A 117,442-nucleotide genomic window follows, 5' to 3' on the forward strand; every position below is an offset into this window, starting at 1 on the left:
TCTCAAAATAATTAATTTGCAAATGACCCCCAAATATGTAAACATTCTAGTAATTACCGTTGGGTTTTTTTCGTTCAAAATATAACTAATTTCAAACTACTTGAAATATGTCACATTTCTACTAATTACAGCAACATTTTTCAAAATGTTTTGAAGACTTTGCAGTTGACGAAAAATGCAATTGAAACAATTTGCAAATGACTCCCAATTATGTAAAATGTGTACTCATTACAGTACACTTTTTGTACAAAATCCTACTAAAAAACATATTTTCAAATTACCGCCAAATATGTCAAATTTGGACTAATTTAAGCGCAATTTTTGGACAAAATTGTTCAACTAATTTACAAATTACTCCTAAATGTGTAAATTGCCCACAGTGCATTTTTGTGCAAAATCCAATAGACACAACCCACTTTTATATAGACCCCAAAAATGTAAAATTTCTGCTAATCACAGCAAAAATATTTGTACAAAATTTTTATAAAGACACAACTCATGTTTGAAAAAAAAAACAAATTTGTCAAACATCTACTAATTACAGTAATTATTGTTTTTACAAAATCCAATTAAAAACTTGAATATGGTTCAAGTTATCATAAAATATGTCAAATGTTCTACTACAAATACTGGAAATTCCTAGTAAAAATAGGTAGATATTTGTGTTTTTTTAAAGAATCACAGTGCACTTTTGGTAAAATATGATAACAAAGATAAGATAAAAAGCTATTTTACTTACCCCCAAACAAGTCAGCATCCTACAAATTACAGTGTAAAAAAAGGTAAATACGTTGTTGTTTTTTTGTTTTTTTACAAAATTGTAACAATGAAAAAAATAACTTTCAAATCATCCCCAAATATGTCAAATTTTTACTAATTTAGGCGCAATTTTTGTACAAAATTATTCTACAAGATAAAACTAATACTCAAATCACCCCAAAATATGTAAAATTTATACAAATTTAAGCTGTTTTTGTACAAAATTCTTCTAAAACACTCCACTCATGTTCAAATCACCCCCAAAATACAGTAACAAATGTCAACTAATTACAGCAACACTTTTTTAACGAATTATCAAATTAGAAAAAACCCGCAAATGAACTAATTTGCAAATGACTCCCAAATATGTCAAATTTCTACACACTACAGAACTTTTTTTTTTATTTACAAAATCCTAATAATGAAAAAACTAACTTTCAAATGAACCCCAAATATGTCAAATGTCTACTAATTAAAGAAAATATTTCATAAAAAAATACTAAAAACACATTATTTGCAACTGACCTCCAGCTATGTCAACCTTCTACTAGTATGACATATTTTTTGTACAAAATTAGACACAACTGATTTACAAATGTCAATTGTCTACAGAGCAAAATCCAATAAAGACACAACTAACTTTCATATAAACCTCCAAAATTTTAAATTTGTGCTAATCACAGCAAAATATTCATACAAAAATAAACTCATGTTTAAAAAAAACAAAGTATCAAATTTGTACTGATTAAAGTCTAATTTCTTTGGAAAAAAATTAACTAAAAACTTGAATCTTTTTCAAGTTACCACAAAATATGTCAAATGTACTTATAAAAATAGTTAAAATTCCTACTAAAAATAAAGTTTTTTGTCTTTTTTTTAAAGATAAAAGATAAAAACATATTTTACGTACCCCCAAACATCCTACCAATTACAGTGGGAAAAGTGGTAAATGTTTTTTTTTTTTTTTTACTAAATCCTAATAATGAAAAAACTAACTTTCAAATTAACCCCAAATATGTCAAATTTCTACTAATTTAGGCGCAATTTTTGTACAAAATTATTCTAGAAGATAAAACTAATACTCAAATCACCCCAAAATATGTAAAATTTATACAAATTTAAGCTTTTTTTGTACAAAATTCTTCTAAAAGACTCCACTCATGTTCAAATCACCCCCAAAATACAGTAACAAATGTCAACTAATTACAGCAACACTTTTTTAACGAATTATCAAATTAGAAAAAACCCGCAAATGAACTAATTTGCAAATGACTCCCAAATATGTCAAATTTCTACACACTACAGAACTTTTTTTTTTTTTTTTTACAAAATCCTAATAATGAAAAAACTAACTTTCAAATGAACCCTAAATATGTCAAATTTCTACTAATTAAAGCAAGTATTTCATAAAAAAATACTAAAAACACATTATTTGCAACTGACCTTCAACTATGTCAACCTTCTACTAGTATGACACATTTTTTGTACAAATTTAGACACAACTGATTTACAATTGTCAATTGCAGTGCAAAATCCAATAAAGACACAACTCACTTTCATATAAACCCTCAAAATTTTAAATTTCTGCTAATCACAGCAAAAATATTCGTACAAAAATAAACTCATGTTTAAAAAACCCAAAGTATTAAATTTCTACTGATTACAGTCTAATTTCTTTGGACAACATTCAACTAAAAACTTGAATCTTTTTCAAGTTACCACAAAATATTTCAAATGTTTTTATAATAATAGTTAAAATTCCTAGTAAAAATAAGTAGATATTTGTCTTTTTTTTTTAAAGATAAAAGATAAAAATATATTTTACGTACCCCCAAACATGTCAGGATCCTACCAATTACAGTGGGAAAAGTGGTAAATATGTTTTTTGTTTTTTTTTACAAAATCTTAATAATGAAAAAACTAACTTTCAAATTAACCTCAAATATGTCAAATTTTTACTAATTTAGGCGCAATTTTTGTACAAAATTATTCTAGAAGATAAAACTCATGCTCAAATCACCCCGAATATATGTCAAATTTATACAAATTTAAGCAGTTCTTGTACAAAATTCTTCTAAAAACTCAACTCATGTTCAAATTACCCCAAAATACAGTGTCAAATTTCTACTAATTACAGCAACACTTTTTTAAAAATAATTTTCGAATTAGAAAAAACCCGCAAATGAACTAATTCGCAAATGACTCCTAAATTTGTCAAATTTCTACACACTACAGACCTTTTTTTAACTTAACAAAATCCTAATAATGAAAAAATAACTTTCCAATTAACCCGAAAAATGTCAAATGCTTACTAATTAAGGCAAATATTTCACCAAAAAAATACTGAAAACACATTATTTGAAACTGACCTCACCTTCTACTAGTATGACACATTTTTTGTACAAAATTAGACACAACTGATTTACAAATGACCCCTAAATGTGTCAACTGTCTACAGTGCAAAATCCAATAAAGACACAACTCACTTTTATATAAACCCCCAAAATGTAATATATTTTGCTAATCACAGCAACATATTTGTACAGAATTCTTCTAAAGACACGACTCATGTTTAAAAAACCCCAAAGTATTAAATTTGTACTGATTACAGTCTTATTTCTTTGGAAAAAATTCAACTAAAAACTTGAATCTTTTTCAAGTTACCACAAAATATGTCAAATGTTCTAATAATAATAGTGAAAAATCCTAGTAAAAATAAGTAGATATTTGTCTTTTTTTTTTAAGATAAAAGACAAAAAGATATTTTTTGTACCCCCAAACATGTCAGCATCCTACCAATTACAGTGGGAAAAGTGGTAAATATGTTTTTTTTTTTTTTTTTTTTACAAAATCCTAATAATGAAAAAACTAACTTTCAAATCAACCCCAAATATGTCAAATTTATACTAATTTAGGCGCAATTTTTGTACAAAAGTATTCTAGAAGGTAAAACTTATGCTCAAATCGCCCCAAAATATGTAACATTTATACAAATTTAAGCAGTTTTTGTACAAAATTCTTCTAAAAGACTCCACTCATGTTCAAATTACCCCAAAATACAGTGTCAAATTTCTACTAATTACAGCAACACTTTTTTAAGAATTATCAAATTAGAAAAAACTCGCAAATGAACTAATTTGCAAATGACTCCCAAATATGTCAGATTTCTACACACTACAGAACTTTTTTTTTTTTTTACAAAATCCTAATAATGAAAAAACTAACTTTCAAATGAACCCTAAATATGTCAAATTTCTACTAATTAAAGCAAGTATTTCATAAAAAAATACTAAAAACATTATTTGCAACTGACCTTCAACTATGTCAACCTTCTACTAGTATGACACATTTTTTGTACAAAATTAGACACAACTGATTTACAAATGTCAATTGTCTACAGTGCAAAATCCAATAAAGACACAACTCACTTTCATATAAACCCTCAAAATTTTAAATTTCTACTAATCACAGCAAAATATTCGTACAAAAATAAACTCATGTTTAAAAAACCCAAAGTATTAAATTTCTACTGATTACAGTCTAATTTCTTTGGAAAAAATTCTACTAAAAACTTGAATCTTTTTCAAGTTACCACAAAATATGTCAAATGTTCTAATAATAATAGTGAAAATTCCTAGTAAAAATAAGTAGATATTTGTCTTTTTTTTTTAAGATAAAAGATAAAAAGATATTTTTTGTACCCCCAAACATGTCAGCATCCTACCAATTAGAGTGGGAAAAGTGGTAAATATGTTTTTTTTTGGTTTTTTTTACAAAATCCTAATAATGAAAAAACTAACTTTCAAATCAACCCCAAATATGTCAAATTTATACTAATTTAGGCGCAATTTTTGTACAAAAGTATTCTAGAAGGTAAAACTTATGCTCAAATCACCCCAAAATATGTAAAATGTATACAAATTTAAGCAGTTTTTGTACAAAATTATTCTAAAAGACTCCACTCATGTTCAAATTACCCCCAAAATACAGTGTCAAATTTCTACTAATTACAGCAACACTTTTTTAAGAATTATCAAATTAGAAAAAACTCGCAAATGAACTAACTTTCAAATGAACCCCAAATATGTCAAAATTCTACTAATTAAAGCAAATATTTCATAACAAAATATACTAAAAACATATTTGCAACTGACCTCCAAATATGTCAACCTTCTACTAGTTATGACACATTTTTTGTACAAAATTAGACACAGCTGATTTACAAATGACCCCTAAATGTGTCAATTGTCTACAGTGCAAAATCCAATAAAGACATAACTCACTTTCATATAAACCCCCAAAATTTCAAATTTCTGCTAATCACAGCAACATATTTGTACAAAATTATTCTAAAGACACAACCCATGTTTAAAAAACCCAAAGTATGCAACCCATGTTTTTATTTTTTTTACAAAATCGTAATAACGAAAAAAAATAACTTTCAAATTAACCCCAAATATGTCAAATTTCTACAAATGTAGGCGCAATTTTTGTACAAAATTAGTAGTAAGATAAAACTCATGCTCAAATCACCCCCCAAAAAAACAAAGTATCAAATTTCTACTAATTACAGTGTAATTTTTTGGGGACAACATCCAACTAAAAACTTGAATCTTTTTCAAGTTACCACAAAATATGTCAAATGTTCGACTAATAATAGTGAACCTTCCTAATAAACAAATACATATATTTAAACTAATGAAACAAAATGTATTTTTTTTTTTTTTTTACTAATCACAGTGTCCTTTTGGTTCACTATGACACCAAAGATAAAAAGCTACTTTACTTACCCCCAAACATGTCAGCATCCTACCAATTAGAGTGTGAAAAAGGATAAATATGTTTTAAGTGACCTCCAAAATATGTCATTGTTATTAATAATTACAGAGTTCTTCAGCACAAACTCGTATTACTTTAACCCCCAAATATGTCAAATGTATACTAATTTACTATTGGTGAAAGTAAACCAACTACAAAACGCTGCTATATTTACACAATAATTAGAGTGCAAAATCCATATTTAAATATTTTTCTAAACATGTGACATCATTACAGAATACGGTGCCTTTTTCGTAGAAAATCCTACCAAATATATATTATCTTCTCGAATATGGCAGTTTTCTATCAAATAACAATCAAATACGGTATTAGCTTTCACTGCTATGCTGATGACACCCAACTCTACATGCCCCTAAAGCTGACCAACACGCCGGATGGTAGTCAGTTGGAAGCGTGTCTTAATGAAATTAAACAATGGATGTCCGCTAATTTTTTGCAACTTAACGCCAAAAAAACGGAAATGCTGTTTATCGGTCCTGCTAGACACCGACCTCTATTTAATAATACAACTTTAACATTTGACAACCAAATAATAAAACAAGGTGACTCGGTAAAAAATCTGGGTATTATCTTCGACCCTACTCTCTCTTTTGAGTCACACATTAAAAGCGTTACTAAAACGGCCTTCTTTCATCTCCGTAATATCGCTAAAATTCGCTCCATTTTGTCCACTAAAGACGCCGAGATCATTATCCATGCGTTTGTTACGTCTCGTCTCGATTACTGTAACGTATTATTTTCGGGTCTCCCCATGTCTAGCATTAAAAGATTACAGTTGGTACAAAATGCGACTGCTAGACTTTTGACAAGAACAAGAAAGTTTGATCACATTACGCCTGTACTGGCTCACCTGCACTGGCTTCCTGTGCACTTAAGATGTGACTTTACGGTTTTACTAATTATGTATAAAATACTACATGGTCTAGCTCCAGCCTATCTTGCCGATTGTATTGTACCATATGTCCCGGCAAGAAATCTGCGTTCAAAAGACTCCGGCTTATTAGTGATTCCTAGAGCCCAAAAAAAGTCTGCGGGCTATAGAGCGTTTTCCGTTCGGGCTCCAGTACTCTGGAATGCCCTCCCGGTAACAGTTCGAGATGCTACCTCAGTAGAAGCATTTAAGTCTCACCTTAAAACTCATCTGTATACTCTAGCCTTTAAATAGACCTCCTTTTTAGACCAGTTGATCTGCCGCTTCTTTTCTTTCTCCTATGTCCCCCCCTCCCTTGTGGAGGGGGTCCGGTCCGATGACCATGGATGAAGTACTGGCTGTCCAGAGTCGAGACCCAGGATGGACCGCTCGTCGGGACCCAGGATGGACCGCTCGCTTGTATCGGTTGGGGACATCTCTACGCTGCTGATCCGCCTCCGCTTGAGATGGTCTCCTGTGGACGGGACTCTCGCTGCTGTCTTGGATCCGCTTGAACTGAACTCTCGCGGCTGTGTTGGAGCCACTATGGATTGAACTTTCACAGTATCATGTTAGACCCGCTCGACATCCATTGCTTTCGGTCCCCTAGAGGGGGGGGGGGGGGGGTTGCCAACATCTGAGGTCCTCTCCAAGGTTTCTCATAGTCAGCATTGTCACTGGCGTCCCACTGGGTGTGAATTCTCTCTGCCCACTGGGTGTGAGTTTTCCTTGCCCTTTTGTGGGTTCTTCCGAGGATGTTGTAGTCGTAATGATTTGTGCAGTCCTTTGAGACATTTGTGATTTGGGGCTATATAAATAAACATTGATTGATTGATTGATTTTTTAACAAAATAATAATTGTTATTTGGTAAATGGGTTTTACTTGTCTAGCGCTTTTCTACCTTTTTAAGGAACTCAAAGCGCTTTGACACTATTTCCATATTCACCCATTCACACACACATTCACACACTGATGGCGGGAGCTGCCAGGCAAGGCGCTAACCGGGACCCATCAGGAGCAAGGGTGAATTGTCTTCCTTAAGGACACAACGGACGTGACTAGAATGGCAGAAGGTGGGGATTGAACCAGGAACCCTCAGGTTGCTGGCACAGCCACTCTCCCAACTGCGCCCTGCCATCCCCTATTTATCTGTAAGGATCGTTCACAAGGAACGCTGAAACAAAAATATTTTTAAAAAAATACCAAAAATGAAGATTCAATTATTCAATAAAACAATTGTAATACTAAATAAAAAGTCCTAATGTTACGATAATTATTCATATTTTTAACGAGATTAAGAACACTTTAATTCTATTTTAATATGATAGTATTTTTTTACAATCAAACAATTAATAGGTCTAAAAGAACAATTTTTTTTTTTTTTTTTTAAATAAAAAAAATATCCACATGAAGCTTTTAGTCTCCAGTAAACTACAAGCACTTAACTAGGTCTAAAAATAGCCTCTGTGCTCTTATGGAGCATGATAACAATCAGATCAGAAGCTCAATTGACTCTTAATCAATTGAAGTGGGCATGTCAGGGCTGCCCGGGACCAGAGGGTGCTTGGGGTGGTGTGTGTGTGTGTGTGTGTGTGTGTGTGTGTGTGTGTGTGTGTGTGTGTGTGTGTGTGTGTTAAGAAGCGAGGGAGCAATAGATAGACGGATAGGAGGTCTGGTGGGGGGGAGGGGAAAGCCAAGCTGAGATTGTTGGTGTCGCGGGAGCAGCTCAACAACAATAACAGCAATGTGTGTGTGTGTGTGTGTGTGTGTGTGTGTGTGTGTGTGTGTGTGTGGAAGTGGGATGTGTTACGGCCCCAACTCAAGTGATGAAATGCAATCTTCGAGAAGATATCCTAATAGTGTACATATGATTAATAACACACCATGTCCATTAGAATAGTATTATTTACTTACCAAATCTCCGGTAGAACTTGGAACTGGTTACCAGGGAGGTGCTGGTTCTTCAGTCCGAGTGCCTCTATTGTCGAAGCAACTCATGGGGGATGTGGCCGCAAGGTGGTCAGTGCCTGTCGTGGCGGTAATCCCAGGACCCGCAAGGGATACCGTCAAGTTGAAGAAGGAGTCCTATCGGGTCCTTTAGGTTTCATAGGACTCCAGAGGCAGGAGACAGGTACCGATAGGCCAAGCGGTGTGCGGCTTTGGCAGTTGTAGAGGCAGAAACTCGGACATGGGAGGAGTTCGGAGAAGCCATGGAGAACAACTTCCAGACGGCTTTGGAATCAATTTTTGGGATACTATCAGGAGGGGAAGGGAGTGCACTGTCAACACTGTGTATTGTGGGGACAAGGGGCTGCGGTAATCCCAGGACCCGTGAGGGATGCCGTCAAATTGAAGGAGTCCTATCGGGTCCTTTAGGCTCATGGGACTCCGGAGGCAGGGACACGTACCGATAAGCCAAGCGGTGTGCGTCTTTGGTGGTTGTAGAGGCAGAAACTCGGACATGGGAGGAGTTCTAAGAACCTATGGAGAACAACTACGAAGCATTTCGGGCCACCATCAGGAGGGGGAAGCAGTGCACTGTCAACACCGTGTATGGTGGGGACAAGGTGCAGCGGCAATCCCAGGACCCGTGAGAGATGCCGTCAAGTTGACGAAGGAGTCCTATCGGGTCCTTTAGGCTCGTGGGACTCCGGAGGCAGGGGACAGGTACCGATAGGCCAAGCGGTATGTGGCTTTGGCGGTTGCACAGGCAGAAACTCGGACATGGGAGGAGTTCGGAGAAGCCACGGAGAACAACTTCCAGAAGGCTTTCGAAGCGATTTTGGGCCACTATCAGGAGGGGAAGGAGTGCACTGTCAACAACGTGTATGGTGGGGACAAAGTGCTGCAGTAATCACAGGACATGTGAGGGATGCCATCAAGTTGAAGGAGGAGTCCTATCGGGTCCTTTAGGCTCATGGGACTCCGGAGGCAGGAGACAGGTACCGATAGGCCAAGCGGTGTGCGTCTTTGGCAGTTGTAGAGGCAGAAACTCGGACATGGGAGGAGTTCTGAGAACCCATGGAGAACAACTACGAAGTGATTTTGGGCCACTATCAGGAGGGGAAAGCAGTGCACTGTCAACACCGTGTATGGTGGGGACAAGGTGCTGCGGTAATCCCAGGACCCGTGAGGGATGCCGTCAAGTTGAAGAAGGAGTCCTATCGGGTCCTTTAGGCTCATGGGACTCCGGAGGCAGGGACAGGTACCGATAGGCCAAGCGGTATGCAGCGTTGGCGGTTGCAGAGGTAGAAACTCGGACACGGGAGGAGTTTGGAGAAGCCATGGAGAACAACTTCCAGACGGCTTTCGAAGCCTATCAGGAGGGGTAAGGAGTGCACTGTCAACAACGTGTATGGTGGGGACAAGGTGCTGCGGTAATCACAGGACCCGTGAGGGATGACGTCAATTCTAAGATGGAGTCCTATCGGGTCCTTTAGGCTCATAGGACTCCGGAGGCAGGAGACAGGTACTGATAGGCCAGGCGGTGTGCGGCTTTGGTGGTTGTAGAGGTAGAAACTCGGACATGGGAGGAGTTCGGAGAAGCCATGGAGAACAACTTCCAGACGGCTTTCGAAGCGATTTTGGGGCACTATCAGGAAGGGGAAAGCAGTGCACTGTCAACACCGTGTATGGTGGGGACAAGGTGCTGCGAAAATCCCAGGACCCGTGGGGGATGCCGTTAAGTTGAAGATGGAGTCCTATTGGGTCCTTTAGGCTCGTGGGACTCCGGAGGCAGGGGACAGGTACCGATAGGCAAAGGGGTGTGCGGCTTTGACGGTTGTAGAGGCAGAAACTTGGACATGGGAGGAGTTCGGAGAACCCATGGAGAACAACTTCCAGACGGCTTTCGAAGTGATTTCGGGCCACTGTCAGGAGGGGAAAGCAGTGCACTGTCAACACCGTGTATGGTGGGGACAACGTGCAGCTGATGTCACCGTGGGATGTTGTGAAACGGTGGAAGGAATTCTTCGAAGACCTCCTCAGACCCACCTAAACGGAATCAGACCCACCTAAACGGAATCAATGCCCGGGGACTCTCTGGGGGGGTTCTCCTAATTCTAGGGCTGAGGTTGCCGAGGTAGTTAAGAGGCTCCTTGCTAGCAGGACCCCGAAAGAGGATGCAGCAATGTATGGACATTGGAGGCGGTGCCTCTGGATTGGCAGACTGGGATGGTGGTTCCTCTATTTAAAAAGGGGAACCGGCTATCATGAGATCACACTCCTCAGACTTCCCGGTAAGGTATATTCAGATGTGTTGGAGAGGTGGCTACGCCGGATAGTCGAACTTCAGATTCAGGAGGAGCAGTGTGGTTTTCGTCCTGGTTGTGGAACTGTGGACCAACTATTTACTCGGCAGGATCCTTGAGGGTGCATGGGAGTTTGCCCAACCAGTCTACATGTGCTTTGTGGATTTGGAGAAGGCATTCGACCGTGTCCCTCCGGAAGTCCTGTGGAGAGTGCGCAGAGAGTAGGGATACTTGCCTACCCTCCCGATTCTCTAGGGAGACTCCAGAATTTCAGTGCCCCTCCCGAAAATTTCTCGGGTAAATCATGCTTCCGAATTTCTCCCGATTCCCACCCAGACAACAATATTGGGGGCGTGCCTTACAGGTACTGCTTTTGGCGTACTCTCTCAATTTAATACTTGGCGGAATTTTTAAGTATGCTAACATGTGCTTAGTTGTCATACTGACGTAAGCATGTTTCATGCTAGCTTTTTAGCTAATCTTTTTTGTTTAAACTTAAAAATCAGGGATTTTGAAACTTGGCACCATCTTGGAAGTATGCTAATTTCGTTTGTATTAGCATGCTAATGTAAGCATGCTAACATTTTTTTGCCAGCTTTTGAGCTAATTTTGTATGTTTATACCTAAAAAACATTGATTTAGATAATTGGGGCCCTGGGCCAGAGGTTCGGAGCACAGGTAGCAGGCCCATCAACATTTCCGTTGAAATACTAATGTTTGCATGCCAACATTTTATTCTCGCTTTTAAGCTAATTTTATATGTTTGTACCTAAATCTCATGGATTTAGATATTTGCCGCCCCGGCCCAGATGTCCGGAGCACAGGTAGCAGGCCCATCAACATTTTTGTGGAAATGCTATTGTTAGCATGCTAACATTTTATGCTAGCTTTTGAGCTAATTTTGTTTGTTTAAACCTAAAACTCATGGATTTTGATATTTGGCACCGTCTTGGAAGTATGCTACCATCGTTCATGTTAGCATGCTCGTATTTTATGCTAGCTTTTGAGCTAATTTTGTTTGTTTGAACCTAAGACTCATGGATTTAATACTTGGCGCCTCGGGCCAGAGGATCAGACCACAGGTTACAGGCCCATCAACATTTCGGTGGAAATACTAATGTTAGCCTGCCAACATTTTATGCTCGCTTTTGCGCTAATTTGGTTCTTTTAGACCTAAAAATCATGAATTTTGATACTTGGCACCATCTTGGAAGTATGCTACCATCGTTCATGTTAGCATGCTCGCATTTTATGCTAGCTTTTGAGCTAATCTTTTTTGTTTAAATCTAAGACTCATGGATTTAGATACTTGGCGCCCCGGGCCAGAGGTTCAGAGCACAGGTTACAGGCTCATCAACATTTCCATGGAAATGCTAATATTAGCCTGCTAACATTTTATGCTAGATTTTGGGCTAATTTAGTTTTTTTCAAACTTAAAAATCATGGATTTTGATATTTGGCACCGTCTGTGAGGTATGCTAACGTCATTCGTATTAGTATTCTAATGTTAACATGCTAACATTTTTTGCTAGCTTTTGAGCTAACTTTGTATGATTATATCTAAAACTCATGGATTTAATACTTGGCACTCCGGGTCAGAGGTTCAGAGCACAGGTTACAGGCCCATCAACATTTCCGCGGGAATGCTATTGTTAGCATGCCAACATTTTATGCTAGTTTTTGCGCTAATTATCTTTGTTTAGACCTAAAAATCATGGATTTTGATACTTGGCAGCATCTTTGAAGTATGCTAGCGCAGTTCATATTAGCATACTAATGTTAGCATGCTAACATATTTTTTGCTATATTTTGAGCTAATTTTGCATGTTTACAGCTAAAACACACGGATTTAGATACTTGTGGTTCAGAGCACAGGTAACAGGCCCTTCAACATTCCCGTGGAAATATTCTAGTTATTACTGTCGTTGTAGTTTGCATTTCATTGACAGCTGTGCCTAACGTATTAGTAAACAAAAATATGCTTCTATATGATCCATGCAAAAATAATACACATTGTTACCTTTACACCTCCAATTATTAGCAGTGAAAAGGCAACATTTGTATTGGGCATGTGTACCTAATGCTGTGGCCATCCTGTGTCATACATGACAACTAATCCAGGATATGAATCCCCCTTTTCTCTCTCTCTCTCTCTCTCTCTCGCTCTCTCTCTCTCGTTGTTGTCTCCGTTTCTTTTCATGTTTGTCTCCTTCCCCTCCCCCTCTTTCTTTGCAGATTAGAATTCATTAGCAATCAAAGAGCCTCCAGAGAGCGCAGGCTCTTAATTACCTTCTCATTTGCATTTTTGCATATTAATGACTGCAGGGTTTTTTGGAGAGGGTTTTTTTTTTTTTTTTTTTTGCCGCAGTGGTTTAAAGGCACCTCGGTGCTCTTGTTCTCTGGGGAGGAAGAGGAGGAGGAGGAGGAGGAGGAGGAGATTGGCCGGAGGCAAGGCTGGAAGCCTGGACCCCCTCGCGCCACGCACACACACACACACTTCCTGATGGGAGCTGGACAAGGCGAGGGTGGGATTGGCTGGAAGCATATGGAGAGGGTGGGGTTGTGGTGTTGGTGGTGCGGCTGGTAGTGGTGTTGAGGGGGGGCGGGGCTTCAGGGGTGCACAGGTTAAAGGTCAATGTCCCTTATCAACATAAGAAAGAACACATGTCTCACTGGCTGCCTAATTATTGTCATATTGAGCCGTTTAAACACCTGATGTGGACAAAATAGAGCCTGGGAGAAAGTCGGCGTCAATAATCCACTTTGGATGAGACTCGTGTCCCACTGTGTGCTCACTCGGGCTGAGGGGGGTCTTTATGTCCCCCCGAGAAAAAGTGTGCAGTGCTGGAAATGAGGCTAGTGTGTGTGTGTGCGTGTGTCTTTTACATTTTGGAATGTTCTCTGTGGGGGCAGTAAGAGGCTCATTTAGCTTAATGATGCTGCTTTGCCTGCATAGCAAGTGAGACCATATACATGTATATTGCGTTGTAGAAACTGTATGGACAAAACATGGCCAAATTAAGCAGGCAACCCCCCCTCCCTCAATAAAAAAAAAGCCCCCTTCAAGGCTCGATGTTCTGACTGGACACTTCAGCATCAATAATGTATGTTTTATATGTTTTAAGATACCTCACAAACATAACAATTAATGAGCTGGAGCCGCCAGACATCTGGCCAACAGGTTCAAACGTGACTGAATGAAACACCTCCTGTGTGTGCAAGTGTGAGTGTGCAAGTGTGTGTGTTGTCCTTTTTTACCCAAGTGGTATTAAAGGCCTACTGAAATGAGATTTTGTTATTTAAACGGGGATAGCAGGTCCATTCTAAGTGTCATACTTGATCATTTCGCGATATTGCCATATTTTTGCTGAAAGGATTTAGTAGAGACCATCCACAATAAAGTTTGCAACTTTTGGTGCTAACAGAAAAGCCCTGCGTTTGCCGGAAGTCGCAGACGATGACGTCACCCGTTGATGGCTCCTCACATCCTCACATTGCTTTTAATTGGAGCCTCCAACAAAAAGAGCTATTCGGACCGAGAAAACGACAATTTCCCAATTAATTTGAGCGAGGATGAAAGATTTGTGTTTGAGGATGTTGATAGCGACGGACTAGAAAAAAAAAAAAAACGCGATTGCATTGGGACGGATTCTGATGTTTTTAGAGACATTTACTAGGATAATTCTGGGAAATCCCTTATCTTTCTATTGTGTTGCTAGTGTTTTAGTGAGTTTAACAGTACCTGATAGTCGGAGGGGTGTGTCCACGGGTGTGTTGACGCGCAGTGTCTCAGGGAAGTCGACGGCAGCTGTATGGGCGGCACAAGCTCAGCTGATATCCGGTAAGAAGCGACTTTTTACCACAATTTTCTCACCAAAACCTGCTGGTTGACATTCGGTTGGGATCCATGTTTGCTGTGATCCATAGTACAGTTTCTGTCACGCGTTCGGCGCACTTGTTGCGCGGAGTTGCCACTTCGTGGATGCACACACTTCCAGTCAGCAGGATTGCAGGTAAGAATACGTTTTAATATAATGAAACAAAAGAACACTGGTGCAAAAAAGGGGAAAAACAAAGCGCGTGCCAATGCACGGAAAGCTAATGCTAAAAACGTAGCAGGAAACAGAAAACATTAAACGACGTGCCACACGCACGTGAAGCTAAGGTGGAACTTAGCACAAAATAATCGAGGGCACAAGGATACAAAACGTGACGTGTTGCGAAAAGTAAGTAATGGACCGAGGACGAACTAAGGAACCAGGTGGGCTTAAATACACAAATAATTATTAGAAACAGGTGTGTGACAGGAGCCCGTGAGGAGGAACACGTTCCCATGGTGACTAACACAAACAAGGAAGTGCTCAAACAAGGATCGGCAGAGTCCAGAAACAAAACATGAACAAAGACATAAAAAGGGCAAAACCATTAACGATCCGAGTCACGGATCGTGACAGTTTCACCTCCGTGAATTTCAACCAAGGAATCACCGTGTGTTTGTGTGGCTAAAGGCTAAAGCTTCCCAAGTCCATCTTTCTACTTTGACTTCTCCATTATTAATTGAACAAACTGCAAAGGATTCAGCAACACAGATCTCCAAAATACTGTGTAATTATGTGGTTAAAGCAGACGACTTTTAGCTGTGTGTGTGTGCAGCGCTCATATTCCCTAACAGCCCGTGACGTCAAGCGTACACTTCATAATTACACGATGTTTTCAAGAAATGACTCCCGGGAAATTTAAATTGCAATTTAGTAAACTAAAAAGGCCGTATTGGCATGTGTTGCAATGTTAATATTTCATCATTGATATATAAACTATCAGACTGTGTGGTCGGTAGTAGTGGGTTTCAGTAGGTCTTTAAAACCTTAGTGAAGAAAAATATAAACAATTGCAAGAAAAAGTTGTGAATTTATAAGAATATTGATATAATACAGTGCTTTATTTTGTAAATAGTTTTTTTTTATATGGTAACTTGAACTGGAAGTAGTTCAATGGCGCTATCCGCAGGGGAAAATAAACAGTACTGCGGCTATGACCTCTGCAGCGGGCGCTGTCTGACAAGTCAAACTACTCAACGTTTTCCAGCAGGAAGATGCCTTGACAAGAGATGGTCTGTAATCAAACTAATACTACTACTAATAATAATAATGATGAGAAGAAGAAGAAGAAGAAAAAAGTGATATGTTTTGGTACAAACATCCATCCATCTTCTACCGCTTTTTCCCTTTGGGGTCGCTGGCGCCTATCTCAGCTACAATCGGACGGAAGGCGGTGTACACCCTGGACAAGTCGCCAACTCATCACAGGGCCAACACAAATAGACAGAAAACATTCACACTATTTAATAATATGAAAATAAAGTCTATTTTTTAAGAAACAAAATCTGAATATTTCAGAAATGTATTAAAAATAGTAAAGGGGGAAAAAAAGGTGTGACAATGTATAAAGTCCTTTACAAGACAATAGAGGTATCATTGAAGTGTTTTGTGTTAAAAAGATGTAGGTTTTTAGAATGAAATGTTAGAATAATTAAGATAAAATAAAATAATTCTTAATATTACAAGAATAAAGTCAAATAATATGGTGAAAATAAAGTTGTATTATTACAAGAATAGAGTTGTAATAATATAGGTCCTATTATTTTAATCACATTACTTCAAAAATTTTAAAAAAAATATAGCTCTAATGTTGCAAAAAAAACCTATAAAAATAAAATGTCAAAATATAAATGATAATACAAATAAAAATAATATAAATACACATATTTATATATATACACACACACACACACACACACACACACACACACACACACACACACACACACACACACACACACACACACACACACACACTCAGACACACACTCACACACACAAACCCCGTTTCCATATGAGTTGGGAAATTGTGTTAGATGTAAATATAAAAGAAATACAATGATTTGCAAATCATTTTCAACCCATATTCAGTTGAATATGCTACAAAGACAACATATTTGATGTTCAAACTCATAAACATTTTTTTTTCTGCAAATAATCCTTAACTTTAGAATTTGATGCCAGAAACACGTGACAAAGAAGTTGGGAAAGGTGACAAAAAATACTGATACAATTGAGGAATGCTCATCAAACACTTATTTGGAACATCCCACAGGTGTGCAGGCTAATTGGGAACAGGTGGGTGCCATGATTGGGTATAAAAATAGCTTCCCAAAAAATGCTCAGTCTTTCACAAGAAAAGATGAGCGAGGTACACCCCTTTGTCCACAACTGCGTGAGCAAATAGTCAAACAGTTCAAGAACAACGTTTCTCAAAGTGCAATTGCAAGACATTTAGAGATTTCAACATCTACAGTCCATAATATCATCAAAAGGTTCAGAGAATCTGGAGAAATCACTCCACGTAAGCGGCATGGCCGGAAACCAACATTGAATAACCGTGACCTTCGATTCCTCAGATGCCACTGTATCAAAAACTGACATCACTGTCTAAAGGATATCACCACATGGGCCCAGGAACACTTCAGAAAACCACTGTCACTAAATACAGTTAGTCGCTACAATAAAATAACATCATTAGAATAATATAGCCATGATATTGTTAAAACAATAAAGTCCTAATATTACAAGAAAAAATCCATAAGGTTGCAAAAATAGAGTTGTAATATTAAAAGAAAACTGTCAAAATATTGTGAAGCTAAAGTCATAATATTGTTAGAATCATAAAGTTTTAACATTATATGAATATAGTCATAATATTTCTAAAATAACATCATAATATTAGAAGAATATAGCCATGATATTGTTAAAACAATTAAGTCCTAATATTACAAGAAAAAATCCATAAGGTTTGCAAAAATAGAGTTGTAATATCAAAAGAAAACTGTCAAAATATTGTGAAACTAAAGTCATAATATTGTTAAAATCATAAAGTCGTAACATTATATGAATATAGCTATAATGTTTCTAAAATAGCATCATAATATTAGAAGAATATAGCCATAATATTGCTAAAATAACATCATAATATTAAAACAATATAGCCATGTAATTGTTAAAACAATTAAGTCCTAATATTACAAGAAAAAATCCATAAGGTTGCAAAAATAGAGTACTAATATTAAAAGAAAACTGTCAAAATATTGAAAAAATAAAGCCATAATATTGTTTAAATCATAAAGTCGTAACATTATATGAATATAACCATAACATTGCTAAAATAACATCATAATATTAAAAGAAAACAGTCAAAATATTGTGAAGCTAAAGTCATAATATTGTTAAAATCATAAAGTTTTAACATTATATGAATATAGTCATAATATTTCTAAAATAACATCATAATATTAGAAGAATATAGCCATGATATTGTTAAAACAATTAAGTACTAATATTACAAGAAAAAATCTATAAGGTTGCAAAAATAGAGTTGTAATATCAAAAGAAAACTGTCAAAATATTGTGAAACTAAAGTCATAATATTGTTAAAATCATAAAGTCGTAACATTATATGAATATAGCTATAATATTTCTAAAATAACATCATAATATTAGAAGAATATAGCCATAATATTGCTAAAATAACATCATAATATTAAAACAATATAGCCATGTAATTGTTAAAACAATTAAGTCCTAATATTACAAGAAAAAATCCATAAGGTTGCAAAAATAGAGTACTAATACTAAAATAAAACTGTCAAAATATTGAAAAAATAAAGTCATAATATTGTTTAAATCATAAAGTCGTAACATTATATGAATATAACCATAACATTGCTAAAATAACATCATAATATTAAAAGAAAACAGTCAAAATATTGTGAAGATAAAGTCATAATATTGTTTAAATCATAAAGTCGTAACATTATATGAATATAGCCATAATATTAGGAAAATAAAATCATAATCTTCGCCACAATATTGTTGAAATTATAACGTCTAAATATTACATTAACCATATTACTGGGAAAGTAAAGTTGCATTATTGTAAAATATAGACATAATATTGAGAAAGTAATATAATGAGTCTTCACATTATAAGAATATAACCATAATAATGGGAAAAGAAAATTGTAAAATAAAAAAATACAGTAATAATGTTATTACAATCATAAAATCGTAATAATACAAGAATATAGCCATAATATTGTTAAAAAAATAAAATCCTTATATTACAAGAAAAAGCCTTAATGTTGCGAAAATAGAGTTGTAATATTAAAAGAATACAGTTGATATATTGTGAAGATAAAGTCATAATATTTATCAAATCATAAAGTAGTAACGCTATATTAATATAGTCATAATATTGCTAAAATAACATAATATTAGAAGAATATAGCCATAATATTGTTATAACAATAGAGTCCTAATATTACAAGAAAAAATCCATTGTTAAAGTGTTTTTCTAACAAGAACATAGCCATAATATTAGGGGAAAATAAATCTAAATATTCGCCACAATATTGTTAAAATGATAACGTCTAAATATTACATTAACCATATTACTGGGAAAATAAAGTTGCAATATTGTAAAATATAGACATAACATTGAGAAAGGAATATAATGAGTCTTGGTATTATAAGAATATAACCATATTAATGGGAAAACAAAGTTGTAATATTAAAAGAATACAGTCATAATATCATTAAAATCATAATATTACAAGAATATAGCCATAATATTGTTAAAATAATAAAATCTTAATATTACAAGAAAAAAGCCATAATGTTGCGAAAATAGAGTTGTAATATTAAAAGAATACAGTCGATATATTGTGAAGATAAAGTCATAATATTGTTAAAATCATAGTCGTAACAATATATGAATATAGCCATAATATTGCTAAAATAACATTGCAATATTAGTAGAATATAGCCATAATAATGTTAAAACTATAAAGTCCTAATATTAGAAGAAAAAATCCATAATGTTGCAAAAATATTCAAAAAAGTCAAAATATTGTGAAGATAAAGTCATAATATTGTTTAAATCATAAAGTCGTGACATTATATGAATGTAGCCATAATTTGGGGAAAATAACATCATAATAATAGAAGAATCCATCCATCCATCCATCCATTTTCTATCGCTTGTCCCTTATAGGGTCGCGGGGGGTCGCTGGAGCCTATCTCAGCTGCATTCGGGAGGAAGGCGGCGTACACCCTGGACAAGTCGCCGCCTCATTGCAGATAATAGAAGAATACAGCCATAATATTGTAAAAACAATAGACTCCTAATATTACAAGAAAAAAGCCACTGTTAAAGTGTTATTATAACATGAACATAGCCATGATATTAGGAAAATTACATCTAAATATACGCCACAATATTATTAAAATGATAACGTCTAAATATTACATTAACCATATTACTGGGAAAATAAAGTTGCATTATTGTAAAATATAGACATAATATTGAGAAAGTAATATAATGAGTCTTGATATTATAAGAATATTACCAGGATTATGGGAAAACAAAGTTGTATTATTAAAAGAATACAGTCATGATATTATCAAAATCATAAAGTTGTAACATTACCAGAATATAGCATAATAATGTTAATATAGTAAAATCCTAATATTACAAGAAACAAGCTATACAGTCAATATATTGTGAAGATAAAGTCATAATATTGTTAAAATCACAGAGTCGTAACATTATATGAATATAGCCATAATATTTGGAAAATTACATCATAATATTAGAAGAATATAGCCATAATATCGCAAAAATAACATCATAATATTAGAAGAATATAGCCATAATATTGCTAAAACAACAAAGTCCTAATACTACAAGAAAAAATCCATAATATTGCAAAAATAGAGTTGTAATATTAAAAGAAAACTGTGAAAATATTGTGAAAATAAAGTCATAACATTGTTTAAACCATAAAGTCGTAACATTATATGAATATAGCCATAATACTGGGAAAATAACAACATTATATTAGAAGAATATAGCCATAATATTGCAAATGTAACATCATAATAATAAAAGAATATAGCCATAATATTGTTAAAACAACAAAGTCCTAATAATACAAGAAAAAATCCATAATATTGCGAAAATAGAGTTGTAATATTAAAAGAAAACTGTGAAAATATTGTGAAAATAAAGTCCTAACATTGTTTAGACCATAAAATCGTAACATTATATGAATATAGCCATAATACTGGGAAAATAACAACATTATATTAGAAGAATATAGCCATTATATTGCAAAAATAACATTATAATATTAGAAGAATATAGCCATAATATTGTTAAAACAACAAAGTCCCAATATTACAAGAAAAAATCCATAATATTGCGAAAATAGAGTTGTAATATTAAAAGAAAACTGTGAAAATATTGTGAAAATAAAGTCCTAACATTGTTTAAACCATAAAATCGTAACATTATATGAATATAGCCATAATACTGGGAAAATAACAGCATTATATTAGAAGAATACAGCCATAATATTGCAAAAATAACATCATAATATTAGAAGAATATAGCCATAATATTGCTAAAACAACAAAGTCCCAATATTACAAGAAAAAATCCATAATATTGCGAAAATAGAGTTGTAATATTAAAAGAAAACCGTGAAAATATTGTGAAAATAAAGTCATAACATTGTTTAAACCATAAAGTCGTAACATTATATGAATATAGCCATAATACTGGGAAAATAACAACATTATATTAGAATAATATAGCCATAATATTGCAAATGTAACATCATAATAATAAAAGAATATAGCCATAATATTGTTAAAACAACAAAGTCCTAATAATACAAGAAAAAATCCATAATATTGCGAAAATAGAGTTGTAATATTAAAAGAAAACTGTGAAAATATTGTGAAAATAAAGTCCTAACATTGTTTAGACCATAAAATCGTAACATTATATGAATATAGCCATAATACTGGGAAAATAACAACATTATATTAGAAGAATATAGCCATTATATTGCAAAAATAACATTATAATATTAGAAGAATATAGCCATAATATTGTTAAAACAACAAAGTCCCAATATTACAAGAAAAAATCCATAATATTGCGAAAATAGAGTTGTAATATTAAAAGAAAACTGTGAAAATATTGTGAAAATAAAGTCCTAACATTGTTTAAACCATAAAATCGTAACATTATATGAATATAGCCATAATACTGGGAAAATAACAGCATTATATTAGAAGAATACAGCCATAATATTGCAAAAATAACATCATAATATTAGAAGAATATAGCCATAATATTGCTAAAACAACAAAGTCCCAATATTACAAGAAAAAATCCATAATATTGCGAAAATAGAGTTGTAATATTAAAAGAAAACCGTGAAAATATTGTGAAAATAAAGTCATAACATTGTTTAAACCATAAAGTCGTAACATTATATGAATATAGCCATAATACTGGGAAAATAACAACATTATATTAGAAGAATATAGCCACAATATTGCAAATATAACATAATAATAATAAAAGAATATAGCCATAATATTGTTAAAACAACAAAGTCCTAATATTACAAGAAAAAATCCATAATATTGCGAAAATAGAGTTGTAATATTAAAAGAAAACTGTGAAAATATTGTGAAAATAAAGTCATAACATTGTTTAAACCATAAAGTCGTAACATTATATGAATATAGCCATAATACTGGGAAAATAACAACATTATATTAGAAGAATATAGCCATAATATTGCAAATGTAACATCATAATAATAAAAGAATATAGCCATAATATTGTTAAAACAACAAAGTCCTAATAATACAAGAAAAAATCCATAATATTGCGAAAATAGAGTTGTAATATTAAAAGAAAACTGTGAAAATATTGTGAAAATAAAGTCCTAACATTGTTTAGACCATAAAATCGTAACATTATATGAATATAGCCATAATACTGGGAAAATAACAACATTATATTAGAAGAATATAGCCATTATATTGCAAAAATAACATTATAATATTAGAAGAATATAGCCATAATATTGTTAAAACAACAAAGTCCCAATATTACAAGAAAAAATCCATAATATTGCGAAAATAGAGTTGTAATATTAAAAGAAAACTGTGAAAATATTGTGAAAATAAAGTCCTAACATTGTTTAAACCATAAAATCGTAACATTATATGAATATAGCCATAATACTGGGAAAATAACAGCATTATATTAGAAGAATACAGCCATAATATTGCAAAAATAACATCATAATATTAGAAGAATATAGCCATAATATTGCTAAAACAACAAAGTCCCAATATTACAAGAAAAAATCCATAATATTGCGAAAATAGAGTTGTAATATTAAAAGAAAACCGTGAAAATATTGTGAAAATAAAGTCATAACATTGTTTAAACCATAAAGTTGTAACATTATATGAATATAGCCATAATACTGGGAAAATAACAACATTATATTAGAATAATATAGCCATAATATTGCAAATGTAACATCATAATAATAAAAGAATATAGCCATAATATTGTTAAAACAACAAAGTCCTAATAATACAAGAAAAAATCCATAATATTGCGAAAATAGAGTTGTAATATTAAAAGAAAACTGTGAAAATATTGTGAAAATAAAGTCCTAACATTGTTTAGACCATAAAATCGTAACATTATATGAATATAGCCATAATACTGGGAAAATAACAACATTATATTAGAAGAATATAGCCATTATATTGCAAAAATAACATTATAATATTAGAAGAATATAGCCATAATATTGTTAAAACAACAAAGTCCCAATATTACAAGAAAAAATCCATAATATTGCGAAAATAGAGTTGTAATATTAAAAGAAAACTGTGAAAATATTGTGAAAATAAAGTCCTAACATTGTTTAAACCATAAAATCGTAACATTATATGAATATAGCCATAATACTGGGAAAATAACAGCATTATATTAGAAGAATACAGCCATAATATTGCAAAAATAACATCATAATATTAGAAGAATATAGCCATAATATTGCTAAAACAACAAAGTCCCAATATTACAAGAAAAAATCCATAATATTGCGAAAATAGAGTTGTAATATTAAAAGAAAACCGTGAAAATATTGTGAAAATAAAGTCATAACATTGTTTAAACCATAAAGTCGTAACATTATATGAATATAGCCATAATACTGGGAAAATAACAACATTATATTAGAAGAATATAGCCACAATATTGCAAATATAACATAATAATAATAAAAGAATATAGCCATAATATTGTTAAAACAACAAAGTCCTAATATTACAAGAAAAAATCCATAATATTGCGAAAATAGAGTTGTAATATTAAAAGAAAACTGTGAAAATATTGTGAAAATAAAGTCATAACATTGTTTAAACCATAAAGTCGTAACATTATTTGAATATAGCCATAATACTGGGAAAATAACAACATTATATTAGAAGAATATAGCCATAATATTGCAAATATAACATAATAGTAATAAAAGAATATAGCCATAATATTGTTAAAACAACAAAGTCCTAATAATACAAGAACAAATCCATAATATTGCGAAAATAGAGTTGTAATATTAAAAGAAAACTGTGATAATATTGTGATAATAAAGTCCTAACATTGTTTAAACCATAAAATCGTAACATTATATGAATATAGCCATAATATTGGGAAAATAACAACATAATATTAGAAGAATACAGCCATAAAATTGTTAAAACAATAGTCCGAATATTACAAGAAAAATAGCCATAATATTAGGAATATAAAATCATAATATTCGCCACAATATTGTTAAAAAACGTCTAAATATTACATTAACCATATTACTGGGAAAATAAAGTAGCATTATAGTAAAATATAGACATAATATTGAGAAAAGAAAATAGCTGACATTGCAAGTCCAAATATTACAAGATGATGTCAACATTTTGTAGAAGTAAAGTTGTAAAAAATTCCAATAACGTAACTACAAAAAGTGATGATATTAGAAGCATTAATACTGTAATGTGTGATAAGAAGGATCATTATGGGATACATTAATGATACTTTAAGTCAGGGGTCACCAACGCGGTGCCCACGGGAACCAGGTCGCCCGTAAGGACCAGATGAGTCGCCCGCTGGCCTGTTCTAAAAATAGCTCAAATAGCAGCACTTACCAGTGAGATGCCTCTGTTTTTTTAAATTGTATTTATTTACTAGCAAGCTGGTCTCGCTTTGCTCGACATTTTTAATTCTAAGAGAGACAAAACTCAAACGGAATTTGAAAATCCAAGAAAATATTTTAAAGACTTGGTCTTCACTTGTTTAAATAAATTCATACATTTTTTTTACTTTGCTTCTTATAACTTTCAGGAAGACAATTTTAGAGAAAAAATACAACCTTAAAAATGATTTTAGGATTTTTAAACACATTACCTTTTTACCTTTTAAATTCCTTCCTTTTCTTTCCTGACAATTTAAATCAATGTTGAAGTTAAAAAAAATTTTTATTGTAAAGAATAACTACATTTTAATTTAATTCTTCATTTTAGCGTCTGTTTTTCGACAAAGAATATTTGTGAAATATTTCTTCAAACTTATGATGATTAAAATAAAAATAAAAAATATTCCGGCAAATCTAGAAAATCTGTAGAATCAAATTTAAATCTTATTTCAAAGTCTTTTAAATTTCTTTTAAAATGTTTGTTCTGGAAAATTTTGAAGAAATAATGATTAGTCTTTGTTAGAAATATAGCTTGGTCCAATTTGTTATACATTCTAACAAAATGCAGATTGGATTTTAACCTATTTAAAACATGTCATCAAAATTCTAAAATTAATCTTTATCAGGAAAAATTACTAATGATGTTCCATAAATTATTTTTTTGAATTTTTTCAAAAAGATTCAAATTAACTAGTTTTTGTTTTCTTTTTTTGGGTTGAATTTAGAATTTTAAAGAGTTGAAATTGAAGATAAACTATGCTTCAAAATTTAATTTTCCTTTTTTTTCCTCTTTTAAACTGTTCAATTAAGTGTTTTTTTTTAATCATTTATTCTCTACAAAACACCTTCCGTAAAAGGAAAAAAAAATGTACGACGGAATGAAAGACAGACATACCCATATACCTGGTCAAACTCGTGACGTCACAAGTGACACTTCCCCTGTCATCATTTTCAAAATAAAAGAGGCTGATTTCAATACTGGTCATTTCAAAATCGCATAAAGGGAAGAAGATTAAGAGCTATTCAGTAGGATTTAAGGTCCAAGCTTACATCACATTACTGCATTCCTTTGGTAAGTGCCGGAGTGAGAAGAGGTTTTAAAATAATTAGCGCATGCTTACTTTTACCGCATGCCTTTGGTAAGCGCAGGAGTGAGAAGAGGTTTTAAATTAATTAGTGCCCCTGCGGCAATTTAAGGAAATACAGTATATATATACATATATATAGATTTATTTATTAAAGGTAAATTGAGCAAATTGGCTATTTCAACTCTCTCCTTTGAGGCACACATTAAAAGCGTTACTAAAACGGCCTTCTTTCATCTCCGTAATATCGCTAAAATTCGCTCCATTCTGTCCACTAAAGGCGCTGAGATCATTATCCATGCGTTTGTTACGTCTAGCCTCGACTACTGTAACGTATTATTTTCTGGTCTCCCAATGTCTAGCATTAAAAGATTAAAGTTGGTACAAAATGCGGCTGCTAGACTTTTGACAAGAACAAGAAAGTTTGATCACATTACGCCTGTACTGGCTCACCTGCACTGGCTTCCTGTGCACTTAAGATGTGACTTTAAGGTTTTACTACTTACGTATAAAATACTTCATGGTCTAGCTCCATCCTATCTTGCCGATTGTATTGTACCATATGTCCCAGCAAGAAATCTGCGTTCTAAGGACTCCGGCTTATTTGTGATTCCCAAAGCCCAAAAAAAGTCTGCGGGCTATAGAGCTTTTTCATTTCGGGCTCCAGTACTCTGGAATGCCCTCCCGGTAACAGTTCGAGATGCCACCTCAGTAGAAACATTTAAGTCTCACCTTAAAACTCATTTGTATACTCTAGCCTTTAAATAGACTCCCTTTTTAGACCAGTTGATCTGCCGTTTATTTTCTTTTTCTTCTATGTCCCACTCTCCCTTGTGGAGGGGGTCCGGTCCGATCCGGTGGCCATGTACTGCTCGCCTGTGTATCGGCTGGGGACATCTCTGCGCTGCTGATCCGCCTCCGCTTGGGATGGTTTCCTGCTGGCTCCGCTGTGAACGGGACTCTCGCTGCTGTGTTAGATCCGCTTCGGACTGGACTCTCGCGACTGTGTTGGATCCATTATAGATTGAACTTTCACAGTATCATGTTAGACCCGCTCGACATCCATTGCTTTCCTCCTCTCCAAGGTTCTCATAGTCATCATTGTCACCGACGTCCCACTGGGTCATTATTGTCACCGATGTCCCACTGGGTGTGAGTTTTCCTTGCCCTTATGTGGGCCTACCGAGGATGTCGTAGTGGTTTGTGCAGCCCTTTGAGACACTAGTGATTTAGGGCTATATAAGTAAACATTGATTGATTGATTGATTGATATTTCATGTAATTGATTTAAGTGTGTATCAAACTGGTAGCCCTTCGCATTAATCAGCACCCAAGAAGTAGCTCTTGGTTTCAAAAAGGTGGGTGACCCCTGCTGTAATGTGTGATAAGAAGGATCATTATGGGATGCATTAATGATACTTTAAGTCCAAGAAAAAGGACTTCCTGCTTACATTACTGCACCTGCGTGTTGTTTCCGGTCAACACGGCGAGTCCACGCAAGAGAAGATAGTTCACGTGGCCTACTTAAGTGGTCTTAACCGCTATGAGCCTATTAGCGTTATAAAGTGTGTACGTGTGTAAGTGTGTACGTGTCGCCTGCTTACCACGCGTGGGCTGCCCGTGGGGAGGGGGCGGGGTTAATGAGCTGCTCCGTGACCTCTGCCCCGCACCCCGGCCTGAGGGGCAGTCGGAGTGGTCAACAACTCCCGACTTTACGACGCTCGAGTGCGGTGGTCCCACACCAGGGAGACATATAAATGACGAAATGTGGCGTGGGGGGGTGTTGCGTGTCCTTGTTGTCCATGTGCGTGCGTGTTTTTGGCGAGTTGACCCCGTGTCAGAGGAAGAATGGACTGTGCCCGCGCGAATGGAACGTAACAGGGACAACACTGCCACCTGCTGGCTGGAGGGCAGACCAATAGTGAAATAACTGAATATTTGTAAATACTGCGATGAATTGGCGACTTGTCCAGGGTGTACGCCGACTTCCGCCAGAATGCAGCTGAGATAAAAGGGACAAGCGGTAAAAAAAAAAAAAATATGGATGGATATTTGTAAATAACTTGTGTGACTGAAGATTCTACAAAACTGGAATGAAAAAAAAAATATGATGGTATGTAAAAAAAAAGCCAGAAAAATATGACATGGATGATACAACTTTCCTAAGGATACGGATATTGGAGCACTGAGCATTGGCCGATACTGATATTGATCCGATGTGATATCGCCATACTTGTATTGTGTTCATCCAATGACTTCACTCAGGTATGAAGAACACCAACTTTATGACAGATTGTTGATGTTTTGAAGTGGAGTGGACATTTTGTTTTTGGCGACGCCTGGTGGTTACAATAATTCATGACATAGAAGTTAAATGATGGAGACACGTCTGTTACTCTCCGATAGCATTTTGCCAAGGAGACTTTCTGTATGGAAGTAACATGCAATTATTTAATATTCATATTGACAACTGTGGTGTTTTAGAATGTAATAATGTTTAATATAGGTTGTAAATGACTTCACAATAATACTTTTTTGGGTTAACGGACCAATATGAATTTAAAGATCAGGACGATATTTATATTATCTCCTTGTAGTTGTTGGCAGCGTATAGAAATGGTTTACGGAGAGCTCTTTCAAAATAAAAGTCCAATAAAGTTACTTCATGTTTGTCTTTTCTATATTTCAGTTTCTTAAATCGCTGTACTTATTGTACTTTAACAGTAATTAAACAGATACAAAATGTTAAAGTATGTGTATTACATCACTTGTTTTTTTTTTTTTACTTAATGTAGTTTTACAATTATTTATTTTCTTTGTTTAAAATGTAGGTTTTTGCTAGTATCTGGAATACGTTATAAAACATTTTGGAGAGAAAAAACGTATTTGATGTACTTTTACAGTAATTACAAAAATGTAAAAAAAAAGTTGTGGAAAAAATCACACATTTTTGTACTTACTATAGGTTTAAAAGTATGTATATTTTTTGTTTAAAGTTTAGGGTTTGCAAGTATGTGGAATACGTTATACACATTTTTTTTTTAAATGTACTTTTACAATAATTTAAAATGGGTAAAAAATGTTGTGGAAAACAGTTTTTTTAATTTAATTTGTTCAATTTAGGCTTTTGTGGAATACATCATACACACATGGTCTAACTTAATTACTGTACTTTTAAAATTAAAAAACCCTGCGATGAGGTGGCGACTTGTTCAGGGTGTACCCCGCCTTCCGCCCGATTGTAGCTGAGATAGGCGCCAGCGCCCCCCGCGACCCCAAAAGGGAATAAGCGGTAGAAATGAATGAATGAATGAAATTCATTTAAAAAAGTTTAGGTTTTTGCAAGTACGTGGATTACATCATACACATTTTTACTTACTGTACTTCTACAATATATATATATATTTTATGTTTACGTTTATGTAATTACATGGAATACATCATACACACATTCTAGTTTACTAACCTACTGTACTTTGCATCTATTTATGACAACATCTTGTATATTTTGAATGAGGAAAAGAAACCCCGCTGCTAAACACACTCAGACCACCAAATCAGGTGCACCTGTGACTTCCGATACAAGCGAATCTCATTTTTTGGGGCCATTTTGAAATGTATGAACTCAAATAAAAGCGACAGAACCTTTTGCAACCATTGTTTTTTTAATAGAAATATTTGTATATTCTTTGAACCAGACAACCAGATGCCAGACATTTTTGGATATATTCAAAAAGAAAAAAAAAAAAAGAAAAAAAAGGACAACATGGAATTACATGATTTTGACTGTGTGTATGGATGTAGTGGTCTTTTGTGTGTGTGTGGGTGTATATATGTATAAACATACATATATGTATACATACATACACACACACACACACACACACACACATATATATATATATATATATATATATATATATATATATATATACTTTTTCTTGATCTTTATCACCAAAAAAGTGCAAATTCTCCCAAAAAGACAACTGCTTGTGGAGCTAACAATTTTGTAAAAACACAAAAGTCACATTGGGCAAAGAAACTTTTGCTTCACGTTGTCAGTTATTATTGATATCCAATAAATTAGCGAGACAATTTGGTCACATGATTACAGCTACAAGTGCATCAGTTGGGTGCCCGAGGTGACTCTGTGTGTTAGTTTAACATCCCAGTTTGAGTGTTGGGAAATATTGTGACACTTTTAAGCCCCTCAGAAGACGCTCACAATAACCCCAAATAGTCTCTCCCAGGTTAAACCATTAACTCAAGTCAAAAATCTCTAAACTGAAAAACAAGATTAATTTTCTCCCAACAACCACCATTAGTCTATGCAAAATATGGCATCCATCTTTCGGAGACGTGAGGCAGTTTTTTGGGGTGTTTTTTTTTTTTTTTTTTGCACCACATTCCTGCAACTATTCAAGTTTCATTTCTCAAAAGGGGAATTTAGGAGACAAAGCGACAAGAAAAGTAAAAAAAAAAAAAAGCGCACAAACATACACAGGTGAGGATGGCCTTTTTTTCCCACAAAGTGCTAATTTTTACAATCGCAGAAGCTGAGAAGTCAAAGGTCGTCTGCGGAGTATGAACGGGCCGATCACAGTATGAAGATATGGAATGTGTCCCGCGATGGTTGATGGGAAATGTACCAAATCATGTAAGACGTATCAACAAAGTGCCTATGGCTCCTTCACCCAAGTGTGTGTGTGATCGCTAGCAAGGAAAGTCATTGAGAGGAAGGCATGATCACAAAGAAAGCAAGCTAATGCATAGCAGTGTATTTATATATATCTTTCCACCTGAGAAGTTCTTGCAAATGAGGCAAAAAAGGAGACGTGCGACATGAAGGAACCGCGCGTGGGCTACCCCGTCCCTGAAAAGCGCCTCAAAACAGCCTCCTCGCACCCGTATTGGAACATTTGGAAGGAAAACCATCAAGTGCAAATATACTCAGGACTTGGGGGATGGCTACTTTTGTAAGAAACTGAGGATGGTCTTAGGGGGTGCCCTCCCTTTAAATAGGACCTGGAGGTGCCCCCCCCCCACGTTATGATTAGAGCAGTGGTTCTTAACCTGGGTTCGATCGAACCTTAGGGGTTCGGTGAGTCGGTCTCAGGGGTTCGGCGGAGGTCAAAACACACCCGACTCATCGTATGAATACAAACTTCTCCCTATCTGTGTATTCCGGATAGGCCAACAGCTGATTTGCAGGTGTGTAATTTGTTGTGTTTATGCACTGTGTTGGTTTTTTTGTCTGAACAAATGTTCATGCACCGTTCATTTTGTGCTCCAGTAAAAAAAACATGGTAACACTTTAGTATGAGGAACATATTCACCATTAGTCAGGTGCTTTTTAACATGCAAATTACTACTACAATGGCTCTTGACTAGTCATTAAGTTCTTATTAATGCCTTATTCGGCATGGTCTTGTTATAACCCTAACCCTCTAACCCTGACCCTAACCCTAACCAAATAACTCTAAATGAAGTCTTTATTACTATGTTCCCTTAGTGTCCAAATAACTCTAAATTAAGTCTTTGTTACTTAGATTATGTTCCCCATACTAAAGTGTTACCAAAAACATATAACTTTAGTCTTGAATTTGAAAAATATATATATGTATATATATGTCTTGATTGGATTATCCAGAGAATAGTGCTCGATACCGTGGTAGAGCGCAATATGTATGTGTGGAAAAAATCACAAGACTACTTCACCTCTACAGAACTGTTTCATGAGGGGTTCCCTCAATCATCAGGAGATTTTTTTTTTTTTTCAGCTATTCAGAGCTATTCATGAAACAGTTCTGTAGAGGTGAAGTAGTCTTGTGATTTTTCCCACACCTACAAAAATGTATATATATAAGTAGGTGTGGGAAAAATCACAAGACTACTTTATCTCTACAGAACTGTTTCATGAGGGGTTCCCTCAATCATCAGGAGATTTTTTTTTTCAGCTATTCAGAGCTATTCATGAAACAGTTCTGTAGAGGTGAAGTAGTCTTGTGATTTTTCCCACACCTACAAAAATGTATATATATGTAGGTGTGGGAAAAATCACAAGACTACCTTATCTCTACAGAACTGTTTCATGAGGGGTTCCCTCAATCATCAGGAGATTTAATAGTTAAGTTTAAGAGTCAAAAATCTCATGATGATTGAGGGAACCCCTCATGATAGAGTTCTGTAGGGAGGAAGTAGTCTTGTGATTTTTGCAACACATACATATTGTGCTCTACCACGGTATCGAGCACTATTCTCTGGATAATCCAATCAAGACATATTTGTATATATATATATATATTTATATATATTTTTCACTAAAGAAGTGTTCGGTAAATGCGCATATGAAACTGGTGGAGTTCGGTACCTCCAACAAGGTTAAGAACCACTGGATTAGAGCAAGGGTCTCAAACTGCACTGACCCATATTTTGTGGCCGTCTATTTAACATGATAGTTGAGTAATTGCAGCCTGATATTTGACAACACAACACACACATTGGTCAATACAAGGAACAACTTGCTTTAAGCAAGCGGAATGTTTACTGACCACCTCTCGGTGAACCCTTTCAAAATATACCGTTTTTACATTCAATTTGACATTTCTGCCGAAAAATTTACAAATTTAGTCACGTGAATCTGAAGGGAATACTCAGGCCCAGCATCACCCATCCAAACTGAGTTTGAGACCCCCGTCCGTCCTCAGGACCTGCACAAGCGCCACAAACGCCCCAGTAATAGTAATCGTCAACCCCTGGCCCAGTGCGCTTGCCGAGCGTCTGCCGCCACAAATCCCCATAACAGTGACCTTGTCTCGCCTTTCTTTGGGATGATTAATCCTTATCGTTGTTGTTGGTCATCTGCTTTTATGGCTTCTCAGATATATTCAGCAGACACGTTTGATAAGAGAACAGAAACAGACGTCAAGGTTCGTTCGGGGGTTGGTGGGGGTGGAAAAAAAAGGGAGTCGTGATAAAGCGGGGGATGCGCAACTCGACAAAGAATGTAAGAATAACAATAATAATAAATTAATTCAAGTAAAGCTTAAGATGTCCGCTGGGTAATGTCGCTAATGAGCCGATCAGCTCGTCGAGTTTGGTCTGGAAACATGGGCAGGAAAAACTAAACAGGGTGTTGGTCTATGGCTGTTCGCATCCAGGTCATGGTGTTCTCAGGACATTCAGTCCCTAAAAACTTAACTGTTCAGGTTGTCTTAGAAGACGCTCTGCCTCTCTTCCGAGCAGGACTTAGACTGGTCAGATCTCTTATTTAGTCTACGAACATGATCAATTGCAACTGGACGATTTAGTTTGTCTTCAAAGACGTTTCACCTCTCACTCGAACAGGACTTAGATTGCTCAGATGTAGTTTTCAACCCAGATCTGACCAATCCAAGTCTATGACCATGATCCATTGGAACTGGACTGTTCAGTTTATCTCTCAACCAAACAGGAGTTAAATTGTTCAGAGCTATCATGAATTGATTAACATGGACCCCGACTTAAACAAGTTGAAAAACTTATTCGGGTGTTACCATTTAGTGGTCAATTGTACGGAATATGTACTGAACTGTGCAATCTACTAATAAAAGTATCAATCAATCAATAGTATTTAGTCTAGATCTGACCATTCAAAGTCTACGAGCATTATCTATTGAAAGACGTTTCGGCTCTCATCCAAGCAGGACTCAGACAGGTCAGATGTAGTTTTTAGTCTAGATCGGACCAATCTAAGTCTACGAGAATTATCTATCGCAACTGGACTGTTAATTTTGTCTTGGAAGGCGTTTCGCCTGCCATCCAAGCAGGACGTAAGATTGGTCAGATGTGGTATTTAGTCTAGATCTGATCAATCCAAGTCAATGAGCATGATCCATTGGAGCTGGACTGTTTTCAATTTCTTTCTCACTCAAACAGAACTTAGATTGCTCAGATCTAGTATTTAGTCTAGATCTGACCAGTCCAAGTCTACGAGCATTACCTATCGAAATACATTTCTCCTCTCATCCATGCAGGACTTAGACTGGTGAGATGTAGTTTTTAGTCTGGATCTGACCAATCCAAGTCTATGAGCATGATGCGTTGGAACAGGCCTGTTCAGTTTGTCTCTCACTCGAACATGACTTAGATTGCTCATAGATCTGACCAATCCAAGCCTATGAGCATGATGTGTTGGAACAGGACTGTTCAGTTTGTCTCTCACTCGATTGCTCAGATTTAGTATTTAGTCTAGACGTGACCAATCTAAGTCTATGAACATGAATTGAGGAAGCCTGCTCGGATCAGAGGAATTGGGTCTTCAGAGACAAACTGAACAGTCCAGTTGCGGTAGGTGGAATGCCCTGAGAAAACAGGGTGCTGTGTGGTAAAAGCACAGGTTTGGTCAAACTGGGCCCATCTGTTAGGAGTAAGCTGCAGATCCAAATTGCACATAAGCACACACAGTCACAGCCTGATGGAATGAATAAATTGGGTTTATCAGCTGAACTGAACATAAATAAATAAATCATGTCTTGGTTTGATATCTTTGTACACGCCACGACCTTCACAGCCACCCAAATATTTCGAATGTTTGTCGTCAGACGCCTTGCTACATTCTTACGTCTCCAATGGTGGATACTTGGAAACCTCTACAAAACAAAACACACATTGATTGCTACCCTAACATGTCTTGTGTCCTTTGGTATTAATTAGTTCATGTTGATTGATAACTATTTCTACGGGGGAAGGGGTGGCTGACCCGAGTCGACATGAAAAAAACAACCCAAAAGCAGGATGAAAACATTTAAAATTAGTGCAAATGTTTGCGCCACGGTCAGCTAAAAGCACCACTTCCAGTGCTATCAGGCTTTAAATCACAGACACCCACCCAGGCACCGGTTTCCGGAGACCCGCGCCCAAAACATCACCCCCTTTTTGCGGCGCATGCACTCATCACTCACACAGACGTGTTCAAGCAAAGTCAAAAAATACTTCACAACATGTGAATAATCTATTTCGCACAAGAAACAGCAAAAAACAAACAAACGGAGGAGGTCCAGTTTGGACTACTTAAAACTGGCCAATGAGGGGACAGGTACACATCAGGGTGCTTTCAATCTTGGCTTTCTGGTCTCAGCTAAAGTCAAGTTGGTTTCGGTTTCTTTCCAAACTGATGAACATTACATAGTGGAAACTGTTTTTAGTAAGTACAGTTGTACCTCAATTCACAAGCTTAACGGAGTTCTTAACCTAAAACACTTGTATCTGCAATCAACAGCGCTTCTACTTCTCAGTACCGTCCATCACACTCACTTTCTTCGTTCTGTTGGTTGTAAAACAGTCATGTCGATCTCTAGCTACAAGCTACAAGCTGTTGGTAAGACCGGGTTTTGACTACAGGAATGCTTATATCTCGAATTATTGCGTTGAACTTGAAGCAGAACCATTAACCCAAAGACAGCTCTTACCTCAAAAGACTCGAGTTGAGGTACCACTGTATACGGCCAATTTTGGAACAATGCACTTTTTAGGGGAAATTTTGAGCAAATTAAAACGTGCTGCCATCAGCCAAAGTGCTAAAACACACAGATGCTACCTGTATTGTTTGTTTAGGGTCACACCTAATTACCAGTTTGAGTGACCGTTTCTTTTCCGTTCAAGGTTTTTCAACGACAATTGAGTTTGTTTCGCAACTTGTTGATGTGGTTCGAATTCAATGATTAGGGAGTAGAATTGACTACAGTTCTCCGGACCAAAGAGTGCCAGTATAAGAGCACAAAGACCATAGGAGGAATATGCAGGTTCAAATGCACAGGTTTAGATGACTCACAGGTTGTTTAGGGTCCATACTACTCAAGACGGTACAGACATCAGCTCACATTGCTCTGAACAGTGCAATTATCAACCTTGTCTTTATACGACAACCATGGGCGCCAACAAAAATAAATAAAAAGCACACTCTCGAGGCCCGGAACAGCCGCCGATAACGACAAGCGAGGGTAAACCAGGATTCATGCAAACGTGCGCCAAGAGAGCTGTGAAGTAAACAAGCGACTGTCCGACGAGGTGTTTTACAACGATTGGGCCCGTTATCACCGCCAACTTAGCAGCGATGTTTGTTTAGCTTGTCCCGAGATCCTCGAAAGTCTAACGGAACACGAAACACACTTTTTCTGCCCCCTCTCTACCGTTAAGACACATATACAGCTCACCAACGGCTGACTTCAAGTGCAATCAGTTACATTAATTCATCTCGTATAATAAGGTCACAAAACTAAGCCCCTCTTTCAGAGCGCTCAAAGTCCAGATTTTGTATGTTTGGCAGCTTTGTCGTTAAATCAAAAAAAAAAAAAAAAAGGAGTCTTAAATTTACCACAGAGGGATGATCTCATTTGCAACTATATGTATATATATATATATTTTTTTTCTTTACTTAAAAGTACCCGTTTTGTTGACAAAGTGCCCTCACGTGGAGTAACAAAGTGCATTCTGAACCTGCCTTGTTTCAGAGAAGGTGCAATTAAGGACAGGAGAAGTGGAGGGGGGGCTGGAGCCTATCACAGCTGCACGTGGGCGGAAGGCAGTGGAGGGAAAATGGAGTGCACGACTTGGCTACAACCAGCAGAGGCGCTGTCGATTGATTGAAGGAGCTACGCCAACACTCTGGTGCCCAGCCTCTCCCCAATACAAAAAAAAAAAAAGTGTTACAAAAGCCTATCCCCGGTCGAGAAGTAGGTGGAAATTAAACTTGTGCATGCTGGTGTCTTGGGCTGAGTGTGTTTGGAGAGAAGTACATTGAGGCTGGCAGCTCAAGGTGCATGTTTGAACAGGCCGGGGCTGACTCACACACTGATGATGTGGCCAGAGGGACCCTGTGGCTGCCACGCGCACACACACACTCACGCACGCCGACACGCGCGCATGCACATTAAACTGCCGCCTCTCCGAGCGTCCTACCCACGATAACACCATACTCTATTATAATCATATCCCTAAAGGGCATTAAAGGACCACAGAGAGGGAGAGGCCTGCTCTGATTCCCCCTCCCCTGCTCTCCCCTCCCGCTCCTCCTGCATGGAAACATGGCTGAGCTGGGGGAGATTATTTTTTGGGAATGCAACAGACATGGCAAGATCCCTTCTCCATTTGTCCCCCTTCCCCATGAATCAGCTGCCGATGCGCTCCTATTTGTCCTCCAGACTGGGGACGGTGCTCATCGCACAGGTGGACCCCACGGCTAAAAGAAGTCAAAGCAAACTTTTTTATATATATATATATATATATATATATATATATATATATATATATATATATATATATATATATATATATATATATATATATATTATCTCCCTCTTTTTTGTTGGGTGTCTTTAGTAAAGCTGTGCAAACATAGAAAAACAAGGTGCTAATCTTTTCTCTTCATCACGCTCATTTCTCTCATTTGGGCTTCATGTCGTTTACCTAAACCTGCGCCTTGTCACACAAGGACACACTGCAAAAAGTGAAGCACATTCATTCATCCATTCCCACTCCTCATCCTACCAGGGTAGAAACTGTCAACGGTTTGTTTTTGTTTTTTCATAAAAAAACAAACAGGTGACTCTGTCTTGTCTCTCAACAAACATTCATACAGGCCCGTAAATACGACATCAAGCCCGCGAGGAGAAGCCAGAATGTTAAATACACCTTAGCGTCAACAGGGATGTCATATCGCCACATGCTGTATATACACGTATACAATTATAAAGTGTCAAGTACCCAGTCAACTCAAAACAAAAAAAGGGAACAAAAAGCAAAAATTAAGACAAATTTCAACAGGGTGATCTGAAATCGCAGGGCTGTGAGAGCAGTGGGAGCATTTTAAAAACACCATCCCTCCGGCCGCTTGGTCCTGCAACCCTCGAGCCCCCACCAACGTGGATTCGACTCGCCACTATCATTTTTTAGAATGCATTTTCTTTATCGAGTAAGTAACACTTCAATCGAACCCTCGTCTGACTCTTTCTGGAGCATTTGGAGAGCGAGTGAGAAAGAGAAAGCGAGAAATAGAGAGACAGAGAAAGCTGTTGCATCACAAGTGTGGTGAGTTTTCCTTGCATATGCCATATTATGGCAACGTTGTTACTATGGTAACTGTACATCGATAGACCTGCAAAAGAATTTAGGGAAAAAAAAGCTTTTTTCTCTGTGAAAGATTTGTCCTCGCTTCACCCGTACGACAGCCTGCTCAGAGCTCGAAGGCTGTGAGGACAAAAGTAATAAAAAAAAATAAAAATTAAAATCAACTGCATAGTTGCTAAAGAGTGTCTTAGTGTCCTTTATACATTATGCCAATGTATAAAACCCCAATCACTGATAAGAAAGAAATGTCCCAGAAAGTGGACGTCTTGGGAGCGCGATTAGAAGCATTCATTGCGCTTTAAACCGACTCAAGTGCTTGCACATCTACTTTGTTTGCCAAAGTGAAAGGAGAAAAAAATGTTAGGATTAAATTGTTGGAGACACCCTGATTTGGTTTATAGAGGAATAGTTTTTTATGTACGCTTTTTACTCCTCTGTGTGGACAGGTGGAGCAGAGTGACAGCAGTCATTTCTGAAGTTCATGTCTCAGGGTCCGACCCCCCCCGCTACCTCCTGCAGCTGAGGGCTGTGTGCGTGGGCACCCTCCACCTCCAACTTGAGTGCTTCAGAGAGCCGTTCCTTGATGATGTGAGGCTCCAGGCTAGTGTCTGAGCCAGGGCTCAGCAGGCCCATCGGGGCCTCTAGGAGCCCGGGCTCTTGCACCCGAGGCTTTCGGCCCCGGCGAGACGGGATGCCGTTACAACCGTCCTTCTTGAGGTGGCGGTGCAGGTGGTCGGAGCGCACGAAAGTCTTGAAGCAGCTGGAGCACTGGTAGGGCCGTAGGCCTGTGTGAACGCGCATGTGGTTCTTCAGGTCGTAGTTGTGAGCGAAGGCGGCCCCGCATTGCGTACAAAGGTAAGGCTTCTCTCCCGTGTGTTTCCGCATGTGGACCTTGAGCTTGTCCTGCCTGCGAGCAAAGGAAAAAGACATCAAATCAGGCCTACTTGAGCCATGTCCGTCATGCAGAAAATCCACATATTGATTCTAACGCAGTCAGCTAAATACGCTGCAAATTGTTTTATTTTGAGTTAAATTGACGACCGTTTGCTTGCATTCACTGGTCTCTCTTTTCCCCGTGGGGTCAGCCAGGCCGCGTGAAATAAAGCCATAAACTCTACATCTTTATCTGTGTAATTGCAGTCAAGAGCGGAACTGTGGACTGGCAATAAAGCTCAATGTTCAGTTGTTCACTGTGTCACTTGGCTTTCTTTATGAGGACAACTCCACAGTGACTGACAGCAGCTTACGGATTTTCTACCCAGAATCATTTTTAAAAACCTGATGTGCCACAATCATGCATTTATTCCATCAATAATAGACAGAAATTTTTTAAACTAGTAGTCAAACGGAATCAAATGCATTAAAGAAATTTATTTCGAGGACAGTCTTGCGTCATTTGAGCAATTGCGGATCAAATGCAATTTGTTCCAATCCAGTTGGTTTCGCTATTTTCAGGTAAGAAAATGTATTAAAGAAAACATTTCAAAGAATCAGCTCGTATATGAAAAACACCCTCTCTTATTAGAATTACTAAATCTATCGCCTACAAGTAAAAAGCTAATCGCCAAATTTGCCAGCTGCTTCATTATGCCCATTACATCAGCAGACGGTGTTAAAAGAGCATGGGAACAGGAAATAAGAACAAAAATACCGAAAAAGCAACGGGAACGGACACTCTCTCAAATTCACAATTGCTCAATTAACAGCAGACATAGGCTCAGGCAGTTTAAAGTGATTCATTGTTTCTATTACTCCAAAGTCTTATTATACAAATTTTATCCTGATACGTCTCCACTTTGTGATAAATGTAAATCAGCTGAAGGATCACTGTCTCATTCGTTTAGGGAATGTCCAATTATTCAACCATTCTCCCGTACAAAGGCAAAACCCAGTAACTAAATTTTGGTCAAAACTGAGCTGATAATAATTTTGGAGTTCCTAGGTGATATGCTTTACATTAGTGTATGCGATATTGTAATTTGTTCCGTAAGTAAGCTGTTACGCACATCGCAGGACCTAGCAACTACCACATAACCGCGTAGATACAACAGAATAACCTAGTATCTCAAGGGACCAACCGGAGCTTCTTTGTCAGTCGCCTTATTGTCTTTAATGAGACATTTGCACGAATGGGGGCCGACGGTCAACCTGATTATGTGATATTATGGCACGAGGGGATATTTGGAAGATTGGCCCAGGACGTTGCAAGCACCTTCATTAAATGAAGTGAATTGAAGTGAATTATATTTATATAGCGCTTTTCTCAAGTGACTCAAAGCGCTTTACATAGTGACACCCAATATCCAAGTTACATTTAAACCAGTGTGGGTGGCACTGGGAGCAGGTGGGTAAAGTGTCTTGCCCAAGGACACAACGACAGCAACTAGGATGGCACAAGCGGGAATCGAACCTGCAACCCTCAAGTTGGTGACACGGCCACTCTACCAACCGAGCTTTGCATGTACAATGTATTGTTCTTGATTCTTCGCCTTGCATACTCTTTTGGGCATATAACTGTGGAGGTCAAAATAAAAACTGGACGCTGTACACGGCTCTTGCCCAATGTGCAAACGCAGAATGGGGCCCACCCGAGATTGTGATAAAATATCTGGAGAAAGGGCACACGTTCATGAGAGCAGATTCAATCCATGGCTCAATCGGCAAGAAAATGAAAGCTCAAGAAAACATCTATACGTTTGATGACTTTGTAGATCTTTGTAAAACAGCATCAAGATAGATTGGTTTTCCTTTGATTTCTCAAAATCAGCTAGAAGTGAGTTACTAGGTTTTGCCTTTGGACGGGAGCATTTTGGTCCAGCATCTTCTTCTTTTACTCGTATATCAGAGAAAACCTTTCCTTGACAGGGATATCATTTTGTTTGGGTGGTCTTCAGAAACACAAAAACTTCCAGAATATATTACAGCAGTGTTGCTTCTCGGGACGGTTTTGGCCAAAAGACTCATTCTCAAAGAGTGGAAAACCCCATCTGCACCAAAGTTCAGGAAATGGTTAAATTAAGCTGTGAACGTAATGACTCTTGAAAAAATAACATTTATAAACTCTACAAATATGAATAAATGGGAATTTCACTGACATATATTGAATCATATGTTCTAGACATTTTTTTTTTCGGGAAAGGGAGGGGAAGAAAGGATAGGGGAGAGAAAAGAAAGGAAGAAGGGAAGAAAGAGAAAAAAATATATACAAATAAGAATACATATATTTTTTGTAGTTTTATTCCTTTTTTATTACTGTTATTATTTTTGTAGTGTTCCCACACTACCATTGTTTTTTGTGTCACTTTTGATATGGTTTACTTGCTTTTTTGTGTGACTTTTAAAAAAATATATTTGTATCTTTAATTTTTTGCATCTGACCAAGCCACAAAAATTTGACTTTCTTCTTCTTTTTTAAGTGTGAACGGTAGAGAGGTCCCCAGGAGTTGATCTAGTGATCACTTCCTGAGGATCCTTGATGCCGAGGAATATTTATCCATTTTGCTATGGTCTGGATCGTCTGCTGATCCTGAGCCAGGGCAAGATGGATGGATATATACATCATCTGGGTACTTTTTCTAATAATGTCTACACTGTAAACCTTGAGTTGTTAAAGCCCAAATGCACCTCCCTCCTCAAGCGTGCATGTGAGTGTGGACGAGTGGATGTGTGCATGTATGAAGGGTCTGAGTGAGCAAAGTATGATTGTCAAATGTGATTTTAACTGTAAAATTCAATAAAATATATTTTTTTGAAAAACAAAACAAAAAAACTGACATATCAGAAAATTCATTAAAACAATTTAGCTTCCTAGTTTAAGTCCTACAACTCATTTTGGAGATTTTCACTTCTGAGTATATGTAGAGAGAGAGCTGCAAAAGCACACTGCATTTGTTCCCCTAAATTTCTTGGAAGAGTAAATACAAGTTAACCACAATTAAGAAAAAAAATGTTTGCATGCCTTTCTAATACAGTGGTATGAATTTTGTTCAACTTGTATTCCTGAAATATTACTGGTGTAACGGTTACTCCTGTATACTATTATAACATGCATAATTTACACAATAATGCACTGCACTTTGCACGTTGATAAGAATGCCTTCGTCATGCTCCTGCACCTTTACCATGGAGCCCTCAACTACGTAAGAAATAGAAAAGGATTAACTGTCTTGAGCAACAACTTGAATGAACTGTCATATATTACAAATGTTAGATGACCAGATGCAGGAACACACAAAACAATAACACAAACACTTGCTGGAGATTCCCGCTGACATAAGTGAATTATTTTAGGACAGGGCTGATTTTTTTTACCGCGTGCAGTGCACTCGTAACCCTGATCAAACAAGATTAAGATTACAAATACTTCCCACTGCCGGTCGAATTTAACCGAGAGGCCAATTCCAAGTTGTCTTCTCTAATTGCTGTGCCAGCAGGCAAGGTATTTGTGCATCTATTTCCAGGCACAAATTCTCTGATTGATGAATTAAAATCAGGAAATCCAGGAAAATAAGGGGCTTCTAACTATGGAGAAAGTCAACTGACTCGAGACTGGTTGCAGCCGCATAGAGCAGATTTCAGAAGGTAAAGGCAGGACAAAGCGAAAGGGGAGTGGGGGTGTTTAACTACAGTGCTGTGGGCAATAATCAACATAAGCAGAGATCAAAAGTTCAAATGGCTGCACTGAAGCACACAGAGCACAATCCTGTACCCCCCGCCCTCTATTGAACTTTATAGCAGCCCTCTACTCGATAACACCAGCAAGCCTTCTTTTATAGGACCCCTGTGTTAAACAGCCAGGACTTTGCTTTAGACACTGTCAAAATGAAATCCGCTTTTATAACCATATATATTCCAGTGAAATATTCCACATGCTAAGCCATGCAAAAATAAACAGCAGGCTTGATCTTAATGCAAAGCCTAATTCTTCTTCTCTTGACTTGGCGGCACTCCCTACTTGCTGGGTGCTTTGCCCAGAGACTGTTAATACATGTGACATGGGGCCGACGCTTCATTAATTGGGCTTACCTGGTAAAGCGCACTTTGCAGATGGCGCACTCATAGGGTTTCTCTCCCGTGTGTGTTCGGATGTGGCGGGGTAGCTTGCCTGCTCCTTGAATGACCTTGGAGCATATGGGGCACTTCTGAAAGGCCTTAGAGCGCATCTTCCTCTCCCCTCCACCTCCCCCGCTGGTCCTCGGCCCCACTCCCCTTTCCCCTCCGCCAACCCTGTCATGGCCGGCGTTGCCTCGCGATAGCCACAGCGGTGCTGCTCCTTGTGTCACGGCGGCAGAGGGCGTGTCCTCGTAGTGCGCGCTGTTGAAGTAATTGTAGTAAAATTCCATATCAGGGTCATCGCCTTCGCCCGGCTCTTCCCCGGCCGCCCCGCACTCCTTCTGCCTCTCGATGGAGTTCATCATCCTCTGCAGGAGGGCACTGGCTGAGCCTCTGTCCCTTGCCATCAGCTGCCTGGCCCCGTCCTCTGCCTCTGTTGCGTGCCCTGATCGAACCTCAGGGGTGAGGTAGAAGTGCCCATTTTGGGACGGAGGGTAGTAAAATGACGTAAGGTTTATCCCGTTGCCTTGCACCGCCTCCACGTCCTCGTCCTCGTCGTCCTCTTCTTCCTCCTCCTCTTGTTCATGTGTGGGGCGTTGGGCCAAAGCCAGGGCCAGGGGGGAATAGTACTCGCCAGGGCCACCGGGCGCCCCATTGCTGGGGGTCCCCCCGTTGCCATGATTAAAGTGCGGGTGTGTAGGCAGGTCCCTGAGCTCTGGTGTGCTGCAGCTGCTGCTCCAGTGGGCCCCTCTCTGGAAGTACTCCAAAAACTCCCGAGCTCGCACCTGGTTTCCCTGTTCTCTTCCTCCTCTTCCACTCTCCTCATCCCCCTCTCTTTGCTCAATGCCCGCCTGGAGAAGTAGTGAGAGGGAGAAAAAGATTTAGGTTTTAGAGCAGACAGGAATGAAACCGTAACGCGTAAACGCAGAAGTCACCTGCTCCTCTTTTCATGGGGGAAATGCCCTTCCTTCACATTAGGGAAGCAACGATATGAAAATGTGTGTTATAAAAAATTATCATTATTACAGCTGTATAGTTGAATGTGTTCAAAAGTAGTTGTACCTAATTCTTCTGACAAAGCTAAACCCAATAGTTTGCATGTCTTGTGTTTCTTATGCTTCACTAGCTATGTGCATACAGACAGTTATTTGGATTAAAAGCCTTACTGGCATAAAAATACTTCATGTAAACATGTCATTCGCAATCTTCTGACCTAACCACATACGTTTGGATCAAAATTTTCTTCTGATTAAAATGAGTGGTTTATTCCGATGTGGGAGCGCATGAAAACACTTCTTCCGAGGTTTGGGTCAACATTACCATGAATTGATTAACGTGGACCCCGACTTAAACAAGTTGAAAAACTTATTCGGGTGTTACCATTTAGTGGTCAATTGTACGGAATATGTACTGTACTGTGCAATCTACTGATAAAAGTATCAATCAATCAATCAATCAATTATCTTTACGGCGCATGTCTATGACATCAGCTGTACTTCTGGATATACTTGTGGAGGGGGGACAAAATTTACAAATCTCGGAATGAAGCGATTGTCTTGCTACTGTCTCTTACCATTCAAGATGGACAGAAGTAGTGTTATATACTGTTGAGTTTGTTGCTCTAAAACCAAGACTAGCAAAAACAAAAGTATGGTCTGTAGTGTCATGCGTCGATGTAACAATAAAAGAAGGGATCTAATGTGGTCTCAACAAGCTGTTTTTGTCACGGTCTTACAGCTACTCCAAGTGCTAATGCACACAATATGAAGATGCGCCCTGATGCTGACACGACTGCGACTCCAGAAACTACGGCAACCAGTACAAATCACCACAACGTGGATGCCACGGAACAGGTCAGTTTCAAAAAGAGAGGTAAAACAAAAGTAGCGAACAGAAGGAAAAATCGTGCATAACGTGACAGCGTCGGACAAGCAGAAATGCACAGAGCCAAATTTTTTTACAGCAGAAGTCACTGATTCTTCCTCTTCTACTTTCGTTTAAGCAATGTGCTACGCATGTCAAAATTAAGTATTACGATTCTAGGTCTGATGCACATCACAATCTGATAATTTTTTCAATGTCCATGTACACAGTAAAATTGTAATTCAAATTATGATCATATTAAATACATTTTGCCCAAGTACAAAAGGCTACTGATTGTGTTTTAGTCCTAGAATTTCATCTGTTTTAATGGCAAATATTACATTTGTTTTAAATATCAGGTTGTACGGTAGCATTTTAAGATTTATTTCAATTAAAAGTGTGTAACAAATAAAATGTATTATTTATTTGACTTTTCTGGCAGGCATTGCGCCTAGCTACTCTGTTTAGCTGTTCATGAACGCACTCTAAAAACACCTTGTGTTGTATTCTTGTGCATAGATGGATCACTCTGTACTTAGAATCACAGCTTTTAAGTTCAATGTGCCCAACTGAATAGTTAAGTTGCTCAGACAGCAATGTATTTATATAAATTAAGATTAGGGAATATATTTTCTTAATGGGGAAAGACGTTCATGTATAACGTGGCAACCTCTGAGGAAGGCAACAGTTAATGTATCTTGTTTTCACGTTAGCATTTAAGACAGCAAGGTGGTGCCAGTCAGTCTGTAAGTTTATCAAAGTACAGTCGTCAATCATGATTTTTTTTTTATATTAAAAAAATGTATTGAAAATGATAATACTGATAACCTTTGGGAGATTTACCACGGTTATCATTACTACCTTTTATCGTTACATCCCTACATGTTGGCCCATACATCCTGTCAAGAGTTTTTAGTTCAGCGGCCATCTCTCTTCCAACAGTTAACAATGTGACTGCATAGCTAATTAAAGTGTTATGTTTCATTGTTTCTAATGAGGAAAAATATATCTTAAAGACAGGCAAATGCTAGGAAAATAAATCTGAAAAAGATACATTTTTTTTCCACATATAAGATGCAAGAATGGTACATTGCAATGACCACAATGAAAAATCCACTAAAGTCTTGTCCTACATGATCGTCGCGAGTGAAACAGTGACATCTTTATTATGAGATAACAATACATGAAGGAGCCTATCGCACGTCACCACGCTTGATTATGTGGACGTGTAGCTGTGATATGATGTGGTTGCAAAAAAAGGAAAAAAGAGCGTGCTATTCCTCCACACAAGCTATTGGCCCAGCATGAGTAAGCGTTGAACTAACCCCAAGGCCGTGGGTGTGAGTTTGGCATCGTGAGAGAGACTGATAAGTGCCTTGATGTAAGCTTGACGGGGTTGACTGCAGAACGTAATGAAGGGGGAGTCGTGAGGACCACACACCTTAATGTTTAACAGTTATTCTTGTTTGTTAAGACACATATATAAAGTACATTTAGGTGTTGAATAAGAAGGCGGAACTAGGAAAAAAATATCGAGATACAATTGTTTGAAAGCAGTTGAAAAGTCAATGACAAGAAAGCATTGTACAGGTCTCTAGCGTAAACTGAATCCCTATTTTATTCTAATGGTAAAGATGTCTCGAATATGCCTTCTAATCTCACGGAGTTGCCACTTTGATTGGACCGGAGTAGCACTGACTTGTTTTTAAATGCGTCAACTATACTAGGGATTAAATTCCCCCCCCCCAAGGTACCCATTTGTGCTTTTAGAATTGTGTCCTACCGGCGGGGAGAGCACTTTGGTGTCCAGCAGGTGCGTACAGACATCATGAACAGGTGAGATCTCCAGAAGTTGTGCGGCTGCGAGGATATCCGCCACACTGGTGTGGCTGACGGTCAGCGTGGCCGTGTAGACAAAGTCCAGCAGCGCTTCCAGAGCCTCTGCCGCCACAAAGTCGATGTTGTAGACATTGCGTTGATCTGCGGCCGCCCCTGAGGTGAACAGCTTGTGGAAGTAGGTGCTGCAGGATGCCAGGACAGAGCGGTGAGCTGGGAACTCCCGGTCCTGTGTGACCAGGAGAACGTCGCAGAGCAGGCCACTGAGCCGCTGCTTGTTGAGACTGCCCAGGATGTCTGCGCTGTGCTCTGGGAAAGGGATCCCCACTGGGCCCTCTTCGGCCTCTCCGGATCCTCCTCGGTATCCGCTGTTCCCTCCGCCCGCCGTCCCCCTGAGCCGCCTCCCTCCCCTCCCGCCGGCTCCGGACGACATCTTCCACCAGCCTGCCGCCGAGCCGCCTAGCACAGCCCCCGCCCGTGTATCCGTCCTGCCGTCCGTCTGTCTTCCTGTCTGAAGGGGGGAAAGACAGAACATCAGAAACAACTCTGAACATTTTGATTTCTCCAACAGAAAAATGTAACTTGTCAAATATTCATCATTGCATTAACAGGCAAACCAAAATAGGCTGTGACAAATCAATGCTGATTTTCTGATTGTTACGTCATTGACTAAAATAAACACAGTCTAAAACAGTTTAAAAAAAAACAATCACATACTCAACAAGAAGATATGACGGCTTAAGCGGTGAAAAAATGTCAACAAACGTACACAACTGTAAATTGCCAAACATAACTTTGAATTACAAACAGAAACAAACCTTGCCTTAATTTGCATATTTGTGTTAAAATAGAAAGGCAATCAAAATGTGCTGTTTATAGAAATATTTGCCTAAAACAAGAAATTCAAAGGCAATTTCTCTTTTTTACATCTTGAAAGACACATGCCATCATTAGCGTGTCATACAGCACAAAAGGCTCTGCCCCTCACCATGACGGTACAGCCTAGTGTATGCTAAAAGTGCTGAGTGGTAAAGCTTACACAACATTTATTTCAAAACTAACAACGTGACAAGGTGCAGCAGCACAGAACAAATAAAGATCCAAGTTTTTATCTGGAATTCTGCATGCATAATATAACGTAATTGGTAGAAAATGTCCTTTTTTAAGGACGGTAAAAATGTTAAAAACCTTGCAGGTAAAGGTGGTTTGGGAACATATTTTAACTTGCAATGGAAACGAAGTGTTATAAAATAAGAACAAACATTTTAGGGCGGTGTAGCTCGGTTGGTGGAGTGGCCGTGCCAGCAACTGGACGGTTCCACGTTCGATACCCGCTTCCGCCATCCTAGTCACTACCGTTGTGTCCTTGGGCATGACACTTTACCCACCTGCTCCCAGTGCCACCCACACTGGTTTAAATGTAACTTAGATATTGGGTTTCACGATGTAAAAGCGCTTTGAGTCACTAGAGAAAAGTGCTATATAAATATAATTCACATTCACAAATCAAAGGTTGACACTGACTAACCCTCAATGTTCTATTGTATTTTTCCAACCCTTAAAAATTACATAGATCGATATGTGGACAGACAGATAGATAGATAGATAGATAGATAGATAGATAGATAGATAGATAGATAGATAGATAGATAGATAGATAGATAGATAGATAGATAGATAGATAGATAGATAGATAGATAGATAGATAGATAGATAGATAGATAGATAGATAGATAGATAGATAGATAGATAGATAGATAGATAGATAGATAGATAGTACTTTATTGATTCCTTCGGGAAAATTTAAATTCCAGCAGTAGTGTACAGAGTTGAGATCAATTTAAAAAGTAAAAAGTAAAAGAGAGAGATATAGAATTTTTAGCACAGCATGGAATTTGTGACTTCTCGCAAACGCGCAAATTCAAGCAAACTTAACCAACCCCTGCGAATTATGGGAGGCCTTCCAAATTTGTCCAATGGCCACACATTTTAGCCAATCAGCATCATTTTCGCCCATCAAAATTGTCTTGGAACAGCAGTCAAATTCAAACAGCAACCGTATATTGACAAAACGGCACAATTGTTGTCCTCCTGTGTAGCTCAAACCTACTTCTGGTTTCCCGTCTATGGCGCTAAGGCTTGTGGGTAATGGTGTGTACAAACATTTATTTCCTAATTTACATGTATTTAAATATTCATTCATCCAATATAATTCAATTAAGAACATATTCTTTTTTGGCAGCAATTACATGACAGAGATGTTGAAGTGTGATGATAATTCCTCACCCTTTAACAAAACAGAAATGCTGGCTCTATCAAATTTTGGTAAAATTTTGATACATGACGTTAGCATGCCAGCTTTTTTTAAGAGTCATATTTTGTTACCTCACGCTATCTGGCTAGCGTGATAACTGTTAACATTTCAGTTTGTTTGGATTTTCAGAATTTAGACCCAATTTCTAGTTACTCTCATAACTTACAATGAACTAAGACAATACTGTGATTTGACATGGAGCTCCAAGTATGTGGTTTGACAGCCATCTAGTGTCGACCTTTGAAGTGTATGTGATATAAAACGAGTAAAATATCAAAACAGTATATTTGTTTTCCATTTATCAAATGGAAAACATTTGATGAATGTTCTTTATTAAATGTTGGTAAAATTTTGATACATGACGTTAGCATGCCAGCTCTTTTTAAGAGTCATATTTTGTTACTTGACGCTATCTGGCTAGCGTGATAACTGTTAGCATTTCAGTTCATTTGGATTTTCAGAATTTAGACACAATTTCTAGTTACTTTCATTACTTATAATGAACTAAAACAATACAGTGATTTGACAATGACCTCCATGTATGTGGTTTGACTGCCATCTAGTGTCGATCTTTGAAATGTATGTGATATAAAACGAGTAAAACATCAATACAGTATATTTGTTTTCCATTTGTTGTTTAAATCCTGTACTTTGAGGTTAAGGTTACAGGGAACACCTAAAACATTGGCAAACTCATAAAAGCACAAATTATTTCAATGTTTTGGAAAAAAAGTCTCAAAAGATCGCAACTTTTTATGCAACTTTCTATGCGACTTTCTAAAAAAGCTGCCGCAAATTCACGCATTTTAGGCCACAATGAATAACCAAAAAGCCAGCAAAATACCGGCAAAACTGTGTGATGCACAATAATAACATGTTGTCTATTGTCTTACTCATACAATACAAAATATTCAGAAATACTGTTCATATGCATACTTTAACACAGATTTGCATACGTACGGAATGGTACCTTGTGATGCTGACTACATATTCTATTTCCTGCATGTGTGCAGATGGCTGAGTAAGTGTCTCCTTGTAAACACCTACAACCGCAGGTGTGTGTGTGTGTGTTTGTGTGCATGCAATTGTGCAGGAGGTCATGGAGGAGAGATAGGCAGAGGGCAGCAGGGATCAAAATGCATGCTGGGAGTTGCACTATGTGTCAGCTTTGAACCAGGGAAGGGAGAAGGGAAAGGAAAAAATTGTGGAGAGATTGTAGCAAGAGAGGGTCGGCCACAGTGGACCCTGTGGAAAAAAAACCCACGAGGAAGAGGACACGCAACAAGCTGCGAGGGAACAGTATTAGAAGAGAGGTTGTCAATCCGGTCTGAGCTGGTTACCCCACCCTCCACTGTGTGCCAAGTTTCAGGAAAGGCTGTCCCCTTGCTCACGTGTGGGGGGAGATTAAAATGATCGACTGAAGCCTGCGGAGTGGGAGGGGGGTTTCAGGAGAACAAGCCACCCTCGATTCCTGTATTAACACGCTCACATGCGAGCACACACACACACACACCGGTAGCATCACAAGGACATCAATAATGTACAAAACATACACACACACACGCCATGTATCGTACATCCACAATCATCACCGCTACCGCCCGCTCCATCAGCCAGGGAGACCCAGCAGGGGGTAAGACCAGGGGGGTTGGTTGTCGGATGCGCTGTGCTCCATATGAGCAAGCATTCAAATTAGAGCGGTGCAGATTAGCTGGAGGTATGTTTGCACGCTCGCTGCAGCCCCCCACCCCCACCAAACCTGCCGAACCTGGCCGCCTTGTCCTTCCCCACACCTGTTCACCTGCATTCACCTCTCACGTTCCCCACCTGCCTTCGCTCTGTAAAAAAACAACTACGCCTAACAGTGTCTCCACACCTTGAAATCTGGCTGAAATGTTCATTTGGTGTCTGAATGTATACCACTCGGAAGCAGGAGCGAAGAACATTCCAATGCTACACTCGTCAATATGAAGAAAGTCATATAATAGAAGGTCACTGTGCAGTTATTAAAAGTATCAAGATGAAAATATAACAGAAGGAAGTTAAAACATTCCCGGGATGACAATTTGTAAAATTTCCAAACTATTTTTTGTCAGAGGAAATAGAAGTAATATTTGATCATTCTTGAAACTGCTGTATGTCACTGACTCAAAATGAAAAGAAACCCCAAATTTAAAGTGGACTCATAATGACTTTAATCTAAATTTTAAAAATGTCCTTGTGATATAGATCAGTTTTCTTAAAATTCCCGTTGGGCCGAGAATACTCCCTAAAGGACCACCAAAATATAACAGTTTCTCAGCTGTGGTCTGTATGGGCCACAGCAGTGCTCAGTTGTAATCAGGTTTCCAATACTTGTAGCAGTAATGACAATATCAAACAAACAGAAGAAGTCTGGAGCTAAAGTAATAGAACATTTTCTTAAGTCCAAAAAATATGAATAAAGTAGTGAAGCAGTATTTTATTTGCACTTAATTTTATTGACAACTCTCTTAAGACTTATATTAATTTTTAACTTATTTTACAACAACATGATTGTGCGCACATTTATTTTTTGTCAGTTATTTATGCCGCATACTTGGATAGTACTTTTTTTTTTTCAATCAGATTTATGTGTTAAATAAATATTTGATCAGGATCGGAGGCCAAAAATGTTGATTATTATCTATTTAACACATAAACCTTATGTTTATGTGTTAAATACATTATAACCTTTGTGATTAACACATGATTTAACCAATTTGACAAGGAGGTAAACTGTAAAATAGGTTAGATATAATTATTGAACACGATTAAAATCAAGATTAAGATTAAAATCTAAATTGGCCCTGGGCCACTCTGTAAAGAAAACTGTTGGCTGATTAGCTGCTGAGCACAGTCGATCTTTACCGTAGCTGTGTCTAAGTGTTTACATGACTAAAAATTGTACTCAGGTAAAAGATTCCCTCAAAAATGATTCATGCTCAAGGAGACACAATCACATTTCCATATTCCCTGTTATGCACATGTGCGTGTTTGAATTCCAGGATTGCGTGTGTCTGCTAAAACACTGTCTCAAACCCATCATTTATCCACACTGCCAATGATACTGTAATCTTTCTACTTTCTAAGATTCCGATTCCCCCGCGATCCCAAAAAAGGACAAGCGGTACAAAATGGATGGATGAATGGATAGTTTTTTCTTTTTACTGTTATTATTGTATTTTTTTAATTGAGAGGGGGCCCTGTGGTGAGGTGGCGACTTGTCCAGGGTGCACCCCGCCTTCCGCCCAATTGTAGCTGAGATAGGCACCAGCGCCCCCCATGACCCCAAAGGGAATAAGCGGTAGAAAATGGATGGATGGATAATTGAGAGGGTCCTTTTTTTTTATCTTGGAGTAAGTCTCTGGACTGCAGGAAGGCTTTGAAAGCAAAATCCGAATGAAACCAACAGAAGTTCTAGCTTTCGGTTAGTTACTCTGCACTTTATTATGTAATATGATTTACAACAATACTAGCGACTTGTCCAGGGTAGACCCCGCCTTCCACCCGATAGTAGCTGAGATAGGCGCCAGCGCCCCCCGCAAACCCAAAAGGGAATAAGCGGTAGAAAATGGATGGATGGATAGCAAATTCTACATTTAATTAGATTGGTTTTATAAAAATGTGTAACTGTGTTAACTTGAGTTATTTATTGGCTATAAATAAACATTTTCAGATCTCTAATCTTTTTTCGACGTATTGGACTGGGACTCAAAATGGGATTTGATTGCAGGCCAAAAAGGTTGACCAAATTCATAGTTTGTTGAACTTAAAAACAACAAAACACTATAACGACAAAGTGTTAAAGGTGATTTGCGCATTAATAATAATAATAATAATAATGGATTAGATTTATATCGCGCTTTTCTATTGTTATATACTCAAAGCGCTCACAGAGAAGTGGGAACCCATCATTCATTCACACCTGGTGGTGGTAAGCTACATCAGTAGCCACAGCTGCCCTGGGGTAGACTGACCACCACCAATCATTCATTCATCATTCATTCACCGGTGTGAGAGGCACCGTGGGCAAAGGGTGAAGCGTCCTGCCCAAGGACACAACGGCAGCGACTTTGATGTCCATAGGTGGGAAGCGAACCTGCTACTCTCAGGTTTCTGGCACGGCCGCTCTACCCACTGCGCCATACCGCCCCTATTAGATGTTTGAAAGATTCTTAATTTCAAAGATGGCGGTTCTGTAGTGGCTGCTGGTTGCAGGAGCTCTGTGCTCTTGTGTACAGTAGCCATGGGTTATAATGATAAATGGGTTGAACTTGCATAGCGCTTTTTCTACCTTCAAGGTACTCAAAGCGCTTTGACACTACTTCCACATTTACCCATTCACACACACATTCACACACTGATGGAGGGAGCTGCCATGCAAGGCGCTAACCAGCACCCATCAGGAGCAAGGGTGAAGTGTCTTGCTCAAGACACAACGGACGTGACGAGGTTGGTACTAGGTGGGGATTGAACCAGGGACCCTCGGGTTGCGCACGGCCACTCTGCCACTGCGCCAAGCCAAGTGTTCTAAATGTTTCCCTCTTGTTTTCATGTGTTTTTTGCCCTTTGGGTCGGCTGTCTCGTGACTTCTGCAGTGCTTATATTAATTAACTTTTGGATCTGCATCAGGGGAGCCTGTTGACTATGGCCATTTTAGCACCTAAGACCGGCTGCATGCTCTCTGCCACACCAGAGTCCGTTTGGAGAGACTAGGGGGGAGATGCGGAGAAAGAGACGGAGCTGCGGAGCTAGCATTGAGCGTTGGGTTGGACGACCTTCACGAAGCTAAATGAGCATTTCTTTGACACTTCGGTCTCCCTAGATCAGAGGTGTCCAAACATTTTCCAGCGAGGGCCACATAGAGAAAAATTGAAGGATGCAATGGCCACTTTCATACATTTTGTATATGAAAAAATACTCAAACCAAAACAATGTACCGTATTTTTTGGACGACAAATCACAGTTTTTTTCATAGTTTGGCCGGGGGTGCGACTTATTCTCCGGAGCGACTTATGTGTGAAATTATTAACACGTTACCGTAAAATATCAAATAATATTATTTAGCTCATTCACGTAAGAGACTAGACGTATAAAATTTCATCGGATTTTGCAATTAGGAGTGACAGATTGTTTGTCAAACGTATAGCATGTTCTATATGTTATAGTTATTTGAATGACTCTTACCATAAGAGTAAGAGTCATTCAAGTGGCAGAGTGGCCGTGCGCAACCCGAGAGTCCCTGGTTCAATCCCCACCTAGTACCAACCTCGTCGCGTCCGTTGTGTCCTGAGCAAGACATTTCACCCTTGCTCCTGATGGGTGCTGGTTAGCGCCTTGCATGGCAGCTCCCTCCATCAGTGTGTGAATGGGTAAATGTGGAAGTAGTGTCAAAGCGCTTTGAGTACTTTGAAGGTAGAAAAGCGCTATACAAGTACAACCCATTAACATACCAGGCACCTTCTCAGTTGGTTATTTATGCGTCATATAACGTACACTTATTCAGCCTGTTGATCACTATTCTTTATTTATTTTAAATTGCCTTTCAAATGCCTATTCTTGGTGTTGGGTTTTATCAAATAAATTTCCCCAAAAAATGCGCCTTATACTCCAGTGCGACTTATATATATTTTTTTCCATCTTTATTATGCATTTTCGGCAGGCGCGACTTATACTCCGGAGCGACTTATACTCCAAAAAATACGGTAGGTGAACATATACTAACATTTGAAAAACACTTCTACATCTTAGATGTGTGTTATAAATAACAAAGCAATAAAATCATTCATAATTATTTTAATAATGGTTTTATTTGTGTTTATGTTAACTGTGCTCTAAAGTAAGCTTGTATTTACTAATATTACTATTATACCGTCAACTGAAGCGCTTTTGAGGGCTTTAGTACACTCAAAAACAAGGAAATGTGTACACTTTTTCATGACAGGGCACACGGAAGTCATCAAAGACCTTATTCAGTAAGGTTGTTGGACGTTTTGGTTTTCAGGTCCCATTTTTTGGGGGATTTGGTCCCGTTGAATTTTTCATAGTTTTTGTTCTAATTTGGGATACAGAATGTGTCACGGGCCAATAAAAATCACGCTGCGGGCCGCAAATGGCACCCGGGCCGCACTTTGGACACCCCTGCCCTAGATGGATTCTCGTTCATCCGCACGGATCGGACATTGGCCACAGGCTAGTGGGCAATCTAAGACAGAGTTGGCTATCTTGCTTTGTTGGGTATGCCCCTGACCCCTAGTGGACGATGGCGCAGAGCACTGCAGAGGCCACTGCGTTGTATGTGTGTGCTAAATTGTGTTTTGTTGTTTGTCTATGCATGGTGTAATCGTATTTGCGTAGCATGTATTGCATATACTGTATATATTTTTAGTTGTGTTTTACTTTGTAGTTGTATGTAAAAATGTCTCCACTGAAATGGCAGCTTGTTGCTGTTTTTGTCATGTTCAGTGGTCTGGATTATGTTTTTGTTATTTTCTGTTGTTTTGAACTCCATTAGTTCCTTTTTTTGATGGACTCTCGTCTGCTTTGGTTGCCATGGTGGCATATGATTTTCACATGCCGCTGGTGTTCGGACACTCACCTGGCTCTAATCAAGAGAATATTTAAACCATCTTTGCCAGTCAGTCGGTCTGGCGATATTGCTCCTTTCATGCCACAGTTTTCATGCTTAGTTCACGCTGCTCGTGTCATGCGATTGTTTGCTTCATGCCATGCCAAGTAAGTTTTTATTAGTCATGCCACAGTTAGCGAGTTTTTGTTTGATGTCCATAATTCAGGCTAAGTGCTAGTTTTGTTTCCTGCGCTAAGTTTGGCCTTCGCCTTGTGCGCCTTTTTGTTTTCACCTTTTTGAGTCAAGATTAAATCATGTTTTTTACCTGCATGCCTTGTCCAGAGTAGTCCGTTTGCATCCCGGTAGAACGAACTTCGCAGCAAGCTGCGTAAACACCCGCCTCATGACAGTTTTTAATGTCTTTCATGTTCTTTGATGTTTCCCTCATTTTTTACCTCATTTTTTGTGGACTTTTTGTATCTGCAATGCAACAACATAATTTTCTCATTGTGGATTGAATCAAGTCTATCTTAGGCTAATTGTCATGTAGGTGTAAAAATAAATCAAGCACTGTGCAACGTAAAAACAATAAAACAGTTCATCTATAACTATTATAACAAGCTAAGACAAAAGCCCCCCAACACTCTTAGATGCTTTCCTCTGGTCATGTTCTCCTAATAGTTGTTGGGAAACATTTGGATTGTATAACTCCACAGACATTTAACTGTAGAGGTTATACTGTACTGCATCCCAGTTTGAATACCCCCCCTCTATCTGACCACACTGATGAAAAAACAGGCTGTCTGACATGACATGAGCAAATTGTATTAGCGAAAGCCTCATCTGAATATGCAGAGGACAACAGGGTGGAAGCAGAGGACAAAGACAAAAAAAGAGAGTTGCTGGCTTAGAAGTGACAGAGAGAAAGAGATGCAAGGAACAGAGAGCGAGAGAAATAGAAAGGGAGAGGGCAACCTCATGGCCTCTGGTTCACGTCCTCTGAAGGTGGAAACTGATCTCGCTGAGCCCATCCAGACCCGGCTCAACCCGCTCTTCTTTATTAGGAGCCATACAAACACCTGCGCGAGGGACCAAGCTTTGGCTAGCAAGCTTGTGTACCTGTTATCCCCTCCCACATACAGGAGCTGACCCCGGGTCGCGGCTTTAAGGGGGTAAAGACGCTGAGCTGAGATAAACACACACACACACACACGCACACGCACGCACACACACACAATTGAACTGAAAGCCAAAGAGGCAGAGAGGGATTCTTCTACATGCAACTGTCCCCAGATGACCTAACGCATACTGAGAAAAACACAGCAACCAACCTGATCCCGGCACCTCCTTGTGGCTTGAAACATAGCTTATCACTAATTCATGCTTGCGGGTGAGGAAGCTCAAAGCCCGGCACAACGCGAGGCTGTCCATATCCCTAGCGTTCTATTTCTAGGGAAGGGGCCTCTTCAATAACCTTTGCCTGCTTTGCAAGTCAAACAACCGCTTAAAAACACAAGCCAACCCCGTCCCTATCGCTACCATGTCACTTAACCTCTCTTTGCACACAGCTACAATACCGAGATACTGTACACGTTAGGCAAGAAACTGCAAACAGTGTCATTAGTGGCAGTTACCTGTGTGTTCAGTATCCACACCCAATTTGAGCATCTGTCACATTTCTCACTGCCTTTTCAGTCAGCATATGCACGTTGATGCCCTTATTAGCAAACATCAGGGCTGACGGAACCCACATTCATTCCGACAAAACAAAGAAGCAGCGTGTAAAGCTTGTAAAGGTTCAAGTGCACCTGAGATCAACAGAAAAAATGGTGTTAAAAATAAATGAATGGTTAATCCAAGTCTCTTATTTTTCCATCATCAATCAATCAAAGTTTATTTATATAGCCCTATCTCACGAGTTTCTTAAGGGGCTGCACAAGCCACAACGACATCCTCGGCTCAGATCCCACATCGGGGCAAGGAAAAACTCAACCCAATGGGATACAATGAGAAACTTTGGAGGGGACCGCAGATGTGAGGAACCACCCAGTCCCCCCGGGCGACCGGTGCAATGGACGTCGAATGAATCTAGTTAATAGTGTAAGAGTCGAGTCCATATTGGGGCCAGCAGGAGATCATCTTGAGTGGAAACAAGTCAGCAGTGCAGAGACGTCCCGAACTGATGCACAGATGAGTGGTCCCCACTTTGAACAGCTCGCGCATCATCTATGATCACCTAATATGTGCCCCCAGAGCAGAAAAGAGACGGCAGATCAACTGGTCTAAAAGGGGGGGGGGGGTATATTTAAAGGCTAGCGTATACAAATGAGCTTTAAGATGGGACTTCAATGCTTTTACTTAGGGAGCATCTCTAACCTTTATCAGGAGGGCATTCCAGAGTACTGGAAAACGCTCTATAGCCCGCAGACTTTTTTGGGGCTCTGGGAATCACTAATAAGCCGGTGTTCTTTGAATTTCTTCCCAGGACATATGGTACAATACAATCAGCACGATAGGATGGAGCAAGACCGTTAAGTATTTTATACATGTACGTAAGTAGTAAAACCTTAAAGTCGCATCTTAAGTGCACAGGAAGCCAGTGCAGGTGAGTCAGTATAGGCGTAATATGATCAAACTTTCTTGTTTTTGTCAAAACTCTAGCAGCCACATTTTGTACCAACTTTAATCTTTTAATGCTAGACATAGACATTTTTATAAATACGTTAAAGTAATCGAGACGAGATGTAACAAACGCATGAATAATGATTTCAGCGTCGCTAGTGGACAAAAAGGAACACATTTTAGCAATATTTTTTAATATTTAACTGGTGTCAAGAATGTTTGGTGTCCGAACACAACACGGACCAATACTGGCCTATGTCGTCTGAATCGGCCATCAGCTGGTTTTTCATTGGCTGTGGCACATGGTAGAAATACAACCAAAACAAAAAAGAGCAACAATTGGAAAAAAAAGAGCACAAAGGCATAATGTAATAACATGCTAATAACGAAGACATGATAACTGGAATAAGTCATATCAGTTTAAACACGACCTGATTCATTTGTTTACCAGTTGGATTTAAAGTAAACATTTACGAGGCTGTAGGAATGTGAAGATAAACGGGATTAATGATAAACCTATTTAAAACACGCTACAGTGTTACTGTTTTAAATTACATGTATCTTAATAAAAATGAGATTGATTAACTCACTGACTGGTGACACTGCTCATTTCATTGAGAGGCAAGCTAGCGCTGACTTGCTAGCCATCTTAAATGCAAACAAATGCAAGAGACAACATATTTCTCTATTAATAAACAAGATACTTCAATTTCGGTCACAATAATTATTGTATGAATTTTTTACATTTCTACATCTATTTGCGGTTGCCTGGAAGGTGCTAACGTTTCGAAGTGTTGTAAGCCTATATGTTCCTGTGTGAGCCCCAGACACCACATTATAGCTATGTTTTGTTTCCAGCTAATGATAGCAATTTGGCAAAATGTACCTTCTAACGTTAGCTATCATTAAATGGTAGACTATCATAACAGTATGGACTGCAAATTGTTAGTTGCTTCTCGGGGAGTACTACTATTACAACTCCTACTACTACCACTACAGGCCTATTTTATTCAAAATAAAAAGCAAGTGTTAATAAAAAATATATTTTTAAATTGTGTTGTTTTAAACAACTTAGGGTAATATAAGCTAATTTTATATATTTTTGGTTTAAAAATATAACTGAGCAAGTTATAAACAGTCACTTTAACTTAGCCAGACCGCTTTCACCAACCACACAAAGTGCTCTAAAAAACGGATTAAAAACGGTGAAATCATCCTACACTATATTGCCAAAAGTATTTGGCCACCTGCCTTGACTCATATATGAACTTGAAGTGCCATCCCATTCCTAACCCATTGGGTTCAAAATGTTGTGGGTCCACCTTATGCAGATATTACAGCTTCAACACATCTGGGAAGGCTGTCCACAAGGTTGCGGAATTTGTTTATAGGAATTTTCGACCATTCTTCCAAAAGCGCATTGGTGAGGTCACACACTGATGTTGGTCGAGAAGGCCTGGCTCTGTCTCCGTTCAAATTCATCCCAAATGTGTTCTAATGGGTTCAAGTCAGGACTCTGTGCAGGCCAGTCAAGTTCATCCACACCAGACTCTGTCATCCATGTCTTTATGGACATTGCTTTGTGCACTGCTGCACAAACATGTTGGAAGAGGAAGGAGCCCGTTCCAAAATGTTTTCACAAGGTTGGGAGCATGGAATTGTCCAAAATGTTTTGGTATCCTGGAGCATTTCAAAGTTCATTTCACATGAACTAAGGGGCCAAGTCCAACTCCTGAAAAACAACCCCACGCCATAATTCCTCCGCTGAGCCCTCTGTCAGTTTACGTGGCCTACCACTTTGTGGCTGAGTTGCTGTTGTTCCCATACTATTCAATTTTCTTATAATAAAGCCAAGTGATTACGTCACCTGATTCTGATCATTTGGATGTGTGGCCAAATACTTTTGGAAATATAGTGTATGAGCGATAGAAAAAATGCTTGAAGATTAAATTTTAGCACTTTTTGTCATTAAAATGTAAAACCATTGGTGCTAAGGCACATTATTTTTTTACATTATTTATTAATGAAATAAAGTATTTATTCAAATAAATACTTTAATTCAGCTTTGTGTTTTTGCACCTTCAAAGATTTTCTGAAAAATGCATAACAGAAGTACAATCTAGTAGCCCAAAGTGTGGCTAATAGACAAGTCCTTATGTACACCTCAAGATGACCTTTTCCCTGCCCTCATTTAACTGATATGTTTAACACTCCAAGGGTACAGCCACTGCAGGCGAAACGCCTCACTCAAATCAAGAAGACTGAGGCCATGTCTACACTAAGTTGTTTAACCCCTTAAACAAATAATTATTTAGCCTAACTCGGAGGTAAACACTAGAAATATTGAGGCGAGTCATCCAGACATACCGTGTTTCTCCTTCTACTACATGTACAGACGATTGTGGAAATCACACATGAATACCTTAAGAGTAAGCGATCGCAGCTATTTGGGATACAACACTTCTCAGACGGCAAGAGAACTTTCCAATGTCCGGCCGGGTCAGCTGTGTTTCTACTTAGCAAAAAACTTTGTCAATTTGTAAAAGGAGAGACAACAAGAATGCGTGCTCACGTGGATGTGATAAAAAAAAAAGGTAGCACGTGCTTTGTATTACCTGGCCGTCGAGGAAAACGGCGAATGCATTTGGACTGGCAAAGCAGACTGTATCAGTTATTGTCCGCCATGTATGTCGCGGACTTAACGTTTATGTCCACAGTATATAAATTCACCAAAAACGAATGGACAATGAAGGTGAAGGCAAAAGAGTGAGGAATGTCCTGACCAGATATCGAGATCCCTAGTTTGATGGATGTAAAATGTTCTTTATCACATTGTTTACGTCTCTAATAAAGATTTGATTAATTTATGATGACTCGGGTGTGATTCACTACAATAGACCCCACAGTCCAGCTTACTGCAAGGTTTGTTCTCCCAGGATGCGGAAAGGACAGGACTTGCAGGTAGGCACATTTAATCGTAAATTACACTCAGCGAGGTACAAAGCAGAAAACAAGGCGAAGGAACAAGGTGACGATAGAACTTGAAGCTAATAGCGCAGAAAACATGGAACTTTACGTAACTGTGGCATGAAACAAACAAAACTTGGAGGGACACGGCATGAAGCGAACAACTAGCATAAACTATGGCATGGAACAAACAAAGCTTACTTGGCAAGGCATGAGGTAAACACTTAGCATAAACTATGGCATTGCGTAAAACAAACAATGGCGCCAGGACAACTGACTGGCAAAGACAGGCTTAAATAATGTCTCTTGATTAGTCCCAGGTGAGCGTCCCGAACACCAGCGGCAGGTCAAAATCACAACCAGCCGTGGCAACCAAACCAAACTCAGGTGTCAAACAGGAACTAAAAGAGTCCCAAACTAACAGAACATAACAAAAACATTATCCGGACCACGGATCATGACACTGGATTCCAGTTAATTGAAATACTGCAACACTAACTATTGTTCAGATAAGTTACATGTACGAACTTGCACCAAAGCAACACTGGAGATTATGACGTGTGCATTTTCCGCGCATGCGTACTAGGTCGTGTTGCGCCGGCAGACGGAGGCTGGCGGGGATCTTAAACGGTGGCATTGTTGTGTGGATACGGATAAAGTTAGGTGCGATTACCTTAGTGTAAACGGCAGAGGTGGGATCAAGTCAATGTTTTGCAAGTCACAAGTAAGTCTCAAGTCTTTGCCCTCAAGTCTTGAGTCAAGTCTCGAGTCAAGACAGGCAAGTTCCGAGTCAAGTCCAAAGTCAAGACTGGAAAGTCTCAAGTCAAGTCCCAAGTCCTGCATTTTGAGTTTCGGGTCATTTCTAGTCCTTTTAACCCCAGACTAATATATTTACACAGATTGTGTATGCTTTTAAAACGCTGTATGCATTTATTAAAACAAGTGCATTTGAAACTGCACTTCATAATAGCACTATTAACCAGTCATTTTAAACATTTAACTCATTCATTTACAGAATAAACACATTTTAAAAAAACAAGTGCAACTGTACTTATTTGTATTTCATTGTATTTCCATGGCATTTTGCATTGTAACTAGTTCCACAGCAGTTTCTATCCTGTTCTTACTTTATCTCATTGATCTCATCACATACTGTATGTGTGTTTATGTGTGCGTACACATGAAAAACATTACAAATACATGAACATAACAATGAACAGAGTCTTACTTTTTAGATGTCAGGGCCCTATGGAATATGTACACATATTCTTAATACAGTACACATTTTAACTGACCTTTATTTGACTATGTCTATCTTTTTGTAGGTGGCTAAAATACGCGGTGCGGCTGACTGCCGTCTAACGTTGCGTTACTGTGTGTGATGCATTCACCAACGTAACGTTATGTGTAGGTACCTCATGCAACTCTGCTTAAAAAAAAAATCACTTGACAAAAAGTATGAATAAAGTAGTGAACTGCAGTAGACGCAACAGATTGTCGTGTTTGCAATGACGTTATAACCATAGACATCTTATAGGTAGAAGCAGCATTGACTGCTATTACACGAGCAATTTGGCCGCCATCTTGAAGAGGTGACGAGGTGCCGGCGAGCAGCCTAAATTGACAGGTAGAAAACAAAGATGTCAGGCTGGTGTTCAGCATTTTCCTGCTCAAATGAGCGCACTGTTCAAAATAGGAATCGGGGGATTACTTTTCATAAGTAAGATTTAACATTAACGTACTATTGGTTGTATTTTGTGAAAAGAATATCACCACAGAGTTGAGAAGGAGCAAAGATCTTCAATATTTGTATGTGAAAATTACAAAGAAATATTCTGGGGGAGGATGACGCCCCTACAGGTATTTGGTTTACAAACTTTCAGCCCCACCTAAAACAAAATTCACCAGCCACCACTGATAATGATGCATTCTCATTTTAGGCAAAACATAAGACAATACTCTCTTAACAGTATAATTGTAACCAGGAATAAATCTTCAAGTAACAATATTCAAATACCAACATTGTTGGGTAAGACAGACTTTGGTTTTATTCTGAATCCAGTGAAACAGATTGGTGGTTTTAGCTGATATAAAGACTTTCAAGTGTTTATACTGTATATGTTTAAGTATTTGGCAGACACTTTCATCCAAAGCAACATACATAAAAAATACATATGAAACAATCGCTGTAAACATTATTATTTAAGGGAAGAATGTAATAAAAAATATCCATACAAAGTGTCAAGACAGAATAAACTCTCTGCTGTTGCAGCAACAGAGATGCAGTCTATAGGTCCATAAGATGTATAAATATCTAATGAGCTCATACATTGTTTATGTAGGATATAGACATGTATATATAACCTAATCATATTGTTTCTTCAACTTAAAAATAGCTGACCGTTTTTTCCCCCCTTCTCTGGGATTATTATTCCCAGTTTTGATCTCGGACGTCTGGTCACTTATAGGAAATAAGAATATTATATTACTGTTAAGCAAACTATGAACACGCCAAAACATGTGTCCTTTATCATAGCTACACGTATGACAAAAAAGGTGGTAAAAATGAGTGGTATTCAGTGAGGTAAGATGAATGAAATGCGCTGACAGTTAATTGCTCCTGCCAAATGAATTGCACTGTTTTGGAGCTGATCACCACTCCAAGATGGCGGCCCGCGTCTTGTCTGTGCGAGAAGGCAGTAGCGCTCGATGCTGCGTCTACTTAGAAGATGTTTATAGTTAAAACGTTAGCAGTGAGTTTACAGCCTCACTGATTTAACTACACAGCAAATAAAAGTTACATTACTCAGCCAATAAACTTTAGCTTACATTCAAAAGTTACCCTTCATTTTGCAAATGTCAAACGAAGTTGGAAGTTGTTGCGTCTCCGTCTGTAATCTTCGAACCGCATGTTTTGCATACTGGAATTCGTTTTTTGTTGACCAAGTCTTAGTTTTAATCCCCAAACGAAACTATTTTTGGCATCATTTTTCCTCGCTGGCGGGTTGTTTGAGAGCTCTTCTTCGTTGGTTTTCCTGCAATTTGATTGGCTGAATGCTGTGTGACGAAAATAACATGGATGTAATTTGATTGGCTGTTGTACTGACAGGTAGTGCACATATGCTGACAGACACGCGTACACAAGGGAAGATACGGAGCGCTCCTGAATAACTTTTTAATCCTTGGGTTTTGGGGAAAGTAGCAAGTCTTGTCAAGTCAAAAGGCTCAAGTCCAAGTCAAGTCACAAGTCATTGATGTTGAAGTCTAAGTCGAGTTGCAAGTCTTTTTACATTTTGTCAAGTCGAGTCTAAAGTCACCAAATTCATGACTCGAGTCTGACTCGAATCCAAAGTCATGTGACTTGAGTCCACACCTCTGGTAAACGGGGCCTGAAGGTTTGACCAATTAATTTTTTGCAAGTTACTCAGAATGGGGAGGGGGCAGCTAGTTTCTACAAAACGCAGATTTTGAACAAGTGTGTAAATGATTGGCGGATGACAGGAGACTCGTGGAAGGAAATCTGATTGGTTATATTGGGAGACAAGCAGGAAGAGGGTGAGCAGCTGATAAAACGTTGCAAAAGCCGGTCTGGGTGGCTTTGCAACTAACCAGGAAGTGTACAGACAGAAAGTAAGTGAAATAGTGGTGGTGGGTGAGGCCGGTTATTAAACTCACAACTCATAACTCCAAAGAATATGGAGGCCTGGGAATCCGGCTCAGATGTCAATGATAAACTCGGGTCTCATTCGTTTAGCTGGTAAAACCTGCTTTATAAGAGGAAAGATCAACACCCACAGGTTGGGCTAACATTTACTGGAGAAAGCAGGCAGGGGGGTTGTTTTTTTTCCTTATGATGGCCTAAACATGCAAAACATTCCTTCTTATGAAACCGTATTCAACAAAATAATTCATGGTTTCAAGCGAATCTAATTTGTCGTATGAAACATCCCAACAAGATGAGAGAGCGTCCTCTCTTTGTAAAGAAATATGCAGTCACATTTCCCAATTAGTTCCTTCAATAAAGTCAGTGTTTGGTTATTAAACACTGCTAAAATGATTATGGTGAATAAAAAAATCCCACAACTTTTATCGTCAAACAAGTTGGAATTGTATTTTTTTAGGCGAGTGTGTGTAAAAAAAAAACAAAGAGTGTGTGTAATAAGACCGCACGCACTCGCTTCCTTTTAGCTTGAGTAACTCTGACGTCGCCAAGCTGCAAAACCAGGAAGTGTAACAAAATCTAACACATGGCTTTAGAAAAGGACACTACAGTCGACGATGGCAGGCTGGATGTAAGGGGCCGGCGAGGTCTGCACGCAAACCAACACGGAAGGACGTCTTCCTGTGAGTCTGTGGCAGGCATGTAATAGAAACCCACTCTGTAATCAGATGACCGTCTCTCTGCTTGCTCAATGCCTATGTCCCCACTGTCTGACCCTCCCTCTTTGGCCTTATCGTTGCTCCATCTCTGCACAGTAGCCGTCACATCACCTCACTTCCCCTCCTCCTCCTCCTAAGCGCTGAAGATCCGCCCGTACTCTTGTGATGTCCCACCCATCTCCACTACTAAATCAACATCGACAGAGTCACGCTGGTCACATGTCGCCGCCCCGACCACTCGGTCGCCGCTCTGCTTAATTAAAAGGCGGCTGTGGTCTATGCGTTGGTTATTTTAGCAATATCGAAATAGGCAGTGGCCGTGTGACGAAAGCCTTTAATGAATGCGTGGTTTTGCATCAATACGTAAACGTCTAGCCCTCACCCCCAGCCTGAAAAACATCCCAAACGTCTCCCACTCGCCCTAATTTGATCAGGTTGCGTTGCCCTCGCCGCAATAAATGTCCCAGAAGAGAACAGAAGAAGCCCCTTTACTCCCCCTGGACACGAGCACAACAACAGAACAACAACAGAGACGTGTCTGTGTGGCTGCATAGCCGGACTGGAAGCTGTGGCATACGGAGCAGCTGACCAGGGGAACCAGACACAAGGGAAGAAGTCAAGCTGCTAAAAAGTATTCCCATCCAGTGGTAGACCCAAATGATTGTACAATGTGGACTTTGAAGCAAAGCTGGAGGGAAAGGCATGCCATAATAGTCGCACAATTTATGTGGGAATATTGACAAGTGACGTGAGGTTAGGAATAACACATTTTGCTTTTGATTTGGCTTTTGTACAACACTAGGCTGATGAGATAGCAATGGGGTAGACTGGCTAGCTGCTATATGTGACGTCACTCAGCTGTTATACAAAGGAGTGTATTTTACATTATATAGTCGTTAACTTGCTCTATACATCTGTGACCATTAAGAAAAAAATGACACATGATGACAGTGGCTAACTTATTTCTACATAAAGGAGTGTATTTTACATTATATAGTCGTTAACTTGCTCTATACATCTGTGACCATTAAGAAAAAAATGACACATGATGACAGTGGCTAACTTATTTCTACATGTTTGGTTGTAAAAGGTTTTACAATGTTATTTAAAACATTGGCTGTACTGGTGAAAGAAAGTGCAGCAGTATTACCAGCTGTGATTTCCTTTTATCGTGGGGGTAATTATTTGGAAACTTAAAGGTCATCCTAGATCAGTGGTTCTTAACCTGGGTTCGATTGAACCCTAGGGGTTCGGTGAGTCTGCCTCAGGGGTTCGGCAGAGCCTCTGCCGCAGCGGTCAAGACACACCAGACTCATGAATTGATTAACGTGAACCCCGACTTAATTAAACAAGTTGAAAAACTTATTCGGGTGTTACCATTTAGTGGTCAATTGTACGGAATATGTACTGTACTGTGCAATCTACTAATAAAAGTTTCATTCAATCAATCAATCGTGTAAATAAAAACGTCTCCCAATCGGCATATCTGTGCTGTAAAGTTAACATTTGAATGACAATAAAAAGGAAGTCTAAGTCTAAGTATTATGATTACTCCCCAAACAATGTTCCTTCTAATTTTCCATCTAATTTGCAAGTGTGTAATTTGTTGTGAGTTCATGCACTGTGTTGGTTTCGTTCTTTGAACAAGGTGATGTTCATGTTGTGCACTAGTAAAAAAACAAAATATATAACTTTGTATTGAATTTGAAAAAAAACAACAAAAAAACATTAAATTTGTCACTAAAGAAGGGTTCGATGAATGTACATATGAAACTGGTGGGGTTCGGTACCTCCAACAAGGTTAAGAACCACTGTCCTAGATGCAGTACCAATGTTTTTAATCTTAGCATACATTTACATGGAGCGACAACAAGAAGTGAGTCAGCTCTTCATGAAGAAGAAAAAAAAATCACTGAAGGATTCAATCAAATGCCATTTGCATTTGCATTTACATCATGTGTTAGATTGTACACCGGCCAACACTTGAGTTTAAAAATAAATTACAAAAAGCTGCGAACTGCCACGGCGACATCACTCAAAACTTGTCTTCTCAGTCTGGCGGAACCTGCTAGTTTCTGGCTATAGTGGTGCAGGCACAAACATACAGGAATATCAAACTGTATTCAGCCTCACCGCCAAATTGATGGGTGGTGTCTTGGACCAGCCCACAGCCACTGAAGTCCCCTGCAATTCCCTTGGAATCTATTGTTGGTAACACAGACGCACACACACATGCATGCATGCGTGCACACTTACGCACACAAACACATATGGCGTCCTAGTTTAACCTCTTGGTGGGATTTGCTCAAGCCAACTATACCCTCATCGTCCAAAGCGGCGCATTAAAAAGTGCAAAATCGGGGAAAGTTGTCGTATCTTTTGTATGTTGTGACACCGACCATTATTAAGCCACAACCATTTTTTTGTCCTTGCTTCCTTCTTCTGAGAAACATACCAAACCATTTCAAGGCATTTGGGCGTCCTCGAGTAGGAAGCTCTGCTTGTACCCTCTTTGTGCCCACATTGAAACAAAACAAAAACAGAAAAACGGGTTCAACAAGTATGCTCGCTCAGCCCCCAAAAAATATGCACCTTGTTCCCATGCTTTGAAGGCGAGAGGGACATGACAGGTGTGTTTGGAGTCTGTTTTTAGCATGATGCTCGTGAGCAAGAGTGATTGGCCAGTGTCCAAAACACTTAGAAAATCTATATTTTTTACAAGTACAGTACAAATATTCTAACTAGTTGGACCAATCAACATATTGGGGTTTTCTCAAATAAATAGAGATGAAAGGACACCTGCGCACAACTTCCTTCACTGTTCCACTTGACTAATAACCGTAGCCAGTAACAGCATTAAAAAGAAGAGGGAATGAATGAGTGTACATGCAAAGCTGATGGCAGAAACGAAAGCTGCGAGAGAAAAGAAGCAGAGAAGCTGCTGAACACCGTCTCAACATTGACCTATTTGTCTTCCCCTGATTTATCTGCAATTGGGCCAAGAACTCTGAACTCTCACCCGCCCCGATGCTCCTTCACTGGCAACATGATGTGGGCTTCATCTCTCCTGCCTGACTCCCTTCTACTGTAAAGACAATGTGTGAGTGTGGGTTTGTAGTGCTTACCAAGTGGAGTGTTCCCCTATCTTCCTCCCCTGCCTGCCTGCCTGCCTGTCAGCCAGCTCTGCTGCCTCCGTCTCTAGGCAGGGCTCGAGCTTTACCAGACAGGAAACTTGCGATCGGCCCTTTTCATATAGGCAAGCCCTTGCCTGATCCCACACAAACACAACCCCCCCTTCCCCTTCAGCAACCATCACTACCCCGCCCCCTCTATTTTCAGCCCACAACTGGGATCTGCAGACGTGCTCCTCATTGGCCTGACAGCCGCTGACACGCCACACCTCCTCGCTGGGATAGGCTGGCAGCTTCTCTGCTTCCTGGATTGCCAGGGGGCACGGCACTCTGGGATGTGGAGTTCCGGGCGCCCGCTTGACCTGTTTTACAGCCCCGGTGGAGGACTACGAGACCCAGCTCCCTCAGCCCACTCCCGCCCCTACTGCCCCCGAGCCTGTTCTAACGTAAGCACTCCGGGGCTGAATTATAAACTAGAGTGTGTTGCTAGCAGGCTGCCAGGTATTTAAGTACAAGCCATGCATGCACAGGCACACAAAAAAACACACTCAAAACACAGAGGTGAATCCCGCCATCCGCTCACAGTGGCGTGACATTTCACGCACACTTCAAACTCCTGACCTAAATAACACCTCCTGTGCCCAACACCACAGCATGCAATGTACTGCACAAAAACTTTTATTATTAATTAATAATACTTCCTGCTCGCCCCCACCGCTCCGTCCTGTAAGTGCTTCCACCTGCCTGGAAAGTCTATAACTCATCCCGTAAACTTTATCTCAAGATTTCCCCAGGAGGGAGCAGACAATGCAGAGGAAGTATTATTAAAAAGAGGAACATTGCGACCCACCTCTCCTCTCAGGCCACCCCCCACCCCCATCACCTCCTCCTCCTCCCACTCTCCTCTGCTGCCCCTGCCTGCTCCCTCTCTGTTTGACAGGCCCAGGGCAGCCAGCAAGGGGGATGGCAAGCTGCCTTTAGCTCACCTGCGATGGCCGTGGTGGTGCTTGTTGTGGGGTTAGCGCAGCCCTCCACTCTTCTCTTCTCCGGAGCACTCTCTCTCCCTCGCTGTCCCCTCTGTTACTGCTGTGCAGCTTAAAGCTCCTGTATGCGCTAACCAAGCAGCAGCAGATCAACTCAATTCCCTTCCTGGTTTCTGGAGGGCAAAGAGGTCCCTCCCTTTCTCTCTCTCCTCCTCACCCACCCCTCTCTCTTAAAGAAACAGCCTCCATCTCCTCCCCCCTCCTCCCTCCCACGGCCAAGTCAGAAAGTAAAGTGGAAATTTCTCTCCCACGTCTCCAAAGTGGACACTTGCTAAAGTCATAAACTCAATCAGACAAATGATTAACCCATGCCTTCCCGCAGGCTGGTTTCACAATGAATGTCAACCAACCTTTTATTTTTATTTTTATAAACCTCCCCTCTTGGAGCTGCGGCAATCACATGTGCGGTATAAGGTTAAATTAGGTTGTCCTGCCTTTTCAACCGCCTCATCTCTCCCTTTCTGAACACAGTCGCACCCACCCATCCCACTGCCTGAGGTCATGGCGTCCCACCCCAAAAGCAAGCCATGGCAGATTCCAGCACACAGTGGGGGCTGCCAGCAAGCCCCTTTGCATTCCCTGGTTTGGCCCCCGCTCCTCATACGTAATACCTGCCAAGCTCCAACAGGTGAGCTTGTCAGGGAAGACACTAGTAAGTAGGAGTCTTATCGCAAGTTCCCCTGTGCACATTCGCAGCTCAAACACTTGACGTTGCGCCACTTCCCAACCGCCCACCTACATACTGTACAAACACGCCCCCCCACACTTGAGCAACTGAAAAGCAGATCGCACTGATGCACTTAAACAAAAAACGACGCTGGCCTGAATGCATTTTTAAGAGAAGACAAGAAGTGACGCACAGGTCAGATCACCTACCTACTAACCACGGGTGCAATGATGCAGCAGGCTTTGACAGGAGTTACAAGGCGGCGGTAGGCGGTAGTACCACATGCTCCTAGAGGGCGCTTTTCTGCTGAGCAAACAAGGGAATTAGTAACATGTTTGGTATTGATCTTTTTGTGTCCCAGCTTGCTATGCATGACCACAGTGATCAATGTAAGATAAAACAGTGTCAGTAACAGTCAAAATCTGAGCACCATTAAACATACCCCGTTTCCATATGAGTTGGGAAATTGTGTTAGATGTAAATATAAACGGAATACAATGATTTTCAAATCATTTTCAACCAATATTCAGTTGAATATGCTACAAAGACAACATATTTGATGTTCAAACTGACAAACATTTTTTTTTGCAAATAATCATTAACTTTAGAATTTGATGCCAGACACACGTGACAAAGAAGTTGATAAAATTGAGGAATGCTCATCAAACACTTATTTGGAACATCCCACAGGTGTGCAGGCTAATTGGGAACTGGTGGGTTCCATGATTGGGTATAAAAACAGCTTCCCAAAAAATGTTTGGTCTTTCACAAGAAAGGATGGGGCGAGGTACACCCCTTTGTCCACAACTGCGTGAGCAAATAGTCAAACAGTTTAAGAACAACGTTTCTCAAAGTGCAATTGCAAGAAATTTAGGGATTTCAACATCCACGGTCCATAATATCATCAAAAGGTTCAGAGAATCTGGAGAAATCACTCCACGTAAGCGGCATGGCTGGAAAACATTGAATGACCGTAACCTTTGATCCCTCAGACAGCATTGTATCAAAAACCGACATCAATCTCTAAAGGATATCACCACATGGCTTCTGAAACACTTCAGAAAACCACTGTCACTAAATACAGTTTGTCGCTACATCCGTAAGTGCAAGTTAAAACGCTACTATGCAAAGCGAAAGCCATTTATCAACAACATCCAGAAATGCCGCCATCTTTTCTGGGCCCGAGATCATCTAGGATGGACTGATAAAAAGTGGAAAAGTGTTCTGTGGTCTGACGAGTCCATATTTCAAATTGTTTTGGAAATATTCGACATTGTGTCATCCGGACCAAAGGGGAAGCGAACCATCCAGACTGTTATCGACGCAAAATTCAAAAACCAGCATCTGTGATGGTATGGGGGTGAATTAGTGCCCAAGGCATGTGTAACTTACACATCTGTGAAGGCACCATTAATGCTGAAAGGTACATACATGTTTTGGAACAACATGTGCTGCCATCTATTTCATTGACGCTCCTGCTTATTTCAGCAAGACAATGCCAAGCCACATTCAGCACGTGTTACAACAGGGTGACTTCATCAAAAAGAGTGCGGGTACTTTCCTGGCCCGCCTACAGTCCAGACCTGTCTCCCATCAAAAATTATGAAGCGTAGAAATACGACAGCGGAGACCCCGGACTGTTGAACGACTGAAGCTCTACATAAAACAAGAATGGGAAAAAATTCCACTTTCAAAGCTTCAACAATTAGTTTCCTGTAGTGACCTATTCGTTGGCCTAGTGGTTAGAGTGTCCGCCCTGAGATCGTTAGGTTGTGAGTTCCAACCCCGGCCGGGTTATACCAAAGACTATAAAAATGGGACACATTACCCTCCCTGCTTGGCACTCAGCAACAAGGGTTGGAATTGAGGGTTAAATCACCATAAATGATTCACGGGTGCGGCACCGCTGCTGCCCACTGCTCCCCTCACCTCCCAGGGGGTGATCAAGGGGATGGGTCAAACGCAGAGGACAAATTTCACCACACTTGGTGTGTGTGTGACAATCATTAGTACTTTAACTTTCCTCAGTTTCCAAATGTTTATTGAGTGTTAAAAGAAAAGATAATGTAACACAGTGGTGAACATGCCCTTTCCCAACTACTTTGGCACATGTTGCAGCCATGAAATTCCAAGTTAATTACTATTTGCAAAAAAAAATAAAGTTTATGAGTTTGAACATCAAATATGTTGTCTTTGTAGTGCATTCAACTGAATATGGGTTGAAAATGATTTGCAAATCATTGTATTCTGTTTATATTTACATCTAACACAATTTCCCAACTCATATGTAAACTGGGTTTGTATTTGTAAAATACTTTTACATACACCTGTGATGAGGTGGCGACTTGTCCAGGGTGTACCCCGCTCTCCGCACAAATGCAGCTGAGATAGGCTCCAGCAGCTCCCGCAACCCCAAAAAAGGGACAAGCGGTAAAAAATGGATGGATGGAATTTTACATACAGCTCCTATGTGGGACCCCAAAATACTATGGCAAAGCAAAGCAGTACCATCATATCCAATTACAATATTTTTTAGGCAATGCTTACCTTTTTTGGCTGAGAGAGAAACATTTAGAGCAGTGGTACTCAACCACCGGTCCGGGGACCGGTACCGGTTCGTGACGCATTTGCTACCGGGCAGCAGAGAAACATTAAATAAATTATAAACGACTGCATTTACTCCGACTAAACTTTCGCCTGTCCCACTAGACACACCAATAAGCTTGTTTATAGATGTACAATAACACTCATAGTAAGTTGCCATTTGTTATAGCTTTGTGACATGATACAATGCACATTAATAAACATAAAATATAAATGTGACAGATTGTAGCCAAAGGCTGATTTCCATCTGCATCTCATTGCAAAGGAACAAGCCCAGGGCTCCCACTAATTCAGCGTTATAGTGAGTTGTATTTTTCATGCACTTATTTTTGCTGCATTTATCTGGCACAAGTGGATAGCCGATCCCTAAAAATAATGCCTACATTAAACCAGTCCGTGGTGCAAAAAGGGTTGGGGACCACTGATTTAGAGAACTGGTGAATAATTATAAGACTTTAATGGAGAATAAAGACAAAGATTACGACCTGATTGAAACTGGAAGTGAAATGAAGCTAATGTGGTTAAATACTAACCAAACTACTTGCTAGTACCTTTGCACAAAATATATAAATGTATTAACACACACTCCACCACAATGGTTACCAAAATATCAATAAGGTCACCAAAACTGATAAACAGTATACTGGTTCTCCACGTTAAGCATGCTGAGCAAGCTGTTGGCATGATTTTGGTTGCAGCCCTCAAAGCAAAGACGCTAGCTCGACTTTTTTGTTTTTTATATTTTCTACTAACAACTTAATTTAAAGAACCTACTGCACCATTGTCGGGAGTATTTAAGAGAAGAGACTTGGGTAATAGTACCTGCTAACAGAGAACGTTCAAGTTTTTAAGTGCAGGCTTATTTTACTTTTTCACCTATTAATTATGCAAGATTTTATTTAGTTCTATTTGAGGGGGAGGGCGTGGCGCGGTTGGGAGAGTGGCCGCGCCAGCAACCTGAGGATTCCTGGTTCAATCCCCATATTCTACTGACCTCATCACGTCCGTTGTGTCCTTGAGCAAGATACTTCACCCTTGCTCCTGATAGGTTGTGTGTTTATGCATGGCAGCTCCCGCCATCTTGTCCCTTTTGGGAGATGCGGGTAAATGTGGATATAGTGTCAAAGTGCTTTGAGGACCTTGAAGGTAGAAAAGCGCTATTAAAGTATAACCCATTTACCATTTAATTACTGTACAGTGATGAGGTGGTGACTTGTCCAGGGTGTACACCGCCTACTGCCCGGATGCAGCTGAGATAGGCTCCCGCACCCTTCCGTGACCCCGAACGGGACAAGCGGTAGAAAATGGATGAATATATATATACATATATATATATATTTTTTTTTTCTATTAATCTTCATGTCTTACTTGTATTTTATTCTTTGTCTTTAAACATGGCTCTTACTATTTCACAAGTTTTATTATTTTTATTTTCCAGCACTCCTCAGATGAGCCATCTGCCTCAGGCATACTTGCCAACCTTGAGACCTCCAGATTCGGGAGGTGGGGTGTAAATATTTCCAAGTATTTATTTCATTTATATTATATATATATATATAATTATTATAAATCTAATTATATATATATATATATATATATGTATATATATATATATAATAATCCATTCATGAATGAGTATATTCGTTCGGCCACCGTGTTCAATGGAGAAGTCTGACCTACAAAATTTGCAGGCAGCATAGCCCTTCCCCTTTTTGCTGTCCTGGATGAACTGAAATTATTTTTTTCCAATCATTTTGGAACTTGCAAGCATACTTTTTCTTCTGTTGGTAGAGCGGCCATGCCAGCAACTTGAGGGTTGCAGGTTCGATCCCCGCTTCCGCCATCCTAGTCACTGCCGTTGTGTCCTTGGGCAAGACACTTTACCCACCTGCTCCCAGTGCCACCCACACTGGTTTAAATGTAAAAATTAGATATTGGATTTCACTATGTAAAGCGCTTTGAGTCATTAGAGAAAAAGCGCTATATAAATATAATTCACTTCACTTCACTTCACTTCTTACTCGTCGTCGCCATGTCTCTTCTTCGTTCTTCTGCTTCGTCTCTGTTATGTTTTGTGGACCTTACTACTTGCCGTAGTTTTGAAGCAATGCATGATGGGAATCCGGATATTGTGTGTCAGTGTATTAACGTGCCGGCTGGAATAAACACACTGAGAAATAGCTCCGTGCCTGCCTACTTTATGGGTTATAGATAAACCTATGGATAACGGAGACATATATGATAGTCTCCTTTTCAGGTGAGAGAGGACGCTAAAGGCAATGCCTTTAAAGGTCTACAGAAAGCCACTACTACCGACCACGCAGTCTGATAGTTTATACATCAATGATGAAATCTTAACATTGCAACACATGCCAATACGGCCTTTTTAGTTCACTAAATTGCAATTTTAAATTTCGCGCGAAGTATCCTGTTGAAAACATCGGTATGATGACGCGTGCGCGTGACGTCTCGGATTGTAGCGGACATTTTTTTCCAGCCCGATCCCAGCTATAAGTAGTCTGCTTTAATCGCGGAATTACACAGTATTCTGGACATCTGTGTTGCTAAATCTTTTGCAATTTGTTCAGTTAATAATGGAGAAGTCAAAGAAGAAAGATGTAGGTGGGAAGCGGTGTATTGCAGCTGCCTTTGGCAACACAAACACAGCCGGTGTTTCCTTGTTTACATTCGGCTCTTACCGTAGACATGAGCTGAGAGTTTGCGTCGTTCCTCTTGCAGCTGTGGACTCTCTCGCCTCCCCCCACCGGCCGCCACCGACCGTCGGATGCTTACTCCGTGGAGGGAAAAAGAAAAAAAAATCTCAGCCCTGCTGCCTTGCCTCGTCGAGAAACGTGGCTTCCCTCGGAGACACTGGCTGTCACCACACCCGTGGCCACACCCCTCCGACTTTCAGGTACAACTATATAATCTCACTAAATCATTAGTAACACAATAAGCAGATAAGGGATTTTCCAGAATTATCCTAGTAAATGTGTCTAATAACATCTGAATCCCTCCCACTGCCCTCGTCTTTTTTTTCTAGTCCTTCACTGTCACTTTCCTCATCCACGAATCTTTCATCCTCGCTCAAAGTAATGGGGAAATTGTCGCTTTCTCGGTCCGAATCGCTCTCGCTGCTGGTGGCCATGATTGTAAACAATGTGAGGATGTGAGGAGCTCCACAACCCGTGACGTCACGCGCACATTGTCTGCTACTTCCGGTACAGGCGAGGCTTTTTTATTAGCAACCAAAAGTTGCAAACTTTATCGTTGATGTTCTCTACTAAAAAAAAATATGGCAATATCGCTAAATGATCAAGTATGACACATAGAATGGACCTGCTATCCCTGTTTAAATAAGAAAATCTAATTTCAGTAGGCCTTTAAGGCACACCCCCAATATTGTTGCCCGGTTGGAAATGGGGAGAATGGTTGTCCCGGGAAATTTTCTGGAGGGGCACTGAAATTCGTGAGTCTCCCTGGATAATCGGGAGGGTTGGCAAGTATGGCCGTTCTTGAGGGGGCGCTTTTGTGTCAGCGTCCAGGTGGCCATGGTCTGATGACCTCCTGGTCCAGATGGCTCCTATGATAGTGTTTACTCACATGTCTCCTCTGTACTCAGCCATGCAATCATTGGTCCATATAGTTGCATATGTGTGTATGTTTGTGTTTGGTATCTGTGTCAGTGCATACATACCGTATTTCCTTGAATTGCCGCAGGGCATATAGTATGCGCCTGCCTTGAATTACTGCCGGGTCAAACCCGCTTCCCAAAATAATTAACGCATGCTTTGTATTAACGCCTTGTCCAACTCGTGACGTCACGAGTGACACTTCCCTTGTCATCATTTTCAAAATGGAGGAGGCTGATTACAATACCGGTAATTTGAAATCGCATAAAGGGAAGAAGATTAAGAGCTATTCAGTAGGATTTAAGGTCCCAGCTTACATCACACTCAAATTTTTACTGCATGGCTTTAGTAAGTGCCGGAGTGAGAAGACTTTTTAAAATAATTAGCGCATGCTTACTTTTACCGCATGCCTTTGGTAAGCGCAGGAGTGAGAAGAGGTTTTAAATTAATTACCGCCCCGGCGGCAAATCAAGGAAATAGGGTATGTGATAATAGGGGAAATTAGTCAACCAGGGTATTAATGTGAAAACCTTTTAATCTGGTTTCAGGGCAAATCACTCTATGGAGCCAGCCCTCGCAAAAATGACTAATGATCTATTGCTAACGATGGATTCTGATGCGTCATCTATGTTGCTGTTCCTCGATCTTAGCGCTGCTTTCGATACCGTCGATCATAATATTTTATTAGAACGTATCAAAACACAAATTGTTATGTCAGACTTAGCCCTGTCTTGGTTTAACTCTTATCTTACTGATAGGATGCAGTGCGTCTCCCATAACAATGTGACCTCGGACTACGTTAAGGTAACATGTGGAGTTCCCCAGGGTTCGGTCCTTGGCCCTGCACTCTTCAGCATCTACATGCTGCCGCTAGGTGACATCATACGCGAATACGGTGTTAGCTTTCACTGTTATGCTGATGACACCCAACTCTACATGCCCCTAAAGCTGACCAACACGCCGGATTGTAGTCAGCTGGAGGTGTGTCTTAATGAAATTAAACAATGGATGTCCGCTAACTTTTTGCAACTCAACGCCAAAAAAAACGGAAATGCTGATTATCGGTCCTGCTAGACACCGACCTCTATTTAATAATACAACTCTAACATTTGACAACCAAACAATTAAACAAGGCGACACGGTAAAGAATCTGGGTATTATCTTCGACCCAACTCTCTCCTTTGAGTCACACATTAAAAGCGTTACTAAAACGACCTTCTTTCATCTCCGTAATATCCCTAAAATTCGCTCCATTCTGTCCACTAATGACGCTGAGATCATTATCCATGCGTTTGTTACGTCTCGCCTCGACTACTGTAACGTATTATTTTCGGGTCTCCCAATGTCTAGCATTAAAAGATTACAGTTGGTACAAAATGCGGCTGCTAGACTTTTGACAAGAACAAGAAAGTTTGATCACATTACGCCTGTACTGGCTCACCTGCACTGGCTTCCTGTGCACTTAAGATGTGACTTTAAGGTTTTACTACTTACGTATAAAATACTACACAGTTTAGCTCCATCCTATCTTGCCGATTGTATTGTACCATATGTCCCGGCAAGAAATCTGCGTTCAAAGGACTCCGGCTTATTAGTGATTCCCAAAGCCCCAAAAAAGTCTGCGGGCTATAGAGCGTTTTCATTTCGGGCTCCAGTACTCTGGAATGCCCTCCCGGTAACAGTTCGAGATGCCACCTCAGTAGATGCATTTAAGTCTCACCTTAAAACTCATTTGTATACTCTAGCCTTTAAATAGACTCCCTTTTTAGACCAGTTGATCTGCTGTTTCTTTTCTTTTTCTCCTATGTCCCACTCTCCCTTGTGGAGGGTGTCCGGTCCGATCCGGTGGCCATGTACTGCTCGCCTGTGTATCGGCTGGGGACATCTCTGCGCTGCTGATTTGCCTCCGCTTGGGATGGTTTCCTGCTGGCTCCGCTGTGAACGGGACTCTCGCTGCTGTGTTGGATCCGCTTTGAACTGGACTCTCGCGGCTGTGTTGGATCCATTATGGATTGAACTTTCACAGTAACATGTTAGACCCGCTCGACATCCATTGCTTTCCTCCTCTCCAAGGTTCTCATAGTCATCATTGTCACCGACTTCCCACTGGGTGCGAGTTTTCCTTGCCCTTATGTGGTCCTACCGAGGATGTCGTAGTGGTTTGTGCAGCCCTTTGAGACACTAGTGATTTAGGGCTATATAAGTAAACATTGATTGATTGATTTTTTTTAACTTTGTAAAGTACTTTGCGGTGCATTTCTTTTATGTATGAAAGGCGCTTTAAAGATAAAGTTTGATTGAATTGATAAACAGGTCAAAAGCTAGCTGTTAGCTTGGTTTAGCTCGAAACCCTCAAAGCGAACACGCTAGTTCGCCTTTTTTGTTTATTATCATACCGTCACTGTATATTTTCTACAAACAACTTCATTTCTAAAACATACTCCACTATTGTCGGGAGCATTTAAGAGAACAGACGCGGGCAATAGTACCTGAGAGAAGGTCTGGAAGGGTAACTTTCCCGCCTGTCGAAGACTGAAGTGATGCTGTCCTCCATTGCTTTAGAATTAAGCAGAATAAACTGTTAAATATATATTTTGTAAGGCCGGCCACACAAATAAATCTCCAAAGTGACTATTACCTCAGTATAAACTAGTTTTGGAACGGAACCTAAATAAAAACATTGTCTTGTTGTGGTCATAGGTTAACTATGGTTGTAGACTGCTATAAGCTACTTCCTTTCGGCACTTTCGCAACTAAGTTAATCTTCACATTATTGAATTTATATATGCGATTTAATACCATTCATTACAACGGGACACTAAACTTTTCTTAAAAGTTCCACATCAAATGTGCTCCTTTAAAAACATGACTCAAGCTCGAAATAACTACTGTAAAACAACGCAGTACATACACCATCATGTCCAATTACAATAACTTCAAATGCAAATATTTTTTTTTTTGGCAAGGCTTACCTTTTTGGCTGAGCGTGAAACATTTAGAGAACTGGTGAATAATTATAAGACTTTACAGGAGAATAAAGACAGACTACGATCTGATTGAAACCGTAAGTGCAATGAAGTTAATGCAGTTAAATACTGACTAAAACACTTGCTGGTACCTTTGCACTAAACCATAAATGTATCAACACACGCTTGACCACAATAGTTAGCCAAATCTCAATAAGGTCACCAAAACTGATAAACAGTGTATTTGTTCTCCATGTTAAGCAAGCTGTCTGCATGGTTTTGCTAAAGCAATTTCCTTTCGGCACTTTCGCAACTACGTTAATCTTCACATTTTATGTTAATATACGTGATTCAATACAATGTATTACAATGGGACAATAAACTTTTCTTTAAAACATGATCTCTTTCCTCCTCAAAACTGCTCTAACAAAACACCTCCTGGCAACTCCAACCCTTTAATAATACCCTCCTCCATTCACATCCCATCTCCCCGGATTGTAAATAACCTAATGTAAATAATCAAATGTATTTCTAATGTATATACTTGTTCTTATGCTATCTGAACTCACTATTTTCTCTGCTGGCTCTACTTATCCTACTAAGTAAGACCTACACTGTTTCAATGTCCATTTCTCTTTTGATGCAATTGTTGATGACTGAAGTACTGATTTCAACCAAAACTCCTCATCCCACCCCGGACTGTAAATAATGTAAATAATTCAATGTATATACTATGATGATTAACTTGTGTGATGACTGTATTATGCTGATAGTATATATTGGTACCATGAATTGATTAACGTGGACCCCGACTTAAACAAGTTGAAAAACTTATTGGGGTGTTACCATTTAGTGGTCAATGGTACGGAATATGTACTGAACTGTGCAATCTACTAAAAAAAGTTTCAATCAATCAATCAAGCTACAAATAAATAATGCACACTCCACAGCATGACATACATTCACAAATATTTTTTTTATTTTTATACATTATAACCATTTCCAACACATTTTTATATTTCGAAAAAAATGACTATTTTCCTTGTCATTTACATAAATCAAACTCAATTTGTAAATTAAGACTGCAAAATAGTCCTGTAATTTTTTGGGATATTTGCACACATACAAGTGACGATGCATCCATTTTGCTCTGAACGAATGCACATTGTTTGGTGGAGGTTGGAGAATAGAGGGCAGCCAAAAAGCAAGGAAAAATACAAGCGCTCTAGCAGTAACAGCAGGCTAGCGACACCACCACCGTGTAACCGACACTGAACCGGGTTAGGATTCTCCGCCTAAACCCATTTTTTTTTTGTACTATGTAAATGTTTGCTTAAAGCTTAGGTTCCACTAGAAGTCAGTTTGTAATTATACTGCAGCTTGGGTAAAAGGTGTTCGCATTTAAGCCAAAGTCCTCCCCCAAATGCACAGTCCAATTCTGCTGGCTTTGTCCCGAGAAAGAGACAAGCTTGCAGTGCAGCAGGAACCAAATACACTTCTGGAAAGGGTAGGGAAAGTACAGATCAACGACAGAGAAGACAAAGTAACAGCAAAAAACCAAAAGCAAATGATTGAAGTTTCATATCAATACTACAGAGGGTTCTCTTCAACACACCAGCTGATCATCCGCACCATGGAACAAAATACAGGTACAGTAATAAGAAAGATAAACCATGCTATAGCATCAAATGAATGCATTTTGATCACTGTTTTGTCAATAGTATTTCCAGGCCTCCGCAGTGGGTGCCTCCCTCCCCCCATTAGAGGCCGATTGAAATGTGTGAGGAAACAACGCGGCTAAATGAAACATATGATACACTGTTCACTAATGTGCAGAAGTGGAAACCAAAGAAAAACCTATCAGGCATTGATAGTGCGAGTACCCTCTTTGGTTTGTGACATTGTTCACAAAGTGATCCTCAGAGTGAGTACACCAAAAAAAGTGACTCTAGGTGTGCCCATCTCCCATTCAACTCCATCCCCAACAAATGTAATTACAATATGGCAAATCGTTTCAGCTCGTATGACAACATGGGTGAGTAAATGAAAATTGCTGCAGTTAGCCTACAGTATTAAGATTACGCAAGATAATATGTGTCAAATCTCCACAGTGGTTGAATTATTAAAATATAACCCACCAGCCATCAACTGTTGCCATAGAAAAGATTCGTACAGAACATCTAATATAAAACAATCACATACTGGCAGCCCCTTAGCGCTAACATCCACTCCCCTGCAGCCCAATGGAAGCATGACAGTGGCCTGGTGAAGCGGTGGTCTTACATACAGTGCGACCACTCGAGAGCCCTGCTGCTGGTGAAGAAATACATGAGAGGAAGCCAGAAATCGTTTGAAGCCCAAAAACAAGAGAAAAGTGCCAAAAGGTGTGTGACGGCCTGAGTATGTACAACATAACTTATGTGTATGCAAGCAAAAAAGACCCGGAGGTAAGGCAGTGCTGACGTGAGGGCGCGGGGGGGCTTTCACTCAGTGCTGCGGGTGGGAGTGCTGGGCTGGTTGAGACCCATGGTTTTGCACAACCAGCCGGCAAAGTCCACTTCTTCCACTTCAGATCGCTTGATGAATATGTGATTCTGAAGGGAAACCGTAAAGGAATGGAAGATTATTTGAATTCAATAAACCACAAAAAAACATCGGAACATTGAGGCACTCACTATCAGCATCTTCAGATCAGCTCTCTCGGCTGGATTTTTAATCAAGCTGCAAACAAACATGATGCGTAAACACCACAATATCATAAAGTAACTGCATACACAATAGCCCTGTTTGATGGACAAAACTATTCGCTATTTATTAAGAGGGTTGAGAGTGAAGTGAAGTGAATTATATTTATATAGTGTTTTTCTCAAGTGACTCAAAGCTCTTTACATAGTGCAACTCAATATCTAAGTTACATTTAAACCAGTGTGGGTGGCACTGGGAGCAGGTGGGTAAAGTGTCTTGCCCAAGGACACGACGGCTGTGACTAGGATGGCGGAAGCGGGAATCGAATTTTTTTCCTGCTGGCAGGAAAAAAATTCATACAAAAAGTCCTGAGTATTAAACTTTAATGTGGATATACATTCACATTGCCCTAATTTAGCAAAAGAACTATTTATAAAAAATAAATGAATAAATAATTCTAAAGTACCATATTTTCCACCTCATAGGGCGCACCAGATTATAAGGCGCACTGCCGATGAATATGTTCGACCTTTTTTCATATACAAGGGGCATTAAAGGAGTCATATTATTATAATTTTTTTTCTAAATGTAAAACACTTCCTAGTGGTCTACATAACATGCAATGGTGGTTGCATATGAGCTGGGTGCTTGGTATTTTTATCAATGTTCTTATGCGTTATTATGAATGTACACTAAATTAGTCTTGCTTACAATTTCGTGGTACAATGTACAATGACAAAGATATATTCTATTTTATTGTCACAATGTTGCATAGATTATGTTTTACGGATCATCTTCAAGCCACTTTCTGACAGTCGCTTCCGGATGCGCCGTTTTTTTGAGCGGTTTTATTTACGTGGCTCACTTTCGGCAGCGTCTTCTCCCCGTCATCTTTGTTGTAACGTGCAAGAACGGGAGTGGAAGAAGTGTCAAAAGATGGAGCTAACTGTTCCAATGACATTCAGACATTCTTTACGTAAATGATAACGGAGCAGCATCTGCTCATACGACGGAAACAACAACGCCGGAAATGTGTCCCGTGAAAAACCGTCCGACCGGAACTCTCTAACAACTAAAGTTCCTTGGGTGAATAATGTAAACTCACTACACCGGTATGTTTTAGCGCTTTAATGGCGAGTTTACTGACAGATATAAGTAAAAACTTTAACTACTTTATATTTGAAACGGCAACAGCGGAGGATGTGTCACATAGAAAGATAGTGAAAAATAAAAAGCTTATCGACTACTGACGACAAAGGCAGACGTGCGCAAATTTTCAGGATTTATGCAGATCCCAAATACAGATCAGCAGGTAACAGAAGGTAAGAAAAGTTGCTTTTGAATAATATTGCGAAACAAAATGCCAGATAATATGTCTCACCTTATGCATACACTATAATAATACTCGTAAGTTTAATGCGCCGACGATCCATCAAGCGGTGCGGCTTCATAGTTTACCAAAGTCGCACTAAAACATTTTAAAAGATTTTAAAGCGCCGCGAGTAATGTTTTATATTTTCATAAAATGTTGCTGTTGCTTACTTGAGTTATATTGCCATCGTAGTGTTGTCTCCTGTGTTTGACTGCCATCTACTGGTCACACTTATCATTACACCTTGTACCAAATAAAATTGCTTCGAGGTGGGCAAGCAAAACCAGAATTATTCCGTACGTTGGGCGCACCGGGTTATAAGGTTCACTGTCGAGTTTTGGGAAAAAAAAGGATTTTAAGTGCACTTCATAGTCCGGAAAATGTGGTAATAGTTTAATTAGACAACCTTGCCCCCATTAATGCCTTGGTAAATAGTAAGTGCCACCCCAGATACAAATTACCCTCTGTCCGAAATTAATCACACTATCTATGACTTGCTTCGTTAATAGCACCCAATATGCTAGCATACATTAGTAGGCAGGCTCAGTGTATGTTTGGGTCATTGAATTTTCTTTTCATGAATTAAAAAAAAAAAAAAAAGATTGGTTTATTTGATTTTCATTTTAAAATGCAAAAAATAAAATTTGAAAACAAAGTGTTACTTTTTGCTGTGAGAGACTATGTTTACGCCGCAGGCCAAAGTGTGCCAAATCGGATTTTTTGGAAATCCGATTTTTTCCCTGCTGATTTTCTTTATCAGACTCCAGTATAAACGCAAACGCACCCCAATGTGGCCTTGACGTCACTTGCATGCGCAATTCGATGAAATAAAAACAAAGGGGGTTACTCTGATTATGTAATTGAACAAGGAAGCACTACTAGGACTACTACTTTGCAGAATAAAAGTCGCCACACCTTGAAAATTTATGTTTTTTTAAACTAGAAAATAAATTACAGCAATATAATGTATGAATAAATATATATGTAGCGTAATATATTTGAAAGGGATCTAATCTTTTTATGAGGGTTAGGTAGAGGAGACATGGACATCAGCGGGGATCAATGTTAGCTTTATTTTTAAACTCGTGTACTTAAACAACTTACGCAATGTACGTAACATGTAAGCAAATATGCCACAGCACACACGTCAATTTCGGTCCTTTAGCAATCGCTATTTCTTTAGAATCAAAGTATGTATGTACGTATGTATTTAGTGTATGTCTTTATGCTCTCTTTTGATGCACCAAAAATTTGGCCACCAAAAAATACTTTGTTCATTGTAACCGGATGTTGCAAAGACGTATCCCCTTCCGCTGGCAGGCCTGCGCAAACAAATGACGTAGCTCGCCCAAAGATGACATAAAAATCCCAATCAGGTCGCATTTTCCTTTTATACTGATCCAATGAGATTCAAACTACATCTTAAAGTGGCCCAAATATGATGTAAAAAAATCAGATTTGAAGCGCTTTGGAGCATTTAGACTGGAGAAAAATATCCGATCCGTGTCTGCACGTCAATTAGATTTGATCCAGATTAGATTTGGTGTGCAGTGTAAACAGGGCAAAAGAGCCTAACTACATCTAAAAAAATAATTAGATTTTAATTTGATACTTAATGACACACATTTTAATCCCGAGCAAACAGAAACAAAAAAAAAACAGACTAAAGCGCCAATGACTCTGGCTAACATGTCGTCAAAGACCTACACAGAAATAATTTTAGACATGGCACGAGGACATCTAAAGAAATCTCTATGCACATATCAACAAAAACAGAAAAACGGACAAAAACGGATGTTTTTTTACATTCCGACACAAAAACCGGAAGTAGCGATTTAAAAACAGAACCGCGGACTTGCCCGTACGAAAAAAATACTTTACGATAGTGATGTGGGGTGCGTGATCAAATCATTTTTTGCCTTTACTTTTGTGTATTGTGTGTAGATTTCTGAAAATGTTAGTCCTCGTTGTGCCATGTCTAAAATCATCCAAAGACATTTAGCCATGCTTTGTTATTGAATTTTCTTAAATAAATGAATGTCAAATAAATAATGAATATTCCTTATCAAATTATACACTAAAATAGAGGATTTAATTAATCCAATGCAATTGCATATGAACTAATGGTGACACATTTTGTGTGACAAACGCTCCTTTTTAGAGCTCACTATGTATGTCCTAATTTGTGCGTACGTACAAGATTCATGCCATAACTCACCATTTTGTGACAAAGTCTTGGAAGTCGTTAGTGAATACACCAAGTGGCAGTTTAGGAGGAGGCTGAGAAAGAAACAAAAATTAAAAGATAAATACAAATGCTAATACATGAAATTGTTACTTTGTGAATTGTAAGACTGGTGTGTCTTTTCAAACCTCATTTACTATGTAGTCCAAAAGTTCAAAGATGGCCATAGCAGGTCTACTGTCCATCCCATGTCCTGTTTGCAGCACATATGCAAATGAAATCCAATAACGCTCTCCAAGCTAGTACAGCACGGTAAAATATGAAAAAAAAAAGTATTTTTTTTTTCCCCCACCGCTTACAGGCCTCCCTGGTGGTCTGGGCTTCTGCATGTTGCTGTGAGGCTCTCCCTCGCTCCCGTCCAGAACAGCCCTTCCGAAGATGCCCTCCAGTTCTTTGGCATCTGGCGGGGGGATGGGGTAGCGGCCGATCGCCAGCTCCACCAGGGACAGGCCCATACTCCACACGTCGGACTGAACCGAGTAGTGAGTACCCTGCAGTCTCTCCGGCTGTTGAGGTAACACATGATCCATATATCAAAGGGACAGAATGTAGAGGAACAGGTGGGGTGTACAAAACGATAGACGCTAAGATTATTAGTCTATATTATTTCCCTGTGTTTTGTCCTTTTGCTCTCACTCCAATTGCAACTAAGGTTGCAGAAACCTAACCATATGGAAAATGACCGCAATTTCCAAAACTTAATTTAGAGTTTCTTTGGCTTGCATTGTTGTTGTTTCGGTTATTTCCAATGGTTTTTTTTATTGTTATAGTTAGTGGGTTGAAATGTGACAACCACAAAACTATGTAACATTATGGATATAGTCATAACTTTTTGAGTCACTTGGCAGATGAACAAATGGACATGAACACAATTACATTTGTCCTTCATATATGGCTGTAAATCAGTTCCGGACATGGATGCGATAAATACATTTCTGCAAAGGAAGAATCCAACCATCCATCCGGCGGTGTGGGTGGGGGGAGGGAGACTCTCAGGAGGAAGGCAGGGTACAATTTGGACCAGTCGCCATCCCATCACAGGGCCAACACAAATACACAACCATTCATATTCACGTTCACACACTATGAAGGGCCAATCAACCCATCCCCAGGTGTATGTCATTTATCATAAATCAAATATCTTCATAGCTATAGCATAAACACCTGTTTACGACCTTCTAAATAAATTATTCCAACATTATGACAGCCCCTTAAACATGAAATAATACCCTTTAGTTACCTTGCCACTCATTTAATCCTTTATAGCAGTGGTCCCCAACCACCGGGGCCGCGGCTCGATGGGTACCGGGCCGCAGAAGAATTTTGTATTATTATTATTTTTTTATTAAATCAACATAAAAAACACAAAATACACTTACAATTAGTGCACCAACCCAAAAAACATCCCTTTTTCATGACCAAAAAATAAATAAATAAAAAAATGAACTCCCCCCTCCCCCCGCCGGGCCGCGGGACGAATTATCAAGCGTTGACCGGTCCGCAGCTACAAAAAGGTTGGGGACCACTGCTTTATAGTAATGCTGTCTGAGGCTGAGCCAATCAGTGGTCACAATACTGAATAGCCCGCTCTGATCTATTTGGTCTCTAGTGTGTCGTACTGATATTTTTAGTTATTTTAGTCATCTAAAAAATAAAACATTTGAAGTCCAATGCAGCAAGGGACGACTGTATAGCATTTCATTAAATATAAATACTTTAAACATTACTTTTGTTGTGTTTGTTGTTGTGATTTAGTTTCAATACAAAAGTAACTTCCCTCTACTATCAGTCCATTTGCAAGTATTGTTTAACTTTCTCCAAGCTTGTAATTGGCTAAAAAGTTGTTAGGGTAATTGGATATTTGTTAATCACATTTTTAATTCCAATGGGTAATATATAAGTATAGGGCAATTGTTTGTTTTTGGACTCCACAGAGGGGAAAATATTTTAAAGGCCTACTGAAACCCACTACTACTGACCACGCAGTCTGATAGTTTATATATCAATGATGAAATTGTAACATTGCAACACATGCCAATACGGACAGTTTAGTTTACTAAATTACGATTTTAAATTTCCAGCGGAGTTTCCTGTTCAAAACGTTGCGGAATGATGACGCGTGTTTGTGCAATATTGGTTGGACGGGACATATTACCCGAGCACCACTTGCGGCTAAAAGACGTCTCTTTTCATCGCGCAATTACACAGTATTTTGGACACCTGTGTTGCTGAATCTTTTGCAATTTGTTCAATTAATAATGGAGAAGTCAAAGAAGAAAGATGGAGGTGGGAAGATTCAGCCTTTAGCCACACAAACACACAGTGTTTCTTTGTTTAAGATTACCAGAGGTTAGCTTTACTATGGATCAGAGCGGTCAAGCGAACATGGTTCCCGACCACTTGTCAACCGGCAGGCTTCGGTGAGAAAATCGTGGTAAAAAGTCGCCTCTTACCGGAGATCAGCGGAGCTTCTGTCCTGCTGCAGCTTCGTGACTTCTCTCAGAGACTGGCGTCAACACACACGTGGACACACCCCTCCGACTATCAGGTACTATTTAACTCACTAAAACACTAGCAACACAATAGAAAGATAAGGGATTTCCATAAATTATCCTAGTAAATGTGTCTAAAAACATCTGAATCGCTCCCAATGCAATCGCCCTTTTTTTTAAATTTTTTTTATTTTTTTCTAATCCTTTACTCTAAATTTCCTCATCCACAAATCTTTCATCCACGCTCAAATTAATGGGGAAATTGTCGATTTCTCCGTCCGAATAGCTCTTGCTGCTGGAGGCTCACATTATAGACAATGTGAGGATGTAAGGAGCCCTCACACCGGTGACATCATCGTCTGCTACTTCCGGTAAAGGCAAGGCTTTTTTTATTAGCGACCAAAAGTTGCGAACTTTATCGTCGATGTTCTCCACTAAATCCTTTCAGCAAAAATATGGCAATACCGCGAAATGATCAAGTATGACACATAGAATGGACCTGCTATCCCCATTTAAATAAGAAAATCTCATTTCAGTAGGCCTTTAAAGCTGTTATTTTATGCTAAAGTGACAGAAATATGTTTGTAGAGTCGGTTAATGAGCACCAAATTTGAGAATAATGTCATGTCCTTCATTCCTTTGCTCTCTTTTTTGAAGTAGTCACTTTTTTTTAATTTTAATAGAACGACACAAAATGAAAAAACCTTTTCCTCCCATGAACATGGTAGTACCTCTGACTCTCCCCGAGCTAGGTGGGCCTGCCAAGTTTATACACCCACTACTTCACAAAGGACAGTTTTGTAAATTAGTGTGCACATCTTAAAATAAAGGCACAAATTCGTCTATCAGCTACAGACAATGGGAACTGTACGTTTGATCAAGTTGCTGATCTTCAGCGACTACCATGCGCGATGTTGCTGTCAAAATGTGACTGTAATGTTAGCATTGTAGCTCATACACTGTAGCTATAATAGTGTTCCCACTCCTTAAGAGCGATGGGCACCGAATCTCGCTTTCATAACGGCACCGGTGCTGATTTACACAGCAGTAACTTGACCAAAAAAAGAAGCAGCTGTCGTTGCCTTATTTCGGTACTAAGTGAATGAAGACTCAGTCACCTGCAACAAGTGCTCAGCTGTGATATTGTGCTAGTAACATTTTGTAAGTAATGCAGAGTCCCGACAGAAGCACACAGTGTCTGACGATCATCTTAAGCTTTATTACCGACATTAACATGTCAACAGCAGCCCTTATAACGCTGTTAGCACGGCAGCGAGCCTAGCCAGTATCCACAACAACAACACAGCCATTCTTCATTATGCACCATTTAGTGAGCGAGGATGCATTCAGGAACACCCGGAATATTAAGAATTAAACATTACAACTCAAAAATGTTTTTGCCCGTTCTGTATCGTTGCAATATTAATGAACATTTCTTGTAGATGTTATTACTTTTGAATGTATTACTTAGTTATCATTTCGTTTATAACATTGAAGTATTTAAATTAATAATATGTTCAACTTGAATGTCACAAAATGTAATTAAAAAAATAAAAAAATTAAATTATATATATATACATATATATATATATATATATATATATATATATATATATATATATATATATATATATATATATATATATATATATATATATATACTGTATATATATATATATACTGTATATATGGGATGGCGACTGGTCCAAGTTGTACCCTGCCTTCCTCCTGAGCGTCTCCCTCCCCCCACCCACACCGCCGGATGGATGGTTGGATTTTTTAGTACCGATTTGGTCCTGGTGCTGGTTAACCTGTAAACCAGAGTTACTGCATTGAGATTGTAAAATTTTTTAGTTGATTAGAATTATTGTAATTATATATTTTTTTATATTCACCATTCAATATTTCCACAAATTTAAATGTCTTTAAATACACATTAACATGTATCCAATACATTGTAATGTACCGTATATTACCAAATAAACGCCCTTGGGCAAATAACTACCCATGTCCTAGTAGCCGCCCGGGGTCTAACCCCATTTTGTGAATCAACCGCCTCTTCCTAATAACCACCTATGTCCAAATAGCCGCCCATGGACTGTTATTCGCATAATTTAGATTGAAATCATATTGACTTCATTAAGCCTAATTTATTAGCTAAAATGAAAAGCAAAAGTGCAGTAATCCTGGTAATCACAGTAACAGCAGACGCGTGGAGTCCTGAGAGTTACATGACAACCAAAGGCTTAACGAAATCTGTGCAGTGATGGCTTATGTTACGTGGGGATTCTGGGTAATCAACATATTTCAATGGGTCACCGCATATAGCGTAACACACACACAACAACAACAACAACAACAAACCCTCGAGGAAAAGTTTCAACATGGCAAGCAACAATAGAAGTGAGTTGAATGAACAGGATACCGGTACATCACAACTGATGGACGGGAATAGTTTAAGGGGGAAAAAGAACAGAAAGTTTGACTTAAAGTTCAACCTAGCGGAGCAGAATTCTGGTTTGGCAGCGGCCAGGCAGTTTAATGTTGACCCAAAACGTGTAAAAGAATGGAAACAAAAAAAGGGAGAACTAATATCTCAGTCGGCAATCGATGGAAAACGGGCTCGCTTATCTGGTGGAGGTAGGAAGAAAGTGAGCGACGAGCTTAATGCTAATGTGTCAGCGGATACATTACGTTAAATGGGTTGTACTTGTATAGCACTTTTCTATCTTCAAGGTACTCAAAACACTTTGACACTACTTCCACATTCACCCATTCACACACTGATGGAGGGAGCTGCCATGCAAGGCGCTAACCAGCACCCATCAGGAGCAAGAGTGAAGTGTCTTGCTCAGAACACAACGGACGTGACGAGGTTGGTACTAGGTGGGGATTGAACCAGGGACCCTCGGGTTGCACACGGCCACTCTCCCACTGCGCCACACCGTTCATGGACTGAACCACCGTGTGTCCCGCAAAATGATCCGCATTAAGGCCAAAGAGTTGTATGCCACCGCGAGTGACACAAGAGACACCGGGGTGGTGTTTGGTGCAACAAGTGGCTGGCCTAATCGATTCCTGTGTCGGAACAACTTTACACTCAGGAGAACAACTGGACAGTAACCATTGTAACCAAATAATGGCCTGGTGCAGGCTGGTGCAAAAATAAATAAAAGCCTTGTGCAAATAACCGCCTGCTTCTTTTAAACGCCTGTCTCCAAAATCGATTTTGTGAAATAAACGCCCAGGCTACTATTTGGTAATATACGGTAATTCAATTATTATTATTATTATTTCCAGCTAACAATTAGGATGCCAGTTGTCAGCTAGTAATAAGCGCAGCAGTTTCCAGCTAGTAGTTATTGTGCTGGTTGTAAACTAGCGATTAGAGCGCCTGTTGCCAGCTAATGTTTATGGCGCTAACTGAGAGACAGCAATTAATGCGCCAGTTGCCAGCTAGTGATTAGTGTGCTCCTTGTCAGCTGGCGATTAGCGAACCAGTTGTCCGCTCACAATTACGGGTGCTGGTTACCGGCTATCGATTAGTGCGCAAGTTGCCAGTTAGTGATTAGTGTACTCCTTGTCAGCTGGCGATTAGCGAACCAGTTGTCCGCTCACAATTACGGGTGCTGATTACCAGCTTACGATTATCGCGCAAGTTGCCAAATAGCTGTTAGCAATGCTATACTGTATTATTTGCACAATAACAGCGTATCTTTAGGATCAGTTTGATGTAAAACTAAATCACAATTTTAGTCGAGGGTCCCTGCTCCTTCTCGGGATCAGTTTGAGGGTTCCTGGCCTGGAAAAGGTTGAAGACTCCTGATGAAAACAATACACATCCCTACTCCTTAATTACAATGTTGTATCAGATAAATAGCACTTAAGTCGAACAAAGCTAGATTTTGGGTCAACAGACACGTGAGACTTAAAATAGTTGAAAACAGTATAATATGGAACCTTTCAAATATTTGTGTACTACATTGAGCAGATAGATGTCCATGATAGAGAAGGGGACCGAGGGAAGCAAAATAACACGGCGAAAGAACACAGTTGCCGACATATGTGCCAAAGAACGCTCTCCTGGGCATGGCCCTCGCCTCTTGGCAGGGGAGTGAGAAGAAGGTAGAGGAGGGCGGGGCCCCTCAAGCAGAGGCAATGTGAGAGAAAAATAAGGGAAGGAAAGTGGGGCTGGGGCCAGAGGAAACGGGGTGGGGGCGCAGAGCTGACTCACCGACATGTAGGAACGCGTTCCAACAAAGGAGTTGGCCATGGAATCTATGAGCTGGCCGCTCACTCCAAAGTCGCACAGCTTGATCTCCCCACGAGAGTTGACCAGAATGTTGGAGGGCTTCACATCTATGTGGCAGGCAAGTGGGTAGGGGCATTGATAAACAGACACTTATTAACTCACATACAGTATACAGTACCAGCTACTTTTGTTTGGATTGTACAGGAGGAAATGTCACAAATAAATCCACTGCTCTAAGAAAGCTTCCTGATTTTGTTGTGTAGATTAGATTCAATTTTACTGTCATGGCACAAAGTACAAAGTCTTTATGATACCAAAGGGTGCAAAAACGAACCAAAAGTCAAATAGGCTGTCATAAGTGGAACTGGGGCTGGGCAACATATCGAGTTTGTAAGATATTTTGATATATTTTTAAACAAGATATGAATTAGGAAAATATTTATATAATTTATTTCACGTTAAAATGACCAAACACTGCTTATTTATTGTGTTCCTTGTTCTCACCCGCTTCTCACACTCCATGACTTACTAATCCTCTCCCCTTCCTCCTTCCAAGACGTGCTTGCATGTATAAGAAAATCCATGATTGGTTGGCTGCTTACTTTGACGAGTCACGATTGGTTGACATTAGGGCAAAACATTAGGCACAGGCCAATCAGAGGCAGAAGGGGAAATCACAACAGACATCCAAAATGACAGAGACGTAGAAGAGAAGAGGGAATTTTCAAGCGGGCGATTTATAAACTAGTGAAAGAGGGATTCTCTTCTTTAGATTGTTATTTTAGCAATGTAGCCGACGTCCAGGAAAACCACAATGTGTCTATTTGCCCACATTTGGACAAATGTATGCGTCTGGATAAAAACATTAATTTGAGTTGTTTACCATGTAAGCCCAAATCAAAACTCTTCTCGTGTTGCCAAGCCGGGCAGATTTCGAACAAGAAATGCTGCCAAAAATGTATGCCGAAGTGAGGAAGATCAAAGTTGCACAATTACGTCAAGTCACAGAACCGGGCGTGTGTGACAGTCCATTACATCGTCGACTGGGAATTAAAAAGTGCCTGTCTGCAAATGTATTTTGTTATCTGAGTTTGATGCGTTTTGTATCATTTGCAGAGCTCTGCTATTTATTTTACATAGAAAGTATATTTTTCTATTTTACTATTTTATTTATGTTATGTTATTGTTAATTTATTTTCTGTAGTGTATACCCGTCTTGACTAAGTTGGTTAATAAAAGTGCCACTGAGTGTTTACAGTTCAGTTGTTATTCACTTAAATTTCAATGAATCTCGCTCAAAAATTAATATCTTTTTATGTATACTTTCACCGGAAAGTATATCAAGATATTTATCGAATATCGAGTTTAAGTAAAAATGTATCGAGATATACTCTTTCGTTTTTATCGCCCAGCCCTAAGTGGAACAATGTTAAAATCGTACACTTCCGAGGTCCTGGAAAAATGTCTCTAAAGTTGTTCTTTTTCTCTGGCTTTTGGGGAAAAACATTCCAAACGAAGTGCCTGTCCAAGCATTTTGTTGTGTGTTTTACGATGTTTATTTTCTTTTTACTTTTGTGACAACTGACAATGTTTATCAAATATGTAACATGAGAACCATCTTCTCATCGTACCTTTTGACAACTCAAAGAAAGGTGCAATGAACAAATCTCCACGAGCGTTGTAATGTGTCGTCAAAGTAAAGGTGAAACCTTTTTGCTTTGGTTTACAGGGGGGGTTAACTTTTTTTAAATTGATTAAAAACGCAATTTTAATAAGAATTTTTTCATTGGTCATATGGTTTTTTCCAAGGCTGATTAAAAAAACCCTCATTCATTTACTTTTATATATTGTCGTCATTAGGGTCACAGGTAACTAATTTTGGGCAACAGGTGAGTTAGAGGGGCAGCACGGTGCCAGAGGGGTTAGTGCGTCTGCATCACAATACGAAGGTCCTGAGTAGTCCTGGGTTCAATCCCGGGCTTTCTGTGTGGAGTTTGTATGTTCTCCTCGTGACTACGTGGGTTCCCTCCGGGTACTCCGGCTTCCTCACACTTCCAAAGACATGCACCTGGAGATAGGTTGATTGGCAACACTAAATTGGCCCTAGTGTTTGAATGTGAGTGTGAATTAGAGATGCGTGGTTTGTGGTCACAACCGCGGTGTCCGCAGATAAACTGCGGGTCAGGCGGGTGACATGATGAAAAAATAGATTTTAAATAGATTGGGGCGGGTGGCAGTTGAACCAATTCGGAAATATATATACATAGTTAAATGTTATGTTGAAGAGGTTCATTTAGTCTACTGACGAGTATTTATAAATGGTTGATTTTTGTAGGCTAGTAAGGTAAAGTGTTGTACCTAACAACACTTGATGGTACAATCCATATAACACGTCACAGACAACGTCACGCTAACATCACGTGACACCTCTGATGAAGGCTGCAGAAGCAAGGTAGCCGAAACTTGTCAGGTACAACACTTTACCTTACTAGCCTATATAAATCAACCATTTATAAATAGTTAAATGTTGTTACCCACATATGAAAAACGAGCAGCTCTCTTTGAAACAGTATGTGGGCATACTTTTATTTTGAAGTGTCTCGTTTGGTCTGTCGACGGATGTAATGAAGCTACTTCCGGGTATTAGTACACATTTTTTAGATGCAATGAGAAGGGAGAAAGAGAACCACTGATCGTAACAAAGACTAAAAAGTGTCACAAGGACTTTAAGCATTTGGGCTATAAGAGCCAGAAGATCACAATTTCCTCCTAAAAGAAGCATGCAGGTCAACAAGGTATTTGTTTGTCATTTGTTGGTATTTTACTTGGTAAAATGTTTGATCCACATGCTTTGCATGTTATTATTTTTACGTTTGTAACGTGCTTTATTTATTACAGTTTTCACGGTGAATTTCAAGGGAAAGGAAGCCTTCATATAAATCAGTTCAAGAAAGCCATTGTGTCTGTGTTATTTGGAGGGAGTTACACTTTCTAACCTCACTAATGCCTTGCATCGTCTATGTTAGATATATAACAATGGGCGGGTGGCGGGCAGTTGTGGTTTTGATAAAATGTTGGTTCGGGTGGATGGCGGGTGGATGACTACTATTGTGATGCGGTTGCGGATGAAATAATTACCTATCCGCTAGGGATGTAACGGTACGTGTATTTGTATTGAACCGTTTCGGTACGGGGATTTCGGTTCGGTTCGCAGGTGAACCGAACGACACGGACATATAATTAGCGTATTGCACGTTGTGTAAACAATGCACACCGAGGCACCATGAATTAATTTACGTGGACCCCGACTTAAACAAGTTGAAATACTTATTGGGGTGTTACAATTTAGTGGTCAATTGTACGGAATATGTACTGTACTGTGCAATCTACTAATAAAAGTTTCAATCAATCAAAAAAAAAACAACACACGGCATGCTAGCAACGACTGGGCTATGATAGACTGACCACACCTCCTCTTTTCACGGGATATGTCTTCTTTGTGGAGCTGTCCAGGTGGAGTTTCTTAAATGCCTCAAATGTCCGGCATTTTAAGTTATGGTTGTGTGTATTTTCAATGTACGTTCAGGGTTAATAAGGGGTTAACAAAAAAAAAAGTGGTGCACACAGCGTTAACATTTGTAAGGGAGGGGCAGAGACAGAGAGAGCGAGAGAGTTATGATAAACGCGCATGCGTCGCCAGGCTCTGCTTTTTATCCTTTGACTAATCAGATTTATTTTTTTATTATTTATAGCAGGGGTTTCAAAAGTGTCCCTGGAGACTATTTGCGGCACACAGCTAATGTTTTAAAGGCCCAAGGCACATTCTAAAAATACTATTCAAATAAACAAAAACATAAACGAAAGTGAAATAAAAAATCTTAAAGGCTAAATGTAATTTAGAAAAACTCGCAACGTTTACTAATAAAACAAAGCTGTTTTTTTTTTCTTTCAAACTGTCATTGTTTAAAACATAATATTGAATCAAAATCAATGTTATTATGAATTATTGACCTATCCAAGTTTCCGATTACTTCACATCAAATATTCCACTAAGAAAATTATTTTTGGTGGAAGATTTAGCAAATTTGTTTAAATAAGTAATCAAAAAATGTATATTTTGTTTTTTTCTTACTGTACCGAAAATGAACCAAACCGTGACCTCTGAACCGAGATACGTACCGAACCGAAATTTTTGTGTACCGTTACACCCCTACTATCCGCGCATCTCTAGTGTGAATGTTGTCTGTGTTGGCCCTGCGATGAGGTGGCGACTTCTCCAGGGTGTACCCCGCCTTCCCCCCGATTGCAGCTGAGATAGGCAGCAGCACCCCCCGCAACCCCAAAAGGGAATAAGCGGTAGAAAATGGATGGATGAAAGATGAGTTAGACCTTAGACGTGCTGCCAGTTGATCCCAGGGCAGATATAGAAAAACAAGCATTCACACACAGAACGTAACGCCTACGTAAGCACAGGGAGAACCTGCAAACTCTAAACAGATAGGTTCCAACAGGCATTTGACCCTCAAACCCCTGACTTCTTGGCCAATATGCTAACTGCTAGGTCAATAAAGGGGTCATATTATGCAAAACCATTTTTTCTTACCTTTTGAAACCTGTTTTATTGTATTTGGGGTTCCCATAACTCCTGAAAATTTAAATCCAAAACATGGAGGCCTGGCAGAGATATCAATAAACCACTTGTTCTTCTTTCCAAATGACCCGTTTGGAATTTGAGATTCTAGTGACACAGTTTGCCTTAGTTACATCAACATACTGTATCTCCATATATGCTACAGGTTTATCTGAAGAGCTTTGCGCATTCAGTTGTAGTCCAAAGTTGTAGTTATTATATTCCTTATTTTTCTCTATCCTCTTGTCGTGGGGCAGACTGGCCTGTACATGCACATGCATGCTAAGACCCTCTACTGTTATCATTTCTAATACAATGTAGTGTGTAGTTCAAATTAATATCTATCAGGAGACTACTTATGGCAGCACTAAAACCTACAACATGGCTGACGGGGTGGAGACGCAGTTGAAGAGTGTTTGGCCTGGTGGTGGGCTTCGGGACGTAAATAAGACCACCCACAAAAGGGCACATTCTGAAGAGACAGTCAGAATGCGGCTTGAAGATGGTCCGTAAAACCAAATCTGTGCACAATTTGGATCAAAGACCCATCATTACATGTTATGTAGACCACAAGGAAGTGTTTTGAATGTAGGGAAAATAACATGTATCAAAGATTACAGAATATTCACAGTGGTTATCTTATTTTTACACTTGTATCGCAGTTAAGAATTAAATGTTAATTCTAAAATACACACAAGTCTTATGACTATAAGAATTATTGATTTTTTTTAATTACTATGGGAAAATAAGTTTTGAAATTCTAGTCACCAACATTTCGGACAATAAAATAGGGTACTAACTAAAGTGTACTTACAGTACATTATTAGCTCAATATAATTACAGTTGCACAGTAGAAGACGGTGTGGCTCGATTGGAGTGCCAGCCACCTGAGGGTTCCTGGTTCCGCAATGCCAGTCACGTCTGTTGTGTCCTTGAGTAAGACACTTCACCCCTACTCCCAAAGGGTCATGGTTAGAATGTGTCTGTGAATGGGTGAATGTGGAAATAGTGTGAAAGCGCTTTGAGCACCTTGAAGGTACCAAGGGGCTATGTCTACACTAAGCCCGATAACCCCTTAAACGAATAATTATTTAGCCAAAGCCCCGATTCAGCCACGCTAAACCATCGTTTAAGGTTCGCCTCCTTGGATATTTTTTTACACAGCTAAGTGCGCCGTGTATTTCTTGAGTCACCGGCTCTTAGCTTTGTATGGATTCATCGATCGTTTACAATCTGAGTTCGGAGAGAAAGTGACGCCAGAAAGACCGCGCACCACACAGGAGGTGACGTCAGAAAAAAAGCACCACAGTCAGCTTCATAACAACCTATTTCCACTAGGATGTAAACACTAGAAATATGGAGGCGAGTCGTTCAGACATGCACATGTTTCTCCTTCCTCTACATGTACAGATGCTTGTGGAAATCACACATGATTATCTTAAGAGAAAGTGATTCCAGCTATTTCGGATATAACACTTCTCAGACTGCAAGACAACTTTCAATGTCCAGGTCAGTTGTGATTCTACTTATCGAAAAACTTTGTCCATTTGTCGAAGGAGATACAACGAGAATGCGGGCTCCCGTGGATGTGATAAAAAAGGTAGCATGTGTACGAGGGAAGACTACGGAACACATCGAATGCATTTGGACTGGCAAAGTAGACTGTATCAGTTATTGTCCGCCATGTATGTCGCTGACTCTACGTCTCGGTTCAGAGTATATAAAGTCACCAAAAACGAATGGACAATGAAGGTGAAGGCAAAAGAGTGAGGAGTGTCCTGACCAGACATCTAGATCCCTAGACTGACTGATGTAAAATGTTCTTTATCACTTTGTTTACTTTCTCATGTCCAATAAAGATTTGATTAATTAATGATGGCTCAGGTGTGATTCACTACAATAGGGCCCCAAAGCGCACTGGATTCCAGTTAATTTAAATACCACAACATTTGGATATTGTTCAGATAAGTTACATTTAGTTTAAGAACTTGCACACAAAGCAACATTGAAGGTGACTATGACGTGCGCATTTTCTGCGCATGCGTACTAGGTCGCGTTGCGCCGGCGGTCTTAAACGACCACCACCACCACACTTATGCTTGTCCACTTGTGTGGACGAGCATAAGGTTAGGTGGGATTTACCCTGGATAACTTAGTGTGGAAGGGGCCTGAGTATCCTCTGAAGGCCTTTGTGGCCACATGCATGGACATCACCTTTTAGCTCTTATTTAAAAAATTGTGTACACTACTAAATGGGGGTCTTATGCTGACATATGGACACTTATACTGCTATCTGGTGGTGTCAGAAAAGTCAAACATGCAATGGAATTTGGAAAAAAAAGTGTATATATAAAAATTAGCACGTCACTACACATGAAGTACACGTTTATTACTTATGGACTAAGTACATCATATAAAAAGATGATTTTTAGTTTTTATTTGAATTAAATGGTAAATGGTAAATGGGTTGTACTTGTATAGCGCTTTTCTACCTTCAAAGTACTTAATTAGGGTCCAATAAGCCCTAATAGCAAAGAGAAATAAAAAAACTCATGTAAACAAACAGCCTCGGCCTTAAGAGGGTATACGAGCTATACAAGTACAACCCAGTTACCCATTTAGAAAGATTCAGTAGGGTAGAAATAATTACGTACATAACAGTGCCAAATCACGCCTTGCCTTTTGTCGTTTGAGGTGTGACTCTCCAAGACAAATAAGGGAGTGACTGACAAAAGAGACGGCATTTAGGGAGGGGGGGGGACGCTTTTTTCCTTTGAGGTGTGACTCTCCAAGACAAGTAAGGGAGTGACTGACTAAAGAGATGGCATGAAGGGAGGGAAGGGCGCACAGGGTGAGGTTGTTCATAATCATATTTGAGAGGCTGTAATTACCGCTGGAGCTCACAAACAACTCTGTCTTGGAGTACCACTGACCTGAGACACTTCATTTGCTAAGATACTGTCCCAATAACCCCTAATATATAAAAACACTATAGTTACCTCTGTGCATGATCTGGTGCTTCTCTCGCAGGTATGCCAGACCTCTTAAAACCTGGTGAAAACAATAAACAAGAGGTATATTTGACACATACTAGTATGCAAGTCACATGTCATAAAATGACTGCAATACATACAGCTATGCTAACTTTCCCAAGGATTTCCTCTGGAATTTTTCGGGCCTCTTTTAGAACCTGGTCCAAGGATCCACCATCCTATTGTGGAGAAGACACATACTGTTCTGTTGAAGAAATAGGACAATCATTGTCGCGTCTCACCATGTGCTCCATACAGATGCTGATCTCGCCGTCACTGTAGAAGGCGCCGTAGAAACCCACAATGTACGGGGAGTTGCATTCATGTAGGACTTGCAGTTCTCTGATGATCTGGTTCCTGATGGCCGGCTTGATTTCCAAGTGAATCAACTGAGACAGGGCAGGATGGATGAAGGAGACTGAAATAGCTTACAATTAAACATGCCTGCATTATCAAAACTAAAGAAGCATTTGCGAGTCCTGTGAAGGCAGCAGAATGCCCTCAGTGAACCCCTTCACATTCCTTGCAAAATACTACAGAATAACGGTTATCATGACCAAAATGATCAGTTATCATAATCACGTTATTGTTGAATGTGCTCAAAAAGTACTTATACACACAATGAAATATTTTCATCAATTAGTTTTTTATATCACTAAAATAGACTGAAAGAAAACTCACTATATTGCATGTTTTATGTTTCTTATGCTTCACTGATAGTGTATTAGTCTTAGTATTTTATCTGTTACCATGGCTAAGCATTTATTGTTTTTAAATATTACTTTGTACTAGAAGGAATATTTGGGCACCTCACGATTCGATAACGATTACGATTTAATTAAAGATCGATTATTGATTCATTTTTAATTTATGTATATTGATGCAGTTTTACATTTCTTTTTGTTTCACAAAATAAGCGTCTATCAACAGCAACTTTAAAAAAAACTGCGCATTTGTAATAAGAAACAGTCAAATTAATTCTCACGTTTATTAAATTAATGGAAATGTGTGCAAAACTGGAACATAAGAGCCTCTTTATAAAAGAGAGGGTCAGATCGCTCCGTGAGGTTGCTTGCTGCAGTCAGCCACATTTTAGAACTGTCTGCATTACTTTATTTACAATATAAGGGGGCGTGGCTCGGTCAATGTGACGTCTTCATATACTGCATATGACATAATTTTGATTTGCAATGATGGATATATTTTCTTTAAAAAGGCTAAACAAATGTTTTATGTGTATCTAAAAACAAATTAGTGTTACTTATTAACAATATCATTAATTATATAAACATTTCTTTTCTTATATCATCAGAATCACAATCACAATCAGCTTTAACACAAGACATTTGACTTTCTAGACTGTGCTCTTTGTTTAATGCAGTTTCTATTGTTGTTTATTGTAAAAGTTGCACAGGCTACGCTTTATTCTGCCCTCCCTGAATGTTGCAATTGAGTTTTGCCAAATATGTAGACAGTCCTTTGAATTATATTTGGAAAAAAATAACTTAAATTGTTTTGTTGATAGTCTTCACAATAAAGTCACTGTCAAACTAACCACACTAAAGAAAGTACATTGTATATACAAATTAAGTGCAAATACACATAGGAATCATGTTAGATTAATAATATAATTTGGAATTAACTGAAAAAAGCAATACAATTATGCAGGATGGCTATCTTAATATTAACGTACAAGGGATTAGCGCATAGACAAGCTAACTCAAATTAGCATGGACAATCGCAGGCACATGTACTGTATATAAACGGTGAATAACCCTAACATTCATATCTATGGACAATTTGCAGTCTCCAATGAGGCTAACATCCATATTTTTGGAATGTGGGAGTGCACACTCCACTTGGGGACGTCCAAACGGTGGTTCAAAGACACACATGACAGAGTAGAAGTTAAATTATTGTTGATAGTAATGTCAAAATAATTAGAGTAGTTTACACAAGCTTGAACAAGAAATGCATTTATCAGTTTAAAATACCTTTCTCTTCAATTTTCTCTACTTACTTTTGCTGGGTGTCAACTTACTTTCGGTGTGCGATCAACTGCTGACGAGTTACTGACAGGCGATTTAGATGCACGTTTTTTTGTTTTTTTTCTAAATAAAGCAACAAGGAACATTTTTATTATATTTGAGCTGTTTTTCAAACTTATTATAGCCAATAATACATAAATAGACTATATACAATACGTCCATTGTTACATTATATCCTTTAAATTAGTTTTCATGTTAAAAAATGTTATCCATGAAAAATAAATAGAAAAACCTATTTTGAAGTTGTGGCGGGATTGGTCTTGCCGTGGCGTTGCCCTACGATCGTTTACATGTAGGGTATACCTTGGCGTGTAAAGTTACAGAGGTACTTAGAGATGGATTATGTTTACATTTTGATTTTTCAGCCGTCCATTGAGTAAAACGATTTTTCCCCTGCTAGTTGCAATCATGTAATCAAATCTATTAAGGGTTGCTGCATCAAGAAAAGTACAGAAAAACACTACTAAATTATTATTAATTTTTGTTATTAAATATTTTTGATTACAACTTTCGTCTGATGTTATTCTCATAAATATATTTTTGGGGTAATATCACGTTATTCTTAAAGTAAAATTACAACTTTTATCTAATCTTTCAACCTTTTTCTTGTACAATTCCAGTTCTTCACAGACCACTCTCATGTCTGCGAATATATTTGATCTTTTCATGACACTTAAATATAATTGCCACTTTCTCCTCACAATATTACATCATAACTTTTTATTTTAGTCAGGTAACTTTACTTTTTTTCTTAAAATTGTACAAGTACATTATTTATGCAACTTAACTTTTTTATTGTTTTTCTCCCATTGTTGCAACTTTTTTTAGCAGCATACACCATTTTTCTTGAAATGTTTTACCTATATTTGTAAAAGAAAGCTCCTTTTCCTTATATAATTGCAACTTTGTTCTTGTAAATCACATTCCGTCATTTTCCGATGCTATTACAATATTCTCATAATAACACGCTTTCATAGTGATAATACATTTTTTTCTTTTAGTTTTACGTTATTCTGCAACACAACAACTTTAATCACAATATACTTCTTTTTGTGTGTTTTTTCTTTACACCTTTTTCTTAATTGCAGGGGTGCCCACACTTTTTCAGCAGGCAAGCTACTTATCAAACCCCCATTCGAGCTGATCTACCACATACAGTGTGTGTGTGCGTGCGTGTATATATATATATATATATATATATATATTTATGTATATATATCTATATATATGATGTTTTTGTTAACATGTTAAAGGTGTTTAATAAAAATACAAAGATGTTTAACGCATATAGAAATTATTTCTTCAAGACAATAATACAAGTTGGTGTATTAATTTATTCTGATGACTTGCATCGTAATCAGACAGGATTTACAGTAGTGCCGAGTTCCACAACTTCAAATTTACATTGTGGAGGGAAAAAAACTCCTCCTCTCTTTCAAATACCACGTGGAAGTGGTTGTTTTGAGCTTTTTATTTGTCCAGCTTCCATACTCGCTTTTATAAACTTTACAAAAATACATTGGAGTTAACTCCGTAGCTCTGTAATTTATGTGTGCTCGTTTTCTTAGACCCTTATATTGTTCGCGTAGACAAGAAAGAGCATCAATTGTATTGTGAAGACAGAATCTGTGCAATCGATCATTAGAATTTTGATGCCCGCTACAGAGAGAGTCTGGCAAAATGTGCTTCTGGCGTTCCTGCCTGTCGTTTTTTTTTCTTCATACTGAACTCGCAGCAGCCATCTGACAAGATCTTCGGGTGCCGTGAATGCCAATCAAATGAAAATTGATGAAGGCTAATTTTAGGCCTTTTTTTTTTTCCAATTCCTTGCAATCGGCCGACACCCTCCACGATCAAATGTTAGCTCGCGATCTACCTAATGGGCACCACCACCCCTGATATATTGTAAAATTCCCAATTTTCATTCATATTGTCATATTTTTCCTGAAAAACAGTACAACATGTTTCCCGTAACGTTACAACTTTTTCTTCATAACACTACAACGCTTCCATAACAATATAACTTTTTTCTCAAAATACTGCATTATTACTTTTCACTTCATTCCTGGCAACATTACATTGCTTCTGCAACTTTTTTTTCTCATTTCTTTCACATCATTACAACTTTTTTTCTTTTCTGCCATTTTTCTCATAAAGTTACCACTTTTTCCTCGTAAGATTATGCCACTTTTCTCAAAACGTTAAAGCTGTTTCTTGGTGACAATAACCTTTCTTCTCTTAAGTCTTCTTTTTTTACCTCACAGTATTACATCAATCTTGAGTAATTGAGACAACTTTTTCTTCCTGTAAGATTAAATCCTTGCAACATTACATTATATCTGTAACTATATTCTTTTTTATTGGCATTCTCACATCATCACATCTTTTTTTCTATTAACATTCCGACATTTTTCTCACAATGCTGCACTACACATTTCCATATCTTAGATGGGACCTATGAGGATTTTTGTCTCTTCTGACTTACAAATATTGGTACAATGTGAGGAACTCATTGAAAAATGCCTTCGACCGTTGTGTTTTACTATATTTTTTTTTACATAATGTAGACGTACATATTTGGACATTAAGTATAAGCTATCTGCTTCATACTGTGAGAATATAATGGCTGTGGCCAGCAGCAGAGTGTCTTATTCCTTCTCCACAAAATACATTATACTGTAATTATTTTAAGCATGCAACTTTCTTCTGAAATTTTTCTTGCAACATTACAATATTTTTATAACTTTACAACATTTTTCTGTTACATTATTTCACCGCTTTTTTTTTAGGAAGATTACATTACTCTCACGATGAATTTTCTTGTTACAATTTCTTTCCTGTAATAGTATTACTTTTTCTTGGAATATTGCAATGTTATTCTTCAAACTTTATGATTTGTTTTGTTATTAGTAGCCTCTGACTGAATAAAGAGGATCATCTATTTGAGTTGAGCACAAAGACAAGGTCCAATGTTCACCTATGATAAATGAGCGTTCCTTCTCACCTTACGAGCCATGACCAGACCCGACGGCTTGTGACGGACTTTGTTAACCACCCCTCCATTGCCGGCACCCAGCTCGCAGATGGGGTCGAAGTCCTCGTCCTTGAGCTCTCCCACTTGGGCTTTCTGGGTGAGGAAGGCTTCCAGTCGTTTCTTTTGCTGCTCATCCAGATCCAGCTCTCCCAGCTTCTTCTGTAAGGCCTCAAGATTTGCTCTGGGGAGAGAATAGCTTTGCTCAGAACTTGATCGTGGGTGCACCATCCACTGTTATGTACTACGGATAAGCGATAATCAGGCCTAAATTTTTACTTTTTAAGGTCAAGGCAAGTGTTGCCTTAAAGGAAGGCTCATATCTTATGGCACCAAGGCAAACATTATTTTCTTTCAAGGCAGGGGCTCCAAAGCATGACGTGTGTGTGTATATATATATATTGAACCAAGGACCCTCGGTTCAAATCCCGGCCGAGTCATACCAAAGACTATAAAAAATGGGACCCATTACCTCTCTGCTTGGCACTCAGCATCAAGGGTTGGAATTGGGGGTTAAATCACCAAAAATGATTCCCGGGCGCGGCCACTGCTGCGGCCCACTGCTCCCCTCACCTCCCAGGGGGTGATCAAGGGTGATGGGTAAAATGCAGAGAATAATTTCGCCACACCTAGTTTGTGTGTGACAATCATTGTTACTTTAACTTGGTAATTTAACTTTAAGTTGATGATTACTTCTATGTGTAGAAATATGTATTTATAATTGAATCACTTGTTTATTTTAAGTAAGTTTTTAATTATTTGTATATCTAAAAACTTCGATCCGCTTTGAACTGAACTCTCGCGGCTGTGTTGGATCCACTATGGATTGAACTTACACAGTATCATGTTAGACCCGCTCGACATCCATTGCTTTCGGTCCCCTAGAGGGGGAGGGAGGGGGGTTGCCCACATATGTGGTCTTCTCCAAGGTTCTCATAGTCATCATTGTCACCGACATCCCACTGGGTGTGAGTTCTCCTTGCCCACTGGATGTGAGTTTTCCTTGCCCTTATGTGGGTTGTTCCGAGGATGTCGTAGTGGTTTGTGCAGCCCTTTGAGACACTTGTGATTTAGGGCTATATAAATAAACATTGATTGATTGATTTTTCCAAATAGTTAAAGAAAGTCCACTAAAAATGAGCAATATTTTTGCACTGTTACACAATTTAATAAATCAGAAACTGATGACATAGTGCTGTATTTTACTTCTTTATCTCTTTTTTTCAACCAAAAATGCTTTGCTCTGATTAGGGGGTACTTGAATTAAAAACATTTTCACAGGGGGTAGATCTCTGACAAAAAGGTGAAAATCACTGGTTTAGCTAACCCTAATAAAGTATATCCATCCATCATCTTCCGCTTATCCGAGGTCGGGTCGCGGGGGCAACAGCCTAAGCAGGGAAGCCCAGACTTCCCTCTCCCCAGCCACTTTGTTTAGCTCTTCCCGGGGGATCCCGGGGCGTTCCCAGGCCAGCCGGGAGACATAGTCTTCCCAACGTGTCCTGGGTCTTCCCCGTGGCCTTCTACCGGTTGGACGTGCCCTAAACACCTCCCTAGGGAGGCGTTCGGGTGGCATCCTGACCAGATGCCCGAGCCACCTTATCTGGCTCCTCTCGATGTGGAGGAGCAGCGGCTTTCCTTTGAGCTCCTCTTGGAAGGCAGAGCTTCTCACCCTATCTCTAAGGGAGAGCCCCGCCACACGGCGGAGGAAACTCATTTCGGCCGCTTGTACCCGTGATCTTATCCTTTCGGTCATGACCCAAAGCTCATGACCATAGGTGAGGATGGGAACGTAGATCGACCGGTAAATTGAGAGCTTTGCCTTCCGGCTCAGCTCCTTCTTCACCACAACGGATCGGTACAACGTCCGCATTACTGAAGACGCCGCACCGATCCGCCTGTCGATCTAACGATCCACTCTTCCCCCACTCGTGAACAAGACTCCTAGGTACTTGAACTCCTCCACTTGGGGCAGGGTCTCCTCCCCAACCCGGAGATGGCATTCCACCCTTTTCCAGGCGAGAACCATGGACTCGGACTTGGAGGTGCTGATTCTCATCCCGGTCGCTTCACACTCGGCTGAAAACCGATCCAGTGAGAGCTGAAGATCCCGCCCGATGAAGCCATCATATATATATATATATATATATGTCCATCCATTTTCTACCGCTTATTCCCTTTTGGGGTCGCGGGGGGCGCTGGCGCCTATCTCAGCTACAATCGGGCAGAAGGCGGGGTACACCCTGGACAAGTCGCTATATATATATATATATATATATATATATATATATATATATATATATATATATATATATATATATATATATATATATATACATATATACATGTTGTGTGCCCTAAAACAGAAGAAAAATAGGCAGTTTTGTTGCATTCTGATAATAAAAGAATAGTACTCACTCCGATGCAGCACCAATGGTATTAGAAGTGGCCTGTCCTTCTCCTATGGGCGTAATGTTCAGCGGAACGGGTCTTCTTTTAGGAGCCATCTCCGAAATCAAATAAAAAAAAATTCTAAATCTCAAAAAGGGTCTAAAAAAAGTGTTGAGGAAATGTCTCCTTTTTTTCTCCCTCGTTGTAAATCAAGAGGATCGACTCAGGGTGGCTAGCCGGCTAACGTAAGCGAGTGGATTACCAGGAGCATGTCAGTCCAATGCTGGGCTAAAACGTAACATTACGACGTGTTCTAATCAGAAATGTTGTTTTTAAATGGTATCTAGAGAATTAGGAGCGAGAACATTGCTATTTGTATGCTTTTAGGAGGTTCTCGACCTGCTAACTAGCATTAGCCACCGAGCTAGGTCGCTAGTAGCAACTACCGGAAATAGTCAGCAGGGAGACCCGACACGTTTTTTTTTTTTAATTTCTTTTGTAATTTAGTTTTTTTTTGTTTTTTTTACCACCGGGAGTCGTCTGGCGTCCCCACCCCGCGTCTTTCAGATTCGGGCAATTGAGAGGCGTGCAGCACCGCTTAAGGCTTCTTCGAGCGTTGCTCCGTCAATGCAGGAAGCAGCCGGCCTGAGTGACACCCACTACGAGAGACATTCGCTCCTCCGAAAGCATGTCCTATGTTTTTTTTTTTTTTACTCCCAATTAGCTTTTTTCACTGAATATATTAACAAAATAAAGAGTTTAACAATAACACCCCGCAGTGTAGAAGACGTTTAACTATATCATCACCACTTAGTTGATCTGCACTGGTCAAGGCGGTGTGGCATTTACTGCCATCTAGCGGCGGCGTCGGAGTAATGAAGGTTTATGCACATTCAGTACTGCCATAATCAGGGGTGTCCAAACTTTTTCCACTGAGGGCCCGCAGACTGAAAAATCAAAAAATTGCCGCCGGGGCACTAATTAATTTAAAACCTCTTCTCACTCCTGCGCTTACCAAAGGCATGCGGTAAAAGTAAGCATGCGCTAAATATTTTAAAACCTCTTCTCACTCCGGCACTTACCAAAGGCATGCAGTAAAAATTTGAGTGTGATGTAAGCTTGGACGTTAAATCCTACTGAATAGCTCTTGATCTTCTTCCCTTTATGCGATTTCAAATTACCGGTATTGAAATCAGCCTCCTCCATTTTGAAAATGATGACAGGGGAAGTGTCACTCGTGACGTTACGAGTTTGACCAGGCGGTAATACTAAGCATGCGCTAATTATTTTGCGAAGCGAGTTTGACCCGGCAGTAATTCAAGGCAGGCGCATACTATATGCCCTGCGGCAATTCAAGGAAATACGGTAAGTGAAAACCTCTTCTCACTCCTGCGCTTACCAAAGGCATGGAGTAAAAAATTGAGTGTGATGTAAGGATACCATCCTGAAAAGCACATTTAATTAAAAACAATTTAATAATGGTTATTATTTTCAGCACCGAAGGCTTGGAATAACCTACAAGGAGAGCCATTCGCTCCTCCAAAAGCAAGTCAAATGTTTTTTTTTTTTTTTTTTTACTCCCAATTATCTTTTTTCACTAAATATATTAAGACACAAAGAGTTTAACAATAACACCCCGCAGTGTAGCTCACGTTTAACTGTATCATCACCACTTAGTTGATCTGCACTGGTCAAGGTGGTGTGGCATTTACTGCCATCTAGCGGCGGCGTCAGAGTACTGAAGGTTTATGCACATTCGGTACTGCTATAATCAGGGGTGTCCAAACTTTTTCCACTGAGGGCCACAGACTGAAAAATCAAAAAATTGCCGCCGGGGCACTAATTAATTTAAAACCTCTTCTCACTCCTGCGCTTACCAAAGGCATGCGGTAAAAGGAAGCATGCGCTAAATATTTTAAAACCTCTTCTCCGCTTGGGATGGTTTCCTGCTGGCTCCGCTGTGAACGGGACTCTCGCTGCTGTGTTGGATCCGCTTTGGACTGGACTCTCGCGACTGTGTTGGATCCATTGTGGATTGAACTTTCACAGTATCATGTTAGACCCGCTCGACATCCATTGCTTTCCTCCTCTCTAAGGTTCTCATAGTCATCATTGTCACCGACGTCCCACTGGGTGTGAGTTTTCCTTGCCCTTATGTGGGCCTACCGAGGATGTCGTGGTGGTTTGTGCAGCCCTTTGAGACACTAGTGATTTAGGGCTATATAAGTAAACATTGATTGATTGATTGATTCTCACTTACCAAAGGCATGCAGTAAAAATTTTAGTGTGATGTAAGCTTGTAAGTTTAACTGTATCATCACCACTTAGTTGATCTGCACTGGTCAAGGCGGTGTGGCATTTACTGCCATCTAGCGGCGGCGTCAGAGTACTGAAAGTTTATGCACATTCGGTACTGCTATAATAAATGGCTTCAGAATCAGAATCAAAATTAAAAAATACTTTATTAGCAGACAAACATTACAGGGAGACAGAACAGGATCGCTGACGGGTCTGCCAACTTCCGGCGCCCCTTACAAAATAGGTGAGATACAGGTAAACAATGGGGGTGTGGTGTTTTTTTAATTTTTATTATATTTACTTACTTATTACTTACTTAAAGGCCTACTGAAACCCACTACTACCGACCACACAGGCTGATAGTTTATATATCAATGATGAAATATTAACATTGCAACACATGCCAATACGGCCTTTTTAGTTTACTAAATTGCAATTTTAAATTTCCCGCGAAGTATCCTGTTGAAAACGTCGCGTATGATGACGCGTGCGCGTGACGTGACAGATTGTAGCGGACATTTTGTTCCAGCCCCGATCCCAGCTATAAGTCGTCTGCTTTAATCGCATAAATACACAGTATTCTGGACATCTGTGTTGCTGAATTTTTTGCAATTTGTTCAATTAATAATGGAGACGTCAAAGAAGAAAGATGTAGGTGGGAAGCGGTGTATTGCGGCTGCCTTTTGCAACACAAACACAGTCGGTGTTTCCTTGTTTACATTCCCGAAATATGACGGTGAAGCTTTACTATGGAACAGAACGGTCAAGCGAACATGGATCCCGACTACATGTCAACCGGCAGGTTTCGGTGAGAAAATGTTGGTAATAAGTCGGCTCTTATCCTCAGACATGAGCGGAGCTTGCGTCGTTCCTCGTGCACCTGTGACTCTCTTGCCTCCTCTGACTGGCCGCCCCCGAACGTGGGATGCTTCCACCATGGAGGAGGGGGAAAAAAAAAAATCTCAGCCCGGCCCCAACGGCTGCCTTTGCTTCGCCTCGTCGAGAAACGTGGCTTCAGAGACACTGGCGATCACCACACCCCTCCGACTTTCAGGTATGACCATATAATCTCACTAAAACACTAGTAACACAATAAGCAGATAAGGGATTTTCCATAATTATCCTAGTAAATGTGTCTAATAACATCTGAATCGCTCCCACTGCCCTCCTCTTTTTCTTTCTTTCTAGTCCTTCACTCTCACTTTCCTCGTTCACAAATATTTCATCCTCGCTCAAATTAATGGGGAAATTGTCGTTTTCTCGGTCTGAATCGCTCTCGCTGCTGGTGGCCATGATTGTAAACAATGTGAGGATGTGAGGAGCCCTACAACCCGTGACGTCACGCGCACATCGTCTGCTACTTCCGGTAAAGCCTAGGCTTTTTTATTAGCGACCAAAAGTTGCGAACATTATCGTGGATGTTCTCTACTAAATCCTTTCAGCAAAAATATGGCAAGATCGCGAAATGATCAAGTATGACACATAGAACGGACCTGCTATGCCCGTTTAAATAAGAAAATCTCTTTTCAGTAGGCCTTTAATACTTATGTTCACTAATGTATAATAAACTTGACTTAATCTTACCATGAATTGAAGTGAATTATATTTATATAGCGCTTTTCTCTAGTGACTCAAAGTGCATTACATAGTGAAACCCAATATGTAAGTTACACTTAAACCAGTGTGGGTGGCACTGGGAGCAGGTGGGTGAGGTGTCTTGTCCAAGGAAAGAACAGCAGTGACTAGGATGGCGGAAGCGAATTTCGAACCTGTAAGCCTCAAGATGCTACCGCGGCCGATCTACCAACCAAGCCACGCCGCCCCACTTGTACAATAAGAATGAATTTGGAATGTTACGAGAATAAAGTCGTACAGAAATTATTCTTACAGGAATAAAGACATTTTTTTTCCCAAAGTTGCTATTTTAAAAATAAATTAATGCAAAACATGTACTACATAGTACTTTAATTTGAGTTGGGTTTTTTTTTTTCCAAACACCCGAATTTGACCAAAATCAAGTTGTATTTTATCGAGAAAAAGTTGCTGGGGAATTAAGTTATTTATGTTAAAGAAATGTCATAAAGTAAAACAAATACATACAAATGTAATTTTAACATCATTTTTGTGATATAGTAATAATCCTACAAGAATACCGTTGCATTTTTTTCTTTAAAAAACTCTATTTTTTTTAATAATAATGTCCTAATTTTTCAAAAATGATCATAGTCTTAAAAGAGTGCATAAAAAGGTGATATTTTTCAATAATTGTAATCTTAAAGAATAAAAACATTTTTGGAGAGTAATTTTTTTCCAAAGTAGTTCTATCCATCCATCCATTTTCTACTGCTTATTCCCTTTCGGGGTCGCGGGGGGCGCTGGCGCCTATGTCAGCTACAATCGGGCAGAAGACGGGGTACACCCTGGACAAGTCGCCACCTCATCGCAGGGCCAACACAGATAGACAACATTCACACTCACATTCACACACTAGGGCCAAATTAGTGTTGCCAATCAACCTATCCCCAGGTGCATGTCTTTGGAGGTGGGAGGAAGCCGGAGTACCCGGAGGGAACCCACGCATTCACGGGGAGAACATGCAAACTCCACACAGAAAGATCCCGAGCCTGGATTTGAACCCAGGACTGCAGGACCTTCGTATTGTGAGGCAGACGCACTAACCCCTCTGCCACCGTGAAGCCCCAAAGTAGTTCTAATCATACCAAAATAAAATGTAACAGCCAAGTCAGATTTTTTCTTTAAAAGGTCATAAATAGTAATTTAGGAAAGAAGAGGATAGGCATCAATATATTTATTGAGAAAAACATTGGGAGAATGCAGAGAAGTCATAATTTTGCAAAACTCTTAAATAAACTTGACATATTTACCATTAGAAAGGTTTTTGAAAATATCACTTCATCCCAGTTTGACTGACTTTTCCTGGAAAAATATGACTTTGTTTTTGTCTGATTACTTTAAATTTTATTATTTTAGAATTCTATCCTCAAACAAAATGACCACTTTAATATCTGCGACTTTTCTCATAAAAAATATATATTTAGTAAAAAAAAAAAAAAAAAAAAAAGATTAATGTGGACTTCGACTTAAACAAGTTGAAAAACGTATTCGGGTGTTACCGTTTAGCGGTCAATTGTACAGAATATGTACTGTACTGTGCAATCTACTAATAAAAGTTTCAATCGATCATCTAAGTAATTCGGTTGGTAGAGTGGCCGTGCCAGCAACTTGAGGGTTGCAGGTTCGATCCCCGCTTCCGCCATCCTAGTCACTGCCGTTGTGTCCTTGGGCAAGACACTTTCCCCACCTGCTCCAAGTGCCACCCACACTGGTTCAAATGTAACTTAGATATTGGGTTTCACTATGTAAAGAGCTTTGAGTCACTTGAGAAAAAGCGCTATATAAATATAATTCACTTCACATCTCACATATACCTAATCTATTGAAGTGTATTTCTGGTCTTGCCGTCCCCTCCCGGGCCTATGTGGCTGTGTAGTCGGATCAAAAGAGACTGTCAGAGATGCTTTGCTGAACAAAAAGTCGCTTTATTACAAGCGAGCGTCTGCAACACCTGGAGGATTCTTCGTCGAAAATGGAGGATTCCTAACTGGAGAAGCCAAACCACCAGTTTATATATATTCCTTCTTTGTTTGTCTGGGTGTGTGCTGAGTCTTAACAGCACCACCTGACCATGAAAGAAGATGTTGGTGTGTAAGTGTCTGGAAAACAACTGCTTTAAGTCTTTAAAAAGACCCTCTTTTTAGACCAGTTGATCTTCAGTTTCTTTTCTTTTCTCCTCTGCCCCCCTGTCCCTTGTGGAGGGCGGGGAGGGGGCACAGGTCCGGTGGCCATGGATGAAGTGCTGGCTGTCCAGAGTCGGGACCAGGGGGTGGACCGCTCGCCTGTGCATCAGTTGGGGACATCTCTGTGCTGCTGACCCGTCTCTGCTCGGGATGATCTCCGGCTGGCCCAACCATGGACTTGACTCTCACTATTATGTTAGACCCACTCGACGTCCATTGCACCCGGTCTCCCACATCTGCAGTCCTCTCCAAGGTTTCTCATAGTCATTCACATGGACCTCCCACTGAGTTGTGAGTTTTTCCTTGGCCTTATGTGGGCTCTGAACCGAGGATGTCGTCGTGGCTTGTGCAGCCCTTTGAGACTCTTGTGATTTAGGGCGATATAAATAATCATTGATTGATTGATAACTTAAATGTTGGCATTTGAACTATACAGGTTTTCTCCTGGATCTTCAGCTCTCACTGGATCGGTTCGCAGCCGAGTGTGAAGCGGCCGGAATGAGAATCAGCACCTCCAAATCCGAGTCCATGGTTCTCTCCCGGAAAAGGGTGGAGTGCCATCTCCGGGTTGGGGAAGAGACCCTGCCCCAAGTGGAGGAGTTCAAGTACCTAGGAGTCTTGTTCACGAGTGGGGGAAGAGTGGATCGTGAGATCGACAGGCGGATCGGTGCGGCGTCTTCAGTAATGCGGACGTTGTACCGATCTGTTGTGGTGAAGAAGGAGCTGAGCCGGAAGGCAAAGCTCTCAATTTACCGGTCGATCTACGTTCCCATCCTCACCTATGACCGAAAGGATAAGATCACGGGTACAAGCGGCCGAAATGAGTTTCCTCCGCCGTGTGGCGGGGCTCTCCCTTAGAGATAGGGTGAGAAGCTCTGCCATCCGGGAGGAACTCAAAGTAAAGCCGCTGCTCCTCCACATCGAGAGGAGCCAGATGAGGTGGTTCGGGCATCTGGTCAGGATGCCACCCGAACGCCTCCCGAGGGAGGTGTTTAGGGCACGTCCAACCGGTAGGAGGCCACGGGGAAGACCCAGGACACGTTGGGAAGACTATGTCTCCCGGCTGGCCTGGGAACGCCTCGGGATCCCCCGGGAAGAGCTAGACGAAGTGGCTGGGGAGAGGGAACTCTGGGCTTCCCTGCTTAGGCTGCTGCCCCCGCGACCCGACCTCGGATAAGCAGAAGAAGATGGAAGGTTGTCTCCTCTTGGCCCTGCGATGAGGTGGCGACTTGTCCAGGGTGTACGCCGCCTTCCGCTCGATTGTAGCTGAGATATGCGCCAGCGCCCCCCGCGACCACAAAAGGGAATAAGCGGTAGAAAATGGATGGATGGAAGGTTGTCTCCTCTCAAGGATAGGGCTATCACTTTTGCATTCCGAAGTCCCAATTAGTGCCACCTTCCTACGAGAATATCAAACTAAGGGGCCTTATCTTATGTGCTCAAACTGGAATAACATTGTTTGCTGAGGAATATGAACATTCACTATACGTAGAACATAATAGAAGTTCATTATTTCACTTCACTATAATGGTAAAATTTCACTAATGTGAGTAAACATTACCTCCCTGCTTGGCAATCAGCATCAAGGGTTGGAATTGGGGGTTAAATCGCCAAAATGATTCCCGAGCGCGGCCACCGCTGCTGCTCACTTCTCCCCACACCTCCCAGAGGATGGAACAAGGAGATGGGTCAAATGCAGAAAGTAATTTATCCACACCATCAGTGGTGCTTTAACTTTTTAAACTTGACCTAATCGGACAAAAAAAACAGCAGAAATTGTATCATGATTCTTAAAAGTCACTGTAAATTTTGACCTTATATTGAAAATTCTAGTTAGAAGAAAGTATGCCTTTTGTCCATCCATCCATTTTCTTCCGTTTATCCGAGGTTGGGTCGCGGGGGCCAAAGCCCAAGCAGACAAGCCCAGACTACCTTCTCCCCGGCCAGTTGGTCCGGCTCCTCCCGGGGGATCCCGAGGCGTTCCCAGGCCAGCTGGGAGACAGTCTTCTCAAAGTGTCCTGGGTCTTCCCCGTGGCATCCTGACCAGATGCCCGAACCACCTCATCTTTGTTGAGTTTTTTATTGCCCTGATGTGGGATCTGAGCCGAGGATGTCGTTGTGGCTTGTGCTCTACATTTGTGATTAAGGGCTACATAAATAAACTTTGATAGATTGATCTGGCTCATCTCGATGTGGAGGAGCAACGGCTTTACTTAAAGCTTCTCACCCTATCTCCGCCACCCGACGGAGGAAACTCTTTTCCGCCGCTTGTACTTGTTATCATTTCCTTTCGCTCATGATTATAGGTGAGGATGGGAACATAGGTCGATTGGTAAATTGAGAGCTTTGCCTTCCGGCTCAGTTCCTTCTTTACCACAACATATCGATAGTGTCCTCATTCCTGCAGACGCCGCACCGATCCGCCTGTGTATCTCACGATCAACTCTTCACTCACTCGTGACCAAGACTTTGAAGTATTTGAACTCCTCCACATAGTGTATGATCTCCTCCCCAATCGGGAGATGGCATTCGACCCTTTTCTGGGTGAGAACCATGGACTTATCCCAGTTGCTTCACACTCTGCTACAAACCGATCCAGTGAGAGCTGACGATCCTGGCCAGATGAAGCCGTCAGGACCACATCAGTGGCCTTGTGGTTAGAGTATCCAACCTGAGATTCGTAGGTTGTGAGTTCAAACCAAAGACTATAAAAATGGAACCCATTATCTCCCTGCTTGGCACTCAGTATCAAAAGGTTTGGAATTGGGGGTTAAATCAATGAAATGATTCCCGAGTCTAAGCAGAGAAGCCAAGACAGACGACCCTCTTCCCAGCCTCTTTGTCCAGCTCCTCCTGGGGGATCCCGAGGCGTTCAGGCCAGCCAGCAGACAAAGTCATCTCAACAGGTCTTGGGTCTTCCCCGTGGCCTCCTATTTGTTGGAGTCGAAACACTTCATCTGGCTCCTCGATATGGAGGTGCAGCGGACTTACTTAGAGCTTCTCACCCTATCTCTAGGGGAGAACCTCGCCACCCGACGGAGAAAACTCATTTTGGCCGCTTGTCCTTGTCCTTTCAGTCACAACCCAAAGCTCATGATCATAGGTGAGGATGGGAAAGTAGATCGACCTGTAAATTGAGAGCTTCGCCTTCCGGCTTAGCTGCTTCTTCACCACAACGTATCGATCCATTCCGTCTGTGTATCTGAAAATCTCAGAGACTCCGAGGTGTTTGAACTCCTCCACTTGGTGCAAGATCCCCTCTCCAACTGGGAGATGGCGTTCCACCCTTTTCTGGGTGAGAACCATGGACTCTGACTTGGGAGGTCCTGATTCTCATCCTAGTCG

At 39.5% G+C, this 117,442-nt stretch overlaps 2 protein-coding genes across 2 annotated transcripts; both read right to left on the reverse strand.

Annotated features, from left to right (window-relative positions):
• Nucleotides 1-32,243: 32,243 nt before the first annotated feature.
• Nucleotides 32,244-70,885, reverse strand: LOC133543302 (zinc finger and BTB domain-containing protein 7A-like). Its single transcript, XM_061887787.1, has 5 exons — nucleotides 70,819-70,885; nucleotides 69,878-70,083; nucleotides 46,836-47,399; nucleotides 43,163-44,040; nucleotides 32,244-39,044 (listed from the first exon to the last, which is right to left on the reverse strand). The coding sequence occupies exons 1-5, from the start codon at nucleotides 70,883-70,885 to the stop codon at nucleotides 38,624-38,626; spliced, it is 2,136 nt and encodes a 711-aa protein (XP_061743771.1). The 3' UTR covers nucleotides 32,244-38,623.
• A 9,875-nt stretch (nucleotides 70,886-80,760) lies between these two features.
• On the reverse strand, nucleotides 80,761-108,812 carry map2k2a (mitogen-activated protein kinase kinase 2a). The gene is made up of 11 exons (XM_061888559.1): nucleotides 108,009-108,812; nucleotides 105,564-105,774; nucleotides 100,754-100,900; nucleotides 100,613-100,690; nucleotides 100,479-100,530; nucleotides 92,832-92,956; nucleotides 86,398-86,611; nucleotides 86,234-86,298; nucleotides 86,079-86,140; nucleotides 82,479-82,524; nucleotides 80,761-82,397 (listed from the first exon to the last, which is right to left on the reverse strand). Exons 1-11 carry the CDS (start codon nucleotides 108,095-108,097, stop codon nucleotides 82,287-82,289), a joined length of 1,200 nt encoding a protein of 399 aa, XP_061744543.1. The 5' UTR covers nucleotides 108,098-108,812; the 3' UTR covers nucleotides 80,761-82,286.
• Nucleotides 108,813-117,442: the final 8,630 nt, after the last annotated feature.

Source organism: Nerophis ophidion, linkage group LG26 (assembly GCF_033978795.1).
Source record: "Nerophis ophidion isolate RoL-2023_Sa linkage group LG26, RoL_Noph_v1.0, whole genome shotgun sequence".
In the NCBI taxonomy this organism is placed as follows: domain Eukaryota; kingdom Metazoa; phylum Chordata; class Actinopteri; order Syngnathiformes; family Syngnathidae; genus Nerophis; species Nerophis ophidion.

What these genes read in the sequence shown, in the direction of transcription:
- LOC133543302 (XM_061887787.1), bottom strand. Translation starts at nt 70,885, where the DNA reads ATGTGGTACTACCGCCTACCGCCGCCTTGTAACTCCTGTCAAAGCCTG. An exon ending in CACCACCACGGCCATCGCAG is followed by an intron (nt 47,400 to 69,877) that starts GTGAGCTAAAGG and finishes TCCCCCCTTCAG; the next exon opens with ACAGGAAGACAGACGGACGG. An exon ending in CCAAAGTGCTCTCCCCGCCG is followed by an intron (nt 44,041 to 46,835) that starts GTAGGACACAAT and finishes CTACTTCTCCAG; the next exon opens with GCGGGCATTGAGCAAAGAGA.
- map2k2a (XM_061888559.1), bottom strand. Translation starts at nt 108,097, where the DNA reads ATGGCTCCTAAAAGAAGACCCGTTCCGCTGAACATTACGCCCATAGGA. An exon ending in GCACCAGATCATGCACAGAG is followed by an intron (nt 92,957 to 100,478) that starts GTAACTATAGTG and finishes CCTGCCACATAG; the next exon opens with ATGTGAAGCCCTCCAACATT. An exon ending in ACCAGGGAGGCCTGTAAGCG is followed by an intron (nt 86,299 to 86,397) that starts GTGGGGGAAAAA and finishes TGCTGCAAACAG; the next exon opens with GACATGGGATGGACAGTAGA.